Consider the following 102,093-nt stretch of genomic DNA (forward strand, 5'->3'; position numbering starts at 1 on the left):
TGATGTTAAATGTGTTGTCCATTGTTATGTTACCATGATATTCACCCAACATTAATGATCAATATTCTTGAAATGTAATGCCTCTAAAATGAAAAATATTCAACTAAAATAGTTTAAGCATATAATGACTTGTTTTCTTTTTATCAGGAACAAGGCTGAATCTAAGCAACATTTTTCCTCTGTCCGTAACAACAGTCTTGGTAGATAATGTGGAAACTTGCCTGATAGTGCATGACTTTTTTTTTTTTTTTACTGCAGTTAAGTTGCGATCCTTTATTGTTTTGGAACAACATGAGGGGAAATGATTTTCAAAAGATAGGCTTTATTTGCTACTTATATTTAAAGTAAATGTCCTTGCTAAATAAAAACTGATGATAAAATAAGTCCATCTTTTTTTATGATGTCTCTGGAAGGCTTCACAGATACATCCAGTGACATGATCAACAGAGCAACCAGTCAAAAACACCTTCTATATATGCAGCAAAGGTTTATTGTCCGACCCAAATGAGACAATAACTTGAGGGAACGTATCCCACAAACTTTCTGACTGCTGTCATGCTCACTGCTGAATGGTAGCTGAGGCGGAGCTGCTCAGCATCCTTCCTGAAGGCTGTCCTGGGGTGCAGTGCTCCGGGGACATTGGTTGGATGTTGGTTTGTCTGGTGTTGCTGCAATCACTGAAACAGTTTATCCCCAGACCTTTACTGCAAGACGCTGGCCATGCACAGTGCAATTTAACTCCAAATGTTTACTGTCAGGTAGTTATGGCACATAAACAGCTTCTTTCTCTTTGGGCTTCTCCCTTCAGGAGATACAGCGGATCATCTTCCTCCATCTCACCCCGTCCTCTGCTTCCTCTTCTCTCAAACCAAACCAGCTTCCTCTCTCTATATAAAGAATACATGAAATAAACCAAGGTGTGGAGTACCTCGACAGAACACTGTTTCACTTCATTTGCAAACTGTGCTTTCCATTCATTGTGCTTGGGATCGTGCATTTAAGTTGCGGTCATGTCGCCCAGCCCGACTCAGAGTTCCTGAGCAGATAAATGATGGTTGTTCACATCTGAGACAGAGCTGCAAGAGACAGAGAGGTCGAAGCATAGAGAGGTGAACAGCACACGATTCAAACACGGCAGTGAAGGTGAGGTTCCACTGAGACTTGAACTCAGATCACTGGATTCAGAGTCCAGACCATTACACCATGGAACCACTGGAGACTGTCGTCCTTCAGTGAACATCAGATTCTCAGGTTGATTTCTCCACTTCCTGAAGCAAGAGGAAAGCTCATCTGACCATCATGTTAAAAGCAACACTTGGATTTGAACCCTGATGATGAAAAAGGCAAGCGTCCAAGTGTTTCTCTGTTTCTTTCAGTTCTCCATGCCTGGTCATGTCTCTCTCACATGTAAACAAAGGGGGAACATCCAAAGACCCTGAGAGCAGGGGATGGTTTCCATCCACTGACCTCTGGGTTATGAGGCCAGCACGCTTGCATGAACAATAAACAGCATTTCTGTCATCTGTTTTCATCTGCGATGTGAATCACTCGAGAATGTCAGTCATGAAAACTTCCTGCAACATTTTTTCACTGCACGTAACCAGTTGCAGTTGGGTGATTCAGAACAATGCTTGTCATTTTCAGTCATCAGGTCAGATAAAAAAACAGGTGTGGCTCAGGCGAGTGGATTCAGTTTTGATCCTGAAGTCATGCGTCCGTCTAGAGCATGTGTCACATAAGTCATTCACCGTGTCCCACTCTCATCCAGCTCCAAATGAAAACCATTGGCCTTCTGCAGCGCACCAAAAACTGGATCGACTGAATTTTGTGAAGAGGTGATGAATGTCAGGTGCAGGGTGGGGCTGCAAAGCCACTCTCTGGAGGTCATTCAAGGGCAAACATGATCGGCTTTTAGTTCATGCATTTTATGTGATACACACTTAGAGTTTCATGTTTCTAGATGCTTAAGGTGCTTAAGGTGGTAACTGTGAGGGTGGAGATGCTAATGGTGCTTCTCTCTGCTCCTTTTCCTTCAAATCAAGTGGAGATGAAAGGCTTGTTGTTGCATCTTTGAAGTTGGATTCAAATAAACGTATGAAGCAATGAGTTCGGCTCCAAGCATTGTTGACCACCATGATTTTCATGCGTTGTTTTTTCTAGGAACCTTGTGTTGCCAGGTTTGTTTACGTCTGAGACAGATGCAGTGAGAGAGCCACGACATGGAGAAATGACAGCGCTGCAAAGAAACACTTTGACGTCGACATGAGCCAGTTCTCTGTTATGAGCCAAGTGGAAGCAGAGTGGAGCAGCAGAAGCACGCTGAGGCCATGAGGTCATGAGGTGTAGAAGTCAACCCCATGGTTCCATGGTGTAATGGCCAGGACTCTGAATCCGGTGATCCAAATTCAAGTCTCCGTGGAACCTGACTGATGCTGTGTCCTCACTGAAGAGCATTCACGTGGCAGGGTTAATGATGGTTCAGTGCCATGGCTTTAATGAAAGCTGCCACACCTTCAGAAAATTGAATCTCTTCTTAAAGATGTGGTCAAACGTATTCAAACAATGTGGAAACACCTAAACCGCAGTTGTCAAACCGGTCCTCAAACAGCTGCAGCGGGTGCAGGCTTTGGTTCCAACCAGTCAAGAGGACACCTTCTCACCAATCCGGTGTCTTTAGAATAAATCATTCTTCGTTCCAGTCAGGCTCAACTTTTCACACCTCACTGTTCCCCACAGCAGCCTCATTTCTCGATGATTCCTGTGTCAGTTGGAAATACTTTATCTCCCAACACACTGAGACTTCTCTCTTTCTCCATGTGGTGCTGTGCCTTAGCTGGTCAAACCACCTGTGTAGTAAACAGGAGGTCCTGGGTTCGAATCCCAGCAGTGCCTGATATGTCCACTGTCTTTTTCAGACTGGTCCACAGAGCAAACTAACATTAGTGCCAAGTTGACACTGCAGTTCAAAGATGGTTCGGTCCTCACTCAGAGGTCCTGAGCAGATAAATGATGGGGACAATGGAGTTTTATTATGAGGCAGCAACATCCTTTGCATTGCATTGTTCACCACCATATTCATGCGTTTTACGAAGAACATCCAAGGACCACTCTGGAGTCTAATCCTGTGGCTCCATGGTGTAATGGTCAGCACTCTGGACTCTGAATCCAGTGATCCGAGTTCAAGTCTCGGTGGAACCTCTGTTATCGTGTCCTGAGAGTTGCCTTTGGTCACACTGACATGTTGCTGAAGCGCTTCCTGCGACTGACTCCAAATACTGTTCCAGACAGGCACAACCTTTCACAGGAGCCACCTTCCTCTATTTTATTTAATTCCCATTTCACTTGGAGATCTCCAAGACCCCGAGACTCTTTAGCTATACGGTGCTGTGGCTGAGCTGGTCAAAGTGCCTGTCTAATAAACAGGACATCCTGGGTTCAAGGTAACTAGTAACTGTAACTCAGTTACTAATTGGTTGCAACTGAGTTGGCTGTAACTGTTGTGTGATGAGCTGTGGTCTATACCAAGGCAGCGAATTGTGGACCACACCTTCCTGAGCACAGGTCACTTCCACTGCGCCACTCTGCTCCACCACGAGCTTTAAAGCCAGTGAAAGTTGACAGAATTTACATGAACGCTCACACCAGTGCACACACAGCATCTTTTCATGAGGCCAACTGTTGACATTGGCTCTTCAAAGTGGCGTCCATTGAGACCTGGACTTGGAGGTCCAGGTCCAGTTTCATCTGAAGTGGGAGCTCAGAATGAAGTCATGACAGGGAAGCCATGTTGGATTGCACACTCGTGTAGTAGTGAGGATTCTCTGACCTGGAAATCACAAAAATACTCCAGTGAAGTCCTGTGGACGCTGGTTGATATCTAGCAATTCCACACTGTTTATTGAAATGTAGCAGGCCATGCTAATAACCATTATGCTAGTGATGCGGTTTTGTGCCAGAAAGGGAAGTTTTATTGTTAGAATTTGACATGAAACAGGTTTGTACTGAAACCGTTGATATGTTAAATCCCACATCCAGAAGAATAACAGGTCAAGCAGAAGTATATCAATGTCAACGAGCACAGGAGATGCTAAACCTCCTTTCTGAGGAGCCGTTAGCATGAAGACTGGTGGATGGATGATGGACGTGTCTTCCACGTCGGCACAGACATAACCGCGGCGGCCGTCAATCTTTGACCTCATCCACAAACACTGGTGAGATTTTGTCTAATCTGCTTCAGCAGCGTCTGAAGTTTCTCCCCCGCGGTTCTCGCTCCCGAATTCTGCACGATCAGCGGCAGCTGCTCCAGCTGTGTTGTTGTGGCAGTGGACAGCCAGGTGTTGATCTCCTCTTCCAGCTCTGAGCTTGACAGATGAAATGTGGCTTTTAGCGTTTTGCCGCTAATTTTATAGAGGATGTTGGCCAGCTCATCACGAGAGAGAGCGTGGTAGGCGAAGAACGCTGGCAGGATTTGTGCAAAATACTCCTCTGCTTCTGCGGAACCACACCGGAGCAGACCATCAGAGATGCAGCGATTCATGTCAGTGACAATCATAACCATGTCCACCACTGTGATACATGCTGTTGTTCTCCTCATCGAGATCAGCTGGGCGCATCACGGACATCATGTGACGCTCACTCCTTGGTCAGTAACACTTCAGAACATGAGAAATTCTACATCTTTACATATACACGTCACACCTGAGTATCAATGGCAGGCAGGCTTTTAGCTGGGAGTGTGAGTCAGGGTGTCACAGTGTTGTTTTTGGGGCCAGGACATTTTGAAATTTGAACCCACTGAAACTCTACTCTATTTCCTGCATTTTGAGAGGTACATTTTGTGGAATTAAGGCAACATTTTATCTCTATTACTTCATTAATCTTATTGTTCATTTCTGTTTTTTGTGAGTCTGGATAAAAATATCACCAGTAGAACATGAGTTGCTATAGGCGTGAGTGCCAATCCCAGGATGGTAGGGGAAGGTGCCGTATTTCTTGCTTCTGATTGGCTGGAGTCTCTCTCCTCCCAAACTTTAACTTTCTCCTATATTTCTAATTTGAGCTATTTAGCTGAATAACTGCCAACTTATCTTCAAACATTTGCCTCTGCTCAGCTACCTACCTCAGTTGTCCAGCTCCAGGTGAAGGCTCAGCCTTTTACCTCAGATGTTTTCTCAACGTGAGAGGGCGAGGAAGCCACAACCTTCCTCTACTATCCTGGGATTTGCCAATTCGCTCTGCGTAGGCATGAGAATCTGCAAATAACCGCCAAAACACCCTTTTCATGTGAACCAGTATGTTCACGCTGCAGTTAGGGCACTTTTTCAAGGGCTTTTCAAGAGAAACGGCACTTACAGTCCAGTCCATAGCATCACAGATCATTGCACTGTATCAAGTAATATTTGTCTGATTCCACTTGTTAGATTGAAATTCTCTAATATTTTCCTGTTTTTACAATAGAATTTTGTTGAATCCAGCTTCCCATCATCGCAGCTCGGCTCAAGAGCCACTATCATGTCAGTCATTTATATAATAATCATGATGATCCAGGATCTAGTTTCAAGAAAAGTCACCACTGTAAACAAACGTACCACATGTGACGTGATGGTCCCTGGGTCAAATGAGAGCGACAAAATGGCGACGCCCATTTCTTACAGCGAATTAACGTCGGGATTATATAACTTGATATGACGCCACTCTTCGCTTTTGTTTTAAATGGGTTATACTCGGTTCTGGTTCATTTACCTCCAACGCTGTTGCACTTCACACAGATGCTGTTGTGCCAGGTGGTCCCAGGTAGGAGGCTCTTGAACCCCACTAATGACTCGCAAAGCTGGTGTGTGAAACATTCTTCATGCTCGGTATAAACGTCAGAGAATGTTCCGTTTGGACACGGTTGGCACACAGTGTCAGCGACCAGCGTCCCTGGAGAGGAGAGTTGTTACTGTCGCCAGGCGTGACACTCAGTTTCCTGCTGGTGGAAGAAGGTACCTTGGTGGAGGACGCCCTCCCCGGGGGGGCAAGTGCTGTGCGGCAAGCAGGTGTCCATGTTCTCCAACTGGTAGTTTCCGGGTTTACACTGGCACTGACGGTTGCTGTCGGCCCGGCACTCGGCCGTCTGGTATTGGGTCCAGTCGCAGGTTTTACAGGGCAGACACGACATCTCGATGTTCCAAAAATCGACGTAGGAGCCTGCGGGACACGGAGAGCACCTGGTCGCCTGCGTCGCTGTGCAGCTGGAGACCAGGAATGTTCCTGGAGGACAAAAGTCACATTCCACTAGCGTGTTGGTGTTCCGGTCCAAAACACTGTACATCCTGGTCGGTGCGGACGGTTCAGCCTGAACTGCACTGAGGCAGATGACCAGGAGCAGCAGGACCGAGGGCGACATCTGTGTGAGGCGGAAGGTGACGCTTGAATACGGAGGGGGTGGCGGGGTTTAAATCTAGGATCAATAAAGAAGCGACATTTTGTTATTCAAACTGGAGAAGAAGAAGAATTGCACTGATAGAAAATACAGTCATCGTCACAGTGAATAATACATTCATTTCCTAAACACAATACTGTCACAGATCATGGCATTATATAAACTCATTTTTGTCTGATGCCCTTTATTAGATTGAGCGACTATTTCTTGGACTTTTTTTTCTTTATTGATTCTAAATTTACAAATTTAGAATCAATGAAGAAGCTGCCGAACAGCTGGAACCACTCCGACATCCGACACCACTGGAACCCGCCACCAAACTCCAAATCAGACGGAGGCAGGCTCCGCGTTCAGGTACTCACCGCGAGCGTTTGCTGGAGGACGATGACGGTCCCGCTGCTTGTCTTCCTCCTTTTTTATGTTGGACGTCACACCCTACTCCACTATTTGGCCAGGTGAACGAAACATTGTGGCCACATTGCCAGATAAAGAATCAAAGAACGTACACACCCAATAAACATGGCGATAGACAATGAGTTTTGACCTTGTTGGCTTCATGCCACAAGAACCAGTTCGTGGTCAACAAAACCAGCCACAAATCGTTGCTTCTGCTCTTTCAACTTCAACTATGTTGTGAATAATTCTCACTTCCTCAAGTACAGTTGAAGTACAAAATACTAGCCTCAATACTTCTAGACCCACCACAGCATTTAGCACTCCACGTCTCCCTCAAAATATTTATCAATCTGCTGTGTTCGTCAGAGGTGGCCTGGGAGCCTCACAAGGTCCTTTGCCTGTTTTTATGTGGCCCTAAATGTGTCACCATTCATCTTGAATTTTACACTGTACTCAGTGTTTATCAATCCTGTCTGAAAACACAACACGTCTGCAACGGTAAAGAGAAGCAACAGAAAAGTCAGACAACAACCATTTTTCAACTGTGTATTGTGTGAGTTCAACTTAAGCCACCAAATCTTTCGTTTTAAAACATGGCGACCTGTTCGCCACTTGCGGCACATTACAGACACGACGTCCTCCATTTCACAACCGGCCTGCCATGTCTCCAGTGCTGTTGTGGATTGGAGCCAATAAAGCGGCCATAACTGACGACAGGCAGGTGATGGTCCAGGAGCAGCGTGTCTTCCAGGTCATTTGAAATACTAGCGCTAATCCAATCATGACCACAAATGCAATGCCCCAAGTGACTGTCATCACACAAATAAAATGTCACTTTTTAGAGCTTAACTTGCTAATCAGATCAAACTAAGTGCAAACAATCGTGGTCCAAGGAAAGTATTGTGCTAGTGATGCTAACCACTAATGGGAATAGTGCATTTATTCTACAGTATTAATATTATTCATTGTTTGTGCTACTAATAAAGAAGTTATTCACAGATGCAGGAATGCTGAATGAGGGAGTGTGGCTGAGTATGTGTGAAAATTTGAAGTTGCAGGTGGAGTCCGAAGACCACACTGGAGGAACAAACATTGGAACTCATGAAAGGGTCCAGGGTCAGACAGAGGAGGCTGGGAAGTATCATCTTCTCCAGAGCTGGAAGGAGCTAGTCCTGATAAAAGGCACCTGGTCCGGAATGGGGGCGCATGCCTTGTGTTCGTTGCCATGGTTACGACGGAGCCAGCGACCAGAACTGGCGTCCACAGCGGAGGACCCATCGGACGAGGACAGAGAAACTTTTGTGTATAAAGGGTCAAGACCTCAGATAGTTTTTTGTCGCTCTACCGGACTTCTGCTAAGGCTAAGTCAGGCGTAGTTGCTGACCCAGAATTCTGCTTTTGTATTAGACTCCTCTGTCAGGGAATAAATCTTGGATATAACTTGTTGGTTTCTTGGTCGTCATTCTCACGATTAAACGGACGCGCAGAGGTACACGGGAGGTGTATTTCCATGTATATTAACAATTCATGTACATTGTACATATTCATGTACAAACACGTCCTTATGTAATACAAATACTCCAGTGAAGTCCTGGGGATGCTAATTGTTGTCTAGCCATCCCACATTGTCGAATGTAGCAGGTCATGCTACTCACTATGCTTGTGATGCTCTTTTGTGCTAGCAGTGGAAATTCATTGATTTTATTTTCCAAATTCGACATGATACAGGTTTGTATTGACAACGTAATGTTAAATATCAGGTCCGGAAGAATAACAGGTCCCTGCTTGTGAAGGAAAACAACAGGTTTGTCAACATCAGCGAACACAAGAGGTAGTCAACTTCTTTTCCGAGGAGCCGTTAGTGTTAAGATCGGTGGATGGATGGATGGATGGATGGACACGTCTTCCACGTCGGCACGGACATAACAGCGGCGGCCATCAATCTTTGATCTCATTCTCGGAGGCAGCTTGTTCACAAACACTCTTGAGATTTCGTTCGACATTCTGCAGCTTGGTCCGAAGTCTCTCCCCCGTGGTTCTCGTCCCGGCATCCAGCAGGATCGCCCGCAGCTGCTCCAGCTGTGTTGCTGTGGCAGTGGACAGCCAGGCGTTGAGCTTGTCTTGAAGTCCTGAGCGCGACAGATTGGCAGAGCCATTCTCTGTCTGGCCGTTTTTTATTTTATGGAAAATGCGGCGCAGCAGACGGCGGCGGATTCTGTGGTGGGTGAGGAACACTGGCAGGATTCCTCGAAGATGCTCCGCTGCTTCTGCACACCAGAGCAGACCGTCAGAGATGCAGTGGAGATGCAGTGATTCATCGAAGCGACACTTCATGCTATGTCTGCCCTGACACCTGCCTTTCCCAGACTAGAGTCACCTATTCAGGGGGAAATTACTCAACAAAACAGGTGGTGTGAAGCCAGATTCACGTTCCAAACATCTCAATACATAAAATGTAACCGAAAAGGCGGCTGAAAAACTACACATTACTTTAAAGAATTTATGCTATAATCAGTGTTTGGAGCTGTAAAATATCCAGCAATAAATTAATGTTCAATTAAACATGTTGAAATTTGGACAATGGTCACATTCAAATGGCACTCAAAAATCAAATTCTCCCTATATTTGAAAATAAGTTTTGTTTTGTTTTTAAGGAACTAAAATACATTTAAGAAAGCCAAGAAAGTCCGGAACTAGGGTGTATGGGTTCATGGTAGAGTATGCTACACAGTACTGTACTGTTTCAACAAAGATGTCGATATGATGAACATTATGTTTTTTATTATTATTATTATTTTGTCTCTGACTTCTGCGAATTGACACCTCGGTGTCAAAGGCGGTTCTGGAATTGAACAACTTATTATATGTAATATTTATCGTGCTCCTCTAAAAGCGCAAACACGTTCTTTGGGAGACTACTTTATTTATTTATTCATTCATGCTTCAATAATGATAAACCAGCGCCTCCTAGTGGACTGATGGCAAGACAGCTGCTGGAGCACGTGTGAAATCGAAGTTGGAATCGAGATGCATGCTTCAAGTCACGCTCGCTGCAACACTTGGGTGTCAAGAACATGAGAACTTCTATTCTGGGAATATACAAGTCGCACCTGAGTATCAAAAGCAGGCCGGATTTTAGCTTGGACTTTGAGACAGAGCGTCACAATTTTGTATTTGAAGAATATATACAGAGCGGCAGCAGAAAGTTTTGAAATTGGTTCTCTTTTTTTAAGTGCGTCTGGAAAAAAAAATAGACGTCCACCACGTCGACCAGTCAAACGCAAGATGTGGGTAACCCCGAGATTTCGCCCCACAAACAAATAAGGCTTGAGACTCTTGAATTGGCAAATATCCTGATACCATTAAACTGCGATTAATTGAGATTGGTTAATCACAAATTAAATCTAAATTTTTTTATTTATTTATTTTTTCATCGAATCCCAATTGCTCCCGTGGATAACACACAGGAAGTTGGAGCTCAATGCCATGCGTCATTTCAAAGTAAAAGCCCTTGTTGAAAATGGATGTGTATATATTTATAATGATGTTTAATTGAGGTTGACCACTATTTCTCTGGTCCAGACTCGAACTAGAGCATCTCTGAAAGTCACCCAGGACATTTCAGCACACTGCCAAGCTGTATTTCCATGTAAAGGCTCTGTGTAAACAACGAAAATCAACATTTTTTATATTAATACACACAACCCTACAAATCTTGTGCGAAAATACAATGTTTAAATTCCTTAATTTAGTTATTTATGAATTTAAACGTTAGAAATGTTCGGTACCTGCCTGGATTTTAAATGTACAGTATCGAAAATGTTGGGTGACAGAGCACTAAACACTAAGCCTCGCTTCTGCTCGGCGCTCGGTTCCGCTTCATTTACCTTGGGCTCGGTCGCCGTCGCACTTGACGCAGATGCTGTCGTGCCAAGTGGTCCCCGGTAGGAGGCGCTTGTGTCCCGCTGATGACTCACAGCGGCGGTGCTTCACACATTCTTGCTCCGCGGAGTTTCGGTCGGAGAAAGTTCCGTCTGCACACGGTTGGCACACAGTGTCAGCGACCAGCGTCCCTGGAGAGGAGAGTGGTTACTGTCGCCAGGCGTGACACTCAGTTTCCTGCTGGTGGAAGAAGGTACCTTGGTGGAGGACGCCCTCCCCGGGGGGGCAAGTGCTGTGCGGCAAGCAGGTGTCCATGTTCTCCAACTGGTAGTGTCCGGGTTTACACTGGCACTGACGGTCGCTGTCGGCCCGGCACTCGGCCTTCACCGCCTGGTTGCACCCGCAGGTGTGACAGCGCAGACACTCCCTGATGGTGTTCCAGAGCTCGGTGAAGGATCCCGCGGGACACGGAGAGCACCTGGTCGCCTGCGTCGCTGTGCACCTGGAGACCAGGTATGTTCCTGGAGGACAACCGTCGCATTCCAGGAGCGTGTTGGTGTTCCGGTCCAAAACACTGTACGTCCTGGTCGGTGCGGATGGTTCAGCCCGAACTGCACTGAGGCAGATGACCAGGAGCAGCAGGACCGAGGGCGACATCTCCAACGTCTCACCGAGGATCCGCGGGAGACAGAAGGTGATGCTTGACTAAGGAGGGAGTCTCAGTCAGATGTAGACACATTTAGGATCAATAAAGACATAAAATACAAGCAAACCTAATCAATACAACCCATGTTTTGTTTCGCGACGGAGCGGGAGACACTCCAATATCCGGCACGACTCGAACGCACCACTGAACTCGTGCTCCCGCGTCCGTCCAGTGGGACCAGAGCGACCCCCCGCGTGTCGGCGTGAGAGCGATACTCACCGAAGGCGATTGCTGGAGGAGGATGAGGACCCCGCTCCTTTTCCTCCTCCTATATATTTTGGTGGGGGAAAAACGTGTTGTCATTGACGTCACCGCCCCCGTCCGACTGTGACCTCATTGTCGGTAACTCAAAGAATGTACCAAACCAACCAAATAAACAAACAAATGAGGCACAACTGCATCATTTAAATAAATAACAAAACATCGACTCTAAAGTAAATGTGAAATAATACAAAATAAATTTTCTCAAACTACAGTTTATCAATTATAAATACTAATGTTTTAATAAAGACGTGTGCCGTTTAAAGACGTTTAACTCCATGTTTTGATTTTATTTTGTTGATGTTTACAGTAAGTGTAAAACACGAACAACACACACAGCAAAGTGTGTCATTTATAAATGCACATTGGGTCTACAATCCAAACTCGTTTGAGTTTGTTGTGACTTTTAGTCGAAACACAAAAAAACACTGATCATTTGATTTGACCCTTGGAAAACGGACCATGTATTCCAAGCTCGTGATGTAGGTGGTCAGGGACGCCCTGGAGTGGTGGTTCATTGGTAATGTGACGTGGTTTTGAATGAATCAAACGAAATGAATATATATATATATATATATATATATATATATATATATATATATATATATATATATATATATATATATATATATATATGTGTGAATGACATATAAAAAAGTGAAACCTGGGATTATTTATGATTCTGGAACAACATAATGGAAAATAAAGACCTTTTCAAATGAGGTTGAAAAAAACTCAAACGTAAAAAACGACTCAGTTTCAGGTAAGGTGCTCTCACTGTGTAGTAGGGGAGTGATAAAATATCCATACGCTCAGATATCGCGATATTGTATCAATATGTTTTGCTCAAATATCGCGATGCTTGATTGCGTGATATTGTCTTCATATTTCAAGTTATATATATCAACATTTAATACATACATACTCGGATATGCTGCTGCATTGGTGACATGTTTAATATGTTTCTTTTTGCACGCTGGAGTTATTTTGATGAGTGATTCACTCCTCTGTTGGACGCCGATGTTTAACTGAAAGTCTAACTGCTCTGACTTCATAAAGTTGGATTTGTTTTCATGCATATATTGTACTGCATTATCTCCTTTTATTACAAAAAAATGCTGGACTTAAAGTATCGCAATATATCGTATCGTATCAACCCCTCTGTATCGGGATACATATTGTATCGCAAGACACCTACCAATACACAGCCCTGCTGTTTAGTATCGAGAAATTGACTTTGCTGTACCAATGCACAGTAGACGAACATTCATTCAGATTTGAGTTTGATCGTAAAAAAATGTCTCTAATGGAGCATTTTGCCGAAACTCAGGCGGCGTTTAAAATTTGGCGGGAGACCATCAGCAGACATGAAGAAAGAAAGGTTTGAAGTGACCAGACTGGACCATGAGGACTGTTGCGAGACCAGTGAGATCAGTGACCTTTTTTTCTGGACCCTCTAGTGGACCGCTCCCGTGGTTCTGTCTCGCTACTTGAAGTAGCAGGTCGGAGAAAGAAGAAGCACACGAGGAAAAGGTGTTTGTTTTTTGAGAGTCCCAAGTTGTTCTGTTCCAATTCAAAGGATTTGCATCATCCAAAGAAGAGGGAGGAGGTCCATTATAGGAGTGAAATTAATCTCATATCTGTTGAGCAATTGACCGTATAATAACCATGTAATAATGGCAGAGATTTCTGAGACAACGACGATATAAATATATTTCATTGGGAAAAACCACAAACTTTTTGCATCTGATTTTCTAGGAGATCGAAAGACATGAGCGAGGTAGAGATATCATTGTCCTCTGAAAAAATACACAGACTCTAAAACATCAAATGCCCTGTGTTCGTTGCCATGGTTACGACGGAGCCAGCGACCAGAACTGGCGTCCACAGCGGAGGACCAATCGGACGAGGACGGAGAAACTTTTGTGTATAAAGGGTCAAGACCTCAGATAGTTTTTTGTCGCTCTACCGGACTTCTGCTCAGGCTAAGTCAGGCGTAGTTGCTGACCCAGAATTCTGCTTTTGTATTAGACTCCTCTGTCAGGGAATAAATCTTGGATATAACTTGTTGGTTTCTTGGTAGTGACTCTCACGATTAAACGGACGCGCGGAGGTACACGGGAGGTGTATTTCCAACAGCACACTGTTTTAATTAGTAGTGATGGGTCCAGCGACACTGAGGCGTCGATGCGTGCGCCGAGCTTCCAGGGCAAACCCCGTGTCGGTGCGCGTACCGCCTTAAGAAAGTCACGTGACCACTACCGGAACCGTGTCGACACAGCGGTCGCGCGCCAAACTGTGTTTATAAGGAAGCGCATCTGTCAACAGGATGGACGCTCAAAACAAGCGTCGAGTTATTGGCGCGTTACTATGCGTTAAATATCCGCAAGATGGAAGACGTTGCTGGTAAACGCAAGTTTTCTGCCGTGTGGGACCATTTCGATCCTGTCTTTTCAGACGACCTGTGGCAGCACCTCGACCATGAAGTTGGCCAGATGATGCGCAGCCCCACTGTTGATGCGCACTCAGAGGTGCAGCGCTATATGTCAGCAGGACACGTTGCACGTACGGAAGACCCGCTCTTATACTGGAGGTCCATGGAGGCAACGTTCCCTCATCACACAGGTGTTGTGCACACCGGCCTCTTCAGTGCCTTGTGAGAGGATCTTCTCAAAGGCGGGGGAAATTGCCTCAAAAAAAAAAAAGAAATAGACTGAATAACAAAACGCTGGAGAAACTAATTTTTTTGAATAAAAATCTTTAATTACAATGAGTCCATTGTCATTCACAACACTTTTACTTAGGCATTCAGACAGATGTTCAATTAATTTATCAACTGCGTCTCGAATATCAAGGATTTTTTAAAATGAAATTACGTATATGTAAAAATAATGTGAATTCAAATGCCTAATCAATGGAATTGGATAAAATTGGTTTGACAGAAGAATAACAGGTCCCTGCTTGTGAAGGAAAACAACAGGTTTGTCAACATCAGCGAACACAAGAGGTAGTCAACTTCTTTTCCGAGGAGCCGTTAGTGTTAAGATCGGTGGATGGATGGATGGATGGATGGACACGTCTTCCACGTCGGCACGGACATAACAGCGGCGGCCATCAATCTTTGATCTCATTCTCGGAGGCAGCTTGTTCACAAACACTCTTGAGATTTCGTTCGACATTCTGCAGCTTGGTCCGAAGTCTCTCCCCCGTGGTTCTCGCCCCGGCAGCCAGCAGGATCGCCGGCAGCTGCTCCAGCTGTGTTGCTGTGGCAGTGGACAGCCAGGCGTTGAGCTTGTCTTGAAGTCCTGAGCGCGACAGATTGGCAGAGCCATTTTCTGTCTGGCCGTTTTTTATTTTATGGAGAATGCGGCGCAGCAGACGGCGGCGGATTCTGTGGTGGGTGAAGAACACTGGCAGGATTCCTCGAAGATGCTCCGCTGCTTCTGCACACCAGAGCAGACCGTCAGAGATGCAGTGGAGATGCAGTGATTCATCGAAGCGACTCTTCATGCTATGTCTGCCCTGACACCTGCCTTTCCCAGACTAGAGTCACCTATTCAGGGGGAAATTACTCTACAAAACAGGTGGTGTGGAGCCAGATTCACGTTCCAAACATCTCAATACATAAAATGTAACCGAAAAGGCGGCTGAAAAACTACACATATACTTTATAGAATTTATGCTATAATGAGTGTTTGGAGCTGTAAAATTTTGGACAATGGTCACATTCAAATGGCACTCAAAAATCAAATTCTCCCTATATTTCAAAATAAGTTTTGTTTTGTTTTTAAGGAACTAAAATAAATTTAAGAAAGCCAAGAAAGTCCGGAACTAGGGTGTATGGGTTCATGGTAGAGTACGCTACACAGTACTGTACTGTTTCAACAAAGATGTCGATATGATGAACATTATGTTTTTTATTATTATTATTATTTTGTCTCTGACTTCTGCAAATTGACACCTCGGTGTCAAAGGCGGTTCTGGAATTGAACAACTTATTATATGTAATATTTATCGTGCTCCTCTAAAAGCGCAAACACGTTCTTTGGGAGACTACTTTATTCATTTATTCATTCATGCTTCAATAATGATAAACCAGCGCCTCCTAGTGGACTGATGGCAAAACCGAGATTTCGCCCCACAAACAAATAAGGCTTGAGACTCTTGAATTGGCAAATATCCTGATACCATTAAACTGCGTTTAATTGAGATTGGTTAATCACAAATTAAATCTAAATTTTTTTTTTTCATCGAATTGCTCCCGTGGATAGCACACAGGAAGTTGGAGCTCAATGCCATTCGTCATTTCAAAGTAAAAGCCCTTCTTGAAAATGGATGTGTATATATTTATAATGATGTTTAATTGAGGTTGGCCACTATTTCTCTGGTCCAGACTCGAACTAGAGCATCTCTGAAAGTCACCCAGGACATTTCAGCACACTGCCAAGCTGTATTTCCATGTAAAGGCTCTGTGTAAACTGTGTGTTAGACAACGAAAATCAACATTTTTTGTATTAATACACACAACCCTACAAATCTTGTGCGAAAATACAATGTTTAAATTCCTTAATTTAGTTATTTATGAATTTAAACGTTAGAAATGTTCGGTACCTGCCTGGATTTTAAATGTACAGTATCGAAAATGTTGGGTGACAGAGCACTAAACACTAAGCCTCGCTCCTGCTCGGCGCTCGGTTCCGCTTCATTTACCTTGGGCTCGGTCGCCGTCGCACTTCACACAGATGCTGTCGTGCCAAGTGGTCCCCGGTAGGAGGCGCTTGTGTCCCGCTGATGACTCACAGCGGCGGTGCTTCACACATTCTTGCTCCGCGGAGTTTCGGTCGGAGAAAGTTCCGTCTGCACACGGTTGGCACACAGTGTCAGCGACCAGCGTCCCTGGAGAGGAGAGTGGTTACTGTCGCCAGGTGTGACGGTCGGTTTCCTGCTGGTGGAGGAAGGTACCTTGGTGGAGGACGCCCTCCCCGGGGGGGCAAGTGCTGTGCGGCAAGCAGGTGTCCATGTTCTCCAACTGGTAGTGTCCGGTTTGACACTGGCACTGACGGTTGCTGTCGGCCCGGCACTCGGCCTTCATCGCCTGGTTGCACCCGCAGGTGTGACAGCGCAGACACTCCCTGATGGTGTTCCAGAGCTCGGTGAAGGATCCCGCGGGACACGGAGAGCACCTGGTCGCCTGCGTCGCTGTGCACCTGGAGACCAGGTATGTTCCTGGAGGACAACCGTCGCATTCCAGGAGCGTGTTGGTGTTCCGGTCCAAAACACTGTACGTCCTGGTCGGTGCGGATGGTTCAGCCCGAACTGCACTGAGGCAGATGACCAGGAGCAGCAGGACCGAGGGCGACATCTCCAACGTCTCACCGAGGATCCGCGGGAGACAGAAGGTGATGCTTGACTAAGGAGAGAGTCTCAGTCAGATGTAGACACATTTAGGATCAATAAAGACATAAAATACAAGCAAACCTAATCAATACAACCCATGTTTTGTTTCGCGACGGAGCGGGAGACACTCCAATATCCGGCACGACTCGAACGCACCACTGAACTCGTGCTCCCGCGTCCGTCCAGTGGGACCAGAGCGACCCCCCGCGTGTCGGCGTGAGAGCGATACTCACCGAAGGCGATTGCTGGAGGAGGATGAGGACCCCGCTCCTTTTCCTCCTCCTATATATTTTGGTGGGGGAAAAACGTGTTGTCATTGACGTCACCGCCCCCGTCCGACTGTGACCTCATTGTCGGTAACTCAAAGAATGTACCAAACCAACCAAATAAACAAACAAATGAGGCACAACTGCATCATTTAAATAAATAACAAAACATCGACTCTAAAGTAAATGTGAAATAATACAAAATAAATTTTCTCAAACTACAGTTTATCAATTATAAATACTAATGTTTTAATAAAGACGTGTGCCGTTTAAAGACGTTTAACTCCATGTTTTGATTTTATTTTGTTGATGTTTACAGTAAGTGTAAAACACGAACAACACACACAACAAAGTGTGTCATTTATAAATGCACATTGGGTCTACAATCCAAACTCGTTTGAGTTTCCGTTTGATACGACTAAATTGCTGTGACTTTTAGTCGAAACACAAAAAAACACTGATCATTTGATTTGACCCTTGGACCATGTATTCCAAGCTCGTGATGTAGGTGGTCAGGGACGCCCTGGAGTGGTGGTTCATTGGTAATGTGACGTGGTTTTGAATGAATCAAACGAAATGAAGCACAGTTTTAAATAAAACTGCCCTCAAATGGCGTCCCCCTGTTTTTCTCACATTCATTTGACCGTATAACACAAATCACGTTGGAGGACATAAAATAACTGGAGTGGGGGGGAAATATTATATATATATATATATATACATACATATATATATATATATATATATATATATATATATATATATATATATATATATATATGTGTGTGTGTGTGTGTGTGAATGACATATAAAAAAGTGAAACCTGGGATTATTTATGATTCTGGAACAACCTAATGGAAAATAAAGACCTTTTCAAATGAGGTTGAAAAAAACTCAAACGTAAAAAGGTAAGGTGCTCTCACTGTGTAGTAGGGGAGTGATAAAATATCCATACGCTCAGATATCGCGATATTGTATCAATATGTTTTGCTCAAATATCGCGATGCTTGATTGCGTGATATTGTCTTCATATTTCAAGTTATATATATCAACATTTAATACATACTCGGATATGCTGCTGCATTGGTGACATGTTTAATATGTTTCTTTTTGCACGCTGGAGTTATTTTGATGAGTGATTCACTCCTCTGTTGGACGCCGATGTTTAACTGAAAGTCTAACTGCTCTGACTTCATAAAGTTGGATTTGTTTTCATGCATATATTGTACTGCATTATCTCCTTTTATTACAAAAAAATGCTGGACTTAAAGTATCGCAATATATCGTATCGTATCAACCCCTCTGTATCGGGATACATATTGTATCGCAAGACACCTACCAATACACAGCCCTGCTGTTTAGTATCGAGAAATTGACTTTGCTGTACCAATGCACAGTAGACGAACATTCATTCAGATTTGAGTTTGATCGTAAAAAAATGTCTCTAATGGAGCATTTTGCCGAAACTCAGGCGGCGTTTAAAATTTGGCGGGAGACCATCAGCAGACATGAAGAAAGAAAGGTTTGAAGTGACCAGACTGGACCATGAGGACTGTTGCGAGACCAGTGAGATCAGTGACCTTTTTTTCTGGACCCTCTAGTGGACCGCTCCCGTGGTTCTGTCTCGCTACTTGAAGTAGCAGGTCGGAGAAAGAAGAAGCACACGAGGAAAAGGTGTTTGTTTTTTGAGAGTCCCAAGTTGTTCTGTTCCAATTCAAAGGATTTGCATCATCCAAAGAAGAGGGAGGAGGTCCATTATAGGAGTGAAATTAATCTCATATCTGTTGAGCAATTGACCGTATAATAACCATGTAATAATGGCAGAGATTTCTGAGACAACGACGATATAAATATATTTCATTGGGAAAAACCACAAACTTTTTGCATCTGATTTTCTAGGAGATCGAAAGACATGAGCGAGGTAGAGATATCATTGTCCTCTGAAAAAATACACAGACTCTAAAACATCAAATGCCCTGTGTTCGTTGCCATGGTTACGACGGAGCCAGCGACCAGAACTGGCGTCCACAGCGGAGGACCAATCGGACGAGGACGGAGAAACTTTTGTGTATAAAGGGTCAAGACCTCAGATAGTTTTTTGTCGCTCTACCGGACTTCTGCTCAGGCTAAGTCAGGCGTAGTTGCTGACCCAGAATTCTGCTTTTGTATTAGACTCCTCTGTCAGGGAATAAATCTTGGATATAACTTGTTGGTTTCTTGGTAGTGACTCTCACGATTAAACGGACGCGCGGAGGTACACGGGAGGTGTATTTCCAACACCACACTGTTTTAATTAGTAGTGATGGGTCCAGCGACACTGAGGCGTCGATGCGTGCGCCGAGCTTCCAGGGCAAACCCCGTGTCGGTGCGCGTACCGCCTTAAGAAAGTCACGTGACCACTACCGGAACCGTGTCGACACAGCGGTCGCGCGCCAAACTGTGTTTATAAGGAAGCGCATCTGTCAACAGGATGGACGCTCAAAACAAGCGTCGAGTTATTGGCGCGTTACTATGCGTTAAATATCCGCAAGATGGAAGACGTTGCTGGTAAACGCAAGTTTTCTGCCGTGTGGGACCATTTCGATCCTGTCTTTTCAGACGACCTGTGGCAGCACCTCGACCATGAAGTTGGCCAGATGATGCGCAGCCCCACTGTTGATGCGCACTCAGAGGTGCAGCGCTATATGTCAGCAGGACACGTTGCACGTACGGAAGACCCGCTCTTATACTGGAGGTCCATGGAGGCAACGTTCCCTCATCACACAGGTGTTGTGCACACCGGCCTCTTCAGTGCCTTGTGAGAGGATCTTCTCAAAGGCGGGGGAAATTGCCTCAAAAAAAAAAAAGAAATAGACTGAATAACAAAACGCTGGAGAAACTAATTTTTTTGAATAAAAATCTTTAATTACAATGAGTCCATTGTCATTCACAACACTTTTACTTAGGCATTCAGACAGATGTTCACTTAATTTATCAACTGCGTCTCGAATATCAAGGATTTTTTAAAATGAAATTACGTATATGTAAAAATAATGTGAATTCAAATGCCTAATCAATGGAATTGGATAAAATTGGTTTGACAGAAGAATAACAGGTCCCTGCTTGTGAAGGAAAACAACAGGTTTGTCAACATCAGCGAACAAGAGGTAGTCAACTTCTTTTCCGAGGAGCCGTTAGTGTTAAGATCGGTGGATGGATGGATGGATGGATGGACACGTCTTCCACGTCGGCACGGACATAACAGCGGCGGCCATCAATCTTTGATCTCATTCTCAGAGGCAGCTTGTTCACAAACACTCTTGAGATTTCGTTCGACATTCTGCAGCTTGGTCCGAAGTCTCTCCCCCGTGGTTCTCGTCCCGGCATCCAGCAGGATCGCCCGCAGCTGCTCCAGCTGTGTTGCTGTGGCAGTGGACAGCCAGGCGTTGAGCTTGTCTTGAAGTCTTGAGCGCGACAGATTGGCAGAGCCATTCTCTGTCTGGCCGTTTTTCATTTTATGGAAAATGCGGCGCAGCAGACGGCGGGGGATTCTGTGGTGGGTGAAGAACACTGGCAGGATTCCTCGAAGATGCTCCGCTGCTTCTGCACACCAGAGCAGACCGTCAGAGATGCAGTGGAGATGCAGTGATTCATCGAAGCGACACTTCATGCTATGTCTGCCCTGACACCTGCCTTTCCCAGACTAGAGTCACCTATTCAGGGGGAAATTACTCAACAAAACAGGTGGTGTGAAGCCAGATTCACGTTCCAAACATCTCAATACATAAAATGTAACCGAAAAGGCGGCTGAAAAACTACACATTACTTTAAAGAATTTATGCTATAATCAGTGCTTGGAGCTGTAAAATATCCAGCAATAAATTAATGTTCAATTAAACATGTTGAAATTTGGACAATGGTCACATTCAAATGGCACTCAAAAATCAAATTCTCCCTATATTTGAAAATAAGTTTTGTTTTGTTTTTAAGGAACTAAAATACATTTAAGAAAGCCAAGAAAGTCCGGAACTAGGGTGTATGGGTTCATGGTAGAGTATGCTACACAGTACTGTACTGTTTCAACAAAGATGTCGATATGATGAACATTATGTTTTTTATTATTATTATTATTTTGTCTCTGACTTCTGCGAATTGACACCTCGGTGTCAAAGGCGGTTCTGGAATTGAACAACTTATTATATGTAATATTTATCGTGCTCCTCTAAAAGCGCAAACACGTTCTTTGGGAGACTACTTTATTCATTTATTCATTCATGCTTCAATAATGATAAACCAGCGCCTCCTAGTGGACTGATGGCAAGACCGAGATTTCGCCCCACAAACAAATAAGGCTTGAGACTCTTGAATTGGCAAATATCCTGATACCATTAAACTGCGATTAATTGAGATTGGTTAATCACAAATTAAATCTAAAATTTTTTTTTTTTTTTTTCATCGAATCCCAATTGCTCCCGTGGATAACACACAGGAAGTTGGAGCTCAATGCCATGCGTCATTTCAAAGTAAAAGCCCTTGTTGAAAATGGATGTGTATATATTTATAATGATGTTTAATTGAGGTTGACCACTATTTCTCTGGTCCAGACTCGAACTAGAGCATCTCTGAAAGTCACCCAGGACATTTCAGCACACTGCCAAGCTGTATTTCCATGTAAAGGCTCTGTGTAAACTGTGTGTTAGACAACGAAAATCAACATTTTTTGTATTAATACACACAACCCAACAAATCTTGTGCGAAAATACAATATTTAAATTCCTTAATTTAGTTATTTATGAATTTAAACGTTAGAAATGTTCGGTACCTGCCTGGATTTTAAATGTACAGTATCGAAAATGTTGGGTGACAGAGCACTAAACACTAAGCCTCGCTTCTGCTCGGCGCTCGGTTCCGCTTCATTTACCTTGGGCTCGGTCGCCGTCGCACTTCACACAGATGCTGTCGTGCCAAGTGGTCCCCGGTAGGAGGCGCTTGTGTCCCGCTGATGACTCACAGCGGCGGTGCGTCACACATTCTTGCTCCGCGGAGTTTCGGTCGGAGAAAGTTCCGTCTGCACACGGTTGGCACACAGTGTCAGCGACCAGCGTCCCTGGAGAGGAGAGTTGTTACTGTCGCCAGGCGTGACACTCAGTTTCCTGCTGGTGGAAGAAGGTACCTTGGTGGAGGACGCCCTCTCCGGTGGGGCATTTGCTGTGCGGCAAGCAGGTGTCCATGTTCTCATCAAGGTAGTGTCCGGGTTGACACTGGCACTGACGGTCGCTGTCGGCCCGGCACTCGGCCTTCACCGCCTGGTTCCACCCGCAGGTGTGACAGCGCAGACACTCCCTGATGGTGTTCCAGAGCTCGGTGAAGGATCCCGCGGGACACGGAGAGCACCTGGTCGCCTGCGTCGCTGTGCACCTGGAGACCAGGTATGTTCCTGGAGGACAACCGTCGCATTCCAGGAGCGTGTTGGTGTTCCGGTCCAAAACACTATAAGTCCTGTTCGGCGTGGACGGTTCAGCCCGAACTGCACTGAGGCAGATGACCAGGAGCAGCAGGACCGAGGGCGACATCTCGAACGTCTCACCGAGGATCCGCGGGAGACAGAAGGTGATGCTTGACTAAGGAGGGAATCTCAGTCAGATGTAGACACATTTAGGATCAATAAAGACATAAAATACAAGCAAACCTAATCAATACAACCCATGTTTTGTTTCGCGACGGAGCGGGAGACACTCCAATATCCGGCACGACTCGAACGCACCACTGAACTCGTGCTCCCGCGTCCGTCCAGTGGGACCAGAGCGACCCCCCGCGTGTCGGCGTGAGAGCGATACTCACCGAAGGCGATTGCTGGAGGAGGATGAGGACCCCGCTCCTTTTCCTCCTCCTATATATTTTGGTGGGGGAAAAACGTGTTGTCATTGACGTCACCGCCCCCGTCCGACTGTGACCTCATTGTCGGTAACTCAAAGAATGTACCAAACCAACCAAATAAACAAACAAATGAGGCACAACTGCATCATTTAAATAAATAACAAAACATCGACTCTAAAGTAAATGTGAAATAATACAAAATAAATTTTCTCAAACTACAGTTTATCAATTATAAATACTAATGTTTTAATAAAGACGTGTGCCGTTTAAAGACGTTTAACTCCATGTTTTGATTTTATTTTGTTGATGTTTACAGTAAGTGTAAAACACGAACAACACACACAACAAAGTGTGTCATTTATAAATGCACATTGGGTCTACAATCCAAACTCGATTGAGTTTCCGTTTGATACGACTAAATTGCTGTGACTTTTAGTCGAAACACAAAAAAACACTGATCATTTGATTTGACCCTTGGACCATGTATTCCAAGCTCGTGATGTAGGTGGTCAGGGACGCCCTGGAGTGGTGGTTCATTGGTAATGTGACGTGGTTTTGAATGAATCAAACGAAATGAAGCACAGTTTTAAATAAAACTGCCCTCAAATGGCGTCCCCCTGTTTTTCTCACATTCATTTGACCGTATAACACAAATCACGTTGGAGGACATAAAATAACTGGAGTGGGGGGGAAATATTATATATATATATATATATACATACATATATATATATATATATATATATATATATATATATATATATATGTGTGTGTGTGTGTGTGTGAATGACATATAAAAAAGTGAAACCTGGGATTATTTATGATTCTGGAACAACCTAATGGAAAATAAAGACCTTTTCAAATGAGGTTGAAAAAAACTCAAACGTAAAAAGGTAAGGTGCTCTCACTGTGTAGTAGGGGAGTGATAAAATATCCATACGCTCAGATATCGCGATATTGTATCAATATGTTTTGCTCAAATATCGCGATGCTTGATTGCGTGATATTGTCTTCATATTTCAAGTTATATATATCAACATTTAATACATACATACTCGGATATGCTGCTGCATTGGTGACATGTTTAATATGTTTCTTTTTGCACGCTGGAGTTATTTTGATGAGTGATTCACTCCTCTGTTGGACGGCGATGTTTAACTGAAAGTCTAACTGCTCTGACTTCATAAAGTTGGATTTGTTTTCATGCATATATTGTACTGCATTATCTCCTTTTATTACAAAAAAATGCTGGACTTAAAGTATCGCAATATATCGTATCGTATCAACCCCTCTGTATCGGGATACATATTGTATCGCAAGACACCTACCAATACACAGCCCTGCTGTTTAGTATCGAGAAATTGACTTTGCTGTACCAATGCACAGTAGACGAACATTCATTCAGATTTGAGTTTGATCGTAAAAAAATGTCTCTAATGGAGCATTTTGCCGAAACTCAGGCGGCGTTTAAAATTTGGCGGGAGACCATCAGCAGACATGAAGAAAGAAAGGTTTGAAGTGACCAGACTGGACCATGAGGACTGTTGCGAGACCAGTGAGATCAGTGACCTTTTTTTCTGGACCCTCTAGTGGACCGCTCCCGTGGTTCTGTCTCGCTACTTGAAGTAGCAGGTCGGAGAAAGAAGAAGCACACGAGGAAAAGGTGTTTGTTTTTTGAGAGTCCCAAGTTGTTCTGTTCCAATTCAAAGGATTTGCATCATCCAAAGAAGAGGGAGGAGGTCCATTATAGGAGTGAAATTAATCTCATATCTGTTGAGCAATTGACCGTATAATAACCATGTAATAATGGCAGAGATTTCTGAGACAACGACGATATAAATATATTTCATTGGGAAAAACCACAAACTTTTTGCATCTGATTTTCTAGGAGATCGAAAGACATGAGCGAGGTAGAGATATCATTGTCCTCTGAAAAAATACTCCGACTCTAAAACATCAAAATAAATAATTCCACTGATCAAAGTTTAAAAATCAACACTAGGTGGAGAATGTCTTCAGGGTTTCGGTCCAAAGGCGACTGTGGGCCGGGTCTTCATCCGCAGGCGCTCGCTGAGGACTTGACTGCCGGCCTGGTAAAGGTCTAGACCAGTGATCCACTCCACGTCTCGGACCCGGCACTGGTGAAACCACATGTGATCTTCCACCCAGGTGGACTCAGGATCCATGTTCTGCAGAAACAGGTCAGAAATATCTGCCCCAGCTGCCAACAAATCGTAAAATATTACTCCTATCTGATTCATGATAACTCTCAAATTACATTGCATTTCAATCAGAAAGGACTTGCTGCTACTTGTAAGAATTCTATTTCATTTTAAAACCAAGTTGGCTTCCCTTCATCTGGCATCACAATGCTACGAGGACACAAGCCTGTAGGGGGAAGTGGTTGTTGGCAGCATGTGAATTCGACTCACGTTACAAATCTCTGAGTTGTCGTCGCGGTGTGGCAGCAGGAAGGACAGCGACTGAAGGTCCGAACACTTGGCGAGCGGCTCCTCGCAGCTTGTCAGGACGATGAAAAAATGAGTTGGGACTGGGATTTTGGTTCCAAAGACGAACCTGCAAACCCAAAGAATGAAGTGAGGTTCACATGCTTTTGCTTGGGGGCAGTGTTGGAGTCGACCAGAGCGCCATCTTGTGGGCTCAAAGGTTGAGGATAATGACTGCAAATACTCTATTATTCTATATGGCAAATGATGCTCCTTGCTTCTGTATTTAGTTTGGTCTTGGCCTCAGTCTTGGTCCTCAGACTCACACCTAGATCTTTGGATGCTCTTGTACTGGTCTTGGGTCAGGTGGTCTCAACTTCACTACTTGCATGGACTTATTTTATCATCCGTTTTTATTTAGCATGGACATTTATGTATCTATTGTTTTGGTGTTTGCACTTGAAAAAGCACATTTTTGCTGCATGGAGCTTTTTTTTCAGGCTAAAAACTGACACTAGTTTTTTTACAAGTTCATTTGCAAAGGTCTTCACTTCCCGTCATGTTGCTCCAGAGCCATAAATGGTCGTAACTTTCACCACAATTTGTTCACAAATCTGACATTTTTGGCCGCAACAATCGAAAAACACGTCAGCGTCCTGGCATGAGCTGAAATGCAATTGTGTGCAGAGTAGTGGTTGTTGTGTTTCTGTGAATGTTTAAACGTCAGGTCAGCCCATGTTAGCAGAGACAGTGGAGTGAAGGAGTTGAACACTGTTTGCACAGAGAGGAGCCGGGGGAAGTAAACAGGCTCACTGTTGGATCTGCTCAGGAGAGTCGGCTCGTCCGTCGTAGTTGTAGTCGAAAGCCGGACCGGTCAGAACGTTGAGGTTCTTGAACACTGAAGCGTATTTTGGGAGCAGGGAGTTGTGGAAGTGGTCCCAAATCTCTGAGTGACAGGAGGAAATCGGGTCAGACAAGTGTCACCAGTGATACAGAAGAAGTCAGGACTCACTCTTGAACTGCGGGTAAATGGGGATGAGGTTACTGGTCAGAAGGGCGTCGTACTGCTGCTCGGCAGAGGAGTTGAGGTCTATGAAAACAACAGTAGAATTTCTGAAGAACTTCCCCGGCAACTCATTTGAATGTTCTGACCGAGGTCAGTCTGGGCTGATGAGTCAGAGCGGCTGAAAGGGCTTAAGCTTCATTCCATGTACACCGAGGTGTCTGAGGACAGTTCTGTGGGACAACATCAGAAGAACGCTAAAAGACGACATGTGTGTTCTATCAGTCTTACTGGGCGGAAAGAGGAAGCCGTAAGTCAGGTTACGTGCCCCGTCGTACTCGTCGCATCTGGGACTCTGTGGCTGTGGAAGTCTGACGTCAGGCCTCAGGCAGTTCGCCATCACTGGAGGCAACCGATCCAAGCTCATCTGCAGTGACAACGGACTCAGTGTTCTGAGAGTCAAATGAAAGTCCAACTCTACTGCAGAGGCCGGAGTGAAACCACAGTCAATTAATATACTGTTTGTCACTCACAGTTTCTTCCAGGGTCATTACTTTTTCATATGTCTTCTGAATATGATTCTTTAATGTTCATTTACGGCCTTCAAAATAAAACATTGAAGAAAACGGCTTGTAATGAAGTGGCTTTTTATTTTACTCATAATTCAACTACAAATAAAGAACCTCTTTATAAGGTCTGCTATTTTATCTTTAAATAAAATGTACGTAAAACGAAATAATAGACGATCAAATAAAATGTGTTAACCATGTGCTATTACAGTTTTTCCTATTTCCTCACATTAGTCACAGAATATGATGTGGCCCCGTGGTGTTGGGCCCTAAAATAAACAAAACCTTTTTTTTTAATATAAAGTAGAAGTTCTTCCATTTAATTTTTTAATAAACTGCATATTAAATGAAATAACATACAATCAAATAAGATATGTTACCCATGTGTTATTACACTTTTTCCTTTTCCTATTTCCTATAAGTGTTTTGACTCATCCTCTCCTCATATTAGGCGCAGAATATAAAGTGACCCGTGGTATTGGGCCCTTAAATAAACATAACTTTTTTTTTTTTTTTTATAAAATGGAAGTTCTTCCATTTTATCTTTAAATAAAATGTATATTAAATTAAATAATATACCACGACATAAGATATGTTACCCATGTGTTATTACACTTTTTCCTTTTCCTATTTCCTACATGTGTTTTGACTCGTCCTCTCCTCACATTAGACGCAGAATATAATGTGGCCCCATGGATTTAGGCCCCTAAATAAATGTAATTATTATGAATATATAATTAATTATTATTATGGATTATATACTTATGGCCCAAAACCCCAAAGCTCCTTAAACACGCAGTAGAGCTGTGGTCTCAGACTTGCGGCCCAGAGGATGCAGTTCAGCCGCCTGCCACTAGTCAGTCCAGTGGAGCTTGAGAGGTTTCCATTGCTACTGAATCATTTCAATGATTTGTGCTCTCTAGTCCGATCACTGAACACAAGTGATTTCAAACTTGTTTTTTCCCCGCATCAGCTGTTCCGCCTCGTACCTCCTGGTCCACGCTGTAGGAGGTCCACAGAGGCATTTTGTTTCTGTGGCTGAAGGCGCTGACGAAGCCCTGGTGGTGAAGAACGCAGTAGTCATGGTTGGCCTGCAGCAGTCGAGGTCGACCCAAGGTCAAGTGCGTGGCCTCAGCAGCGGACACTGGAGCAGAGAAGCGCTCAGATACATCTGCATGTCACTGCAGAAGCTGCTGTCTCCTACCTTCTGCCTGGGTGAGATTCAGTCGCTCGTTGATGGTGTTGTCTTCCTGAAAGGACCAAGAGATCTGTTCACGCTTGTCTTCTGCAGGACGCCATTTTAAACCCCTGAACTTTTTTTTTTTTGCATTTAATTGGGAAATCTGGATAGTTCCAATGTCTCGCCACGGAAACACATCCAGTAACCGCTGCACCACAGAATCATTGTTAGCCACACAGCACATGAGTCCAGGTTCGCAGGGACCAATAGAGAGCTGAGTTGAAAAGTGACTGAGGAGTTCCAGTCCAGCCTCATTCCTGTCTGGCTTTTTTCAACTCTAAATGACAGTTTCTCAAGTTCCCTCTTCCCTCCTTGTGCACCGTAAACTGACAAACAAGTTTAACAACATCCTCTTTGATCCTGAAAAACCCAAACGGTTTCAGTGAGTGGCATCATAAGTGGAGTTGCTCTCATCTAAAACCCAAATCCATTGATACTAACTGACCTACTTCTTTATTTTCCCATTGAGAATCGCCAAGGAACCGAACCGTTACGCAGCATCGGTAACAGAATCTGAATTGTTACAACTGAATCAATTCCCATCCCTTGCCGTTGCTTAGCAACACACAATTGATTCGGTGAAAAATATCTGCTTTCACTAGATCCTCCACGTCACCGGTGAAGTTGAAACTTACAAGAGCTGGGCAGGAACACCCCAGGTTCTCAGGGGGATTCAGGTCCTGTAGTGGACACTGCAGTGGCGCACTCTGCTCTGCGGGGGGCGCCGGGGTGAAGAAGGGCATCCTCAGCAGGTGGTTCATGCTGCCGTGGGTCCCATTGTTGTCAGCAGGAGAAATTTGAAGGAGATCTGCACCAGACAGAGATGGAGGGAGTGTGAGGTCATCCTCAACAAACATCATATCTGTGGTGAGTTCCTGCACAAGGTGGGTGAACAACCCATCATCATCACTCACCGCACATGAGGTTGTAGAGCTCGATGTTGGAGAACGGCTCGACTTCTGTTTGGTTCCAGAACTTTGGTCCGTAGCCCAGGAAGATAGCCTGAGGGACAGGACAGGAACGTTGGCAAGTTGGGCTCACCACAGACAGAGAACAGAGTTCTCACATTCATGCTGTCGGCATCATTGTCGTAGCCATGAGCGCCACCTTCACAGAAGGTCAGTGAACCGGGAAAGCTGGAGGAGACAGATTCCGGGTCAGTCCACGCTTGTAGTGCCGTCCACCATTAAAGCACGTACACGTCTCCAGCTAGCAACAGTCGACTGCCAGACTCACCTCTCAAACTGCCACCGGGGGGTCACCAGGACGCTGACCTCCTCGATGCGGCGACTGTTGGCAAAGTGCAGGCGCTTCGGCAGGTGGGACTTCAGGTACGGTCGGATCTTCTGGTCTGGAGCTTTGCACTGGAAACACCAAACTAACGTGAAACTTTAGCAAGAAAAAAAGTGGCGGTGCTGAAGATGAGAGACTCACCGCCATCTTTCCAACTAGCTCCGGCCAGTCAACTGTGTGGAGAACAAACAGTTTCAGTGCGCGTCACACAACTCGCCAGCAGCTACACGGTCTTTCCGTCATCGCTTGAATATTCAGTAGATTTTTATGCTGCTCCGCTCCTTCAGAACCGCCTCAGGACCGTCCTAGATGGCGCTAGATGGTGGGCTCGCCTAACTTGCACAATGGCTTTTACCGCCTTTCCACAAAGTCAAAGACTGTAAAACGTATCTGAATTTGTTGTTAGTTGCTTTTCACAATAAAATTCACCAAGGGTTTGGAAAGTTGCCAGATTGCGTTGCTTTTCACAATAAAAGTCATCAAGAAGGTTTGGAAAGTCGCCAATTGTGTCGTTTTTCACAATAAAAGTCGCCAAGCAGGTTAGGAAAGTCGGTAGATTGTTTTGCTTTTCACAATAAAAGTAATCAAGAGGGTTTGGAAAGTTGCCAGATTGCGTTGCTTTTCACAGTGAAAGTGGCCAACAGAGTTTGAAAAGTCGTCAGATTGTGTCACTATTCACAATAAAACTCGTCAGGAAGCTTTGGCTGGTCGACAACTTTTGAGTCATCAAGAGGGTTTTGAAAGTCACCAAATCGTGTTTCTTTTCACAATAAAAGTCGTCAAGATGGTTTGGAAAGTCGCTAGATTGTGTCGCTTTTCACAATAACAGGGTCAAGAGGGTCACCAGCTTTTGTGACAGATTCGCCAAGATGGTTTGGAGATTCACCAGACTGTTTTGCTTTTCGCAATAAAAGTCATCAAGAAGGTTTGGAAAGCCGCTAGATTTTGTCGCTTTTCACAATAAAAGTCAACAAGAGGGTTTGGAAAATCGTCAGATTGTGTTGCATTTCACCATAAAAGTCGGCAGATTTTGTGACGAAGTCGCCAAGTTGGCAACAGTGCCCTTGTGTAATTGATGATCAAACACAGATATTTCTATGAGTTTCGGCCTCTAACTGACATTTAATTTCACTGGACACCCCAAAGAGAAGGTTCCTGAAAACACCATTGATGAGTTGCTGTGGCGAGTGAGCGGCACAGCTCAGTTGGAGGTCTGGAATGGTCTGGAAACAGGGTCATCATTTGACTGCCCTGTGTTTTATGGTTTGTTTGGCTCCTGATAACGTCAGATCTGTTGGGCTTGGTGTAGATCACGGCTGTGGTTCAATGATGGGAAGTGTGTGTGGGTCTGGGTCTCTCTGCTGACAGATGTGTGAAAATATTATTCAGCAACTGACTCACACTAAGGAAATAGTTTGGTTAATATTCACCTCATATGGACGTGTTTCAGATGCACCAAAAGCACGACGCTGGTTCACACAACAGTGTGAGCAATGACAACTCCTCTGGACAGAGTCTCAGAAGCCAGAATCATCATGGAGAGAGTCATGTTTCTAAAAATACAGCTGCCAAAGTGGCCCTCATTTTTTTGCATGATCACAAATAATTTAGGACAGTGATTCTTAACCATAGGGCCGGGGCCCATGGTTTTTTTTTACAACCCTGGGCCGTGAGATGCTCAGTTTTAATACACGCAAAGTCGTCGGATTGTGTTGCTTTTCACAATAAAAGTCGCCAACCGGGTTTGGAAAGTCTCCAGATTGTTTTGCTTTCTCACAATAAAAGTTGCTAAGTGGGTTTGATAGGTAAGATGCTCAGTTTTGATGCACATACGTGGGTATGGTGGCAGTGGTGCAAATCTGTGTTACCAACTATGAAGAAGTTATTGGAAATAATAAAGTGATGGCGCCCCCAACAGAAAAAGCTTATTTAAATTAATAAATAACTGATAAAATTCATCAGAACATTTAATGGCGATACTTTCATTTACACTTTAGTTCTCTTCTTTAGAATTCATTTATGGAAGAGAAAATATTTTCTGATATTTTAGACGTTTTCTAATATTTAATTTATTCAGAATATTATTCATGTCATGCCGTTTTTCCAATTTTCTCGACAGAACATGACTTGCACCTGCTCCTGTTGCTGGTTGGATTTTTCCATGACTAATATCTTTGCACTGATCACATGGTTTCAAGGTTTTGGTTTGTTTACATGTGTGGTTATTGAACACAAATTAAATTCTGAAATCACCAATGAATCAGTTCTATTCCTCGAATGGGCCCCAGGATCAGAAAGGTTAAGAACCCCTGATGTAGGAAACACGATGGTGCTACTACGTGGCGGCGAAGGCGTAACAGCAACCTTAGTGAAGATCATGTGGTGGTGCATTTGTCTTCCCAGATTCTTTGTGCATTCTTCCATTTACAAACACCCAAGACCAACATCATCCCACGCACTACCATGTTGCGTCTTGTGTTTGCCACTAGTTGAGCCAGATTTTTTTATTTATTTTTTTATCTTCATCTGCGGGTCTCAGATTCGTTTTAAAAAATAATGATAAAGGGTGGAATCCTGATGTGTATCGCTGCTTTCGGTAAAGTCTGAACATTTTCAGAAAATAAATGAGTCACCGACGATAACAACGTGATAAAAAACTTCAAACTTTATGTAATTGGCACCAGTAGTTTGGATGCAGTGAAAGCCGCAGGCATCCTGGCCTGGCAGCCTGGCTGCCAACCACATTGCCAGAGGAGCAAACCGGTCTGGAACACTGCCAGATAATGATCTAGGACCTTACAAACCCGAACAATGCTCGTAATTTGGGTGCAGCCTCACTGCAATAAACATTTATCCACTCGTAAGAAGCAACGTCGGAAACATGCGCGAGGAGTCTCGTGCCCAAGAGCACGTAGTCAGGGTGTGTCCCCACTCACCGATGTCATCTTTGTTTTTCGTCCTGATCCGTCCAAATGGACCCTGTGTGACCCAAAATTTGCTAACGTCCCCGATCAGGCTTTGCAGATCTTCCGTCCTCTCGCAGCTGGTCTCCTCCATCCCTGGATGGTAGTTAACAACAGTGACTCATACTTGCCAAAGTATTAAAGTATCTCACATGCCACGACCAATTTGACTTTTTTTTCAGTTTTTCAATTTTTTTCCTGCATAGTTTTTGCCTCTTTAGCTTTGTGCAACTACTTTCATTATTTAAGTGGAATTAATAAAACTATGTTAAAGGTTGAAAGAGATTTTTTTGAATCATGTATAGTTATTTTCCTTTATTATATCAAAAATGTCGTTTTGTCTTCATTTTGATCACCATTTTCAAACACCATCTCCTCAGCTGCCGGGTTTTAATGTTCAGCTTTACAACCTGAGGAAGCGACTTAAGTGTGAGACAGGAAGTGACGTCACGGTTACCATGGTCAGCCACGATTATGATGTTGACGCAGCGATGGAGTCCTATCAGCTTGAGTCCGTTCATGAGCTGACGGATGATTCTGTCCACCCCCAGAATCGCTTGCACCACCTGGTGGAGGAGGAAGAGGAAAGTGATATCAGCTGGTCCAAAGTTTATCAGACGCTCTCCTGCGTTGAACTCGCTATCTGGTGGTGTTATATCCAAATCCAGAGCCAGTTATTTCATTGATTATTTTTATTTCTTTATGGACTTGTTCAAGCTGTCAGACCAGGTTGGACTTCAGACGCAGTATCAACAATAGATATTGACGTGATGGTGTTACGGCCAAAGTTGTATACTGTACGTTAATGATGTCACAAAGCTGCAGACAGTGAGCTGTCGCTGCCATGCTAACACGTTGAGAGGGCCCCGGGAGAAAGAGTGGTGTGGAGTCTTCTACTGGTCAGTCCTGTCCTCTTCATCATGACCGTCGCTGGTTGACTTCCTCTCTAACATGCTTGGTCCTCTCCAACTCCTCGACATCCTCCCCCTGACCTCATCCTTTCTAGTCACATCCTCAGCCTCTTCATCTCTGAGTCCCCCAGCTCCGACTCCCGAGTCCCACACATCCATCTACTCACCCCTCCACTGACCGGACCGAAGCTGTGGCCCGACTTGTCCGGCTCCTCGATATACAGCGTGTAGAAGTCAGGCCTGAACCACAGAACAACCTCCATTGTTGAATCATCACCAGCAGATGAACAGCGTCTCGAGGTTCCGGGCAGGAGTCACCACTGACCTCTGATCCTCCGGCAGCTGGAGCCATTTCAGCACCGTGAAGACTCGCTCCTCAAACTCAACGCTCCTGAAAGTGTTCGACACAGTCACCAGGGGAGTTGCTGAACATGAAGCGTACACCGGCGTATAAACAGTTGTGTGACAAATCATGCTCTTTCGTCCTATGATTTCATTCATTTCATTCCTTCAGCTGTTGTGTACGTTCCTTCATTGATTTGCTAGTTCAGTAGCTACTCGGTTTGTTTCCCTGCTTCTACGTCCTTTTGTCAGTTTGTTTTCACCGCTTGTTCATTTGTTCAATTGCCTGCCTCCCGTGTCCTTTTTTTTGTATATTTTTTGTTTGTTTATTTTTTCAGTCACCTGCTTTGTTTGTGCATTCCTTTGTTCGCCCACCCACTTGTACAGCCTTTCGTTCATTCGCTTGTTCATTAGCCAGTTTGTTCCTTTGCCTGCTCGTATGTCACTCAGTCATTCACCAGCTTCTTCATTCATTCCAGCGATTGCCCTCACACTTGTACGCCTTTGTTTTCATTGCTCGATCATGAGTTCAATTTGTGACTTGTAGATGCTTCTGTTCGTTCATTTGCATGTTCACCGACTCATTCGTTCATTTTGCCCTGTCTGCCCTTTCATTTGTTTTTCATGAACGTCCCATCGTTCATTCTAACACTTATTTGCTTGTTCTATCATTCGCCTACTTGTACAACCTTTCGTTCATTCGCTTGTTCATTAACCAGTTTGTTCTTTTGCCTGCTCGTATGTCCTTTCAGTCAGTCATTCACCAGCTTCTTCATTCTTTCCCACGATTGTACGCACGCTTGTACGTCCTTTCCTCAGTTTGTATTGCTCATTTGTTCATTTGTTCAATCTCCTGCCCGTGTGCCCTTTTGGTAAGGCGTCCACTCGCTTGTTCTTTCGCTCATTCCCGTGATCACCCACTGACTTGTGCATCTGTTTTCATTGCGAAATCATTCAATTTGCTACTCTCGTTCATTCGCCTGTTCACCGACTCATTTTGCCCTGTCTGCCCTTTCATTTGTTTTTCATGAATGTCCCATGGTTCGTTCGAACACTTATTTGCTTGTTCTATCATTCGCCTACTTGTACAACTTTTTGTTCATTTGCTTCTTCATTAGCCAGTTTGTTTCCGTTGCCTGATCGCCGCCCGTTCACCCACTCGTACAGTCTTTTCCCCACTTGTACTGTCCGTTGGTTCTTTCGTGCATTCATCTGTCGCTTATATTGTTACTTCCGCCAATCATAGAGTGGAAAACAAAGAAGTCATTTGCTTTCCGGTGGTTTGTTTGTATTGGTGGGGTTTCCCCATTGATATTCACGCCATTTCACCCCAGTAAATCCTGACTTCATAAAAGACAACATAGAGTCGACAATGACATTTTTAGAGCACAGTGTTTTGGGCCTTGCGCTCTCAGCATGCAGCACAGAACTTTCTCTGTTTCTTCGAAGAAAACAAAGTGGACGGGCCTCACATATTTCTTGTACCATCTCATTAATGACTATCAATGGCTGTCCCCACTTCAAGTCCCGTGACGCATCGCAGCTGTTCATGAGCCTCTTTTTGTCCAGAGTTTCAGTTCAGCACCACAGAGCAAAACCATCAGAACCCTGAAGGGAACATGACTGATACACTGAACACTTCCTTTTCCATCTAAGTAGCCACAAGAGAGAATGGTTCTTGACTGAAATCTGACAGTGATTCTGGCTGACGCAGGAAGATGATGCAGGAAGACAAGAACGTTACGCATGTATGATACTGACGCTCCACTCTGGGTCGCAAAGATAAGCTGAGAGGCAAATGTGCGAGCAGAAACTTGACGAAACTAAGCTTATTTGACTAGTTCCATCTGTGCTCATAACAACAGCCTTCTCGCTCCACCAAAGCCAGACCAGGGCCAAACGCAGCAACATGACGCAGATGTGAAACACATTGTTTCAATTCATCACATGACATGTGAGGTTTATTGGTTTAAACATTTTTTTCCCATTTTTTGCCTTTTGTCTACTGTGAAGATCGCACAGGTACTTATTTGCAATGATTTCCTTTTCATCAATTGCACCAATTATATATTTATATATATATATATATATATATATATACACACACACCTTCAGCATGCGCTGGGGCGGTTTGCAGCCAAGTGTGAACCGGCCAGGATGAGGATCAGCACTTCCAAGTCTGAGGCCATGGTTCTCGACCGGAATAAGGTGGTTTGCTCTCTCCAGGTCGGTGGAGAGTTCTTGCCCCAAGTGGTGGTGTTTAAGTATCTCGGGGTCTTGTTCTCGAGTGAGGGAAAAGGTCGATTTACCATCATCATGGTAAATCGACATGGTCATGACCGAAAGGATGAGATCGCAGATACAAGCGGCTGAGATGAGTTTCTTCCGCAGGGTGGCTGGGCGCACCCTTAGAGATAGGGTGAGGAGTTCGGTCATCTGGGAGGAGCTCGGGGTGGAGCCACTGCCCCTCCACATGGAGAGGAAACAGCTGAGGAGGCTCGGGCATCTGATCCAGATGGACGCCTCCCTGGAGAGGTGTTCCGGGCATGTCCTACCGGGAGGAGACCCCGGGGAAGACCCAGGACTCGCTGGAGAGATGATGTCTCCGGTCTGGCCTGGGAACGCCTCGGGATCCCGGGGATGAGCTGGAGGAGGTTTGTGCGGATCGGGAAGTGTGGGCTTCCTCGCTACGAATGCTGCCTCCGTGACCCGACCCCGGATATATATATAATCTATCAACTGATTTCAGCTCATTTTTAAAATGCTTCTTGAAACGCATTTTTACTCTCTGGCTACTATCCAAGCAGGCAGTTGATCTCATGATGTTTTTGAGGGATATATAAATAAACAATAAAAACAAAGCTGTTCTGCAGAAGAGATCAATCTTCATGTGGTGAATGTGGTGGTGGTGGATGGGTCGTCGTGGTCCAGATGAATCGACCCATCCTCACTCCCATGGTGTGATATATTGATGCAGGGAAAGCAGACTTTTGCAGCTTATACTGACACTGATGGAAGCCTTCAGCATTGCAAGTTGATATATTAGTGCGTTCCACTTTCCACAGCAACGTGAAACATGAAAAAATAAAAAATACAAGTTGGGTAGGGTAAGCCAAGGGATGGCGCTCCATTCATTCGAACGCTTTTTATGCATCAACGTGCAGCGCTGAAGGCTGCCTTTGTCGTCAGTATAGGATGCAAAAGTCCACGTTCCCAAAGTCAATATATTACGCCATGGGAGAGAGGATGTGTTGGCATCATTAGCCCCAGGGACTTATTTCTTTAGGGTTGGTGAACAGATCACTCCAATACTTTGGAAGAACTTGACAAACAAGTAAAAGTCTTCTGCCCTATTTTTTTTTTGTTTGTTTTGCTTTTTTTTTTAAGAAAAAAATATAATCCAGAAGGAATTGTGTTTCAAAATGTGTTTCAGACGTTCTCACCCATTATATTCTTGGTAGATGTTGGGGAAGCTGCCGTTGATCTTGACATCTGATCCGGGCCAGAAGAAAGTCCCGGCCTTCAGTCCCTGATACTTCGCAGTGTGCCAGACCTGAAGCAGAAGTGCACGCACAACTGTTAGCAATTCTGACCGCGGTGGTTTGCAGATGAGTGGTCTCGAAATGGATCAAAACGAGACTCTTCCAGAGCGTCAGACAGCACCAAATGACGGGAATAGAATGGGGGTTTCGGAGGGAGACCACGTTTAACGTCAGACTCTTGGTGTCCAGGGTAATCGAGAACATCTTGACGGTGAGGAGACCGCTCTGAGTCAGTCACATTGACGCAAGTCTGGAACCAAACTGGCCACTAAACCTGTTTATAAAGGCGCAAATAAAGGTTCCAGGTAAAAGGTGAGTCAGTGATGGACACCCGCCCATTACAAAGATGATCTCATGGATCATCAAGAGTCAAATGACGAAGAAGCAGATAACGATCCAGACACACTCACAGGTTGGCCCAGGTACCAGGCCGGGTTGTTTTTTTCGTCACTGCCGAGACTGAAGGAGGCGTCCAGGACTGGATCGTACATGCTGTTGTCAATCAAACCGTTGGACTCTGGATAAAGACCCTGGAGAGCAGACCGGGAAACGCAAGGTGATTCCATGTGATCAGTCCATTACTTTCTGTAAGTCACGTATCAGATGATAAATCCAATCTGGGATCATTGCGCAACTGCTATCAAGATATTCTTTGGTTCAGGTTGTTATCTCGTAGTGAGTGACAGATCTCCTGGGTTACAGTAGCTTACAGGATCATTTTTCCCACAGGTTTTCTAAGGTATTGTGCTTCTCTGTGACTCATTTCAATGGGTTCTTGGCAAGTCTTATATCTTCAGGTTCTCTGGAAAGTGGGGGGCGGATGAAGATTTGATGGAATGGAGTTAGCAAAGTGTTGTTTTTGTGTTTTGTCATGGGAATGCGTGTGAGGGCAAGATGGAATCAAACCAGGATGAGAAGTCCAAGTACGCAGTCATGACTTCATGGTCATGACCCTGCAGATGCAAGATGTGTGGTTACCGTGACGATGGTGTAGTGGTTTGGGAAGGTCTTTGTGGGAAAAGCCGACTGCATATACGGAGTGGAGGTTCCACATTTCTCTGGGTGGAGAGAAGACAAAATACGATCAGAAGTTAGGCTCTTGGAGTCGCTCCTGTGTGTTAGCATAGCGGCGATGGTACTACTCTGAGGGCTGATTTACTAAGATCCGTGTACTCACCGTCCAGAACAGTAGTTCTTCACCAGTGGGTCAGGACTAGGGATGGTGATCAGTATTTTTAGGAATCTTGAATATCCTGACTTGACATGACATAGAGCCGTCAAAGCAAAGATAGTATTTTTTTCAAAATTTTTGCCATGTTGCACTTTTACTTATGGCGTTAAAGGCACATGAAACAGTTCAGATCTATGAACATTTGTGAGTGACAAGCAGAAGGTCAAGGCTGCGGCATCAGATGTGAAAATGCTGTTTTGTGCCATCGCTAGTCAGGACTCAAGAGTGGGTTGCAAAGTCACTTCACCATGGGAAAAAAACAGGTTTCATTTCTGTAATATGAATGAATTTAAATAATGCATCCATCTAACTTTTCAATAAAAGTATTTTGAGTCCATCTATATTGATTTTGAAAAAGCGTTTTACTATTGTAGTATCCCATTCTCCCAACATTCAAAGTGCTAACAGCTATCAGATGCTAACCAATTTGCGATTTGTAAATGCCTATTAATCACTAGCTCCATTCATTTAGCTCAACCTGTAACGTTTAGCAAGCAAATTCGGACACACAAACCTTTAGTAAATCAGCCCCATAATCATTTCTGGCTTCTTTTCCAGATGCTAGAACTTCTATGTTAGCTCTGTGCACAATGTAGCTATGTTAGCCTTCAACAGCACTGACTTCCTTGGTTTTCAGTGGCTGCTTTAAAACATCGGTAGCTGTTAACCATGTTGGCACGTTTCGAGTCTGTAACACTTTAATTTTCAAGCTCTGTGTTAGCAATTCGCTTTGCACTGGAGCTAAGAATGATAGTTTGTATAAACTTTATGGCCTAAATGTGTCAAAGACTGACTGAGTTTGTCCAGAACCGGGCTGAGGACGTTCCAGGTCTGCAGGTACTCGGCTCGGAGCCCATCCAGCGAGACCAGTAGCAACGGCTGCCGCTCGAAGCTGCAAGACAACAAAGTGATTTCATAACTTCTCCTTGGGTGCCTCCAGAGAACCGACGCACACTGTTCACAGGAACTGATTCGGAAATTTCCTTGTTTAGCTTCACACTGTGAGCAAGCGTGTGTCCTGATTCCAGTGAAACTGGAGCCGTCCCAGACCTTTCTAGTTGTATTTAAACTCAGTTAAAAAAGAGACAGTAACAAAGAAAGTCCAAACAAAGAAGCAGTCAGCTACTCTCCAAATCCATTGTGTTCTGATAGACTGTGCATAGAATCTACTATCTACCCTTGTTCTCTACCCTCCTCTTATTCCAGCTTTGGGTTGATCTTCTCCCTCAAATTCAAGCCATTAAGCTCATCTGCATCTTTGACCACCTTCGTCTGAAGCGCTGCCACGCCTCCACCTGACCTCCTGCCTGCTATGGACTACATCTCTCGTCACATCTTCAAGTCAGTGGAGTGATGACATCACATCCGGCGTGTGAATATATATATTTTTTTAAATGTTTTTATGAGCCAGAGGAAATTGAAATAAAGGATTTCAAGGCGATTTCTACTACATGCGTCGCATTTATTTCCACAAAATACGACGTTTGTCATCAAATTGTTTGCGAAGAAATCATCATACTCTCCACAGTAGAGACTTATACATATCCAGATACATTTTTATTCATTTACCAGGGAAACTATGCATCTATGAAGGAGTTTTCACCCCTGCCAAATCGGTCCTACCACTTCCGCGTTAGCCAAAAGATGTGTAGTGATTGGGTGACATGTACGGGATATTGTTTTTATTTTATATCACACAAAAATCAAAATAGACTCCACAGCAGATAATTATGTACATCTGAAGGTATTTTTAGTCGTTTAGTTGTAAAAACAATAACCGGTACGTGTCAGCCAATTACGGCGCATTGTTCCGCAGACTGCGGAGAAGAACGGACATAAACGTCGCAAACAATTCCATGACTGACATCGTATTTTGTGGAAATAAATGCTAAGCATGCGGTAGAAAGCGCCTTGAAATCCTTTATTTCAATTTCCTCTGCCTCATGAATTGTATATGCCGGATGTGACGTCAACACTCCGCGGCAAGTAGGACACATTTGGTACCTACAGCGTCAACTGAAAAAGCAGCGCTTTTTGTTAAAATGAAAATCCTCATCAAAACGAGCACACTTTCCCAAAGTTAAGTCATGAATTAAGTTTCATTAAAAAGAAAACGTCTGACTACAAGTGTCGACAGGTCTCAACTGACACAAAACCTGCGCTCGCTAGTGCCCACCACCAAAACATCACAAAGACAAGTTGTCACATTTCGGACCGCCCTGTATCGGTCCGATACTGTGCAGGGGCACTTGCCACCAATACCACAAACAACACCATTTTACTGCCGCACACATTTATGAATGTCAGTTTATGACTATTTTGTAAAATTGTGGTAAAACTGGACACATGGGTGACTGACCATCACATCTGAGTAATGTTCAAATGACAATATATATGGAAAAATGAAAACACTCTAAGTAACTTTATGTGTAATGGCATCAGTACTGGTGCATTTCAATGACAGCTACACACTCACTCTAGATCATGCAACTGATGGACAATGGCTTCTCACCCTGCTGGACACTTCTGTTCCGTCAAGTCGTCACACTCGCCATCCACCCACTCTGGCTCTCCTGCAGAACAAAATACATTCGCTCCGTCAATACAACTGAAACACTAGAATATACTAATCTTATACTTCGGGAGACAAAGCAATAGTAGTTTGAACGGGAAACTGGATCCTAGAAGTTCATTTTACAAGGAAAGAGTAGCACAGCTACGTTGGCTCCACTCATGATGCCCTCACCGTGGCACACGCTGAGGTAGTTGGTGCAGCAGTCTCCTTGTGAGCGACAGTCATTGGAGCAGTGACACTTGCTCTTTGTCAGGCGCGTCTCTCCGCAGCGCAGCCTGGTGCACCCCCACTGCTCGGCTGCGGCACAGTCACAGCAGAAGTGAGACAAGCTCAGGCGGGTCAACGCCAGTCATCCATCTCACCCGGGAGCACGCAGATGTCTTGGTAGTCGAAGCAACAGTTGCCGATTGACTTGCAGTTCTCATCACATCTGCAGTCGCCGCTGTTGCCGTTGAATGGTTGGTTGCATCTGTTGGCGCAGGAGGTCTGAGGTTCCACTGAAATAAAGTGACGTGTCTGTTAGTTAAGAAAAACATCTTTATCTCTCGTCTATAAAAGCAGTGAGACGAACGGTTCTGGGACGGCTAGGATTACGTTGTTTTCTCCTTTCTTCTTTCAAACCACAGCTGTGCGTCAAAGTCAAACATCTGTTCTGGGGAAAGGATATTTAAAGGTTGTTTTGTCATCGCTTTTATCCATGTTTTGATGGAACCTAGAGGTTGTACGATATCCTGCATTACGTTCCTAGAAAAGGAAAAGGAAGCAGACATATGACCTACCAATGTGTGTGCGTCTGTGTTTTCACAAAAGATTCTCTATACCCAGACAAAAAAAACGACATAACCCCGTGTCAGCACAGATCGGACTTGTCAACACGTGAGGTACACCTAACTCGACAGTTGCTCCACTGGGTCCTTTAATCTGTGCTTTTATGACGGTATCAGATGTTTAGGATGGTTTTATGATTTTATTATTTTACGATTAATAAATGAACGACTCCACAGGGAGGTAGCAGGGGTTACGTGCTAGGAAACAAGTCGGTGAAGTGAGAAAAAAAATGAGGGAAAGGATCTGAAGTCTGGAAGGAAAGGCGGTCTTGCATTGTGTGAAGAAACGTGAAAATTCCGGTTTTAAATCTAAAAAAAAAGTTGAATTTAAAAAGGTAATATTTGTGTTTTCTTTCTTATGTAGTTGTTTTCTTTTTTCATATTTTTTTGGGGTCTTGTTCTTGAGTGTGGGGGTAAGAGAATTGGAGATGGGTCGGCGCAGCAGGGCCAGTATTGCAGTCCCCCTACAGCACTGTTACGCGTAAGAGAGAGCTGAGCCAAAAGGCAAGGCTGTCTATTTGGTGATCAATCTTCATCCCGACCTTCAGCTATGGTCATGAGCTGTGGGTCATGAAGAGTTCTGTCACTCGGGAGAGACTCGGAGTAGAGCCGCTTCTCCGCGTACAGAGGAGTCAGTTGAGGTGGCATCTCATGAGGACGCCCCCTGGAGTCCTCCCTTTAGAGGTGTTTCAGGCACGGCCAGCGGGGAAGAGACCGAGGGGTCGACCCAGGACCAGGTGGAGGGACTATATCTCTTCACTGGCCTGGGAGCGTCTCAGATCCCCCAGTCTGAGCTGGTGGATGTTGCCCGGGGAAAGGGCATTTGTTGTGACCTTTTGAAGCTGCTGCCCCTGCGACCCGGCAATGGATAAGCAGATGAGGATGAATAGATGTATTTTCTTTGTTGCCATCCCAGAACAAAACATGATCACTCAAGACACCTTTGTCACGACATCTCTGCAGGTCCACTCCGAGACCGATTCCAAGGCCGAGGATGATGGTGACGATGGCCACAGCCAAGAGGCCGATCTGTCGACACAGAAACGCACATGAAGAAACTGCAGAAACAGAAGCAAAAGTAGCACCAGATGGTACAACAAAACTGGATGAGGTCTGACTGCGTCTTTATCACCGGAGAGAAACTCCCTGTGAGACAGCCAACAAAGTAAAAGGTGGCTACTTTGAGTCATCTAAAATATGAAACACATTTTTTTTCTTTGCTACACTACTCCATATATCCTGCTTCATGTATTTGAGTATTTCAGTATTTCCGTATGGATCTACAATGCAGAAGGTAGTTAAAATAAAGAAACACTGCATCAGAAGGCGTGTCCAAACTTTTGGCCGGACTTTTTTGGGACTTTTTGGTGCTGTAGGTCCAGACACAAATAAGTCTCTGTCCTCCAGCAGAGTGGTCTGACCTCAGCTCCTGCTCATCACGCACACTGTTGAAGTTCATGTGAGAAAGCTACTTTAAAAAAACAGATGACTCCTCTGGCCAGAAGTGGGTTTTTCCCCCGACTTTTCTAAAAATGGATTTCAGAACAGGCGGAAACAGAAAAGGTGGAATGTATTGCGATAACAGCTGTTGTCTTAACTTTGAGTCAAAATATGTTTTCGTGTTCGGAGGATCCAACATGTGGCTACAATCCTGTGCTAGCGTTTTGCGAATTTGTCGCGCTTATCGGGGAGCACGTCTGCCACAAAAGGAGGCATTGCTTAGATGTTTGTTTAGAGTTAGATATTGGCATTAGCGAGTGGATCAAACCATTCATTTGTTCATTTTCTGCCAGGAGACACCATGGGGGTGAACTGTTTGACGTCACCTGGAGCGAGGTAAACAATGGGTGGAGCAGCATCTGCAATAATAAATGAAAGAGCTCTGCACATCAGGGTCACGTTGTGGTTCCTCGGCTCTTTGATCAGTGAAGAGTGCGACAGTTCCAGACAGTGAGGTGCGAAGAGTGATGCTATCACCCGAGAGGTAGTTTCTCATTGACATTGGAAAGTCGGACAAATCACATTCCAAGATGTCTTCGCACCGTGTAAACACTGTGATAGCAAAATGTATCTGGGACGTTCCCGAATCCAAACAACAAGCCTTTTGAACAATTGGTGCGACGGATCTGTTTGTCGGATCTGAAGCGGGCCAGATCCCAGAGTTGCAAGGTCAAGTTAGAATCAAGTACAGATCTGGGCCACCTTCGGTCCAGATGCAGCCCAGGTATGGCTCGGCTGTGGGCGACATATGACAGTCAGATTCTGGATAGCAGTTGACTACGGGCCGGATATCCCTCAGGTGGATCCGGCCCAGATCTGGTGCAGAATCGAGTAGTGTGTCTGATTCCTATGCGGATCTGATGACAACAACAAGTCCTGCTATCTGGGCGGGAAGTGGAAGTTTGGTAGCAATGAAGCAACAGAAATGGCAAGACAGAAGAACCACATATTTGGAAAAAGCACGCCCAAGATTAGCTTTCGTGAATGTCGCCATCTTGTTCCCAGGCCCAAGTTCCAAGGATAATGGACCACAACATGCACCAGTTGTCAACAAGGAGGGCAAACTGATGCATCAGTAGGCGTTCACATGCGAGTTTCTTTGGTGACCTACTCTCAGAGCAAACTACAGGCTTGGGGGCTTGATGATGTCATCCTGCTGCATGATTGGTTGTATGTTGCAGACAAGACAATTTAGCAACGCAGAACGAACGGTGAAGACCATGAATGACATCATGTTGGCATGGTTCCTTTGATCTTTCGAAGCCCAAACTACTACACATTGCACTGCATTTGACAGTTGAAGTCCTTTAAATAACAAGGTGCGACGGTTCATTACTAAGCTGTTTACGTTTTGTATAGTTTGTTGTCTTGCAACAGGTCTCACTCCATTCTTACTTCTATACTGAAGATCTGCGTATGTTACCTTCCTCTCATCTCTCCCACCTCCTCTCGTGTCATCTCAACGTCACCTACGGCAGATCCCAAATACATGAACCTACCTGCAGCTTCCTGCTCCTCAAGTCAGTGTTACGTTCTGAATCATTGCTAACATCAGGAAGAGCGATCGGACATAACTTTTTCCCAGGTATCTATTTCTCCAGGAGGAAACTCGATGCGCCTTCTCTCTGGAGGCCATTCAGTTCATTCAGAAAGGTTAGCGTGGGATTCACAAGTTCCCATCCCAATGACCTGGAGGGAACATTGTGGATGCAGATGTGTCCAGTGTTTCTGCATACACTTCCCTCCTGCCTCAGTCATCATCATCATCATCATCCAAATAAGTTGAGTCAAACATCATTTCGGTGACATGCGAAACAGTCATTGGCAAACAGATGTTTTGCAGGAACACCACGTCAGGCTGACTTGAATTCCCATCAGGTTAGAGTTACTGCGAATGGCATTTGTATTCCATTTGAAGATTTGAAATAATATACTTGTGGGCAGCCGTCTTTTCCTGGTGCTAAACTCAGACCTCAGTCAAATAAACACAGTGAATGCGTACTTACGAGAATCTTCCGGCTGTGCGGCGGCAGTTGCATGCTCACACCGACCGCTGGCAAAGATCAATGACAGACAGATTTCAGGAGAAAATGCAAGGGAAAGAACGCCGCAGCAATCACGTCGTGACCTCTGGACCAGAACTCAGCAGCTGATAAGTGACTGATTAGTGGAGCCTGCAGATAACCTCACGTTTTTCTCATCAAAAGATGATGGTTGAACACTAATAAATGAAGTAATGAAGTGATAATTCTCGCAGATGATTGTGGCACGGCACATGGCGGGAACACATTTCCGTATTTTGCTGCATCTGTGCGTGATAAACTTCAGTTTAGTTTAGACGGAAGTCTGCAGCTGTTTAACAGAAGTGCTGTCTCAGGTCCTGAATGCAACTGGGTTGTTGTTATGTGTTTGTGGGGTGGCTTGTTTGTCCTACTTTGTGGGGACCAATTCTTGACACGGTCCTTGTGTGGACCCGATGACTTTATAGGGACATTTAGCTGGACCCCACGAGGTTAAGCCCCCATTTGAGGGTGAAGACTTCAAAATAACTGGGTTTCAGTTTGGTTCAGAGAGGAATGGGCCTGGTGGTCAGCCATGTTTGTTTACATCTGCCCCACTGTATAGTGTCCAGGTGACGTGCACTAGTGAGTTCCACCTGAGTCACGGTTGAGGTTAGCCATGTGTTTCAGATGGTTAGGTTTAGAGTCGGGGGGAGGCTGGTGGAAGCATGTGAGGTCCCCCCAGAGACGGTGTGACAAACCTGTGTGTGTATGTCTTGACATGACTGAGCGTCCCAGCATGCATTGCAGGACTTAATTTTGTTTTTTTTTCTTTCTTTCTTTTCTTTGTTTTAAGCTGGGTTTGTTTGTTTCACTTTCCATGGGTGTCATCATGGTGGATCTTCAGTGTCCACTATTCGGAGACATTATTAGTATACGTTTTGCTGGTTTTCACCGTCAGTGAAAGTACAAGCTCTTTAATCGTGGTCCCACTCCACTTCAATTTCAAGCTTCTAATTACTGTGACTCAAACAGACTCAAGGATTTCAAAGACTTCTGTTTTGTTGCGACCTAACTGCCTGTTTTTGTGGGAGGTTTCTTTTAATTCAGGTGAAAGTTCTGATCATATACGGTTGTGGAACAGCACTGACAGGAACTGGACCTACAGTATGTAAATGAGCTTGTAATAAATAGTGTCCGTTTTTAGCCTAAAAAAATATCCCCACACTGGACTTGCATAAAAGCAAACAAACATCCGAGAAGTGTACACTGCTCTGAGGCGTGTTTTGATGAAGTAGCAGTTGACATGTGGAGCCTCACGATCAGCCATACCATGTGACCCGTTCATGAACTGGATGGTGCCGTTCATTTTTAGAGTTAGGTGGCAGCCATGGAGATTCTCCGTTTTAACCACTCCTGCGCCGCATGCATCTCCTCAGTGTGAGTGACGCCCTGGCATTGCATAACATTTAAGTTACACACATGATAGTGAGCGAGGAGGCAACAGGGATCATGTTCAATAAAGTTTTATTGATAGTAATATAGTTTTTTTCCGTTGTTTTTTTTTTTTTTTTAAGACAGTCTGCTCTGATTTTGGAGGAAATGACAGAAATTACATTTGTGTCCCTTGTTCCGAAAATGTTACGAACAAAAGCGTGATGAGCTTTTTGTGTACAGTTCACCCCTAACCAGAACTTGTTATTGTAAAAAAAACCAAAAAAAACCGAATAACCCATTCAAGCATGAACATATTGGTGGAGGAACATTTTGTTAAAGTTGTTCTGTAAATGGTTTTACAGGGGTTTCTGTGGTATCTTTCTGGCAACCACAGCAGCCATTTTTTTCTGTGCAAACAGCTGGATTTTTTTTTTTAACAGTGTAGATGGCTTCCTTCCTGAAGTACACTGGGTGTCACGACCAGGGACAGCGCAACATGACAAGGGTCAACCCAAAGGCTGGTGGTGTGGCCAACCCACCTGAACTTTTGCCTTTTGGCTCAGCTCTTTTTTCCTACCACGGCAAGCCGACACTGAGTCCTCACGACGGTGCAGGCTGCACCGGTCCGTCCCTCAGTGCTGAGCAAAACCCCAGGATGAACCGCAGACGAGGGAAGAGATTTTCAGACTGAGAACCGGTGTAGCCATAAAAAACTGCTGAGAGAAACATCTGGCAGTTTGTCAGAGATTAGCGTGACTCCATTTAAGACAAAGACTACGAGTCACAGACTGTAAAGGAGTTTGTCGATGATGTCATGAGCTTCAGTGGGCTGGAAGCCGTTCTTCAGCGAGGAAACAAGCACGGAGGCCGGTTCCAGGTGGCTCTATCAAACGTCTTTAATGGTGCAATTACAGTAAACGGTACATTGTGTTAGCATGACTAAGCTAAAGTCACTGCATTGATCTCAACAGTTACACAAGGCGCTTAGGCATCTCCGTCATTGTAAACCTCCGCCGCCATCTAGTCGTCGCTCTCGAACGTCTGCATGAAGGTTTTGAGCATCAAAGTGCTGGTGTAGGTCTGGTTGGTGGCCCGGTACAAGTCCAGACCCGTCAGGATCTCGACGTCTCGAACTCTGGCAGTGTGAACCTTCAGCAGATCTTCGACCCACGTGGACTCACTCTCCCCGCTCTGAAGGGACAAACAGGCGTTACCGCAGAGACGAGTTGTTAGTTTAATTTTGTCTCAGTAGCGTGTTTTGTATGGAGCCGCTCCCGGCGCTTCTGGGCGCTGAGGCCATGCAGTTCCCGGAATTGGCCCGTCTCACCGCACGGAATCAAAACCGCTGTCTCATGAACAATGACACTTTAATAAGATAAGTGGAAGAGCTTGTTGTGCTAAAGCTAGCAACCTCCATCCAGCCGTAAACAGTTACTGGGGAAAGGTCAGGTGACAGCCAAGGTCATTTCCAGGCATGAAGTAGTCGATGCAGCCAAGATTTATGAGACATGTGAACCTGTTACTTCAACGCAACTAATAGGAATGTGCATTTGCTGACTCATGACATTACTGAACCATGCGTCAGTCATGTGGCGTGTCCTGTCATTCCTGGGTTATTTTATGAATTGTATTTACAAATCCCTCCATTGAATTTGGACTCATACATGCCATCTAGTCTAATCTATAGTCTATCTATAGTTTCAGATTATTATTCAAATAAGACCTTTTGATGTGGATGGTGATCAGATACTTTATATGAGATACATATGTGAATCGTGATGATTTTAAATCCTTCTAAACTGTTTCATGCTTCATGCTTCACAGGGTTAATACATGTTTTTAGATTATGTGTCATTGTTTTAATATACTTGTTTAATAATGTATGGTGTCCAGTAAAACAGTGAGATGATTTCAGCAACTTCAGGTTAAACAGAAATAGGTCAAAATAGGTCCAAACAAAGGTCATCACGATTAGTCCACTAATCGAAAAAGTAGTCGACAATGAAAATAATCGCTAGTTTCAGCTCTACTTCATTTTACAATGGATTCCATCGTGCTCTTCTATTAGACAATTCTCCTGCTGGTTTTGCACCATATTAGCTCATGTGTTTGGCTCACAGATAAGTCAAGCGCACCAAATTAAGAAGCGTTTTCCAGGAACGGAAAGATTTGTTTAATATTTACATGTTCACCTGAAAAGCCCTTTATCTGAGAGGTTTATTGCGTCAGCACACGCACTTTTTGTACACTTCTGTTTAGACAGTGAGATGTCAGAGAGCTGCCTCTTTTTATCCCTCACTTCCACGTACGTCTACAAATGGCCCAAACATTTGGATTGTGTGGCTCTGCACTGACCAGTGAGGTCATTACAGCTGTTGATAAATATCCCACGCAGGCTTTTAAAAACCTGGAGACTAAACAGCTGTGGGAAGAAACAGGAAGTGCACCAGTGAGGTCAACAGATGGACAGGTCACCTAAATGAAGAAATAATTGTGGGGGGGGGACTAAAAAGAAGGGAGAGATTACATAATGGATGCATGAGCAAATGAAAAATGAATGAATGTGTGAAGGAAAATGAAAGATATTTGATGGAAAACATGATTGACAGAAGGGTGAAGGATACAGGGAGGGTTGTTGGGTTAATAGACAAAAGAGTGAACGAATGGAAAGAATTTAAGCAAAGGCGGAGAAGAGAAGATGGAGGTGAGTAAAATTATGTTAAACAACACACTTAACTCGACTCAAATATTATGGAATGGTTAGTGAAAAGATAAAATTAAAAAATGAATGACCGGAGAGGAGAAAAAGTATAGAAGGGAAAACTGAACTCAGAGTGAACAGAGTGAAGGAATAAATTGGGGATTAAGAGAAGATGAGAAGCATCTATTGGGAAAGAAGAGTGGAAAAACAGAAGGAAGAAAAAGAAAAGATCAAAGGAGGTTGGGCAGAGAAGAGTTGGATTGAGTTGTAAATGAAGAAGATGGATGGGAGGAATGAAGAAATGACAGAACGAAAGAGGAGATGGCGTTTCACAGTCACGGGTGAGCAATACTTCAGCCTCCCTGCACGGTCTTGACCTGACTCACGGTACTCACATTGCAAGTCTCACTGTTGTCCTGGCGATGAGGAACGATGAAGGAGAACACCTTCAGATCGCCGCCACAATCCTCCACCGTCTGGTTGAGCTCCTGGCAGGTGGTCACCACCGTGTAGAAGTGAGTGGGGACCGGCAGGGAGTTGGTGGACCTGAGCAGAACATGTGCAAACCGGGTCAGCTGATCAGGTTTTGGAGAAGAGACACTTGTCTATAGTTTGAAAACACATCCACGGAACGTCAAGCACAATTTTTTACTTCTGGTTATTTGACCAGCTGAAGCCAGAAAATCTGACTTTATAAAACACAAACAAAAACACTATTGAACATATTAAAATCATAAGAACTTCTATATTTTTCCACCCAACACTGAAACCTTTTAAATGAAATGCTTTTTTCCAAACTATAACTCAAAATATCAAACTGAATAACAACCAATTAAAATTGAACAATCTAAAAATATCCAAATAAAACACTGAAATTCCAACTGAAGGGGCCTGAAAAAAACACCCTGTTTACCTGTGTGATGCTTCAGGAGGCGCCATTGAGCCGCCGCACTGTGTGGCTTAAGCAGGACTGGGTGAGGAACAATTCTCTCACAAACTCAAATAAATGCCCCTGCAGATGCCCAAAATACGTTTTTTTTTTGGGTGGGAGTGATGAGAAAGTACCTTTTTTTATTTAGGTTTGAAGACAAAATGGAATTCAGACTGGGGCACTTTCTGGTGCTTGAGCACTGCTAGGTTTCTCTCAGCCCATGGCTGTTGTTTTTGTTGTTATAAAGTACGCATAACCAACATTTTCAAATGGAATTCAATACCAAAAAGTTCCTGTAACTTTCCCGGGTTCAAATGCAGCAAACATCCCCAACAGATGTTTGGTATCATCAGCTGAAAAGCTATTTGAAACTAGCATAATTAGCAATGCTGTTCCTTGCTAACGTGGCTAATGTGGCTACATAGCAAAAGACTAACATGAACGGCGAAGAAGCGCAAGTACAACGTAATGCATTTAACTATGTTTAATTTTTTTTTTTGCTAATTTCATGCTAACTAACGCTAACTAAATTAGCTTAAGCAAGGTGAGTTTTCCACTTACTGCTTCACACTCAGCGTAGTGTCCCGAAGTCCGTCGTAATTGGAGTCAAAAATGGGTCCAACCAAGACATTGACCCCATTGTTCTCCTCAGCGTAGCGCCTCAGCAGCGTCCCCTGGAGGTAGCTCCACACCCCTGCCAGACGGATTCAAAAGCAAGGATTGTTTTCTCTTTCCAGCGCTACACACCAGAGATGAGCACGGATACATTAGCACTTTGTTTTCCCACAACAAAAGTTCCAGTCAGTACCAGCGCGGCCCAGCATCTTCATGTCTGGCTGGGTCGGACTGGTGACCCAGGGAGGCATCCAAAACCATAACCCGTGCACAGAGAGCCGAAAAAAAGGCCTTTCATTTGCAAGTCAACTGAATATAATATTGTAATTCTGCTACGAGATTTTTCTACTTTAAAGACAGTTTTTGAAAACAGTTTGACTAGCGAGTCCAGCACTTTCCTTGAGAAGAGTTCAGAGATGTCAGTCCACTTCTGTTTACCTCCCCATGCCTCCGTTTGGACAATCACCTTAACCCTACTCCGAGTCTCTCATGGGGCCAATGAGGCTATATATATATATCTCGCAGTGCCTTGGCTTCATTTTCTGGCTTCATTTTCTCGCAACAAGAGGGCACTCTCTTTACGCTACATCTAAATTAGTGCTGAGCTAAAGAAGCTTCATGACGCGTCATTTTCAGAGCTCATTAGGTGGCGCTCTTGTTTATAAAGAGGGATGATGTTTTATTTTAAAAAGGCTTATACAGTAAGCAGGCCACAGAAAATGTGGTTTTATGAAGCTTCATCAGGGATATTTCCAAAGCGAAAATCGAGAAGTTAAAGCTAGTTGTGTTTTCTATCGAGTTACAACTTCAGACTTCATGCTTTGTGTGAAGAAAGACTTTCCTTGGATTAGGACCAAAGCTGGTGTGACTGATCATCAACAAGGCTCTTGTTTTTGTTTTGTCCTGCCATCAGTGCATGGAGAATTGCTACCCCTGTGGTCGCATAACATCGTCCGACAGCGGACGCAAACATTCCAGGTAGATAGACGGGTAGATCTCCTCGACTATCTGTGACTCAAACCAGACTCACTCTTGAAGGCGGGGTACATGGGAACGGTGTTGGTGATAAGCGAAGCGTCGAATCTGGACTCTGGAGACGACGCCAGCTCTGCCGACACACAAGCCAACAACCTCAGCAGCAGTGTGAGGAATTCAACTCAGTTCAAATGGGAGGAAACAGCGCAGTCACCTGGAGGGAAGAGGAACCCGTACGTGAGGTCGCTGTTGTGGCTGTAGCCTCTGCAGCTCTGACTCTGTCCAGCTGACACTCGGGAGTCGGCTCGGACACACTGCCCCCCACTGCTGACCTCCGGTACTGGAGTCGCATCCTCCTGTGTTGAAGATAAAACTTTATCCCCTTAGTTCAGCCACACTGCACCGAGTGATCACCAATCTTGAGTCTACGTTTTAACCACACAGAAGACATCGTTCACATTTAGAAACTTTTGAAACAAATTTACAAATAGCGAAACACATTTACATCTTTTTTTAAACAAATTTACAGACTTCTTTAGCAAATTATTTCCTTCCTGCGTAAGTAAATGTCTTTCCAAGTTTGTAAATGTATTTACATAGTTTGTAATTTTGTTTCCAGAGTTTGTAAATGTGTTTACAGAGTGTGTAAATGTGTTGTGGGTGAATAACCAATGGGAGACGACTAAATGCAGAAAGATATTAAAATGTGTAAAAACACATTCACAAACTCTAACAAACTGAAAACACTTTAATAAAAATGGAAAGACAACAAACAAAAGAGTTGCTAAAGAAGTTTGTAAATTTGTTTGAAATGTTGTGAAGGAGTTTCGCTATTACTAAATTTGTTTTTAAAAAGTTTGTCAATGTGTTTTGCACTTCTCAGCCACCGCAGGCATGCGACCCTCAGCACCTCGTAAATCCACCTGAGGTCCCTGTTAACGTCCGCCTGCTGCCTCAAAGAGCCTGTTTACATGCAGGCGCACACAAGCATTTACAGCATGTTGGTCACGTCAGCTGACCCCACTTTATGATGCTGTTGAAGGGAAGCGTGCGCACAGAACAAGGGCCACCTGTGTGAACCGCAGAAGCCGCTGCTGTTTCTGCACTGAATAACTGGGAACTGGGAGTGTTTGTGTACCTGTGGTGGAAGTGTGTAGGATGTCCACAGAGGCACGGCCAGCTCTTTACTGTAGCCACTGATGAACTCCACGTGATGGAGCAAGGTGTAGTCGGCCTCGAACATCACAGCTGGACGACCAAACGGCAGGTGGGTGCTGTCTGCAGAAGCACACGCCGCCAGCAGTTAGCTACAGTCTGTCCACTTGATAGAGATGATCTTGTTGCTCTGTGTCTCAACCTCAGATCCAGGATAGTTTGGCAACAACCTGCTGCAGCAGCAGTAGGTGAGGATCGTACGCCCCCTGGTGTCTGACTTCAGAACCGTTTAAATATCAGTCATTGAGCGTTATCAAGAGGTGTCGCGGCTTGATCCCTACCTTGGGTGACATTGGTGACGTAAATCTAACAAGCACATGCGTAGTAGACTGATGTTTAACATGAACAATCAAAACCTAAAACTATCGAAGTCGTTATGATTTATTTCCATGCTTTACTCTTCTATTTTTGTTTAATTTACTGAAGTTTTATTAGATGGAGTTTAGAGTTATTGCATCATTTGTAACTCTCAACTTACTTTTAAACGTACTGAAATTCATTATATATATATTTACACTACATAGTACAATATACACTACAAAATCTAGTGAAATAGCATAGTATGTAGGGAATGTAGTAAAGTAAGAAAGAGTTAGATTAAACACAATGAAGTTGTGAAAGCGTACAAATAAATAACAGCAACATCGATTGTCTTATTCCAATTCCACATGCCATATTCACAGTCGACGTCGTTGAACATTGAACTTGGTTAACGTCACAAAGGTGAGCCAAGGTAGGAGGCAGCAACAAACAGTGTTAGTAAGATTAAGTTGAATTGAATTTCGGAGAAAATGATTGTTCATTCACTTACAAGATTTTAATCTTCAAAATGTTCCTTTTGTTATTTTGATTGAACATCAGCCATTTCTGTAGTCCTTGTCGTTCTTCCTATATAAAGCCATTTTGTGAACTTTACCGGTAAATAACATGTTGAATACAAACATTTAGTTTTGTTTTTCTGTCCAAAAGTGCCCCAAACTGAGGAGATAAGATTTAGTTCAGAGGATTAAATGCAAGTGAAAGAGCACCCAGAGACGGATGAACTTGAGAGAGAAAGTTGAAAATCAAATGTAGCTACAGAGGCAGGAGAGAAAAGTGGAGAACCAGGAGCAGGACAGACAGAGGAACATGGCAAGGAGGAGTCGACAGAACCATGGACAGAACAGGGAGGGATACAGGAGAGTATAGTTCCAAAAGGACAGGATGAAGAACAGAGCAAGAAGCAGTCATAGGAAAGGGAAAAAGGAAGAAAGGCACAAGAAGAAGCACCCAGAGGAGAAGAAAACACGGGATGGTGGAGAGGGAAGGAATACCTGGAGGAGGAATGGATCAAGGAGGAGTATCTAGAGATGTTCAGGAGAAGAAGGATGAGAAGAAGAAGGACTCACTCAGCCAGGATTAATTGGTGAAGAAGAAAAGTTGGAGAGAAGGAAAGATGGAAACATAAGATGGAGTCAGGTGTGATGGATGAGGAGGAAACTTAGATCAAATCTAGCAGGTGCTGACACGAGAGGGAGCGAGACCTACTGTAGATGTAGACGTCGTCCAGAGAGGGACTGAAGGGCTGCAGGATCTCTTCCACTTTGTTCTGTCACAGAAACAGAACTCAGTTTAACCGCTCCATCATCAGGTTGGTCTCACTCGTCCACTGACCTCTTCGTCACAGCTGCACCCCAGGTCATCGGTCAAGTTCACCTCTGAGTTAGGCGATGGAGGTGACACCTCCTCGGACATGTTGGGATGATACACCGGCTCCTTCAGCATGTCGTTCAGGCTGCCGTAGGTTCCGTTGTTAGGAGCCGGTTTCAGGCCCAACAGATCTGCAGGAGTGAGAAGGATCTTCTTCTTTAGTGGGGGGCAGTTTCATAACACACACTGAGGTCCCAACTGTTCGTGTTGGCTGAATATATTACTAGAGGTGACGAATGATTAAGTGTCTCACCACACATCACGTTGTAGAGCTCTATGTTTTCAAACTCTGGCACTTGATTCTGGAACTTAAAACTTGGACCGTGACCGACGAAGATCGTCTGCAGAAGAAGAGATTTAACTTTGATGCAGCCTGGCTGACTGCCAGTGACTAACTCCATCCATCCATCCATCCTCTTGCTCTTACACACAACGGTGCATTTGAGTGACTGCAATACCGCCCCCTGCTGCGCCAATTCGCACTCTTACTCCCTCACTCGAGAACAAGACCCCAAGATACTTCAAATTCTTCACTTGAGGCAGGAACTAACTCCTCCAACGGAGAGAGCAATCCATCCTATTCCAGTTGAGAACCATTGCCTCGGTCTTAGAGGTGCTGATCCTCATCGCAGCCGCTTCACACTCAGACGCAATTCAGAGAGAGCTGAAGGTGATGAAGAAACAAATCATCCACAAATAGCAGTGACTCAATCCTCAACTGCTAACCCTCCCTACCAGAGCTGCGCCTCGAAATCCTGTACATGTCAACCAAAACAGGACTGGAGACAAAGCACTACCCTGGGGGAGTCCAACCACCACCAGAAACACATCGGACTTACATCCAAGGACCCGGACACAACTCCCGCTCCTGGAATGCAGAGATTGAATGGCCCTCAAAAGGGAGCCTCCTGAACTCCTGAAGCACCTCCCACAACTAGTCCGTGGCCACCCAGTCACATGCTTCCTCTAAGTGCACACTACACATGTAGACTGGCAGGTCGTACTCCCAGGCACCCTCCAGAAGTGCTGAGAGAGTAAAGAGTTTGACTGAAGTTGTGACTGACTGACACCACAAGAGAGTAGAGAGAGTGGAAACATGGAGGAAGATGCCAATGGTGATGATGACAGTCCTGCTTGATCAGATGACTGAAAGTGATGACGGACAAACCCTCATGCTGGTTATCTTGTTGTCGAAGCCGTGGTCACCAAAGAATCCACATCTGGACCTCAGTTTTTCTGGCATTTTTCTGAAAATATGAAAAATTCAAAGCACGATGGTCCATGTGAGGTCAGGAGGGAGAGCTCAGGTCATACCTGGCCACATGCCACTTCCTCTCCATCAGCAGGTGAACGTCCTCAATGCGCCTGTTGTTGGCGTAGTGAAGCCTCTTGGGTAAGTGCTGCTTCAGATACGGCTTGAAATGCTGAGTGGGCATTTTACACTGAAAAGTTGAATAGAGACATTTTGCTATGAGTACCAACAGGTACACTCTGCACCAGGGGTTCTTAACCTTTTATGATCTCTGGGCCCAACTTTTCCACAGAAAACCGGTCTGGGGCCCATTCAAGAAATAGAACTGACTCATTACTCTTGATTTAATTTGTGTTCAATGACCATATTTAATCTACTTACACATGAACAAACCAAAACCATGTGATATGACATGGAGTCATGTGATCATTGCAAAGATATTTAACGGTCAACAAAAAACCACCAAACCAGCAGCAGATGCAGGTGCAAGTCATATTCAAGAAATTTACTGAAGAAAAAAGAAAAAATACAGTCGATCCAAATTTGGAAAAACTGTACATGTCATGAATAAAATTCTGAGTAAATTAGATATATGTCTAAATATCATGAAATAAGAATCATCTATTTTTCAAAAATATAAACTAAAGAAGATATAAATTAAGTGCAAATGAAAGTATTGCCATAAAATGTTCTAATTAACTTTAAAAACTGCTTTCTTGAACAGCATTTACTGTTATGGGGTGCCATCACTTTATCATTTTTTCTTTTCAAGAGCTTCTCCATAGTTGGTAACTATCATAAATTTGCAGCTGTCAATTCAATGACTCGCCACTGCCATCATATGTGGCAAGTGTATTAAGGCTGAGTCCACAGGTGGAAAACAAAACCATGGGCCCCGGTCCTATGGTTAAGAACCACAGCTCTAGACTCTATAGGGTTTTTGTAAGGTTCTCACCGTGAGGTTTGCTACGACCACTTTCGGATCATCTGAGGGAGAAAAAAAACATCACCGCGTTAGACTTGCTGTGTGTCATTCAGAAATCAGAGGGTCTACACTTACAGGTGGTGGATTTGGGATCGCGGGGGCGGATCCTGCCAAGCGAGCCTGGGATCAGGTTGATCTCGTCGATGTTCAGAGGGTAGCTGCTAAGAAACTCAGTGCGGTCGCAGTGAGCCTCCTCCATTCCTGCCAGACACGACCAATGTGTCATCAGCAACACACGCAACATCATCACAGTGCAGTGACCAGAGAGGCGTGGGACTCATGTCAAACATGAAGTGGACGAGAGCGCAGGACCTTCCTCATAGACACCTCAAGATTTTTCTTATAAAGAACTTGTATCTAGCAAGGACAAGTTATCCCCATCCATCACTTCTCTTCCTCCACCTCTGACCCATGGTGTTCCCCCTGGCTCTGCGCTTGGTTGAACTACATAAGTAAATTACAGTTTGCTGTAACTTGCTGGTAGTAAAAGGATATTCCGACTTTGTACTGTGCTGATTCAACACTCACTCACTTAATCCACAACGTACAACAGATCAGACTCGTATCAAGCAACAGCTCCTTTTCCCTGCATGAGAAAAGTGCCCTTTGTGCTTGAGCACGTTTTACTCTTAAGAATAGAAGTTACTTTCTCTCTCTCTTTGTTTTATTGGCTTGAGCACCTGCCCCTACTGAAATGTCAGTGCACATGCCAGGCACAGGCGCTACATTTAAAGGCTCATTTCGTACCGTGGTCTCCCACGATGATGACGTTGACACAGCGGTGCAGGTTCATTTGCTTCAGGCCGTTCATCAGCTGACCGATGATGTTGTCGATCTCCCTCAGAGGATTGTCCAGCTGACCAAGGTATGGAATCACACAAAAATCTTGCCGTTCCACCGAAGGAAACCTTCACTCACCTCGCTGCTCAAAGGTCCCAGCCGATGCCCAAAGGTGTCCGGCTGCTCAGAGTGGACGGCGAAGACGTACGGCCTACACCAAGAGGATTCATGAGCGAACAAGTCAAGATGCCGGGCTGAGATTTAGACTCACCGCTCATCGTCAGGCAGAAGAAGCCAGCGCAGGATGGTCAAGATCCTCCTCTCCAGCTGAATCACCCTGGATCAAAGATCCGAGTCAGATAAAGAAGTTTGAGGGGCCGCAGCGGGTCATCCTTCTCCATCTCACCCTGTCCTCTGCTTCCTCTTCTCTCAAACCTACAAACCTCATGTCCTCCTTCACCACCTCCATCAATCTCCTCTGTGGCCTTCCTCTCCACCTTCTGCCTGGCAGTTCCAACATCTCAACATCTTCATCTACCAATGTACTGGCTCTCTCTCTCTCCTCTGTACATGTCCAAACCATCTCCATCCAGCCTCTCTGACTTGGTCTCCTAAACACCTGAGCACATGTGCTGTCCCTCTGATCCTGTCATCATCCTGCTCACTCCCAGAGAGAAGCTCAGCATCTTCATCTCTGCTACCTCCAGCTCTGCCTCCTGTCTTCTCCTCAGTGCCACTGTTTCCAAACCATACAACATTGCTGGCCTCACCACCCTTTTGGACACTTTCCCTTTCATCCTTGCCCACACCCTTTTGTCACACATCACACCTGACACTTTTCTCCAATGATTCCATCCTGCCTGCACCCGCTTCTTCACCTCTTTCTCACACTCTCCATGGCCCTGGACAGTTGAGACTCAGTACTTCAAATCCACCACCTTCTTTATCTCTGCATCCTGTAACTTCACCTGTCCACTTGGCTCCCTCTCGTTCACACACATGTATTCCGTCTTACTGCGGCTAACACATATCACATATTTCCTGGAATTAACATCTGAATCCATCCATAACTTTTTAAGTTATTTTCAAGAAGCATAACTTCCCTGCAGGTATTATAACAACATCTTAATTTATGTTAACAAAATCATGCTTTAACACTATCTCACCCCTTAAAAAGCTTACATCCTCCAGCCCTAACAAAGGCACTGTTTCATGAAGTGACATCACGGACGGCTGATGGCATCAATGGAAAAAAAAGATCTAAGGTTTAATAATGGCAGCAGTTTTGTAGAATGGCCTGCTACGAATGTAGCCTTCAAGTCCATCGAAACTGGTCCGACTCCTGAGTCATATTCCAGGTGGCCCCTTAGAAAGATAATCTGAGTTTTTGTTTGATCTGGACCAGTGTCAGCAGCATCACATAACACAGTCCTTGTTCACGTCTGAGAGTGTCTATTGTCTGCAGCCTCGTGGTCATGAGGTCATGGTCCCTCACCGCTCCCTGCCACAAAACAATCCCAGACAGCGGGAGGAAGCTATCCCATCACAAACACCTTTCCTCCTCATCAGAACCATCACCAGCACAGTTCGGCAACACCATTAACAACATGGCCGCCCCCACGATCATCGTCACCATTGACATCACCACCATCATCATCCGCTCCCACTCATTGTTCAGTTCCAGAAAAACTCAAGTACTGACTGAAGTACCAAGGCCAGAAGAAAGAGGCGGCTTTGACTCCTTGTTCCTCAGCAGTGATCCAGATCTGGAATGATGCGAAAAACCATGTCAGTACTATGTACTAAATCAATATCACAGCAAAGAGATCAAAGCAGAAACAGCCAGCCTTATCATTGTTGGATTTTCAGAGATGAAAAGCATCATATTTTCAGAAAATATTTAACTGTTTTATGGAAAAATGACCTTCTAGAGGAGAGTTGCAGTGTCTCTTAACTCACCGGCTGTCCACCCCACCAGCGGTGGTTGAGCTTCTCTCTTGAGCGAAGGGTGAAGGTGGCGTTGAACACCGGGTCATGCATGGTGTTTCCCACAATCCCATGGGATTCTGGGTAGAGACCCTGGAGAAGCAACCAACAGACACAAAGCCCAGACAGTGAAGACCTCCGCCAAGCAGCTCATCTCGCACCCAATGTTTTTGTAGCATTTGAAATATCATTGGCAAATTCAAGCAGGGCCAGTGGAGCCTACACATCATCATCCCTCGTCCCATGGTCAACACTTCCGAAAAGTTTCATTTGAAACGGTCAATACGTTTTCCACTTATTTTTACCAAGAGGTGGATTGACGCCAGCAAAAGCATGACACAGATAAATGTGTAGTCTTCACAGTGACATGCGATCTCCTACTATTCTGATAGCCCCTCAAGGCATCATCCATTTAAACATTGAAAAGAAAACTGGAATGTATTTTGTCGAATTAGGTTTTTAAAATATGATGAGTTGGGTTGACAATTTTGCACTTGTTTATATATTAGATTATTTATAAAGTAATAATATATATACAAATCATCTGCTGTTCGACTGAACCAGTATCAACATCTGTGCGGGTCACTCACCGTGGCAAGTGTGTATAAATTGGGGAACGTCTTGGAAGGGTAGACTGGTCGCATGTAAGGCGAAGTGGTTCCACAGGTTCCTGAGGAATAAGAAAACACAACTCAGACGAAGAAACTGTCATAAAGACGTGAAGAGGTGAGCGACACTTACGCAGCTTGTAAATGTTGGGTATGACCGACTGGCCTTTCTTCAAGTAGGAGGCCCGAAATCCGTCCAGCGAGAGCATGATGAGCGGAGGCCGGATGAAGCTGCACAACACCAACCAGGCTTTTGAAATTCATGTACGAGCAAAGCCTCGATCAGACCTGGGTGTGGCCCTCTGCCAGGACTTATCTGACCCTCCTCAGCTCAGTGAGGAACGGAGACTCTCCAAATGTTCCACATGGGACTGACAGCTCCGGCATTTAGGCCTTCGACTATGCATTTTATTCTTATAATATATTGTTTTTTTTATCTAAAAACATTAAAATTTCATATTAATATAGTTAATGTCATTCATTTTTATTTTCATTAAAGGGTATCTAATCTCCAGCTCCAGCTTCATGTGTTTCAAATGTTGAAATCTTCCTCTCTATGATGCAATAAGTCCCTCACCATGATGACGTTTTGAAGTTATTGTTATTATGAGAGCGAAGCCAATTATTAAGTCACGCTGAGTTTAACTCTGCCTCCCGTGCAGCTCTGACCCTACCCATCTTCCTTATTAGACTGAGGCCTGGTCGAGACTGTCTGCTTGTATCAGGTCAGAGATTGTTATGATCTTCATTAACATGTATTGTGTGCGTGCATGAACAACAAAAGCCTATGATTTACTCCCCAGTCATGTGTCCGTCTTCACATGCAGAGACAGAGAGAGACACGGAACCAAGCCAAGTCTTGGTCATTTAACCAGACAGATTCCTGCATCACTACTGCTGTCTTCACTTCATGGTTATAAGTTTGGTTTGAGTCTGTTTCTGTTTTTTTTTTTAATATGTGAGTGAAAATGTATTAAAATATATTTGACATTTTCACTTTTTTTAAGAACTGGAAGATAAATCCAAGGCAGAAACTAAATAAACAATAAAAAATAACTATTCTTATTCTTATTCTTATTCTATTGGCTTACATTGGATATAATTTACATTTTATAAAATGTAACAAATACAAACTATTTCTTAACTTCCTGATATGGTTCCCTAATGTTCTTGTTATTGTTTTCATCTACAAACCAACAGTTACATACAAAATTAAAACAACTTTTTCGGATTATTTTTTCGCCCCTGATGACAGCAGCAGTATTTAATGTGGCCTCACCAAATCTGTCACTGCCCATTGCTACACCAGATCAACAGTAAATGTGATATTCAAACAGAGAAATGGAGTCGATTCCTGGGACTCACCCTGCTGGACACTCAGCACTCTTGATCTCCTCACACCCTCCATGAACCCACGAGGACTCTCCTGTAGAGAAAACCGCCGGCGTCAGCGCCTCCACTTCAAATGTCTCAGAATCAATCTAGCACTTCGTTCAGAGCGTGAGAGTCTGACCTTCCTGTGGAACTTTTACTGAGCAGACTGAGTGATGGCACAAGATTCGGTGGTGTGGAAACTGCTCCAGAGAGGCATGTGTGTTGCATTTAAACCCATCAGACCATTAAAACTATTGTGCCATCACTTTACACCCAGAGTGATTGTACATAAAGTATGAGAGTATTATTGGTATGAAATATACATTTCTGCACACATAACTGGATCAGCTGATTTTTGAGTTCCTCTGCCCACAGTGACAGGTGTGTCTACAGAAGCAGACTGTAATATAATATATCAACAGCATTACTGACCCACCTAAATGATCACGCTGCTTTCAACTCAAATACATTCTGGCTGATGATTAATAAACATTATATACTCTAAGGTTCAACGTCCCTCAACCTTCTTTGGGGCTCGGCCGCGAGGTCCCACCCACTCTGTTTTTCTACTGGACCGTTCTAACTGTCAAATAAACCCGGTTCTGCAAATATGAGTACAGCCTTGTTTACATGATCTGCTCCAGTAAAGTTCACGACTGCAACCGCAGAATCAATAGCAAAGCAGACTTCAAAATGTGTGTGGGTGTGTGTGATGGATCTGTGGATGGAGTAAGCTAGAATGTAGCCAGTAGCTGGACTTAGCTAGCATGCAGCCAGTAGCTGGACTAAGCTAGCATGTTGCCAGTAGCTGCACTAAGCTAGCATGTAGCCAGTAGCTTGACTCAGCGAGCATGTAGCCAGTAGCTGGACTAAGCTAGCATGTAGCCAGTAGCTTGACTCAGCGAGCATGTAGCCAGTAGCTGGACTAAGCTAGCATGTAGCCAGTAGCTTGACTCAGCGAGCATGTAGCCAGTAGCTGGACTAAGCTAGAGTGTAGCCAGTAGCTGGACTCAGCAAGCATGTAGCCAATATCCGGACTATAAGCGGACTGATGTGTGGCTGCACCAGCTTCTGCCACACAGCAGCATATAGTGGTGTCTAATAACCTTGTATACAATGGAGAAGTCGAACCTGATGCAATGTGTGTTCCTGGGTCTGAACCTAAGTCTGCTGTGATCACATGACAAACCTGATATCAGCTGTGTGTTGGAACAGGCCATGACCATGATCTGCAGATTTACCTTAGTTCTCATAAGGAGATGTGATTTGTTGGTTTAAAGAGACGACATTAGCTTCACGTTCGCAACCGTTGATTGCATGATTGCTGAAGGGCTTACGACGGTGATCAAAAGCGTGAGTCGGTACTTCGGATTCTCCACATCTACTGTATCATTCTTGTGATAACACAATCTCCAGAATATTTTATTTTATTCAGAAACTTGCCAGGTTAATTCCAATAACCAGGAGAAGGAAGCGTGTTGAGGGTGATGCTGTCCTGGGCCGGGCCCACAGCCAGCACCTCAGCAGGAGGGCACGTAACACAACGTGCCGTGGCGCCTACTTCTCTACGCTAAAGAAGCCACCTGCTTGGTGTTCACTGACTCCCTCCCTCACACGTATCAGATGTTTGGTTCGCTTGTTCAGCGAAGCAGCCGCCTCAGCCTGCGCTCCCGGGTGTTGAGGAGGAAATACCTCACGTGTACCTTTACAGAGGGACTTGTAGTTGGAGCAGCAGTCTCCTCGGCTGAGGCAGTCCTCCGAGCAGTGGCAGGCGTGATCCTCGTTTCTCACCTCGCCGCAGCGCTCCTGCGTGCACTCGAAGCCTCCCGCTGGGGACAGGGGCGAAAGCTTCATTAAAGTGCAGCGATGACGTTCGCTGTGGTCCAAAACAATAGAGTCGCTGTGATAATCGCACTTCGTGTGAACAAGTCTGTGCGTCATTAGCAAGGCAGCACATTAACACTCACTGGGAGACTGTGGCAAATGTCCTGTTGACTTAATATTCACAAGCTGAGGGCTGTTAACTTTCTTGACCTGCTTGCTCCTGAAGTTCTGCAGAATTTTTCTGCGGAACTTCTAATGAGCTGCTCAACTTTTCCAGTAAAGTAAATGACTTAAACAGTAAATCACTTCACTTTGGGTTGGATCAAGACATGGAGCTGACCTGTTTTCAGACAGTGAAAGTCGAAGTCAGAGCAGCAGCTGTAGTAGGTTTTACACAGATTGTCGCATCTGCATCCTGGAGGTTTGGCTTCCTCCAGCTCGAAGCATCTCCCTTTGCAGGACCCAGCCGAACTCACCCACTCTGACACCGCTGAGCAGAGAAGGAAGGTCCACACTGAGCGACAATCTTTGCACATGGCAACAGCATGCAGCCGCCTTCTCTCTCACCAATAGTCTGCGGCGGTGGGTTGTCGCCTCCGTCTGCAGTTCCTCCAGCCTGAAACACGTACGCGCGGCCGACCTCAGACGCCAGCAGGCACAGAACCAACACCACCTAGTGACAATGGCAAGAGGGAGATCAGAAACAAGTGTTTCAAGTGAAGAAGAGAAGAGTGAACGCACGAAGCTTCCTCGGGGCTGATAGCTTCTCTGAAGGATCTGACGGTAGTGTTGTAGTCGTGACCACCAAACCCGGGTCCGAGTCAAGACCGACAGCATATAGACACCAAGACCAAAACTAAAGAGAGGGGCGAGACTAAAAGACAGAGACCAAACGGAATACAGAACATACTACTCAATAGTTCCACAGAAAGCATTTCAGTTCTTGATTTATTGTGAAAAAATGACTACTTTTCTTTTGCAGTAAGTGTGTGTGCGTTTATGACTAGTGCACATGCTTCTGCATTCTGAATTCAGCTGGGCCTCGGTCTTGGTCTAAACTCGCTCTTGGTTTTGGATTTGGTCTCTTTATGCTCAGGTCTTGGTCTCAAGTTCGTGGTTCACCACTAGTGGGTGGGCGGATGAGGCTTCATGAAACAGTGTCCTAATTTCAGTGCCCACCAGATGGTGCTCTTGGTTTAAAAATGACGTGAGGTTTCATTGAAATGGTTTTTCATATCCAAAGGTTTAAGAGCAGAGAGGGCCGTCTCGTGGGTTCTAAAAACAAGGACACTGTTTCATGAAACCTCACCAGCCTGTCACTAGTCTCAACTACAGGACTGTCTGACGGTGCCAGAGGCTGTGGCGTGAAAATTTTATTCGACTTCATCAGTCTTCCACTCACTTAAGCTCCGCCCCCAGCAAACAGACATACTTTTTTAGAGGGTGGGAAAGAACTCCAAAATTCATGTTAGCAAAACATTTAAGACGAAAGAAGTCACTCCATCACAAAGGTCAGAGCTCATCTTAAGACACCTATTGAGTCTTGTGTGTGGCGACCCCTAGAGGTGTGATTGAGACAAGCAACAACCTCACGGAATTGAGACCCACTGCATCTGAAGGCAGACAACTATTTTTAAAAATCCAATTGTAGATGTTTCAGGTGATCCTCTGATCTCCTGCTGTAAGAAACGGCATCCATTTCAAAAGTCTGAAGCATCAACTGGTCTTTGCGCGAAGCTAAGCATAAGCAAGGGTTAAACAAACCAGTGATATGGAATTATTCAGATAGATGATAATCTTGAACAGAAATAACGGTGCTCCAGAGATGCAGGGCCCTTTGTGATCTTTTATGTCATTGAACATCAGCATTGTTTTTTTCTAAATGTTCCTGACAGAGTGACTTGATCAAGACCAGGGGTCACCAACTTTTGAGCAACCGCGAGCTACTCCAAGGGCACTGTGTAACCTGAAGGGCTGCCATAACGGATGATAAATGATATTCCTCGTAAATACTTGTCTCATTGCTGAGTTTTCACGATAGTTACCAATGGTGTAACAAAAAAGGCATCACAAAATCAAGCATAATAAGATGGCTATTACATGAAAAAACATTTTTTTTGGAGGCACCATGTTGGTGACCCTGATCTAAAGTTATTTATCTAGTCCCTCATCGCTTCAGATTTGTCCTTCTTCCTCAGAAATGAAAGCATGGCAACTGTTCGTTCACCTGTTCTGAATTCCTCCAGAGCTCTGATCCCACGCTCACGAGCGGCACAAGTGAGACCTCAAATGTATCACAACAAAGCTGCAGCATGACTGGGGCCTCTCCTGCCCCATTTTCTTCGCCCTCTCCTCCCAAAGTCCAGTGAGCATTGACTACTTTGGAATCACAAACGTTTAAACTATTGCTTGACCTTGGTTTCCATTAAAAAGACTAGTGTGTGTCAGCAAACTTCACTCTCAGTGAACCTTGCCAGATATTTCACTGTTGTTTCTCAGGACTTAACCTTGGAACACAGAATCTTACTACTCTGAGTAAGTACTCTGAGTACTCTGAGTATCGCAACAGAGAGTGGGTCAAGGACGCCAGACAAGCTGCTGTCTAACAACCAAAATACCCACGCTCACATTGCACCTAGAGATTAAAGGTCAGAGGTCATTCAGATAATCAGTTGGGCGACAGGACACCAGGCTCTGATTTCTATTACTATCGAGCAATTGTCAGATGTCCCAGTCAATGAAGATTCCATACTGTCTGGACGATACCACAACACAAAACACCCGGACAACAACACGCAGGCACTTCACAAAGCTTACTGAGTCTTTATTTTCATCTTCCATCACCTGGCCTCCACAGGTGCTCTCCGAGCTGAGGTCCCACCCTCTGCTAATAGGTGGCGCTGTCTACTTAAGCACTGGTGATACTGTCATTGGATGTCTGGTGAAACTGAAAGCTGATTCAACAATTAAATTGAACATTTGATTTTACTGTAACGTGAAGGTAATACTATCGTACTGCACCCGATAAAAATATTTAAAATATATATGTATATTCTAAGATATTAAAGAGAGGTCTGTGCATTCAATATATGAGTTTGGTTCAAGTGTGGTCCGTGGGCCAAACGAGACCCTTTCCTTTTGCGTATGCAGACATGTTTTTCTTCCCGCATTAGTATTAATAGTTATATTTTAATGATCATTTATATTAGAATGTTTTGAGTAATTATGGTCATTTTATTCTCTCAATAAAATAATAAGTAAAATATACTGGTAAAAAACACCTCTTAATATAGTAGCTTTATAACATACTTACATGTTTACTACATAATTCTGTCACAACATTCACCACTTATATAAGGCTTCCTGTATTTATGATTCATGTTGAGAATCCTCAAATAAGAAGTAGATCAATTGAAACAATGTGTCATCATTTTGCTGCTTATTTTATGATATTTTAGTCACAATATTTAGGTTTAAATTCTATCTGCGGTATACAACGTGGCGCCCGGTCTAAGATCGCGCAGCCTCAGCGTCTCTCACCTTCACTATCTAACTGTACCGATACTGAATTCAAAGTGATCGATACAAATCACAATTCTCACTCTGGCTTGATTCACATCACATGATCTCAGCGTGTGTGCCGCACCTCGCGGAGGGCACCACCGGGTGAGGTGCCAACGAGATAGCCTTCATCACCATCATCATCATCACGAGGGCCCGTAAATGTCGCCACGGACACGCAGGTCTGTATTGATGCCAGTCAAAGTGCAGCGCACGCGGATCGATACTTCAACGTGAGCTCTTTTTTGAAAGTTTAAAAAAAAGAGTGGGGAATAACAAACTATCACAGTCTTACCGTACCAAAGTGTCCATGAGCATATGGTCCAACCTGCAGTTTTCAACTCTTTACTACTGAAGACGTCAGGCAGGGAAGGAAAGGACCATGAGCAGGGATCTCTCTCTCACTCTCTCTCTCTCTCGCTCTCTCCCTCTCTTCTCTCTCTCTCACACACACACACACTGGCGTGGTCTCGGTCCAATGGGCATGAGGTAATGGTGTAACGGTGACAGCAGCTCTCTGGCACTATGTTCCGTCAGTTCGACGCACACATGCACACACACACGCACTCACGCACGCATATACACACGAAAGCCTTTCATTTTATCCAGTTGATTTGTGTACATTGACTCGCATCCATCGCCCTCTGCTGGTCGAAGGTCAGCCGCACCTTTGGGTTGACCTTAAATATTTCATTTGTTGAGAGACAGAAAACCACCTCTCCATTCTGCAGAATAAACTCCCGATCCGTAAGACGTTTGATGTTTAAGACACTCGGGGATTCCACTCCTTAGACGCGCTTCATCTCCAGCCAACCTGAGACTTTGTCCAAGTGGTCTGCTGCACTTCAGCCAGAAGAAACATCAAGGTTTCCACGCTGTTTATCAAGATGTTGGGGTCTCCAGACGCAGACGGTAAAGGAGAACCATGATAGCAAGAGAGGAACCTGTGGAGATTGGGGTACACAGCACAATCCTTCCAGAACAGACATCTTGTAGAGGTGTGCTTCAATTTAGTACAATGACTTCAAAAAGACTGCATTAACTTGGGCAAAAGTCTTCTTAATATCATCATATTATTACAGTTATAATAAATTGTTTATACATTATAATTTATATAAATAAACTATAACACAGAAATTTATAAAAACATTTTTTGTTTTTAAGACTGCACGAACTGAAATATTAATGTTTAGATTTTTATTTATTTTGTTCTCTTTCTCAGTTATTTGTCGGCAATGTTGAGACTGTCATTTGTGTTCGTCTGTGTCTGTATAATGCAGCCAAGGCTTTTGAAACAAAAAAAATCACATTTTTCATAATTATATTTGAGATTGTGTCACAATTTTAGGGTGTCCAAAAATGCATACAACATTTTGAAGTAGTCAGTAGTAGTAGGTAAATTCAGCCTGTCGAGCCATTTCAAGTCGCCCACTGGTGCCTGAAATGAAACTCATTGCACCAAAAATCTCCCAACCCTGCGTTGAATGAATCGAGAAGCTGTTTTCCAGTAAAAATTAAAATGCATGTTTATGTTTTGAGGGACAACTCATGCATCCTAGAACTAACCACAGCTTTATGTAAAAATAGGGGACTCTGACAGTATGTAATATCACCTCACACAGTACCTGACTATATTCAAGTGTGTAGTATTTTGCCCTCTTGTGTGATTGACAGCTCTGATCAGTGGAACACTGGTGATTATACGTCGCCGACTCAGTTTCAAGACTGGATCTGCCCTGATGGTGTCGAGGCAACAGACAGGTTTCTCCAGGAGATTCCTTCAAATCGTTGCACAGAATCCCAGATTGTTGAATGTTTTCAACCAGCTCCCGCCGACCTTTGACCCCCAGGGTGACAGAGACCAGGTGCAGTGAAACTGGAGTCAGGGACTAATCCCGGCCTCAGGTGACCAGCGGCGGGCAGCCAATCCGCTCGCCGCACGGGTGACGGCAGGTAATCTGCGCTTGGAGCTGCGAGCCAGCTTGAAACCAACGCACAGGCACACAAAGAGGAGCGTGTCGACACTTGTCTGGCTGCGCTAGTGTGTGTGGTCCTGGTAAGATGAGGATCTCTAAACTCCGGAGGAGGAAGCAAAGATAATTTTCAAAAGCACTTTGTGTCCCCCAAGAACAAAATGTTCCGGGCAGAGATCAGACTGTCAGCGAGAGCCAAGCCTGATGTGTTTGGAGAGCAACGACGTGAAAAGGAGCCGCAGCTTTCTGTCCTTTTCATCTGCAATCGCGGGACAATCAGGGTCTAATGGAGGCAGACAGACGCGGCAGGGTCACACGCTGGCCGTGTTGATGCTGAGTGACGTGCGCAGGCATCTCACCCGCAGAACAAAGAGGACTCACACTCGGAGACAGACATGGTCAGGTCTTACACAGACAGTCAGCAGCATCAGGGTCACTCGACCAAACCACTGCCATTCCCACTTCCAGGTCCACCATTTTAAAACATTAAGACACAAACAAGGAGCGGCAAAAATATTTTACCACCTCATGTTCAAATGATGCAACAATAAATGTGCTCTATTTGATTGATTTATTTAGAAAATGTAGATTCTAATATTCAAAATACATGACGATACAAAGAGTCACGGTGAGGTAAGCTTATCTCAAAATGGTAGGAGCCAGCACTGTTTTAGTTATCATTCCCTTAAAACGTTACATTTGCATTATAGTCATAGAAAAATATATTTAATAGAAGAAAGGGGAGCAAAGAAATTAAACTGCAAAAAAATGTTGCTTTGTAATGTGTTAATGTGTTACACATCATGATTTGGAAATTAGAAATTAAACTTCTATTTATAAATAAATGAATTGTTTGAATCATTATCTTCGGTGTTTATTCTTGGGTCTTGTTGTTAAAAGTTGTTGTAAAAAAAACATTTGTATCCCCTCTTCCATCCCCTTCTCCATTTAAAACCTAACTGTGGTCGTCAATATTTGCATGCATTTTATTGGTGATATCAACATTGTCAGTATTTTGACAGGAAATGACCTCTCAACAAACTACCACAGAATAAAACTAGAGGTGCACCAATAGTCTTTTTTTGGGGGCGATTTTCAGAGTCCAAACAGGCCGATACCAATTTCTGTCTTTTGTTTTTGTCGCCACATCTCATTCGCACACAATTCATTATTAAACAATATAAACCTATTCTATTCAATGATACTCTGCAACACTGTATAGAAAACATTGCAACTTTTAAAGCAAAATGAATGACAAAAAAAAGTGTAAAAATGTTCTTATCTATGAACAACGAACAGATCAAACCCACCATGAAAACTTTCTTTTCATCGACTACATGTTCAGGGAATGAGTATCTGGGGTCCAGTTGCTAATAGCTGCTAAACGCACCGGTTTTTGACATCATAACTCGGCAACTTGTCCAAAGCAATAAACTCCATTAACATTGATGGCGCTCTAATTCAGCCTTGCGAGTTGACACAAACAGTCTTGTTTTACGAGACACAATTTAGCCCCCAAAATATTACTGTCAGAACCTGTTTTGGCACCTTGTTATTGCACATAACAACCACGGTTAGTACTTTGACCAAATACTTGATGTGCATACTTATTATAATTTTTATAACGAGTAAATTGCAATCGCGATATTAATCGAATCGGCACCGAAGTATGTGGAAAATATTTAATGCATATCTTCCCAGCACTAGTGTGTGTGCATGTCCTTGGAAGGAAACACCTTCTTTTGAGGATTTAGGTCCTCATAAGGTTTTGAGGCTTAAATCTTTTAAAAAAAATTATGTCATTATAATTGGGTTTTAGTTTGGTTATCTTTGGGTTTAGGCTGTCAATGGATGGTCCTCACAAAGGCAGAGATACCAGCATGTGTATGTGTGTCAGTGTTATTGCTAAAACAAACACTGAAGCGGTGAGATATATTCAAACTGAACAACAGGTCGGATTTAAAGACATGTAAAGACAAGTGCCAAACCAGATCTGCTCTCAGCCGTTCTCTACTTCTCACTTGTGCATTTAAGGGCACTGCAACATGAAAATGAGGGTCGTACAGGCAAAGTGACTAGTGGTTCCTTGATTTGATTTTTTTTTGTTGTTGTTGTTGTTGTTGCCAGTACCTTAAAAATGCAATAAAAAAAGAATAAATTATTTCCTTTTTTTAATTTAAATCAAGAACTCTGAGTGTGTAAGTCAGTAATTATGAGTTAAAATCACCCTTTTTTTTATCAACACCCATTTTTTTATAATTCATTGGGCTTAGTATAACGATATGAACATGTTTCACACGGTTTAGATTTTTTTATTTATTCACATTTGGTGACCTCTAGTGTTAATGTTGTCCACTTACAAGTTTGGCCTTCGACGTCAGCGACTTGACCTCCAGGAGATCAACAAGCCACTTTTGGAGCTCAGGAACGTTTAGAGAGCGAATACTTCAACTTTTAGAACACTTGTGCAACATAATGCAGGAGCTGCTGTGTACTTTGGACAAAGTTCATATTTGTCTCAGACACACATATTCACTCGAACCATTCACGGACGCCAACATTAGCAAAGCACAGACACCGCACTCACTCCAGGAAAAACAAAACAAAAAACAAAACATCTCGCACGCAGAGGTCTCCCTTATGTGTCTATGCTAATTCAAGTCAAAGGCATGTTCTGCTTCTGCTAATGGTTGTGACTTTGCCAAGATGTAAACCAATAGCGAAGCCCGCTAGACGATGGAGGGCGTATGACTATAGAAACGGACATTGAATGTAACTTGAGTTCTATGATACAGATGAAGCCGTCTAACTGTCATGCACCAGGGCCTGTCTTCTGCAACCGTGTTGCAAGAGGAGTTGACTAGCAATAGACTACCAGCACAATAGAGATGGTCGCTAGAGGGTGGAGCACATATTCATATAACTGAAGTCACGTTCGGGTAACTACTATTCCTCCGACTTTGGAATTTGGCCCAACATTTGCTGATGTGTTGCAGGTTGTAAGACCCAGCCACACAGCCAGGTTTTCAATAACAAAAATGGAAATGTTACTCCGTATCAGTATATTTGTTGTAATATGAATGATCTTCAATCATTTACACTATTTACTTTAAGCAGATTTTCTGTTATTACAAAGGCCCCCTGTCGGCCACTTGACCCAGTGACCGGAAGTCACGCAGTGAGATGAAGCCTTCACCATGGAGGTTGTGAACAAATGAGTTCAGGAGCCTTGTCAAGAGGTCATTTGGACTGACATATGTCGGGACACCAAGTAAATGTCCCAGAATTCCTCGTAGATGTGTCGTCGTGGGCTGTTCCCACACGACGGAAAAGTCACTCTTTTATTTTTCAAAAGACAAAGAGCTCAGGCGACATAGGACACTGCATTCATCGGGCGAACTAGTCGCCAAAGAAGTTGTGGTCCCTCCAGTGCAGTTCACTTCGATGCCAGTTTTGAAGGCAGATGCCATTCCGAGCATATTTACTAGGACTCTCTGTGCATCCAACAAGAAACAAGCTGGCGACGCATTGAGATACAAACTCGAAAAGAAGGTTTTATAAAGCGGGGACCAGAAAAGCTTATACAGTTATACAGTTGCACAGTACCGCCATTAAAACACGACAAGTTCGGCTGCTCGGCGTCAAAATGTCTTCATTAAACTCGCTTGAAAATGAGTGAGTACAGGAAACATATTGACTTACCTTCTTCCCGATGAGAACTGACCAAAAATGACATATGTGGCTCAACATGAGTGGATGAACCGGAAGGAACTTTTAAAGTCATGAATTGTTTCCAATAAGCATTTGCACCATGGTAGAGTGGACGATGAAAGCACACAGGGACTGTTGAAATAATTAACCGATTATGTCGCCTAGAGGTTTTATGGGAAGCTCCAGTTTTTTAATTCAATGTAATGATCGAAATGATTGGCACAAGGATTATTATCTGATGAGCACCTACAACTTTCACTCAGATGGGGATTATTTCTTTGCATTGTTCAATAAAGAGCAGTGTTTTTGTAACTCCCATGTAAAACGGCATTCTTATTTTGTCAGCAAATGAATACAGTAGCAGAATATAAAATATAAATATCGTTTCGCGCAGACCTACTCACTAATTTGCAAGTAAACTGACGATATTGTGTCTTAGCCACATTGCTAACCGTTTGCTAACCTTGCTCGATTGCCATTTAGTTATCCCTCATCTGTACAGTTTAAATCAGATATAACGTATTAATGTTACGCATTGCATAATCGCTAATCATTATAGTGGTATCAACACAAATTCGCATGTTTTTATCTTTTTTTGTGCGCTGAAATCACTAGTATCACTCCGCCATGTCGGCAGGCTGGCGGAAGGATACGGAATTTAAAGTCCCTGCAGCGTGTGCTGCGTGCTAACTGCTGCACGTTACTTCAGCTTCCTTCTTCACTGTTTTTCTCTCTAGAAGTCGCACTTGGTAGTTTCTTTTTAAAGCGACAGGCACATATGATTTATGCATTTTACGTATTCGAGGTGAGTTAGTTTTCCGTGACTTAAAACAACAGGGATATGTAATGTAAGTGCACTGTGTAGTTAGCAGTGGCTAGCATAAGCTAACCTAGCCTTGCAGTCTGATGTATAAGTTTGAATTTCTTTGATGTTATCTATTCGGAAAGGAACTTTTTGAGAAGTTTGAGAACGTAATAAAACGTTTTGCAGTGCAACAACGTTTTGTTGTCATACCGAATTGTTTTCACATTTAGTTTCTCAGATTGATTTAATTGTTGCTGTTAGTTAAATGTTTAAAGAATTCTTCCGTTATTATATCAGTTCATATTGTTTTTATATGTAAGCCTCTGTCTGTTGTGTTAGGTTATTGTGTCATCACGTTGCTGTAATCCTTGGTTACATGCAAGTGTCTTATGTCCCACTGGGTACTGTAATAAGTAATATAAGACTCGTAAAGTTGCCCATAAATTATAAAATTACTCCCTTGTCTGTGGTACACGTGGAACTTTTGTGTGTCTGTTTTCTGTTAAAAGTGTAATGACATGCTGCATTTTGCTTACTAGGATTTCGGGACAAAAATACCATGCAGAGCAATGAAAAAATGATGGAGACGGCACCGTGTGATGGTAATACTGAAATGAAGTGTCCCAGTTTAAAGAGTTGTTGATTGTATAATACAGTAGGCTGAGTATAACGCCTGCATCAGAAAACAAATGCTCACGCTGCTCAGTTGATTCTGGTGTGTGTCTATCCATGATAATATTAAAAAGGACTGAACCACGGTTTTCAATGTTAGGAGAACATTTTGAAATTCAGTTTATGACAGGATGTGTTCTTAGCTCTGCAGGGAGAAGAGGAACTATCAGACTTCAAGGAAGTCAGGACAATCCGACTCCCATGTCAGCCTGTGGACATCAATCACGCACGCACCTTTCCAGTTCAGGTAAATTTAGCCAAAATAATTTACTTTTTTTCTATGCTTTCTTGTAAATGTGTTGCCAATTGTAAAATAAAACTATTTAACTATTGACAGTTACCAGGAATGCCACTGGGCTTTACCATTAATGGGCAGATGGTTCAATTGCATGCAGGCAAGTTTGTTAATTTATTGTTTATTTCTGTGTGAAGAAATCAGTTTGTCTAAAGAGTGATTTTTTTATTTTATTTTCTAGGTGGCACTACAGAGTTCAAGCTCAACTCTAATCCTCCTGGTTCAGCTACTGGTTTCACCAATGTCCAATACATAAACAAGAATGTGATTATCAACGAAGAAACACCGGAGGAAGAAATGGTTCCAGTTATCTCAGGTACTCCAATGCTAATTAAATAAAGAAAACTGTAACCTGGTGTTTGGTTTCCACCCTGCATGGGTGATGCAGTGTCAACAACTCCTGTAGTCAGGAGCAGGCTCTGAAGTGGTGAGAACAAATAACCAGAGTATTATTTTCTTTCTCATTCAGACATTCTCGTGTTCGCTGTACTTTATTCCTTTGATTCCTTAGATTTGGAAATTAAGTTAAGTTGTTTATAAATAAGCCTCTCCAGTTTTTGGTTGAAACTAGGGCTGCAACTAACGATTATTTTCCTTGTCGACTAATCTATTCATTATTTTTTCGATTAATCAACTAATCGCGACCTATTTTGAATTTCTGTTTAACTTGAATTTGCTTAAATAATCTCACTGTGATACTCAGACACCATACATTATTAAACAAGTATATTAAAATAATGACACATAATCCAGGAACATGTATAAAAACCCTGTGAAGCATGAAGCATAAAACAGCTGACAGAGAGCTCTTTAAAGTTCTTTAAAACTGATGTCGTTATTGGTCCTTGAGAAGAATTAAAAATCATCACTATGCACATATGTTTCCCTTATAAAATATCTGATCAACGTCCACATCAAAAGGTCTTATTTGAATAATAATCTAAAACGATCATGTTCAGTGTAGCTCCCTAGTTCTGGTTATTATTAGTAGGAGAAACACTGAGGACACTTCACTACATCACAAGTTAGCTTCCAGAGGATGTGATATTTTCTCACTGCCTCTGAATAACAACCAGTTCTTGATGCCCATCCTGCGGCCCATGTGTTTACACCGACAGCAACACAACGGATCGACGCACAGATTTTGACGTCAACAAATTTTTGTTGTCGACGTTATCGATGAGGTCAACTAATCGTTGCAGTCTAGTGGAAACCAACAAATGCAATTTATTCCTGAAACTCTTAATGATAACTGCTTCTCTGGTTCAGGTGTCTTCTCAGGTCAAGCTGCTAAAAAAGTCCTAAATGACCTTGACTTGAATGTCAATACTCAGAAGAGCCTGACGCCCACAGTACCCAAGAAAATCCCTGGCACAAATACCAGTGCACCTGCTCAGGCCACCAAGATCTTCCATAAAGGTGATGAGCGATACTGGAACATTCTCATAAGGAAACAATTCTTATGTTGCTCGTGAACCATGATGTCTCTTGTGTATTAAGGCCAGCTGAGTCACATCCCCCCATCGACGTGTGGTGTTTGCATGTCCCCATTCAAAGTGGTCACAGAACTTCGTGGGTTCATGTGTGTAAGTTGTATATAATTTCAAGCTCAACGTGTGGTATTAGCCCCTTACAACCAATGCTTCCTCAATCCTCCTTATTCAGCGCTGCAGCCCATCCATACTGCAGAGTCTAAAAGCTCTTCGGATAGTGAAACAGGACCTGTCCAGCAGGGAACGAAAGAAGAAAAAGAGCTCCAGTGATTCTCGAAGCCGCAGGAGGGTGTCACAGACTCAACTGCAGATTTCAGAAGTGAGTGTCTCTAACTCCTTCATCCCACAAGAACACAGCTGACCCAATATCCATTTAAGCACTTGATACTGAGTGATTGAGCACCCAACAATGGGTTTTGGGCTTACTCACTCCTGAGTTGAGGGTGACTGATATTTTTGGGGGACATTTTTCACTTATCAGCCTTCATCGCTATCAGCCTCCTTGATATCGGTCCCTGCAGATATTTTTTCCAATTGCACCGTCTTGCTTTAAGAATATAGCCTGCCGCTCATTTGTGCCTTTGTCCTAGTGCAAGTGAAATCTATTGCTTTTTATAAAACCTTTTTTTATTTTTATGTCATTATAAGGCTTCCATTCAAAACATACAATTTAGCCTTCTGTGGTTAGGTTGGGCATGTTTTTAAAAAAAAACAGTTACCATGAGACAATTTAATGCCATTACCCAGTGCCTAAAGCAGACCGGAAACATGGATCAGCCCAGTGAGGAGGCAAGTTCGCTGCAGAACCAAGAAATGGACCAGGTAAGGTTTAAAACATTTATGCAAAACAATAGTCTGTTTTTATTAAGGCTGCATAACTGTTAATGAACCTGAGATTGTAACATTAATGAAATATAATGTTGCCTTGCTTTGATTTACCGTTTGCTAGTGTGACTGTACGCGAGCTGTTTTATACATGGTCATTGCGTGGTTATTTATTTTTTTAATTTGCATCATGACAGACTAAATCTCATATAGCCTGCAGTCACCTCAGTCAGTCGGTCAGCTGACAGTCGGTAAAAAAAACTGTCTTTCGTCAACCCTCGCATCAGACCCTGTTGCTGCGTTTTAGATGCATCTGGGAAATCCTCATATTAATCCAGCCGGAGGAAGCCTGTTGGCAGCCCCATAATAATGATGCCCTGAAGCGTGGATTCTGGCTATGAAGTTAAATTAGTTCACAGTCTAAAATTCTGGTTACCTCTGTATTTCTCACTCTCTGGTCAGATGAACCGGAAGTACTTAAGTACTCACGGCGCCCCCAGAGGTTAAATAACTTGATAGTACTTTCTCTCCCCCGCGTGTAAAGCTGCAGAAGTGACAGCATCGGGCTACTGCCTGCATGATGATCATAAAACAAAACCAAAGGGGTCACTAATGTCAATTTATTTTTTCTAATTTGTTACAGATGTCTGGTCATAAAAGTGGACTGAAAAGTGCGGTTTGGGAGCACTTTATAGAACAATCACCAGGAACTGGGTTGTGCAGAGTTTGCGTCTGACAATCAGCCGTTCACCATAGTCAGTGACCTTGGATTTAGACGTCTTATGGATGTTGCTGAACCACGCTATCGTTTAAAGAGTGAGACATTTTATCGCAGTGAAGTAATGCCCTCCATCTGTAGTCAGGTGAAGGAAAAGGTCAAATCCATGCTCACTCCGAAGTTTGCTGGGAATCACTTGTCTTTCTCTACTCACTGTTGGACAGGATCAACTGCATCATTGATGAGTCTTACCTGCCATTTTATCAATGCCAAATGGGACCGGCAGCAACTTGTTTTGAATACAAAAGCCATGGATGGACCTCACACTGGAGAGTACATCAATGAGATGTTCTGGGACGTGCTGGAGGAATGGGGTGTGGATCTGGAACGTGCGACTCTTGTTCTGACAGATGCGGGGTCTAATATGATCAAAGGAATGCGTTTAGCTGAAATGGCAGATTTCAGTTGCTGTTATCGTACATTGCAGGGCGTTGTTAGTGATGGAATTGATAGTCAGACGTCAGTCATGAATGTTATTGCCATGATTGAGACCTGCGTGAAACACTTTTCTCTTTCTGCTGTAGCCAGGAGACATCTGTCTGAAATACAAAAAGACCTGAACCTTCCTAGTCATGGAATGATTCAATCCACTCCAGCTCGTTGGAATTCGACACTTCACATGTTGGCCAGAGCACTGGAGCAAAAGCGAGCACTGAGCATTTATGCTTCTGAGTATGGGGGGTTTACATCTCTCAGTGCTGACCAGTGGCTGATAGTTTCAAATCTTGTTGAAACACTTAAACCAATAGAGGAAGCAACTCTTCAAATGAGTCACTATGAGAGTTCAGTGTCATGCGTGATCCCCAGTGTTCAGGTTCTGAGGATGATTCTCAAAAATGAGGAGCTGTCCACACTTGGAATTCAGACCATGCGGCAAGTAATGGTGGAGAGCCTCAATCGAAGATATGCCAAAGTGGAGGATGTTCCATATGTGGTACTTGCCTGTTTACTGGACCCTCGATACAAGCATCATGCTTTCACTTTACCGGGCACACTTGCGAAGGCAAGAAACTGGCTAATGGAAGACATACGAGACATGAGAGAGACTTCTACTAGAGAGGTGGAAATCAATGAGCCAAAAGAAGAAATACAGGAGGAGCTAGGAGATTCAGCAGCATCAAGTTGTGCAATACGAGTGGCTCAGCCACCACTAAGAGGACTTGTTGAACAGATGTATGACACTTTACTTGGAAAACACACACAAACTACCTCAACCACTATCACAACACTTGAGGACGAGCTTCATCACTACCTGCAAGAGCCAGTTATAAATCATCACGATGGAAATCCACTGGCTTGGTGGAAGCAAAACTTGAGTAGATTTCCTGTGCTGGCTGAGAGAGCAAGAAAGTACCTGGGCCCTCCTCCTTCATCAGTCCCCAGTGAACGAGCGCTCAGTGTGGTGGAGGCCTTTCATGAAAAAACACAAAGACAGCTTTTGGGAGAAAATGCAGAAACACTCAGCTTCCTTCACTGTAACTTGGTCTTCCTAAATTGGGATTATTAAGTACAGACACACACACACACACGTGGGACTTTCTAAAACACAACCAGACATTGACATTTTTGTTAATCATTGGTAGATTCATTCCTACTTTTCTCTCTTAATCTGTTGGCTAGGCCGGTGACTGCATTACATGTTAGGGTTATTGCACGATTTTTTTCCAAGTTAGTCAACATTTCTCTGTTCAACTTAGCAATAAAACCATTCTGTATAAGAATGTATACTGTGTATTTTTTTTCTCATGGAAGGTTTGCAAACAAATTAATATCTGCACTGTCATTTTTTAGTAACAAAGCCAAATCTGATATCGGCTTAATATCGGTTATCGGCTTTCCTAAGCCACCAGATATTAATATTGGTATCGTCCCAAAAAAAGTATATTGGTTGACTCCTACTTCTGACCTTTAATGTACCCTCTCTTTTGTCTCTTGCAGTCCAGCGTGTCCCCTGTTCTCAAGTCTGTCAAGATACCTGATGCAGCCCCTTCAGAACCAGTGATTGGTGCAGACCCAGGCTCTCCCATACATCTCCTCGAAGACTTGCACGATCTCCCTCCCCTGCCTGAAGGCAAACTCGTAGCCACAGTGGACGATTTTTATTACAATGCTAATGGTGGCCCAACAACTGATGTTCAATCGCAGTACAAAGGAACATACAAGTGCATCCTCTGTTTCCAAAGGTTGTCCAGCAACATTGAGTGAGTCACGCATTAACTTTGTGTACTTCATAGTTAATTGATCAGATTTTTAAAAAATGTTCTCAGGATTTAGTGATCACTAGATCAGTGTCTCTATCATTCCTAATAAAATGTTATCAAAGGTAAGCTTATTTCAAAAGTGTGTATTAAGCTGTTTGTAGACCTTACGGTTCCCTTGGTGCCCTGGTGTCGGCTCGTAGTTTTAAATAGGTGGGGGACGCCTGAACTGAAGCTTCCATCTGATGGAGGTTAGATGAGAATATTGGATTAATCTAATATTAAAGATGGAAACTACAGTAACATTATAATGAATTATTTCCCCGTTTCCCATAGCTACTAATATAATACGTCCCATTATGCAAGTCCCTGTACAGAGGAGAACCTTTTTTTAAATACAGTTATTCATGATGGAGGCAATTTGATTAAGTTTTTTTTTTATTGTCCATGTAATTGTGTTAAGTGTGGGGAATGCTGAAGAAAACACTTCTTTTGTGTCTTTGGTTGCAGGCTAATGTCTCATATGAAAACACATGCCACCGGGTCGTCATTATCAAAAGCTGTTCCATCGTGTCCTCACTGTTTGCGGTTATTTAAGACACCATTCAAGTTACAGTGTCATCTGAAGGACGTTCACTGGAACCATCCGAACCCAGGTTTGTCTTCTCTCATAGTATATGATCATTTCATGTTTGTTTTGTTTTTATTTGGTTTAAGAATCTTTTCAAGTTTCATGTCATGTTATCCACCAAAACCAGAAATAGACACTTCTTCAGCCACGTGTTACCAAAAAGGTTTCAGTAATGAAGTGATGTTTTTACTTGTTTGACATGGAAAAAGTGTATTAACAGAAGGTTATTTTCTCCTCAGTGAAGTGTAAGATCTGTGAACTGGTGTTTGACAGTGAACAAAAATTCCTGGTTCACATGAAGAACACACATGAACCAGGAGAGATGCCCTACATCTGCCAGGTCTCCTAACTCACATGTGATGGTAAATCTGATGGTTCCTATGTCTCTAACTTTTTTATTGTATGGTTTGCTGCAGGTGTGTAACTTCAGGTCATCGTTCTTCTCAGATGTCTGGTTCCATTTCGAAGAGTTTCACGCCAAGACCAAGCACCTGCTGTGTCAGTACTGTCTGAGAGTCCTGCACAATGGCTCCTGCTACCAGCGGCACTTCATCAGACACCAGGTACAAACTCCAAAATCACTCTTCTTGATGGGAAGTACTGGGACTAATATAGATGTGTTTGAAACTGTATCAATGATGCAAGGCTTTTTATGATTTCTTTTTTTCTCTTAGTTTAATGACTATGAATATGACCTTTATGCTATGCTTTCATGCACACACTATCTTCATCAACATAAGGTGGTGTGTTCAAAGAAGTTGTAATTTTTTTGTTGTGCATTCAAGTAAGAGGTTGTTGGTCTCTTTTAATGTAGTTTGAATTTGGCTTTCCAGTTTAAGGTCAAACCAGGTTAGTTCTAAGTTGCATTTTACTTAAGCTATCAATGTATGGAAGCTTTGTGTTAAAATCTATTTGCTTTGCATTTGGGTGTGTTATGTTTACTTCGAAATGTAATATTTTTGGTTTGTTAATCTCCAGAAAAAAGCCCTGTTGAGCTGCGATCAGTGTCGTCTTCACTTCCTCTACGTGAAGGACAGGAGTGCTCACAAACTGGTTCACCACAGCACCCATGTCAAACCCACCCATTTGGCCAGACTCAGACCAGGAACAAAGGTATGTGCATACATGAGCTAGACCGGAGACCTGCCTGTGACATGAGGAAAACAATGGTTGTGGAGTTCACACAGAAAATGAGACGACATCATCAAACCCATTTCTTTGAATTGGGGATTATTTGTGGTTTGAAACTGAATGACAATATATTGAATGCATCTCTATGTGCAGGTGAGTGTCAGGGTGTACTCCAGGGAGGCAGGAACGGTCAAGTCAGTCCAGGATCAGTCAGAGGTCGGTGTCAAACAAAATCTTACTAAATCAAAACCAGTGAGTCAATGTCATATTTCTCTAACTTCTCTTCTTTTGTTTCATTTTAGGGCATTTATGTAGAGGAAAAAGTGTCCATCCCAGAAGATACAAAGAGCAATAAAGAATGCCAGCTAAAATGTCTTCCGTTCAACGTGGAGATGGAAAGGTAAAATGACCCCCCCCATATCTCCCTTCCATCTTGCTCGGCAACATTTCCCATATCTATCCCCTTTAGCCATGGCTTCTCTCAGTATGTTATTGAGGCTGGCCTTAATACAGGCTATTCTTCATTCACCGCATAATGATATTGGTGAATTAGGGTGGACTATCATGGCTCAACCATGATGTTCTTTTGTATTCCAGTTCTGTCAGGAAGGATGCCGTCATATACAGCTAGATATGAAGCCATTGAGAGAAATACAGTGGTGAACTGGAAGAAGCCATTTAAAGAGTGTGTCCAGTTAGCTGAACAATCTCTATTTCTTTATCTCCTCGTTTAGCGACAATGACTTGGGTCCACCTCATTGCTGTGTCGAGTGTCTGAACAGTATTCAGGACTTCAACTCTCATTTCCCATCAGTGGTCCGCTGCTCGTTGTGCAGCTTCAGTACATGCTGCTCCAGAGCATACGCTAACCACATGATAAAGTAAGTGTTCCCCAGGAGTCTGACATCAGAGGCTGGTGATGGTGGTGCACTGACATGGTGCTCTTGTTGTGTCAATGCAGCAACCATACCAACACCAAAAGAAGGTCTCAGTACTGCACCATATTCCAGTCCCCACCGAGGTACGTGAATTTGTCCTGCCCTTCACTATTCCAGTGTTCATTTAAATCAGCAAACCTATAAGTTGTGTATGTTTTTTAGGCTTAGAAAAAAGTTGTCATGTGGAATTTGCTCTTTTCAATCCTGGAGAGGCGATGTGATGGCAAACCACCTGCTGGAGGAACAGGAGCACTACTGCGTGACAACCTCAGGTAACGCACTGAAGCAGACAGTTCACCAGTACCTGGAAATCCAGTGTGTTTTCTCAGTAGAGAATACTGACAATATGGCTCATCATGGCGTGAAACCAAGAGAATTGAGTTGCCACCAGATCAGCTCTGGCTGTGCATCTTTAGTGGAGCTGAAAAACAGATGAGAGGAGGCTTGAGTGTGGCATTAAAATAAAACATCAGTTAATTTGAATGCTTTATGTTTTTAATATTTATTTTAATTGATTTTAGTTTGAGTCTATCTTTTTGAATATAGTAGGCATAAGACAAGAGATTTTTCTCTTTTTTTCCAACATAAAAGCAGAGAACCAGATGTCTGTTTCAGTGAACTGAGGAAATCCTCAACCAACAGATGGCAGCCATAGCTCCTGATTGCTGCACTCTCTAACTGCAGCGTCCTCAAGGAGTAAAGTATAACTGATTATTTGAGCTGGTTGTTTTCAACATATGTGGAGAAGTGTCGCGGAATGAATGTGTAAATAAATGCCATCCCGTACAGTGAAATGAAAGCTCTCAGGACCCATAGACCAGTCTTGATTAAATTATTTCTTGTCTGAAACTGAATTTTTATGAACCACCGCAGGGGAAAAAATTAGATGGGGAAAGATGCATTTTCAAGTGGACCAGGTTTGTTTGTGTTAACACATAAAAATGCTTCACTTTTCCATAAAAGCGTTCATGAAAATGATTCACTTTTCAGAGTGGAGTGTTGATGAGCAACAGAAGCTGACTGAAACGGAGGGTCACCTGGCTGCCAGGTAAATCGCTATCTTCACTGATAAAGGAGCCACATTTCTCATAGTAAACCAACTTATTGTACTTATTTTTATCAAACTATAGGAAACGAACATGCCACTGCCATAATAAAACATGTGCTTCCTTGATTTCGGACGAGTTGATTCATACCTCTCCCGTTTTTGTGCACACACTCAATCGCTCTGGCAAGCGCCACTATTTAGTTAGCATTTAGCATTGCTAGGGCTTTCATTAGAATCCAAAACTTGGTGACGTTAGAAACGACCAGCCATCTCTCACTCTCACGTCCATCAATAGACTACCAGTACTCGAGTGGAGTTGAGGAAGCATCAGGTTTTGCCGTCGTGTTTCGCAGATTTCCATCTCACCCCAAACTGCAGAAAGTTTGGTTAGCTGCCTTGAACATGGATGCAACAACACTTGTGAAGATTCTGAAGAAATGGCGGGTTTACTCCAAACACTGAGCAACGATGTGTAATGTTAGCGTCTCCAAATGGGATTCTCTGTAACACAAGCCGTGCCTTGACTAAGTGTTCATTTTAGTATCACTGAGAAATCTCTTTTCACCATGGAGATCTGCTCACAACTTGCCCCTCCCCTCTGCTCATGCAGTTGAGAAAATGGGAGCTACGAGAAAAGTGTCCTTGAGCAACGGATAAAAGTTCCCAAAAGACAATCAGTGTCATGGACATATTTCGGATTCCAAAAAGGTCATGTCATTCTTCAGTGCCTCGAGAAATGATTTTGGTTCATGAGGTCAAAGCGACAACCCAAATACACTTCATTGGACAATTGATCATTCAAGATGAATCCTGAAAATCGCATGATCGAATGCACGCAGGAAGACGAGAGAGAGATATGTGTCCACGTCTCAGATCAGGGAAGATCATATTTCATCATGGAATGGCAGCAACGTGACTCTGGGAAAATGCGTGCAGACATCATTCACCTTTCTTTATGAAAGATCAAATGGTGCATGGTCTTATTTCTCACATGGATTACAGCTTAAAATGTATGTGGTTGAAACAAGCTCTGATTTACCCTGGTGTGATCTCGTCCACTGCCAGGGTTTGTTGGTCTTTTTAAAGGCATCAAGTATCACACAATCTGGCCCTCCTTGTGTGACCACTCTGCTTCAGTCGAAATTGAAAACTCAGTCTTCATATGTGAGAAGGTTGAATTCTTCTTTTATTATGGAAATGCGTTTCTCCATCAGCACTGACAAGTCACCGTGTCGAGGTTCCTTCGTTCCCATTGAACTGGTTTCTCCTGATCAGACATCCTCTGAGCTGTCAGTTACCATCCGCTCATCCCTGTCCTTCACCTGCCGCCCCGCCATGACCATCAAGTTCAGAGACGTTCAGAAGCCTTGGAGCATCCAGGTGCGTTCACCTCATCACGTGGGACAACATGGACGCCATGCTGGTGTTGACTTCAGTGCTGGTCTTTCCACAGAGAAACGTTGCTGACACTCCTCCTTCCGCTCCCAACATTCAGCTGAGGTATCGCGAATCTGTGCTGCTCTTCTCACTCCTTAACGGCGTCCCTCGGGCGGCCCGTCTCTTTAATCGGCGTCCGGTTGAGATCTGGGAATGGACTTCCGAGAGGAAGAAGAAGTTGGCTTCATGTGAGTGGCAGTGGAACTCGGAGAAGCTGGTGGTGTGGCTTCTGAGTCGGTGGGAGCAGCAGCTGCATGTCAGCCAAAACCTGCTCCTGGATGAGGCCATGAAGATTCTAGGGGAGAGCAATGTCATGATTGATCGCTTCAGTTGGGCGGTGGACTTCTTGCTGTACCATCGCTTCCATCTCCACAACAACAGAAAGTGCCTCTTGCCCCAAAACGTCCGCAATCAGGGTCAAAATTTAGTTCGGTCTCTTTGTGCAAAGGTCAGAACCAGCTCGAACCTCCCAGTGTTTTTATTGCTCACCCTCAGTTTAATCAGTGCAACTGTGTTCCGTGGCAGGTCCAGAAAGGTGATCTGACTCCCCGCTCCGTGGGCTTCATGGATGAACTCCCCATCTTCATCCACATGGAAGGCTGGACCTGCAGCCTGTCCAACTTCCACTTGTTGGGGCTGCCCGGAGAGTTGCCTCTGTTTGAGGTCGTGGTGTCCGGACTGGCCGACGGGACCTTTCTCACACCGCTGCTTTTGTTCAAAGGCAAACACAATGTTCTTCCTGAAGGGTTCCCCAGCAATGTCTTTCTGCAAGCTCAGCCTCAGGGATTCATGGACGAGGACCGCCTCAGCCTCTGGACCGACAAGGTAGGCTTGTCCTCCGCTCCGAGTGATTCCACTCCTCAACTTTCCTGTGTCCCTCTGCAGGTGTGGCGACGTCATGCAGAAGCCAACCCTCAGTCTCTGCTCTTACTGGACGTTCACTACGGTCACCTGATGGGCAAATTCCACAGCAGACTGTCTGACATGTCGACAGAGTTGGTCTTCCTCCCTCCGTCCTGCAGCTCCCTGGTGCAGCCCCTGGATGTCTGTGTGATGCCAGTGCTCCGTCACTTTCTGCAGGTGCCACCTGTGATGATGGTCTACCATGCAGTTGTCCCTTTGGTTCTGATCACCGCTTCTTTCAGGCCCGTTGGACTCAGTTGGAGTCTCAGGGGGGACTTGAGAGTCTCAGCCTGGACCAGCTGGCTCAGACCATGACATGCTGGCTCAGCGAAGTCACGTCGATCCTCCGAGCACAGACGCACTTCCTATCCAGGTCGGTTTTCCCATATTTTCCATGATGATGGTTTTAATTTTGAACGGTTGTGGCTCATGCAGTGGCACTCACTAGTTAGTCTGTTTACGTGTGCGACGTGGGGACTCTAGAGTCTCCTCCCTGGGATTTTCAAGACCCCTAAGCTGATTTGTAGCAGTGGGGCAGAGGCTGCTTTTGAAGCCCTGTTATGATAGAAACGTGGGTTATATAAGACACGGATGTGGTCATCTTCACAACACCGCCATCAGAGTAGGAACTTTTAGCATTGGTGCTGACTCTCTGGAGACATTGTTGTTACCACCCTCACCTCGTCACACAGCTGCAGACACCCGTGCTGCGGTCTGAGTCCAGACGCGCTGTGTGCTTGTTGGAGATGCAAATAAATGAGTGTAAATGAGTGTCTGCATAAGAACAATCGCTGTAGCTGCAGCAGTGGATAAATTAAGCGCCCCTTTTTGTCCTCTTCAAGGTGTTGCAGCCAAGACTCAAACCAAACTGATGACAAAATACAGAAGCATGACTTCATTCATGTAGACTTGGTCTTGGTCTCGCCCCAGTCTCTGAAACTTTTGGTTCTGGACTTGGTCTCGGGTCAGTTAGTCTCAACGACAACACTACATTCACAGTCCCGCCCATGAACTTCCACCTCATGGGGACGAATAAAAAAATATGTACGTGAGTCAATGCTGAGATGAAAGATATTTTCTAGCTTGAAATATGCCATAGATCTCACATATGATGTCTGAGAATTTCAAAGATACATTCTAATGCCACAAGAGCAGTGCTTTTCCACCAGCACCAAAGTTACTTTAGGTTTTGGGTGATATGGAGTATTGAACTACAGAGCTCTGCGCAGCAGGCGGGACAAGCTCTAGTGAGTCACGGTAAGTGTTTGATGTCAGCTAATGTTTATATAATAGTTTAGTACCTTTAGCATCTGCCTTAGCACCAGAGCAGTTGGATTCTGCTGTGATGTCATACATGCCACGCTTGATTTGTAGTCCCAATAATTACGTGTTTTCATATGCAAATAAATTATACAGTTTGCAATCGCACCGTTTTAACAGTGGGGGGAGCCAGAAACAAGCGTTTTCGGTTTTGCTTGAAGTGAGTCAAGTCTGGTCAGTCAGTGGTTTAGTTGGTAACCGTATCCTGTCTGCTGTTCTGATGATGTGACGTGGTCTGGTTCTCTCTCTCGCAGGTCGTTTGCTGAGGTGTGTCAGCTGCAGCCCGACACTGACTCGGAGGAGGTTGCCCAGCTGCTCCAGACTCTGACAGACACTCTGTGTCAGGAAACGGCTTCAGCTGCAGGTCCAGCTGGTGGTGATGCAGCCGCCCTGCGCTAGTCCGTGCAGTTGCTCTGGATGTGTTCCTGAATGCCACATTGGTTTGATAGTCCAGCTACAGTTAGGCTCAGTGAGACTAATAAACTGGTTTTGTAATAAAAGCAACAACTATGTCGGCTTGCGTTTGTAGTGGAAGGGAGTCCTCGGTTTGGACCCCGGCTGACTGGGATGAGTGTCGGAGCGTGACGGAAATGTGACAACGGGAGGCTCCACGCTGCTGCTGCTGACTGTCGCACACAGCAGCGTGTGTCCAGGGCCTCGGGCCATCGGTCGTATTTCTGGTTCTGGTGTCAGCGTGTGAGCGACAGGTGTCAATGTGATCCGAGCAAAGCGACAGGTCTGGTTGAGACTCACTGGAGTCCAGCAGGAAGGTCTGATCTGTCTGCACGGAAACAGCAGAATTTCCCTCCAAATGTTTCTGTTATAGCCGTACATTCGATCGTCATCTGGGTGAGTTGGCTGAGCTGATTTTTCACAATAGCGAAGTCTGATCTCACTGATGAAGGTCATCAACTGACCCTCTTTAATATACTTTTTTCTCAACTTAATCTCACCATGTTGCAGATGAAAGTCATGCGTCACTACTGTTCCCAGTAGTTTGGCATTATCTTCTTAAAGGGCCAGCGCTCGGTGCCGGCGGTGTGTCATGTGACTTAGGTGTGTTTGATGTGGCACCTTCAGAGAGTCTGCTCCGGGCTGATAACACTTGGGTTCGGAATGACTTTTCATTTCAGATCGCCGGTTGAAGGTCAGGAGAAACATCTGCAGAGAAACAGGCTTTTATTTTGTGCTTTGGTCCTGCGTAGACCTGAAGGGACGGATTCTAAAGGTTAGGTGTCATAGACTCTCACGACACTTAAATTCATCGTCACCACCATCTTGGAAACTGCTGAAGCAGATGCCTTGTTGAGACTAACCTTGACTAACCTTCACTCACCTTAGTTTGGCCTTGGTCAGCAGATGGCGCTGTAGTCTGAGGTCGCCACTCGGTGTAGTGATATGAGGAAACCAATTGTACAGGTGGAACCTTCACAACTGGTTTACTTCCACCTGATGGAGCGTGGTGGCTCGAGGTCCATCTCAGCTACAAGGCGTGAGAGGCAAGGGACACCCTGGAAATGTCACCAGTCACGTCTAGAATCCAACTCGCACTACTTGATGATCTGCGAGTCAGGAGAACACACGTGCCATTCCTCCGACCCTCGAGCGTCCTGGTCCAGAATACAAATTCATCCTAACCGCCGCTCCCCTGTATCAGGAACTCATCCGACCGACGTCAGTCTGACGACAATGCTCCGACTGTTTTTTCCATAACACCAGAATCATTTTTCTTCTGGACGTGACGGGAGGTGAGCTGAAGGTCGTCCTCGCTCGTCTCCTGGCTCCTGAATATTTAGTGACTTTGACCTCGGCGGTTGTCGTGGTCGAGAGGTGACGATTATCATCGGGTTCTGTTCACGTGTTTGGTCCCAGAATGACGCTCAAGTATCGTAAACATTGTCCATCTTTGGATTTCATCTGGTGGAATAGTGGTTTTCATCTCCTCTTTGACTCTTTAACAACAAAAGTCTTCTCGAAAAACTGGAGAAGGGCTCAGACTGGAGCCTTAATTTACAAGCAATTTCATTTATTCATTGAATTTGAATCAGTTTCAGCAACATGCTATCAACAAAGAGGGTTAGCAGACTGTCTCTCTACTAAGTGGCGAATCCTTCCAAAATTCCTGAAGTTTTACGGAAGGATTTGGGACAGACAGAGAGAGAGAGGATACCCCAAAGTTCAGTGTTGTTTCTTCTTTCCCTGAAAATCACCATTGAATATGTTCAATAAGTTATTTTGCTTACAAACAGATCAACTCTAGTGATCACAGAATCTGAAACCCCTGACTGACAGTTTGAAGAAGAAACCAAAATGTTTTGCATGACAAATAAATATAGTGCCGTGGGCCAGGGAACTGTCCAGAGGTACGCGATGTGTGCGTGAATACCAACCATGAAGCTGAAGCTGTGGAAGCGACAAGGCGCCGTGTGGGGGCCAATCACAGCCCAGATTTTACGCTAATGTATGCAGACGGAAAATGAACCGACAAGACAAAGTTTAACAGAAGGGAGGCTGATCGTCACAGCTACATCGATCCGATTGAACGCAGAGCGGGTGGTGTCCAAATCAAGCGCTGTGGTGACACGTGAGTCAGTTTTCTTTTCAACAACGTACAGGTCTTTTTCACTCAACAGTACATACATATATGGACGGACCCTTCTGTCCATGCCCTGCCTTCATTTCCTCTGTATTTCTGCTCCTTTCCACGAAGCTTGCTGATACAGACCAATTGGAGCAGTACTGCCAGAAACCATGCGGGGCAGTGTTGCTGTTACTACCTGTATACGTAGCTCTAATGAGACGCAGAGAAGACATAATAATGGTGGAAATTCTCCATCCTCCAGTGGCGATAACTTTATCTATTTAACTTAAAATATTTAACGGCTTCACCGCCTCTTGCAGCGCTGACTCTGTTTCCTCTTTTCTGCAAGAGCTGCATGATCAATACTGACTCCACAGTCGCCATGTTGGTTTTGGAGTTTGTTGTTGTCATAAACTTTTGACTCTGGGCTGCTCCCCCCGGTGGATATATTGCTGAACAGCAATACAAAGGTAAAGAATGCGTGGGAGCATATGATCTGTGAGGATAAGTGATTGTTAACCATAGGGCCGTTGCCCATGGTTGGGCCGTGAGCGCCTCCTGGAGGAACACTAAAAGTTTTTTTGTTTGGGTTTTGTTGGGCTGTGAGCCGCTCAGTTTTCATTTACATTAGCCACATATGATGGCAGTAGTGTGTCTCTGAATTGACTGATCTGTGATAGTTAACTATGGAGTTCTTGAAAAGAAAAAAATGACAAAAGAAAAGTCATGCCGCTGCCCCCAACAGTAAACACTGTAAGCACCTGTAGAAGCACTTTTGAAAACTAATAATAACATTTTGTGGCGATACTTTTATTTACTTGTATCTTCTTGGAGTATAAATAAAATATCAAATTTTTATTTTATGATATTTAGACATGGTTTTGTTATTTTATTTTGTTTATTTTATTCAGAATTTTATTCATTTTTTTTATTTATTATTAATTAAGTGTTTTTTTTTCTTTTTTTCTTTAGTAAATTTGATGAATATGACTTGCACTTGGTTCTGCTGCTGGTTAGACTTTTCGATGACAAATAAATATCTTTGCGACGATCACAAGGTTTTGATTCGATTACATGTTTTGGGCCCCGGGTGAAAGGTGGGCACCAAGATCAAAAAGGTTCAGAACCCCCGGCTTATTCATTGTGAAACAGGTTGGTTTGAGTGAGGCAGCCATTTTGTCCTACTAAATATACCTCAGTAAATACTAGGCGATGGTGGCTATATTCAAGTTTTTATATCTTAACGCTCTTTTAATGTCTTAAAACATTTGTTATATTTTTTATGACAAAATATTTGTTTCAATTTTATAATATTAAATTATTTTCTATGTCAACTCGTTGATGTAGTCCCTCTACAAGTAAATACTTTTTTTTATTTTGAAGCAAAGCTACTGAGTATATATTTATGTAAAGTGTAAAAAAAAATTCAGTAATGTGTAATTCCTTTCATACCTCATTTTTTCCATCATCGTAGTGTGTTTGACGGTCTCTGTTCTTTAGCTTAGCTTAGCTTCACTTAGTCATCAGGGATCTTCTCCGGTCAACACAGCAGAGAAACAATTTTTATTGCAGACGTTGCTTTGATCGCGAACTGACGTTACTGACTTTCAAGCGCAATGACATCACACACCGTTGCCCTGGCAACCTCAGAAGTCTGATTAGTTGGTGATAAATCTGCCGCTCCCTCGGTGACGAGTCGCCAGAGTCTGACGACTGGCCTGATAACAAGGTGTTGGCATTTGTCTGATGACATCAACGCTTCTGTCCGCTACGTCGTCCTTCCACACGCTGCGATACATGGAGGTTCACCGTGAGGTCGCAGGTTCCAATCCAGCCAGAGTTTGGGTTCTCCCTGTGTGCCAGTGTGGCTTTCCTCTGAACACTCTGGATTCCTCCCACACTCCAAAAAAATGCACAAGAGACTCTAAATCAGTGTTTGTCTGTGTCCTTTCCAGGGTGTCCCCCCAGCTCTTTGGCATTACTTCAATGATGTTCGAAAAAAAATCCAGATTCCGAAAAGTCAATTTTCAAAGTTCCACAACAACACAATGTGTGACCACACAGTGACAGGTGAGTGACGTCATCAGTCAGGGTCAGGGTCAGGGTCAGCCGTGGCTGCGGGTTGGCGACTCGTCCACACCGACCTGCTGAATATTGATGAGGCGGATCAGACGTGACGCAGCAGCGCCAGCATAAATGCTCCAGCGGGAGGAGGAGAGGCAGCCACACCGGAGGACCAGAGGATCCGCCTCAGTCGAGACCCAGCAGATTCCTGTGAGTTACTTACCTCTGACTTATTATGCGAGGTGTGTGTGTGTGTGTGTGTCACAGCTCTGAACTTCTCATCCTCAGGTGACAACAACCAAGTGGACGATGGAGGCCTTACGAATCGCCATTTACTTGTCCATCTGTCTGTCCGTGCTGACCACATTCTGTCAGGGTCAAAGGTCGCTGGACCAGCCCTTAATTGGCATGAACACCCAGCAACTGGTGAGTTATTCACTTTCACTTTTAGGCATTTGGATTTTATTTATATATTATTTATGTATATTATATTTTTTATTATATTATTTTTTGTTATATATATATATTGCAGAAAAAATATATATAAAATATAATTATAATTGAGCTATAAACAAGTGACTATAAATATAGACATAAAGTCAATAATAATCATATTTATTTGTGTCACTGTAAAATGTTTATTTATGAATGTGAATATTTCTATGATAAACATTTAATAAATACTATTTATTTTCTGTATTTTCAATTCACACAGTCCTTGGTAAATTAAGCATTAACACATAAATTATGTTGTTATTAAAAGTATATTAAATACATGATTAATTAAATCTAATTCTTAAAAATAATTGTGAAATGTGACATAAATCATAGTGAGGCTTTTTTTGGCATTTAAGTCTTCAAATGTCATTTATTTATTATTTATGTTGATTAAAAATGTTTTTCATATGCATGACTTTGAGCTGAGCTCATTTAAACTGAGTGGTATGTTTGTAGCGCAGACAAACTAATATCCTATTTTATCATTTTTTCTTATTAAAATTGCAGCAGTAAGTGTACAAAAAAAGGAAAAATAAATAATTTTAACGCAAACATATTTCAACTGTACTAGTCGTGTCACTTTTAATTTAAATCTAAAATCCACAGTGCAAATTCAAGTGAAAACAGCTGCTGACTTGTTGGCAAGTCCCTGGTTTGATTTCACCCTGAAGCAACTATTGTGCTCGCATGGGTTTCCTCTGGAGCGCTGGGCTCCCTCCCCAACTCAGAAACACGCTGCTTCATGTTGTGTTCATGTTTGTTTGTGTTGCCAACACTGGAGTTGCTGTGAAAGCATTGCCTCCTGACACACAGTCTGGGTTCCATGGTCCTGAGTCTTTAACCTGTGGGTTCACGATGTCTTCCTCCACTGTAAACAAGTGTGTCACATCACCTTGAGTCACAGTAGAGTTGCCCTCAATTAAAGGTGTGTGGTGGCGTCAGCAACAGGTCCAATTAAAACTCCTCGCGAGTCAAAGGTCGGGGACGATTTATGGAGGAAAGTTCCGAGTCCCTTCATTTGTCTGTGAGAAGGTGAGCGGATATAAAAGGTCACGATGATGTCACCACCTTGTTGAAATGAGACCCAATAAGCTGGTTATTGACCTTTTCATGCTCACTGTGTGGTGACCTGCAGTGTGTGTCCATTATGATATCCTTCAGTTTGCTCATGTTTTTGTCTTGACAGGTCATTCGTAGGCTGTTTTGGGCATTTGAATAAAAACATATTCATTCTGGATATTTGTTAAGTGTGATGTACACTATCCGCTTTTTATTGTCCTGTGTTTCCAGGCTGACGCGCTGCAGAACCTCCTGGACGAGGACGATGGCGTCGGCCTATCAGTGGAGAAAAAAGCCAGCGTCATTCCTCGGGTGAGAACTTGAAGTCCACATTCCTGTGACTCTAAATATGTGACACGAACTTCTTTGTCAGTGTGACGTCGGCGAGCGGTGCGCGATGAAACACGGACCCCGGATCGGCCGGCTGTGCGACTGCCTGCGAGGGACCGCGTGCAACACCTTCTTCCTGCGCTGCTATTGAACACACGTCCGTCGGGTTTGAGAGGTCAGAGGTCAACTTTTAAACAAAGGTGTGGTGTTAAGATCGACAAGCCCACTGTTGGTGTCTGCTCACATTTATGCACTTCACAAAGCCAAACACTAGAGGGCGGTGTCTTTTCCCGTTACGTCAAATATATAACTATTACAACTCCAAAACAAGCCCACATTAACACATAAATCGTGGCTAAAATGTTGTGAATTTGTTTGATCGATATAAGCTGTGTACATTTCCTCACCCACTCAACATGGATGTTTATTAAAACCCACTCATTTTATTGTCACTTGTGCTGTTTCAACATGTTTAAATATCATTCAAATAGGTTTTCACCGCTAACTAAAGTGTGAATACATGCAAGTTGACTTCCGCTGGCTGTTTCTCTGTTGAAACTATGTACTTTTGTGTAATAAAAATCTTGAAATGACCATTCATCCCCACCACTGACTTGTTCACCCACAAATTTGTTTAATTTTTCTGTTGTTTCCAGCCATTTCCCGTGTTCAATCGCAATTTAAAATTCCATTACACATCAGCAGTCAAGTTCGGAGGTGTGAGGTCGTGTGACTCTCACCTGTCACCATCACTCACACCGCCTCCCACTAATCCAAGTTAACCAGCACATGCAAGTTCCCAATCGATCAGCTCTCGATGAACACCTGATGAGGCGGATGAGCCCAGAGGCAGCGTCGCTCACTGACCCCTAATTAGTCTTAAGACGGAGGCAGCTGCGCCTCTGTGATGTCATCAAGCGCTGAGTTTGATCCGCTCACTGATCCGTCAAGCTTTGCGCCTGCTGGTTCCAGGCCTGGCCTCGGTTCTCCTCGTGCCTCACAAGTGTTTCCAGCCCTTATGATCCCCATCCTTCCTGCCCCAAGTCTCACCCCTGCACTGTCCCAGCTTGAGGAACCGCTGTCCTTTCTTTGTGCAGTTTGTATGTTGAGGCTGAGGCTGAGTGGGTTTACTCCAGGCACGCCAGTTTCCTCCCAAACATACAAAGGAGTGTGTTTGTGTGAATGTTGCCCGTGTGATGTAGCTTGTGATAACCCTGAAATATTGAAGGCTGACCACATCCTGGTACATTTTTCGTGATCTACATTTTGGTGCAATTTTTCCTATGTTGGAATAGATAAACACTATTTGTTTCAAGCTCTTGTGGGCCTCAAAGTATGAGCGGATGAGCCTCTTTTGGCCCCATTTCTGTTATGATTGAGGAGCGGAGCGGGACCCAAGTGCCGTGACGAAGAACTCACAGGAGACTAGATGCGGAGCGAGTACGATCTTTAATGCAAGACAACAATAAAAGCAGAACGGAAAGCGTCACCGAACCGGGAGAAAACAAAGTGAAGTCAGATTGTCCAAAATCAAAGCGTCACCAAACCAGAAGAATCAAACAAACGTAAAACTGTATAAAGAGAGCCAAAACAGCAATAACAAATCACAGAGCAAACTAGGAAACACGCTGGAAACAGCGGAAGAGACAGAACACTAACTCAGGCACCAGGGATAAGCAAGGAGTAAATAAACAATGAAATGAGTGAGTGATAGCGAGGACCAACAAGGAGAGCTAATTTACCACAGGAACAAACAGATCTGATCTGGCACGCGTTGCTGGAGTTCAGGTGCTTATGAGCTGTTCGATGATTGACTCCAGCCGTGTGCCATGAACACGGAAATGGAGAACATCAAACGGAAGTTACAATAACTAAAATAAAAGCGAATCAAGACAATTTCCTTGAGTTTGACTGTTACACATTAACAAGTTGACAGAAAGCTTGAAGAGAAAAGTGATTTATTTGAAGCTTTGCATATAGGTCGATGTTTGCATGGCAGATTTCATGCTTCCCCTGCTGCTCAGATGCTGCCAGTGCTCTCACCCCTCAGCCCCCCCGACAGGCGATATCAAATACACATGGAAAACAGTGTCCCTTCCTTATTCATCATCCACTCTGTTCCCAGATCCGGGAACCTTTGAGTCGACGTTTATCAGGCTGGAGGCGACATTTAGAGATAAGACATGTAATTACAAACACATACCCGCTGAAATGTCGTCTCTGGAGTCGAAGGCTCGCGTTGACTCAGCGAGTTGGAAGGCAACTTAAAAAGATTTGGCTGAAACTATAGAAACGTGAATAGAGTAAGTTGTGAAGTTTATTCTGTGAATAAAAGAGAAACCGCTCTGGTGCTCTGCAGGTCAGAGGTTGATCTAGATGCTGACACAAAACATTCTGGCGTGCTGCTTACGGTCATCTCAGACATTCGACTTTACGATGCGCTTGCTGATACCTTTAGAGTAGTCGTTCTGTTTTTTTATTGTTTTTGAGTTGGACACCAATCGCGTGCTCAAACTATTATCTGAACGTTACAACCAATCGCGACAGGTGTGCGCTGTAGGTCGGTACAGTTTGATTTGAACCTCCTGTGGGTGATTTCTGCATTCTTTTCCATGCTGTCTCCTTCATGTGTCAAATTGTGTTTTATGTCAGTAACTAGAAAGGCACTGCAACAGTGTATACATTCTGAGTGTCTTTACTGTATAAAAGGAAGGAAAGTTGTGGAGCAAACTTGAAGTTGCAAAGTTGGGGTTAAAACCACTCAAGTTTCAAATTTAGTCAAATTTAAAGTTTATTTTATCATTGCGATTAGACCGTTAGACCAGCTGTCGGTTTTACGTGACAGTTCTGTGATGACGCCCTGGAGGGAGCTAGAGTGGGAGAAACCACTCAGCTGCTGGTAAACTCTCTTCTCATGGACTGATCTAAAAGAGTGTGTTCTAAATCATTCTGCAGATAAAACCTTCAGCTTCTCTGTGTGGTTTTCTCAGACCAGGAGCAGCTGAACTGTCAACAGTCCTCACAGTCAGTCTGGTTCTGGATGAAGTTAACCCTGTAACTACTGATCCAGTAACTAATTGTTTCTTTCAAAGTGACACATTTGTTGCTCCTTCTGAACAAAACAAGTATCGTGGTGATAACTCTGTTTATTATTATTATTATTATTATTGATCAAGTCAACAATTCAGATTGAACAGTTTTCAGGTTTTTCAACATCAGAGTCAACGTTTTGTTTCCTGATGTTGTTCCCTGTTTGCCTCCCTCAGGTAGTTAACTCTAGTACTGCCAAGTGATTTAAAAATGTTTCATTATGGTCTATAATGAATTAATCTCTCATTTAATCTTTCCTGAAAAAAACTTCTCAGTTACTGTTTTATGTTATTGGGGCAGATACAAACATTGATGTATATGACAACTTTCTGAGGTTCTTTATTGTCCAGCACATGCAGAAATTTGAACTTGTTTTGAGCAATGGCGCCGCATCTTCAGCAAGAAACACGCAGTTGCTAACGTGTTAACTCTGTCGTGGAAGTGGAGGCAACGTATTGACTGTGAAATTTTCATTCGATCTGCCGCAGTCACTCAATACTGAGCCGTTGCTGACCGCATCGTTGACTTTATTTATGGATGAACTCGCTCGATTGGCTGCGCGGTGACGACGGTTGCGCTCTCCGCCGCGGCTACTGTCGCTGACACATCCAGCGTATTTCCACTGTTGTACAGCCTCAACATGAACACACACAACTCCTCGACCAAAAAACGTTGCCCCGCTTTTTGTGCAGGGCTGGATGAACATAAAAAATAAGTTGCTTATAAAATATCCACACCCTTAGTTTCCCCTGTCTCTTTGCAAGTGGAGTTACTAATTGAAGAAGTTGTTCACTACCACCCCCTGGTGTCCCAGTTAGTCAGATGAAATGAAGTCTGCACGCCCCATAATGCACTCAGCAATTTCGATTCAATTGTTCACTTAGAGTAGATGTACAACACGAGGTGGTGCTGCTGCCTGACAGCAAGAAGGTCACTGGTTCGATTCCAAGATGAATGATAGTTAAGGTTCTGCAACTTGTTGGAAAAGGCACTTTATTTGTGTTCAAATATATCCTTTGTTCATTTATATTCATATATTCCCATATTTTTATCCAATCCTGGTCCGGTGATCCTGGAGTCTCTGTGAGGGACTGAGGTCCACATGGTCCCGCATCCGAACCCAGCGCATGAACTTCATAGAACGATGGTGTGTGTGTGTGTCAGTGGCATCTCTGTGTGTGTCAGAATTCAAAACTGTTCATGTGTCAGAGTGTGTGTTGAAAAAAGACCAGCAGAATCCAGAAGCAAGGAGAAAGCTGAAACAAGAAAAATGAATGCGTTGGAAACTCATAAGTGACAAAAGATTTTTGGTTTGAACCATCGGCGTCAGTTTAGGGGGAGACACGCGTATCCTGTAAGCCATCGTAGTCACTGTTATTTTCAGTGGTAAAGAAAATTCCCATACCCCAGAATGCACCATCCACATGCAACCAAATTACGTACCTCAGCGCTTCCCCCTAGAGAAATAAATGAAAAACAGTAGCGCGAGCTATTGCGGACTGTCGCGTGTAAGAGAAACATCTTCCTTTTTTCACTTTTTTCCATATTTTTATTACTTTTTTTCATATTCCCTTTTTCTTCTTTTTATTTCTTTTATTCCCTTTTTTAATTCCAGTGGCTATGATGGCCGGAAGTGGACAAAAAGTAAGTTACAATAAAGAGGGATTTATGGAAGGATAAATAACTCCTATAACTACTTGCTGCCCTTGGTTTTAACCATTAGGAATTTTTCTGACCAACACGGCCACATTTTTGGTGTGACATGTTTAGAGATCATTAATAAAAAACAAAAACTGAAAACAAGACAAACCCCAAATGAAAGCCAAAGCACAAGCACTTGGGTCAGGACTCACCAGGGAGCTTGGGAGGGAAACCGTGCGGTTGCGAACATGGCCGGTTCCTTTTGTTCTCACGGTTGTCATCTCCTTCACTTCCTCCGCCGTTTCCTCTGCTCCCGGCTCATTCTTCTCGTCTTCCTCTCCATTCTTTTCTTCCATCCCCACCACCTCTCCGTCCTCCTGCTTCACCTCTTCCTCCTCGGACGTGATGAATCCTTCCATCTCTTCCAGGAACTGGTCCAGCGCTTCGCTGCTGGTGTTGCCTGAAAGCAACGCCCACTGTCAAAGAGCCGGCCAATCAGGAAGCTTCTTGATTCTGACTCACTCACTCGCACTTCTTATCTGAGTTCTTTTCATTCCGAGTGGAAATAAATGATATGTTTGGTGCCGGTTCCATACACAGCCCTGTGTAATAAATCATCGATAAATGTAACTTTTTATTTTGGGATTTTTTGTTCTAGAGAAACATTGGAAGGTCTGAGAAACTTCGCCGTGGTCCGGTCAGTGGGCGCGAGTTTCAACAACACACTTTGACACGCTTCACCTCTGACCGAGGGAGACGTTCCCGCGCCAGAGTGAAGCTCTCATCCCTCTGAGATTATCTTCTTCACATGCTGCTCTGAGTCCAGTGGTCACTCACTCCTTCACTTGCTAGTACGACATCACAATCCCTAAATCTGTGCACAATGTTGCCGTCCTCTTCACAGCAACCGTCTCTCCTCAGTCAACATATCCCGGCACCAGAGGTCCAGAAACATCTTAGAAACGTGTATATACAAACATGTCGTGTGAAGTGCTTACTGTAGAGGTGGTAGTCGAAGGTCGCGTTGTAGTCGTAGTCTGGAGCCTGCGTGACCTCTTCGTAGTCTTGACCCCGAGAGCCTGAGCAAGGAGTGACATCATCAATCTAAGTGGTGAACTCGAGCGCAGAGCTGTGACTCATCTTCATGTGGGACCGTAGTTCATTTAAATAAAGCATAGAGGGCAGGGAGAGGTCACGACCCTGATGTTCACGTTGGAGCTTGAAATAGAAGCGAAATGTGGACGATAATCTGAGAAACTCTGATGGGAAACATTTCTGCATGTTGTACTTAAACAGCTGGAGGACTCATCAAACAGCTGCCTCCACTTCCTGTTTCCTCCCATGTCGGAACCTGTGGCTGCAGATCACATGACCCAGTTAAAACAACACAAACAAACATCTGAGGAAAAGAGCGCCGTTTGGCCTCGTAGATGTAACGTTATATCATTGGTTTCACTTTCCAGCACACGCGTGAACGAAGGCTGATATGACCTCATGGTCAGGTCAAACACACACACACACGTTCGTCTTTATATCCAAGTTAGGACGTTATCATTGCCATCACCCTTTCCCCAGCCTCTCCCCCCAAACCTAACCATCTAAAACACATGGCCAACCTGAACCAGGACTCTGAACCAAACTGGGACCCAGTTATTCTGAAGTTTTAATCCTCAAATTCAAGCTTTAACTCGTGGGGATTGGAAAAAAGCAAATGTCCTCACAAGTGTTAGTCCCCGCAAGTGTAGCTAAATCTGGTACACGCACACACACAGACACACTCAGGGCCACTTTACGAACAAGTAAAGACTCAGAAACTTAACAAAAAGTAAGTCACACTTAACATACAAACATATAGACAAACACAACAAACACAAAAGCTAAACACACACTTCAGTTGAGGCTAATAATTGATTTCATTTAAGCTGTCCATAACAAACACAATGGGACACACACACAAAAGCAAGCGCACACTTGAATGAAGAAGTCACAAACACAATGCAAAAACAAAAAAACATTTTTTTGAATGAGCACTAATCAGGACTTTCTCACACAGGGTTGTACCGGTATCTTTGTGAGGACCTCTCATGGCCGTCACCCTTTCCCCAGCCTCTCTTCCTAAATCTAACCATCCAAAACACATGGCTCGCTTGAGCCAGGACTCTGAACCAAACTACTTATTTTGAAATTTTAATCCTCAAATTTGCCTTTGCTCTGTGAGGACCGGCAAAAACAAATATAGCTCAGCTAGGTACAATCATGTACACAGAGAAGCTGACACAGACAAAAGAAATAAACATACACACATAAAAGAGCATGCTTGAATGAAGACGAAAAAGCAAATATACATAGAAAACTACAGTAGCAAGTACTTGCAAATACACACAAACATGCTCACACAAGCTCACTCAGACACACAAACAGTCGCTCCGGGTGATGAGAACTGAGAGTCGGTTGTCAATTGTTACAACAGGAAGTGTGTCATCCCGGATCTCTAACTGAACTTGAACATGCAGCAGTAATGAAAACCATGTGACCCACACACACACACTGGAGACTCACCGAGCAGCAGCATTAAACAAAGCAGCAGAAGTGTGAACATGGTGAGGAGAGTTTGGAGAGCAACTGTTGGAGAAGCAGCAGGACGGAGCGGCCTGATGTATGTCAGGGAGACACTGGAGCAGGCGAGACCCGAGGTGAGGAGGAGGACGAGGAGGGGCTGAGAGAGCTGGAGCGTGAGAGCAGGGGAGTGGGAGACCAGAGCCCCTGCCAACTTTTTTTTTTTTTTTTTTTCCAAGTTTGAGTCAGAGCGTGGATCGGAACCTCTGGAGGTCTGCTTTGATTTCAGGCCTGGAGAAACAGAGCTGCTTTGTCCTGTCAGAACCTTTGAGCCCGAGACAAGGCGTTCTGTTGGTCCAGGAGCCGTGACCCAGGATGATGGGATTGTTAGCAGATGCTGGCCCACCTCAACTGAGCGCTCTTGTCGGAAACTGGAGACATTTGTTTCCTTCTCATCCCTCTCCCAAACACTGACACCTCCCCACGTGAGACCTGGCGAGGCCGGTCCAGAGACACCAGGCGGTTGCTACAGGAGTGTCCAGCGAACATCCT

At 43.9% G+C, this 102,093-nt stretch overlaps 9 protein-coding genes and 1 non-coding gene across 14 annotated transcripts; 3 read left to right on the plus strand and 7 right to left on the minus strand.

Moving 5' to 3' along the window:
• The first annotated feature begins 3,126 nt into the window (after nucleotides 1–3,126).
• trnaq-cug (transfer RNA glutamine (anticodon CUG)) lies at nucleotides 3,127–3,198 on the plus strand. Its single transcript has one exon. It is a non-coding gene; the product is annotated as a tRNA-Gln (tRNA).
• Nucleotides 3,199–3,945: 747 nt separating this feature from the next.
• On the minus strand, nucleotides 3,946–6,890 carry LOC128757646 (tumor necrosis factor receptor superfamily member 6B-like). Its single transcript, XM_053863102.1, has 4 exons — nucleotides 6,787–6,890; nucleotides 5,989–6,442; nucleotides 5,743–5,922; nucleotides 3,946–4,491 (listed from the first exon to the last, which is right to left on the minus strand). Exons 2-4 carry the CDS (start codon nucleotides 6,386–6,388, stop codon nucleotides 4,196–4,198), a joined length of 876 nt encoding a protein of 291 aa, XP_053719077.1. The 5' UTR covers nucleotides 6,389–6,442; nucleotides 6,787–6,890; the 3' UTR covers nucleotides 3,946–4,195.
• Nucleotides 6,891–8,505: 1,615 nt separating this feature from the next.
• On the minus strand, nucleotides 8,506–11,687 carry LOC128757402 (tumor necrosis factor receptor superfamily member 6B-like). Of its 2 annotated transcripts, none has more exons than XM_053862657.1 (4): nucleotides 11,628–11,687; nucleotides 10,960–11,407; nucleotides 10,708–10,893; nucleotides 8,506–9,087 (listed from the first exon to the last, which is right to left on the minus strand). In XM_053862657.1, the coding sequence occupies exons 2-4, from the start codon at nucleotides 11,357–11,359 to the stop codon at nucleotides 8,759–8,761; spliced, it is 915 nt and encodes a 304-aa protein (XP_053718632.1). In that variant the 5' UTR covers nucleotides 11,360–11,407; nucleotides 11,628–11,687; the 3' UTR covers nucleotides 8,506–8,758. The 2 variants fall into 2 exon arrangements, with proteins under 2 accessions (XP_053718632.1, XP_053718633.1); XM_053862658.1 differs by having other exon boundaries at nucleotides 11,476–11,639.
• Nucleotides 11,688–14,459: 2,772 nt separating this feature from the next.
• On the minus strand, nucleotides 14,460–17,324 carry LOC128757696 (tumor necrosis factor receptor superfamily member 6B-like). Its single transcript, XM_053863179.1, has 4 exons — nucleotides 17,300–17,324; nucleotides 16,632–17,079; nucleotides 16,380–16,565; nucleotides 14,460–15,112 (listed from the first exon to the last, which is right to left on the minus strand). Exons 2-4 carry the CDS (start codon nucleotides 17,029–17,031, stop codon nucleotides 14,784–14,786), a joined length of 915 nt encoding a protein of 304 aa, XP_053719154.1. The 5' UTR covers nucleotides 17,032–17,079; nucleotides 17,300–17,324; the 3' UTR covers nucleotides 14,460–14,783.
• Nucleotides 17,325–20,252: 2,928 nt separating this feature from the next.
• Nucleotides 20,253–23,162, minus strand: LOC128757767 (tumor necrosis factor receptor superfamily member 6B-like). The gene is made up of 4 exons (XM_053863288.1): nucleotides 23,153–23,162; nucleotides 22,485–22,932; nucleotides 22,233–22,418; nucleotides 20,253–20,914 (listed from the first exon to the last, which is right to left on the minus strand). The coding sequence occupies exons 2-4, from the start codon at nucleotides 22,882–22,884 to the stop codon at nucleotides 20,586–20,588; spliced, it is 915 nt and encodes a 304-aa protein (XP_053719263.1). The 5' UTR covers nucleotides 22,885–22,932; nucleotides 23,153–23,162; the 3' UTR covers nucleotides 20,253–20,585.
• A 1,637-nt stretch (nucleotides 23,163–24,799) lies between these two features.
• Nucleotides 24,800–45,670, minus strand: LOC128756788 (venom phosphodiesterase 1). Its single transcript, XM_053861453.1, has 25 exons — nucleotides 45,638–45,670; nucleotides 43,073–43,160; nucleotides 41,667–41,801; nucleotides 41,476–41,601; nucleotides 41,242–41,302; nucleotides 39,524–39,621; nucleotides 38,477–38,556; nucleotides 37,909–38,028; nucleotides 37,400–37,509; nucleotides 33,940–34,005; nucleotides 33,782–33,854; nucleotides 33,161–33,269; nucleotides 32,677–32,799; nucleotides 29,882–29,913; nucleotides 29,684–29,811; nucleotides 29,514–29,583; nucleotides 29,362–29,449; nucleotides 29,083–29,255; nucleotides 28,412–28,457; nucleotides 28,197–28,351; nucleotides 26,930–27,065; nucleotides 26,648–26,725; nucleotides 26,449–26,581; nucleotides 25,621–25,765; nucleotides 24,800–25,377 (listed from the first exon to the last, which is right to left on the minus strand). The coding sequence occupies exons 1-25, from the start codon at nucleotides 45,668–45,670 to the stop codon at nucleotides 25,204–25,206; spliced, it is 2,580 nt and encodes an 859-aa protein (XP_053717428.1). The 3' UTR covers nucleotides 24,800–25,203.
• A 2,269-nt stretch (nucleotides 45,671–47,939) lies between these two features.
• On the minus strand, nucleotides 47,940–67,891 carry LOC128757107 (ectonucleotide pyrophosphatase/phosphodiesterase family member 2-like). The gene is made up of 26 exons (XM_053862165.1): nucleotides 67,860–67,891; nucleotides 64,745–64,877; nucleotides 64,571–64,676; nucleotides 64,344–64,493; nucleotides 63,883–64,008; nucleotides 62,171–62,231; nucleotides 60,939–61,036; nucleotides 60,788–60,867; nucleotides 60,171–60,290; nucleotides 59,922–59,977; nucleotides 58,483–58,548; nucleotides 58,350–58,422; nucleotides 58,179–58,287; nucleotides 57,507–57,632; nucleotides 57,402–57,433; nucleotides 56,509–56,636; nucleotides 56,363–56,441; nucleotides 55,448–55,535; nucleotides 55,159–55,325; nucleotides 55,033–55,093; nucleotides 53,429–53,568; nucleotides 52,505–52,646; nucleotides 52,346–52,423; nucleotides 51,262–51,394; nucleotides 50,165–50,315; nucleotides 47,940–48,259 (listed from the first exon to the last, which is right to left on the minus strand). Exons 1-26 carry the CDS (start codon nucleotides 67,880–67,882, stop codon nucleotides 48,089–48,091), a joined length of 2,697 nt encoding a protein of 898 aa, XP_053718140.1. The 5' UTR covers nucleotides 67,883–67,891; the 3' UTR covers nucleotides 47,940–48,088.
• A 6,013-nt stretch (nucleotides 67,892–73,904) lies between these two features.
• On the plus strand, nucleotides 73,905–88,218 carry pogza (pogo transposable element derived with ZNF domain a). 4 transcript variants are annotated; one of them, XM_053864097.1, is made up of 26 exons: nucleotides 73,905–74,053; nucleotides 74,593–74,655; nucleotides 74,869–74,972; nucleotides 75,063–75,120; nucleotides 75,202–75,336; nucleotides 76,290–76,439; nucleotides 76,521–76,606; nucleotides 76,686–76,832; nucleotides 77,261–77,335; nucleotides 80,055–80,317; nucleotides 80,825–80,970; nucleotides 81,185–81,285; nucleotides 81,362–81,508; nucleotides 81,924–82,058; nucleotides 82,230–82,292; nucleotides 82,379–82,476; nucleotides 82,811–82,957; nucleotides 83,038–83,097; nucleotides 83,177–83,286; nucleotides 84,005–84,062; nucleotides 85,277–85,442; nucleotides 85,516–85,947; nucleotides 86,025–86,324; nucleotides 86,385–86,579; nucleotides 86,645–86,775; nucleotides 87,977–88,218. In XM_053864097.1, the coding sequence occupies exons 2-26, from the start codon at nucleotides 74,613–74,615 to the stop codon at nucleotides 88,119–88,121; spliced, it is 3,495 nt and encodes a 1,164-aa protein (XP_053720072.1). In that variant the 5' UTR covers nucleotides 73,905–74,053; nucleotides 74,593–74,612; the 3' UTR covers nucleotides 88,122–88,218. The 4 variants fall into 4 exon arrangements, with proteins under 4 accessions (XP_053720072.1, XP_053720074.1, XP_053720073.1 ...); XM_053864098.1 differs by having other exon boundaries at nucleotides 73,972–74,053; nucleotides 74,877–74,972; XM_053864099.1 differs by lacking the exon at nucleotides 77,261–77,335.
• Nucleotides 88,219–92,420: 4,202 nt separating this feature from the next.
• On the plus strand, nucleotides 92,421–94,852 carry cart4 (cocaine- and amphetamine-regulated transcript 4). The gene is made up of 4 exons (XM_053863503.1): nucleotides 92,421–92,577; nucleotides 92,656–92,793; nucleotides 94,156–94,236; nucleotides 94,298–94,852. The coding sequence occupies exons 1-4, from the start codon at nucleotides 92,500–92,502 to the stop codon at nucleotides 94,403–94,405; spliced, it is 405 nt and encodes a 134-aa protein (XP_053719478.1). The 5' UTR covers nucleotides 92,421–92,499; the 3' UTR covers nucleotides 94,406–94,852.
• Nucleotides 94,853–97,885: 3,033 nt separating this feature from the next.
• On the minus strand, nucleotides 97,886–101,680 carry si:ch211-191i18.2 (uncharacterized protein LOC564095 homolog). The gene is made up of 4 exons (XM_053863713.1): nucleotides 101,545–101,680; nucleotides 99,984–100,064; nucleotides 99,198–99,445; nucleotides 97,886–98,600 (listed from the first exon to the last, which is right to left on the minus strand). Exons 1-4 carry the CDS (start codon nucleotides 101,582–101,584, stop codon nucleotides 98,550–98,552), a joined length of 420 nt encoding a protein of 139 aa, XP_053719688.1. The 5' UTR covers nucleotides 101,585–101,680; the 3' UTR covers nucleotides 97,886–98,549.
• Between the last annotated feature and the right edge of the window lie 413 nt (nucleotides 101,681–102,093).

The sequence above is a fragment of the Synchiropus splendidus genome, chromosome 4 (assembly GCF_027744825.2).
Source record: "Synchiropus splendidus isolate RoL2022-P1 chromosome 4, RoL_Sspl_1.0, whole genome shotgun sequence".
NCBI lineage: Eukaryota > Metazoa > Chordata > Actinopteri > Syngnathiformes > Callionymidae > Synchiropus > Synchiropus splendidus.

Excerpts from the sequence above, each read along its gene's own strand:
- LOC128757402 (XM_053862657.1), bottom strand. The coding sequence starts at position 11,359 with ATGTCGCCCTCGGTCCTGCTGCTCCTGGTCATCTGCCTCAGTGCAGTT. Across the intron at positions 10,894-10,959 it reads GGAGGGCGTCCTCCACCAAG|GGACGCTGGTCGCTGACACT; the intron begins GTACCTTCTTCC and ends TCTCCTCTCCAG. Across the intron at positions 9,088-10,707 it reads CGACGGCGACCGAGCCCAAG|AAGCAGCGGAGCATCTTCGA; the intron begins GTAAATGAAGCG and ends TCTGGTGTGCAG.
- si:ch211-191i18.2 (XM_053863713.1), bottom strand. The coding sequence starts at position 101,584 with ATGTTCACACTTCTGCTGCTTTGTTTAATGCTGCTGCTCG. Across the intron at positions 100,065-101,544 it reads TTGTTTAATGCTGCTGCTCG|GCTCTCGGGGTCAAGACTAC; the intron begins GTGAGTCTCCAG and ends CTCCTTGCTCAG. Across the intron at positions 99,446-99,983 it reads CTTCGACTACCACCTCTACA|GCAACACCAGCAGCGAAGCG; the intron begins GTAAGCACTTCA and ends CGTTGCTTTCAG.
- pogza (XM_053864096.1), top strand. The coding sequence starts at position 78,121 with ATGGATGTTGCTGAACCACGCTATCGTTTAAAGAGTGAGACATTTTAT. Across the intron at positions 85,443-85,515 it reads AGAAGCCTTGGAGCATCCAG|AGAAACGTTGCTGACACTCC; the intron begins GTGCGTTCACCT and ends GTCTTTCCACAG. Across the intron at positions 86,325-86,384 it reads TCAGCCTCTGGACCGACAAG|GTGTGGCGACGTCATGCAGA; the intron begins GTAGGCTTGTCC and ends GTCCCTCTGCAG.
- LOC128756788 (XM_053861453.1), bottom strand. The coding sequence starts at position 45,670 with ATGCAACTGCCGCCGCACAGCCGGAAGATTCTC. Across the intron at positions 41,802-43,072 it reads GCAGAGATGTCGTGACAAAG|TGGAACCTCAGACCTCCTGC; the intron begins GTGTCTTGAGTG and ends ACTTTATTTCAG. Across the intron at positions 26,726-26,929 it reads CGGCTTCCTCTTTCCGCCCA|ACCTCAACTCCTCTGCCGAG; the intron begins GTAAGACTGATA and ends TTGTTTTCATAG.
- LOC128757696 (XM_053863179.1), bottom strand. The coding sequence starts at position 17,031 with ATGTCGCCCTCGGTCCTGCTGCTCCTGGTCATCTGCCTCAGTGCAGTT. Across the intron at positions 16,566-16,631 it reads GGAGGGCGTCCTCCACCAAG|GGACGCTGGTCGCTGACACT; the intron begins GTACCTTCCTCC and ends TCTCCTCTCCAG. Across the intron at positions 15,113-16,379 it reads CGACGGCGACCGAGCCCAAG|AAGCAGCGGAGCATCTTCGA; the intron begins GTAAATGAAGCG and ends TCTGGTGTGCAG.
- cart4 (XM_053863503.1), top strand. The coding sequence starts at position 92,500 with ATGCTCCAGCGGGAGGAGGAGAGGCAGCCACACCGGAGGACCAGAGGA. Across the intron at positions 92,578-92,655 it reads TCGAGACCCAGCAGATTCCT|GTGACAACAACCAAGTGGAC; the intron begins GTGAGTTACTTA and ends TCTCATCCTCAG. Across the intron at positions 92,794-94,155 it reads GCATGAACACCCAGCAACTG|GCTGACGCGCTGCAGAACCT; the intron begins GTGAGTTATTCA and ends CTGTGTTTCCAG.
- LOC128757646 (XM_053863102.1), bottom strand. The coding sequence starts at position 6,388 with ATGTCGCCCTCGGTCCTGCTGCTCCTGGTCATCTGCCTCAGTGCAGTT. Across the intron at positions 5,923-5,988 it reads GGAGGGCGTCCTCCACCAAG|GGACGCTGGTCGCTGACACT; the intron begins GTACCTTCTTCC and ends TCTCCTCTCCAG. Across the intron at positions 4,492-5,742 it reads GAAGTGCAACAGCGTTGGAG|AAGCAGAGGAGTATTTTGCA; the intron begins GTAAATGAACCA and ends GTGGTTCCGCAG.
- LOC128757767 (XM_053863288.1), bottom strand. The coding sequence starts at position 22,884 with ATGTCGCCCTCGGTCCTGCTGCTCCTGGTCATCTGCCTCAGTGCAGTT. Across the intron at positions 22,419-22,484 it reads AGAGGGCGTCCTCCACCAAG|GGACGCTGGTCGCTGACACT; the intron begins GTACCTTCTTCC and ends TCTCCTCTCCAG. Across the intron at positions 20,915-22,232 it reads CGACGGCGACCGAGCCCAAG|AAGCAGCGGAGCATCTTCGA; the intron begins GTAAATGAAGCG and ends TCTGGTGTGCAG.
- LOC128757107 (XM_053862165.1), bottom strand. The coding sequence starts at position 67,882 with ATGCTCATGGACACTTTGGTACG. Across the intron at positions 61,037-62,170 it reads AGTGCTGAGTGTCCAGCAGG|CTTCATCCGGCCTCCGCTCA; the intron begins GTGAGTCCCAGG and ends GGTGTTGTGCAG. Across the intron at positions 57,434-57,506 it reads CGATCCCAAATCCACCACCT|ATGATCCGAAAGTGGTCGTA; the intron begins GTAAGTGTAGAC and ends TTTCTCCCTCAG.